The 144,179-nt window shown below is 45.8% G+C and overlaps 2 protein-coding genes across 2 annotated transcripts; both read left to right on the top strand.

Moving 5' to 3' along the window:
• Window positions 1-46,022: 46,022 nt before the first annotated feature.
• On the top strand, window positions 46,023-136,171 carry LOC142302268 (uncharacterized). Its single transcript, XM_075343339.1, has 6 exons — window positions 46,023-47,766; window positions 69,170-69,240; window positions 69,408-70,029; window positions 70,384-70,515; window positions 134,079-135,233; window positions 135,294-136,171. The coding sequence occupies exons 1-6, from the start codon at window positions 46,023-46,025 to the stop codon at window positions 136,169-136,171; spliced, it is 4,602 nt and encodes a 1,533-aa protein (XP_075199454.1).
• LOC142302672 (uncharacterized) lies at window positions 95,649-97,915 on the top strand. Its single transcript, XM_075343771.1, has one exon. It carries the CDS (start codon window positions 95,650-95,652, stop codon window positions 97,570-97,572), a length of 1,923 nt encoding a protein of 640 aa, XP_075199886.1. The 5' UTR covers window position 95,649; the 3' UTR covers window positions 97,573-97,915.
• Window positions 136,172-144,179: the final 8,008 nt, after the last annotated feature.

Below are 144,179 nucleotides of genomic sequence, written 5' to 3'. Positions count from 1 at the left end.
CTGATTAGAGAAGCTATAAAACTGACCTTCCTTTGAGCTAGTTGAGAACCTGGAGCATTACATTTGTTGGTTCCATTAAACTCTCAAAATGGCCAGAAAAAGAGAACTTTCATGTGAAACTCGACAGTCTATTCTTGTTCTTAGAAATTAAGGATATTCCATGTGAGAAATTGCCAAGAAACTGAAGATTTCCCACAACGGTGTGTACTACTCCCTTCAGAGGAGAGCACAAACAGGCTGTAACCAGAGTAGAGGGAAGTGGGAGGCCGCGCTGCACAACTGAGCAACAAGACAAGTACATTACAGTCTCTAGTGTGAGAAATCCACGCCTCACAGGTCCTCAACTGGCAGCTTCATTACATAGGACCCGGGAAACACCAGTGTCACCATCTACAGTGAAGAGGAGACTCCGGGATGCCGGCCTTCAGGGCAGAGTGGCAAAGAAAAAGCCATATCTGAGACTGGCTAATAAAAGGAAAAGATTAATATGGGCAAAAGAACACAGACATTGGACAGAGGAAGATTGGAAAAAAGACTTTTGGACAGACGAATCGAAGGTGTTTGGATCACAGAGAAGAAGATTTGTGAGATGCAGAACTACTGAAAAGATGCTGGAAGACTGCCTAACACCATCTGTCAAGCATGGTGGAGGTAATGTGATCGTCTGGGTTTGCTTTGGTGCTTGTAAAGTGGGAGATTTGTACAAGGTAAAAGGGATTTTGAATAAGGAAGGCTACCAATCCATTTTGCAACGCCACACCCTGTGAACAGCGCTTGATTGGAACCAATTTCATCCTACAACAGGACAATGACCCAAAGCACACCTCCAAATTATGCAGGAAATATTTAGAGAAGAAGCCGGCAGCTGGTATTCTATCTGTAATGGAGTGGCCGCCCAGTCACCAGATCTCAACCCTATAGAGCTGATGTGGGAGCAGCTTGACCGTATGGTACCAAAAAGTGCCCATCAAGCCAATCCAACTTGGCGGGGGGGGGAGCATGGGGCAAAATATCTCCAGATTACCTCCGCAAATTAACAGCTAGAATGCCATGGATCTGCAAAGCTGGAATTGCTGCAAAGGAGCATTCTGTGCCGAAAGCCAAGTGTGAGGAGAAAATTATTATTTCACGTAAAAATCATTATTTTTAACATATCAATGTCTGGACAATATTCTCTATTCATTATGCAACTCATTTGATAAATGTATGATTTTTAATGGAAAAGACAAAATTGTCTGGGTGACCCCAAACTTTTGAACAGTAGTGTATGTACTCAGTGACTGCACCAGGTGAATAGTGAGTGCAGCTCTGGAGTATAATACAGGAGGTAACACAGGATCAGTAATGTAATGTATGTACACAGTGACTGAACCAGCAGAATAGTGAGTGCAGCTCTGGAGTATAATACAGGAGGTAACACAGGATCAGTAATGTAATGTATGTACACAGTGACTGCACCAGCAGAATAGTGAGTGCAGCTCTGGAGTATAATACAGGAGGTAACTCAGGATCAGAATTTGTATGTATGTACACAGTGACTGCACCAGCAGAATAGTGAGTGCAGCTCTGGGGTGTAATACAGGAGGTAACTCAGGATCAGTAATGTATGTACACAGTGATTGCACCAGCAGAATAGTGAGTGCAGCTCTGGAGTATAATACAGGAGGTAACTCAGGATCAGTAATGTATTGTATGTACACAGTGACTGCACCAGCAGAATAGTGAGTGCAGCTCTGGAGGATAATACAGGAGGTAACTCAGGATCAGTAATGTAATGTATGTACACAGTGACTGCACCAGCAGAATAGTGAGTGCAGCTCTGGAGTATAATACAGGAGGTAACTCAGGATCAGAATTTGTATGTATGTACACAGTGACTGCACCAGCAGAATAGTGAGTGCAGCTCTGGGGTGTAATACAGGAGGTAACTCAGGATCAGTAATGTATGTACACAGTGATTGCACCAGCAGAATAGTGAGTGCAGCTCTGGAGTATAATACAGGAGGTAACTCAGGATCAGTAATGTATTGTATGTACACAGTGACTGCACCAGCAGAATAGTGAGTGCAGCTCTGGAGGATAATACAGGAGGTAACTCAGGATCAGTAATGTAATGTATGTACACAGTGACTGCACCAGCAGAATAGTGAGTGCAGCTCTGGAGGATAATACAGGAGGTAACTCAGGATCAGTAATGTAATGTATGTACACAGTGACTGCACCAGCAGAATAGTGAGTGCAGCTCTGGAGGATAATACAGGAGGTAACTCAGGATCAGTAATGTAATGTATGTACACAGTGACTGCACCAGCAGAATAGTGAGTGCAGCTCTGGAGGATAATACAGGAGGTAACTCAGGATCAGTAATGTAATGTATGTACACATTGACTGCACCAGCAGAATAGTGAGTGCAGCTCTGGGGTATAATACAGGAGGTAACTCAGGATCAGTAATGTAATGTATGTACACAGTGACTGCACCAGCAGAATAGTGAGTGCAGCTCTGGAGTATAATACCGGAGGTAACTCAGGATAAGACAAAAACCAGACCTCCAGACTTTCAGTTTGATCACTCTACACCCGTCAGATTTCACCACAATGCAGTTGTTCTTAATCCTGTGATACAAATAACGCATTATACAGACATCATCTTTTGAAACAAAACTTTTTATTTATCATTGACATTTTGGGTTGAGCGAAGAGGATCATCGTACCCAAAACCCCATGTAAATTCTGTGATAAATTATAAAGAAGTTTTTCTTCAAAAGACGTCGTCTGTATACCGCGTCATTTGCATTGTCAGTACAGGATCAGTAACGTAATGTATTTACACGGTGACTTAACTTTTTATTAATTGAAGACTATGTTATTTGTGGATTCTTTTAAGTCTTATCTTTTACATTCATAGCAATCATGGTAGTATTAACATTACTTATAAGCTGTTTTTAAGGAAAGTTTATTAGCCTTACGTTCTGAGAGGGAATGATGGCTATGTTCATCTTTACCTTTTTTGATTCATAATTGGGTTGTCGGACCTTCTTTAAAGACTGATACTTGTACAGACGTAGTAGTAAAAATGAGGGAGCGAAGGGATGTAGAGGAACAAGCGTTGTCTTTAGTTGCTGTCACTCAGAGGGATCAAGATAACCCAGAAATGCCTTTAAGTGATGTTCCAGACAGCGGATGTTTCAACGTCTTAAGGAAACCGGACATATAATTTTACAAATAGAGAATTAGAGGTTTGTTCTCCACTAAACACCATGAACATCTTAAAGAGTTTTGCAGAGGTCTTGTGGTTTCTTGTCTTCGGTTTGATATAATTAGTGGTTTTTATCCTGCCAGTGTTTTCCTTTTGGTTCCCATACTATGTAATAAATGTGGACAGATTGTAACATAAACATCATTCAAGGAGCAGGAAGAATACATGACACAGACATTGCTTTTAATCAGGGAATATGTAGGAGTTTAGCTTTTGTCTGTACTTGGACACCTGGTATGAGATGTTGAAACAGAAGGCATGAACTGAGCATCCACCTTAATTCATCATTGCTGGTTTTTGGTGTAATTTATTTCCTAATTTTCAATTTAGCGATCGAACATGTTCTTCCATTTGCTCTCCACAGAAAATCGTAGTTACGTGAAGTCACCACTAGAGGGAGCTTTGGAGGCTTTTGCTTAGGGCTAAACTACAGTTCTCTAAGGCTGCTTTCACACATGAGCTCTGCTGCTCAATCCGGCTGTGCAAGCTATGCAACGGATGCGGTGAACACACCGCATCCTTTGCATAAGTTTTTCCTTTGCGGCCAGTCCGGTTTTTGCCGCTTGCGGCATGCTACTGAGCATGCGCAATGGCAAAAACCGCATGCGGCGGCCGGATGCGGTTATTGCCGCATCGCGCCGCATCCGGCCGCCATAGGCATGCATTGAAAAATGCGCCGCAGCGGCCGAATGCGGCGCGATGCGGTTTTTTTGCCGCACGAAAAAACGTGCCAGGCAATGTTCCATCCGGCCGCCGCATCGGCTAAATCTGCCGCATGCGGCAAAAACCGGATGGAACGCAAGGCCTTGCGGCACAATGCGGCACTAATTAAAGTCTATGCAGAAAAAACGCAACCGGCAGCAATAAAAACCAGTTGCGATTTTCCTGCAAAGTGCCGGATTGTGCCGCATTGCAAAAACCGGAGGTGTGAAAGCAGCCTTAAAAGGCCAACATCAAATGTAGTAGTCATGTAAAGTGGTAGGCAAGTATTTGTAAAACTTCATGCTTGCCTAAATATCCCAAAGGAAAAGTCTGGCTGCAACTGCTACAAATCGGTGCTTCCGGGTAATGTAATAGTCAAAAAATAGAAAAACCCGAGCACTCAATAAGGCTACATGCGCACGCTGCATCTTTTTGTGTTCACAAACTGCAGCCAAAATGCAGCCAAAACTGCACCTTGTCAGAGAGAGCCTGGAAATGTCACAAAAAACGCATCTAATTTTAGGTGCGTTTTTGGTGCGTTTTCGGTGCGTTTTTGGTGCGTTTTTCACACCCTGCGTTTTTGCTGCGTTTTTGTGACAAATGTTGACAAAAACGCAGGAAGAAAGAACATGCTGCATTTTATTTGTCACAAACCTTTGACAAATAAAACGCTGACAAATAAACTGCAACGTGCGCATGACAAATCTGACTTCTCATAGACTTTGCTGGGAAGTCAACTGTCAGAAAGTTCTGACAAATAAACTGCAGCCAAAAAAGCAGCAAAAAAGCAGGAAAAAAAGCAGCGTGCGCATGTAGCCTAAGGAGGGAGAGAAGTATTTGGATGCAAGTGTTTTTATTTACAATCAACAAACCGCAAATGTGAACCCTGACACATGGCAACAGCCAACGTTTCGGCTTTTAGACCTTTCTCAAGGTAGTTGCTCATAACAGAGATGCTAAGGAATACGGGTTGCAAGGACAGCCGTCAGGGTAGAGGGTACATGCAGGGCATCACATTCGGCAGTATGCGGTATCTGCTTAGAAAGACCATGGAATGCTGGAACAGCGGTGGCAGTGGAGCAGCATTCCATGGTCTTTCTAAGCAGATACCGCATACTGCCGAATGTGATGCCCTGCATGTACCCTCTACCCTGACGGCTGTCCTTGCAACCCGTATTCCTTAGCATCTCTGTTATGAGCAACTACTTTGAGAAAGGTCTAAAAGCCGAAACGTTGGTTGTTGCCATGTGTCAGGGTTCACATTTGCGGTTTGTCGATTGTAAATAAAAACACTTGCATCCAAATACTTCTCTCCCTCCTTATTGAGTGCTCGGGTTTTTCTATTTTTTGCCTAAATATCCCAGTCCCAGTTGTCTGACATAACCATAAAGGCACAAATATATCTCATTGTAATAGAAGTTAAAGGTTTTTTAATTTATTTTTTTGTGCAAGCTGTCATGATTCCTCTGCTCAGTGTGTCCTGGATACAAATGATAGTTTCCTGCACTATGGAATCAGGGTGTACTGAGTTGTCATCTCATCCTTTATTCATAAATATTAAAAAAGAGAAAACATTGGTTTTTCCTTCAAATAGTAACACAATACTAACTCACTAAGCCACCAGAGAAACCAATCTACTTAGTTGAATCCAGTTCATTAGCGACTATCCAATATCTCGGGAAAAAAATCAGAAAGGGTCACTATGACGGCCACTGATTGTCATATTTTGTTGAAATAGCAATATATCAAAGACGATCAATTTTAGACTCCCCTGATGATCCATACATGAAACGTTGGGAGCGGGAATATTTGTTTTACTGCCTGATACAGGTCTTGGCTTCTTTATGGGATTTGACGTGCTGACAGCTTCCTTCAGAGCCACTATCCTGGTATGCTGCCCGCTATTAACCTCTGGATCTGGTAAGACCGTTCCCATTGATTAAGGGATCTATTTCTACGGCTGTTTGGACTAGACTACTGGGGCTCTTCGCCCATGTCATACACGTATACCCCCCCCCCTCCCTATTGGGATTTCTGAATAAGGAAGGTACATTTTCTCTTTGTGTGTATTTAAACTGTATATCCCAGCTGGCTTCTTGGTGGAGGATTTATGTGATATTTTATATCCCACCTTTAGCTAGCCAAAGATTTTTTGACTCAGGGCTGTATTTATGTGCCTTACTAACCATTCGGTCTCCATTTTGGTGCGTCATTGGTACCTTGGTTTTAACTCTCACCAGTGAACATTGTTCACTTTTATTTGCATATATATTAAAAGTTATGTTTTAGGTTTACTTTATCCTTATTTAGCTCCCCTGCTGGTCCAGCTCTTTTGCCACTAATTGTCATACAAATAACACAAGAAAAAAACACAAAAGACAGAACAAAACACTGTGATGTTTCTATAGTGCAAAGGACAATGGTCCCTATTAGAAAAACTCAGCAAAAACAAACCATTAAACCCAAATAAATATATGTTAGATCAACAGGATGCTGACAGTGGTCAGACATAGAAAAATAACATATATCTGAACCACTAAAAGATGTTGTATAGAGTAGTAGTTATCCAAAACACCACTATTAGATCTACTCTTAAAAATCGTTTATTATTATTAGTTAAAACAGAACAAACATATTGTTCTTCTCATAAATAGGCATAGAAAAACAAAAAACAAAAAAACAAAAAATCAGGTGCAAGTGCAGGTGTCAGACAAACAGTGCCCTCGCCTAGGGACAGCCCCAGACCATGTGGCTAGGTGAGTTAGGGGTATAAATTCGTCACTGTCAGAATGATACTGCTTAGTATGTGCTGTGACTCTCCCTCATAAGTTAGCTTACTTCACTTAAATGAGCCTAAGTTAGCATAGTCAGACTCGCCGTCCTTGCTCATCTCTAGCGGGGGTTAACCCCTAACTCACCTAGCCACATGGTCTGGGGCTGTCCCTAGGCGAGGGCACTGTTTGTCTGACACCTGCACTTGCACCTGATGAATAAAAATAACATATAGCATAAGAAAAAGGATTGGTCTCACCACATCCTTCTATGTCAGGGTGTGCAGGATCTCCATCGGAGTTCTGGGTCCAGAGTACTGATCCAGTTCAATCTGTCCCTATTAGCTCCTGGAGAACAAGAATAACAGAAACTTCCCACTCCAGACTCTTGTCCCAACAAGGACGCTCCACAGCCAATGCAACAAGCTGGACCCCCAACACGGCCCTAGATGCGTCCCGACGCGTTTTGTCCCCAGTAACTCCCCAGGGGACACAGTGCCTCATATATAAAAGGTCCTCGCTGCCAGCCATCATACACGCATCGTGCTAGCAAGTCCTTAAATTCATACATGTTCACTGTCCTTTTGTCCTACTTTTTTTACTTGATCATTTGTACAAAAAAAATTGTCATTTGAATTAAAACTTGATTTTTTTTTCTAATAAAATTGAATTGCATGCTATACTCCTGGTTGTCCTGATTTTGTTAAACCTTTCCTTTTTTAGGTCAATTAGGAACAAAAACTACTTATATTTGCCAAATGCCAGAATAAGAGAAAAATAATGTTTCAAGTCCATTTTTATTGCTTTCTGCAAAGTCAAAAAATTATATCCATATTATTAGTATTTGTTACCATTTCCCTGACACTGTATAACATGGGTCAAACATTTTGGATCTCCTTCCACAAGCTTCTCACAATAGTTGGTAGGAATTTGGGCCCATTCCTCCTGACAGAACTGGTGTAACTGAGCCATGTTTGTAGGTCGCTTTGCTTCATTTAGGCTATGTTCGCACGTTGCGTTTTTTTCCGCGTTTCTGCAGCGTTTTTAGCTGCAGCGTTTTTGTGCCAAAACGCATGCGTTTTTGTTTTCCAGCAAAGTCTATGGAAAAAGCAGAAATCCTGTCTGCACTTTGCTTTTTTTTCAGCAGCGTTTAATTTGCATATTTGTGGTCAAAAACCATGCTGAAAAAGAAGCAGCATGTCAGTTGTTTTTGCCATTTCTGCAGCGTTCCCTTAACATTGGAGTCAATGAGAAATGGCAAAAAGCAACCAAAATCACAATTCCTGCGTTTTTCATGCTTTTTACCTGCTTTTCCACTGCGTTTTTGGCTCCAAAAACGCATTCTTTTCTGGCCAAAAATTAATGGGTTCTAATGTTCCTTTACACACACACAATAACCGAAAATTTAAATGCTAAAAAATAATAAACTTTACCTATTTTTCTGTTATAATGTGCATAACCGCTATTATTTCATTATAATTGATATTTTCCATATAGTTTTATTAAAAGTTAATTTTACCCTTTTTTCTCTCTTTTTTCATTCTTTTTGACTAGTCCAACTTTATTTCTCAGTGTCTTGATCTACAAAACGCATCTGCAGAAACACAGGTGAAAACGCAGGTAAAAGACGCAGAAAACGCACTAAAAACGCATGCGTTTTTAGCGCTAAAAAATGGCCAAAAGCCATTTGGTTAAAAACCAAGGGAAGGAAAACGTGCAGAATAAACTGCAGGTGCTACGACGCAACGTGCGCGCATAGCCATAGAAGGAAAGAGAGAGACGTAGTGAGGAGAGCTGGTTAAGGGAGAAGTTCATATGGACACATGTGAGGGGTTGCTCATCTCAATTTCATGAGGATTTAGTGCTCGTAGAATTTGTCGGGGGGAAGAAGTAATGAAAAAAGGAAGCCAGAAAAAAAAGGTTCTGTAAGAAACTATGGTCATATTTGAATGTTTATTGAAGTTGATTAATATCCATTTAGGGGTACAGTTAGGGGTCACTCAATCAGTAAAAATAAAACTCTGCAAGAAGAGGTGGGAGGACTTAGCTAATAGATGGTACATTTCCCAAACAGTTAGTCCAGGAATCACTAATTTCATAATATGCACATCATCTCCTGGAATGTAAATTGGCTGAGAGCTCCAGCCAAAATTATGATGGTTCTGCGTCATCTGAAAAAAGCTAAAAGCAGACATAGCCCTAATGCAGGAAACTCATCTGAGGAAAGATTTCTTTAGAATGGGAAAAAAAAAAAAATGTGGGTAGGAGAAATATATGGTTCATCAATGGAGGGGAGAAAAGCAAGTGTACTACTACGTAAAAATCCGCCATACAAAGTGAAACGAGTAGAAAAAGACACAGAAGGGATTTGGATCATTTTAACACTAGAAATGGCGAAGGGTGTAATAGGCATGTATAATTTATACGTCCCCAATACTGACCAAAAACCTTTCTTTGATCAATTATTAAAACGTTAATAGTAGGTGCAGATTTTAATGGTACATCCTCAGTGGAAGAAGATAGAACGGTGGCAGGGGGAAGGAGAGAAAGAAGCAGCGGAAAGCCAACAATATTAGCAGAACTGATAGCGACTACGGATCTCATTGACGTATGGAGAAGAAGATCGCCTAATGAGCGAGATAACACTTTCTACTAACACCCGAACCAGACATGGGCCAGAATTGACTACCTGCTTACGAGTAAGGGCCTAAAAGATAGATGCAGATAGGGACGAGGATGGAAGATTTAGTGATCCCGGACCATGCTTCGATTTCGTTAGATATTTTAGCTTTTTCCTAGAGGAACCGACATGTTGATTTCCATGACGAACAATTTGCATGGATAATTCGTTAATGGTGGCAAGACTTTTTATATATAATGAGATGGAGGATCTGAAGACACCGCTCTATTGGGAGATGGGGAAGGCGATGCTAAAAGGGAGATTGATAGCACATTTTCACAAACTTAAAAAGCAGGTGAATGCGCAATTTGAGGAAAAAGATGTGCGGCTACGCAGAGCTTGCACTGACTTCATACTGGAGAAATCTGACAACACCAGGGAAGACTGGAAAAAGGCAAAACAAGACTTTGATACATTAGTAGAAAGAAGGGAGACAATGAGGAGGACACAGATAGAAGTTGATATGAGGCGATATGGAGATAAGGACGGTATACTACTTACAAGTTTAACCAAGGATAAGAAGGGGAGGAATAACGTCTTAAAATGCAAGGGAAAAGATGGACATAATAGAGATCACTCAAAAGATATCAATAGAGAATTACAGGAGTTTTATGCGGAAGCGTACAAGAACTCCACCCGTGGGGATTTGGGTAAACTCTTTTTGGAGAAAATTGGGATCCCTAGAATAATAGCATCACAATTAAATACTCTAAATGCGCTGATTTCTGAAGTACAGATAACCATAGGCTCTGTACAGGCGGGCATATAACCGGATTCAAAGGTGATTTTTGTTGTGCTACCCGCATTAATTAAATGTATAATAAACTGCTGGGAAAGGAACTGATAGAGGGCACAAATGAGGCACACATTAGCCTTATAGACCCATGTGCCAGACCTTGGACACTAACAAAAATTACAAAATGAAAGAGATGAGGAATGTTATCAGGGTAATCCCATCTATTGAAGTCAGAGGCAAAAACTAATGCGTGATGTTGGGTGGGGGAGCAAGGGGCTTCCAGTAGAGTTTGTTGTAGAATAAAGTAGAAGGAATATAAAAACGTTAAACTGTAAAGCAATAAGGAAATGTTTATTCTTGGTTGTAATGTATAATTGATGTAAAACAATAAAAACCTTTTGGTTAAAAAAAAAAGTGGCATTATTGTTGTTTTCTTCCTGTTCCTCCTCATTAAGCATTAAAAGTTCGTTAATGGGTAATGTCTCTCCTTGTGGAGAGTGACGTGCAAGTGTAAGGAGATTTATAGGCTAGGCAATGCTCCTCTGGGAAATTAAATATGCAACAAGCCTCTTGAGTTAGGAATTGGACTTTAACTTTAGTGCCAACTTTTGGAATTGCATGACACTCTCCAAGAAGAGACATTACCCCTTAAGCCTCAGTCAGAGTCTCTCATTCAGCCAAATCATATCTCTCTCTTGTTTCTGCAAATAGTTTTTGGTTTGGCTTCTTATCCTAAGTCATGTAGCAAGGCTCGTTAAAAGGTCAATATGGACTTTTAGGATTGCTACAACCAATAGGTGGCACTCAAGTCCTCTTCTTCTTTGAAGAGGCAATTTGCATATTTAATAAGTGTTATAAACCCCAAAATTATGATATTGTAAAATACAACTCATCCCCTAAAAAAAAACAAGCCCTCATGTGATTGATATTAAAAAGTTGTGAAACAAAGATTGTGAAACTAAAGAACTAAAGAAAAGAGAGGAACAAAAGGTTTGCCATTTTTTTCTGTGACATAAAAGGTTAATTTTTATGTTGTTTTTGTTACATTACTTTCATGGTTGTTATTTCCTGATTTGTTTTTTAAAACGTGAACTTTGATCCTCAGACCTTCAGTCGGGTCGTAAAAGCACATTGTATTTGTAGCGCCGTGGACACCACTAGCGCCTGATGGATCTTGTTGACTCCCAGTGGGATCGATCAGCTTCTGATGCTTGAGGAATATGGCAGAATCTGTAACAGAGAACCAGATTTACAGATACTTGCCAGCTCTCCAGGAATGTCTGGAAAAGTGACGGAGAATGGGAAGACCTCTCATATTTTTTAATGAGTTTTCAAATTTCTCAAGTATTTACCTGTCTTTCTAACATTTTCTTCATTCCCACCACAGATATCATCCAGGAAAATTTCTGTATCAGCAATTAGGAGTGAAAGGGATTGCAAACTACATGAACAAAAAGTTGTGACATTATAGCATGGGCGTAAAACATTGGCGAAGCACTGTTAGGGCTTTGTCACACTCTACTTTTTTTTTTTCCTCGCATTTTTCATGAGTGAAAAATGCTGTATTTTGAAGTATTAGCAAGTGTTTGTTTATTGAATGTGCATTTGAACTATCAAAGCGGTTTTTTTTTTAAATCTGCAGCATGTTAACTCTTTCAGCTTTTTTCATCCATTCAAATCTATGGGGAATAAAAACATTCGTATGTTGTTCAACTTTTTTCCTGTTTTTGGTGCAAGAAAATCTGCTTAAAATACTCAATGTGTACATGTCATGTCTCATCTCCGGGTCTCGATTTGGTGACTTTTGGTTGTGTGGTCAGTTTGCCTCTCTTTTGGACCACAAACAGTTTTGTCTTTGTCCCATTGCAGATAGTTCTTTTTTTTTTTTTTTTTTTTTCCTGTCTTGCTTTCCTTTTTATTTCTATTCACATGTTTTCACTTATTTTGTTTGTCCTATCACATCTTGGGAGGGACTATTTAAACTCACCATGCACTTGCCTTCATTGTTTGCTATATTCCTAGTTGGATGGATGTTTGGAGTCCCAGCTCTTCAGTTAATGATTATCTTGTTAAATTATCTCTATTGTTTTTCTCTGCAGTTTGTGTGTTTCCCTTCCCAGCATTCTTCCCATTGTGTTATGTTTAGAGTTTGGGGGGTTTCCACGAATTTCACTAGTCTTTTGGGTTATTTGCGTTTTCCTCCATCTTTCCTCCATGACTGTGTGAACACGTTCTTAGCCCTGTGTCTCACCCTATCCCTGTGTGCACTTCCCTTATGGTTATTGTTGTTTTGTGTTACACTTTGTTTAAGATTGAGTTTGCAGTTAAGGGCACTTTGGGTCAGGCTATGTTGAGTGGGGGTGCCATTGTATTATCTTAGGGTGTCAACCTCTCTAGTCAGGTACAAATCAGAGTCAGATTTAGGGCTTCTAGTCTGAATAGGGACCTGTGCATTGTAGGTTAACATCTCTCCTGATTTGTTCACCCCCATTTGAATATTTTTAGTACATTTTTTAATAGGGTACAGAAAAGAAAAGGGATGGCATTAGGATAGGGGAAACCAGAATAGACAGGGAAGGGGCAATGAACAATGAACAGTCAAGCTTTGTCAGATGGACTATTAAAGCCATACATTACATCAAGTATGCCAATATCCATATCTATGAAGTTATACATTTATTGAAACTAACTCTTTTTATTTAGCCTATTTATATCTATTGACTGTAATACATGCATGACTATATATAGAAAGAATGGAAATGGAGTACAGGAATTGGGAAGGGGGAAACTGTGAAAAGACATAGAGGGGAAAAAAAGATTACAAAATGATTATCATTGGTCATACTGCAGAGATAATGTTATCATCCTAGTCACTGTAAAGTATGTATGCTATGATGTAAATATCTAAGAGGTGTTGACTGTATAATCCATGTCATGGGACTATGGATTTTGAAATTTTGGCGAGTACAGTTTGGACGATAAAGACCATCTTGTATTGTATCTGGTACGTTGATTTTCATTTGTTCACAACCATGTGAGTAGTGGGAATTATTATTATTATTTATTTATTATTATTATTTATTTATAGAGCACCATTAATTCCATGGTGCTGTACATAAGGGGGTTACATACAAAATACGTATACAAGTTACAGTAGACAGACTAGTACAGAGGGAAGAGGGCCCTACCCTTGCGGGCTTACATTCTATAGGATTATGGGGAGGAGACAATAGGTGGGGTGTAGGTCAGGCGGCAGCTCCGCACGGTGGTCGGGCGGCAGCTCCGCACGGTGGTCGGGCGGCAGCTCCGCACGGTGGTCGGGCGGCAGCTCCGCACGGTGGTCGGGCGGCAGCTCCGCACGGTGGTCGGGCGGCAGCTCCGCACGGTGGTCAGGCGGCAGCTCCGCACGGTGGTCAGGCGGCAGCTCCGCACGGTGGTCGGGCGGCAGCTCCGCACGGTGGTCGGGCGGCAGCTCCGCACGGTGGTCGGGCGGCGGCTCCGCACGGTGGTCGGGCGGCAGCGAGTTCATTGTAGATTGTAGGCATTTCTGAACAGATGAGTTTTCAGGTTCCTTTTGAAGTTTGCAAGGGTAGGGGATAGTCTGACGTGTTGAGGCAGCGAGTTCCAGAAGACTGGGGATGCTCGGGAGAAGTCTTGGAGTCGGGTGTGTGAGGAGCGAATGAGAGAGGAGGAGAGGAGGAGATCTTGGGAGGACCGGAGGTGACGTGTTGGAGTGTAGTGGGGGATTAGTTCGGAGATGTACGGAGGGGAAAGATTATGCACAGCTTTGTAGGTCAGTGTTAGAAGTTTGAATTGGATACGGTGGAAGATTGGAAGCCAGCGGAGGGACATGCAGAGAGGAGAAGCGGGGTGGTATTGAGGAGAGAGGTGGATAAGTCGGGCAGCAGAGTTAAGGATGGACTGGAGAGGGGCAAGCGTGTTGGCAGGGAGGCCACAGAGGAGGATGTTACAGTAGTCGAGGCGGGAGATTATGAGGGCATGCACTAGCATTTTAGTAGATTGCAGATTGAGGAAAGGGCGGATTCTGGAAATATTTTTGGGAATCAGTCATAAAGACTCCAGTTCAAAACCCTAACCATGACTTACAAAGCCATCCACAACCTGTCTCCTCCTTTCATCTGTGACCTAGTCTCCCGGTACTTACATGCACATAACCTTTGATCCTCACAAGATCTCCTTCTCTGCTCCCCTCTCATCTCCTCTTCCCACCATCGCATCCAAGATTTCTCCCGTGGCTCCCCCATACTCTGGTACTCTCTGCCACGACACATCAGACTCTCGTCTACCTTGCCAAGCTTCAAAAGCAACTTGAAGACCCACCTCTTCCGACAAGCCTACAACCTGCCATAACCCTCAGTCCACTATAACACCGCACGACCAGCTCTACCCTCACCTATTGTATCCTCACCCATCCCGTGGAGACTGTGAGCCCTCGCGGGCAGGATCCTCTCTCCTCCTTTACAAGTTTGTGCCTTGTATTGTCTATGATTATTGTACTTGTCCCTATTACGTACACCCCTTTCACATGTAAAGCGCCATGGAATAGATGGCGTTATAATAATAAATAATAATGATAATAATAATAATGGTGCACATAGCCTTACTGATCGGATGCTCATGGTCTGTTCTTTTTTCTTTCTTTTCACATACACGATGGCGCCACCTGCAGGTTAGTTTGGTTTCTCCACATTTCTAATCATTGTTTAGTCTCCTGAGAATAATGCCAAAAATGTGTTTTAACTTCATTCTCCTAATTAATATCATCAGGTCCTGACCACCACAGCCATATCTTTTCTCTAATTAGCAGAAGAGGTTTATGAGATTTGATAAAATAGTTTGTTTTCAAATGCCTTGAGCTTGAGGTCTGAGTGATACGAGAGATATAATCTGAGTCTGGTTAAAGGGATGAGTGCCCAGTCAGTAATGTTTACTAGACAACCATTCTTAGGCTTTGTATCCATAGCAACCACACTTTCAAACATAGTTGAGATTAACACTGAGGTGCCAGCCGAAACGTGTTGATGTAACTTTTATGTGATTTTATGTTGGCTTATAGAATAAAAAAAGTAATAGTGGTGATGAGTCGCCCAACCACAGCGGTCACCCCAGGGACACCGCTCCACCTCCAGGGACACTGCAGGGACTTCTCCTTTGGATCTTTCTCAGTTTCGTTTCTTTTTCTTTTCCTCCCACAGGACTGGGGCGTCCCCACAGTCCAGGGACAGATCCGCCTCCATCTTCTCCTCTCGCGGGGCCAGAGCGCTCCAGGGGTTCTAGGACAGCCACACCTCTTTGTGAGCGGTGCTTTCATTCTGTGCGGGCTGCAGTCTTCAAATTCACACGCTTTTAGCAGTGTCAATATGGCGGCGGTCCAAATTTTCTGATCGGACCGCTAAGGCGCACTGTCACCTGTCTTAAGAGGTCTAGTCCTTATCCTGTTCGTAACGCTAGATGAGTCGCCCGACCACAGCGGTCGTCCCAGGGACACTGCTCCACCTCCAGGGACGCTGCAGGGACTTCTCCTTTGGATCTTCTGGTGACAGGTCTGTCAGGTTGGTTACATCTGAGTCGTGACACCACTCTCGGTTTGCGGTCGGGGTTATGGGTGACCGCCACTGCAGTTTTAGCAAGCATCTGGGGCTGATGGAATCTGCAGTCGGATGGTGTCGCCTCCCGAGAGTGAGGCTGGCCCCAGGGTGTATGTGTGTAGAACAACAGGTCGCAGAATAACTCAGTCTCAGTCCTAAGTGTCTTGCAACTAGTTTTTACTCACTTTCAGATGCTTCCAGGGGCACCCGGGCGATGCTGAGATACACCAAGAGAGAACCAGGTATCCTTCAGGCTGGTATAAGGGTAACTGTTAGCTCGCCTTCCTAGCACTTCTTGTTTCGGACAACCACTGACTTGAAGTACCGTGGGGTTCAACTGCCTTTTCTCCCCTTTTTGGCCCGTTTGCTGGCAGCGTGGACCAAGGATGATGGCTCCAGGCTCAATCCTCCTTATGGGCCCCCTCGTTGCTGCTGATGCTCGGACTCTGTTTTGGTTGGTGTGGGACTTGTGGTCCTCCCCACCGGCAGGTTTAGCAGACCACTAAATGGATGTCTGGCTCTAGGGACCTGTTTCCCATGCGTGCCTAGCCACCAGAGTATCCGTTCACGACCAGCTGACTTCCTCAGCGTCTTTCTGTCCAACTTCTGGTGACCGTTCTCCCCCGCCAACAGCCACTACACGTGCAGGGTCTGACTAGCGTGTCCGCTCTCCTGCGTCTCCACTTCATACTGGCTACCTCCAGCTCCTTTTCCTGACTGCCGCTGCAACCTAGCTTCCAGCCTCTCTACCGCACCCCTTGATTGGATGTGGAGGCACGCCCCTTCCTGGGTCTGCCCAGGGGTCCCCTCAAAGGTGTGGGAGACCTGGTCACTATGTGTCTGTGCGTACACACCCTATTCCAGCCTTTTGGATCACCTGTTTGCACTCACCAAGCATGGGTGCAGTACTCAGTGACACCTGACCAGGTTAAGGGCGACACAATACTTTTATTTTTTGCCCGGTAAATGTGAGTCTACTTTTTTTTTCTTTTCATTATAGTTTACCCCAAGTAGTCTTATTTCCTTTTTTCCTTTTCATGTTGTATTGTTCCCATTTTTTGGAAGATGTTGACCACCCCTATATGTTACCTTTTTTTGGAAGCTAGAAATTGTAATTTGGTGATTTCTGATGCCACATATACAGTATAGTGGGTCAGTTTTTTTTAGTTCTGTTTATTCTTTTGGTTTGGCGCCATCTAGAGCATATATTCTAAAATGTTTTTCTTTTTTTATTCCTAGATTTAGTGAGCAAGCATTAAAGGAAATGTAGTGAGGGGCTTCATTTAAACCCATCATCACCCAGCCTGTTTTCACCTTAGTGACCAAGCCATTTTTTTCAATTCTAATCAATGTCCCTTTATGTGGTAATAACTCTGGAACGCTTCAACAAATCCAGGTGATTCTATCAGAGCTGTGGAGTCGGAGTCGGAGCTCATTTTGGTGGAGTCGGTATAAAATGCACCGACTCCAACTCCAAAAATATATAATAAATTGGGGACAGGAGTGCAATGCAGAATGTGCTGAATATTTTTTCATAGGAATTTGGGAAAGTTATGATGAAATGTCCTATAAATGGCTGTTCTATTCCTGATCTAAGGCTACATTCACACAGTGTTTTTGCTGCATTTTTTGAGGATACGTTTGTCAGCTGCAAAAGCAGATCATCTTTTTAAAAAACTGCATTACCTGAAAGGTTTTTGAGCTCATAAATAATGCTTTCAATAGCAAAAACAGATTAGAAAAACACCACAAACTGACTGCTCATTCTCTGTGAGGATCTGTTTTTAAGCACAAAAACGGATCCTCACAAAACACTGTGTCTGAATGTCATATCTTGAAACCCATTGCCTTTGCTGGGTGCCCGGAGTCACTGCATTTCACTGAATTATTTTGCCATCAATGTTCGATATGTTTGTGACCAAGAAAGAAATTGTTAGCAAACCCTGGCAGTAAAAGATACTAAAGCTCATCACACCGGCCAGTTTCTCCAGGCCTTAGTGGAAAAAGTTCTGCAAGATTACAAACTCAAAAAAGAACAGGTTCTTGCCATTGTAACGGACAATGCTTCAAACATAAGTACAATTAAACTGATGAATGAGAGTAATAAACAACATCTAGAGGAAAATTTAGGATTCAGTATGTGTGAGATGGAAGGCCACAGCGCTGCTCATGTAACTGAGGAACAAACAGATATTACAACAGAACAGCAAAATGGTACTTTAGGATTAGATGATCTTGTTTAAGCTCTTTCAAAACACTTTCATATTCATCACATGTGCTGTGTTGTGCACACGCTGCAGCTGGCAATAAGAGATAGTCTGCAAGAGGGACCCCAATTTCAAACATCCGGTTTTTCGCCAGTTTGGCGGATGCTGTGCACTCCAGTACAGTGTGTATATAGTACAGTGGCAGCGCAACAAACGCCGCTCACATGCTGTCATGTGACCCGGAAGTTGTGGCGCTGCCACTGTACTGTATCGTACTGTACTGGCGTGCGCCAAATCCGCCAAACCGGCAAAAAGCCGGATGTGTGAAGTTGGGCGGACATGTTGGAAATCTGATTGGAAAAGTGAGGAAATTGGTTATTGCCGCCAGAACCCCTAAAATTGATTCCATCTTGAAGAGACGTGCTGGGAAAGGGGCAATTGTTGATCAAGTCACTCGGTGAGGCAGCACTTATTTAATGACTGAGCGATTGCTTGAACTAAAATCATTTCTTATAGATATGGTGAACCCTCAAGTAACCTTAAATGAAGGTCAATGGACACAGGTGGCTGAATTGGAGGAATTGCTTAATCACCCATGTCAATTGTTTTTGCCATTTGGGCTGCATTTTGGTAACATTGAACTCAATGAGAAGTTGTAAAAAAAAAACGAGCAAGCAAGATCAAAATTCCAGCGTTTTACATGCTTTTTAGCTGCTGAAAACATGCGTTTTGAACTACATAAACGCATGTGTTTCTGACATCAAAATAATGGAATGATATATCCCTTTACACACACACACATAGTCCGACAATTAAATTAATGAAAAATAATAATTTATTGGAATTATAGCGATAAATAGTATAAAACCGCTATTATTATATTAAATATAACTGTTTTCGTTATGATTTAACCCCTTCACGACCGCGGGCAGTAAAATTACGTCCTATTTTAACGTGACTTAACGACCAGGGACGTAATTTTACGGCCTAAACTTCATTTGATTGCCGTGGCCATAGCAACGGCTTCCAAATGATGTCCCCTGCTGTTTCTTACAGCAGGGGACCTTTGCTTGACCCCAGGGGGGGTGGCATCGCCACCCCCCATAGGCGATCGATGTGATTGGCTGTTCAAATCTGAACCGCCAACCACATCGTTCGCATTAATTTCGGCAAAAATAATGCCCGAATTAGTGCGATACTGTGAGATCCTGCTATGATCTATTGTAGCAGCTACAGCAGATCATAGCCGGATCTCTAAAATGTCACCCCCAGCCCCTGCAGCACTGATTGGAGCGATCGTGCTATGACGCGCAATCGCTCCAATCAGTGTGCAGTGGGGCGGTCTGATCTGTGGGTGGCCGCCCTCCCCAGGCCTGTCCTGGTCTGGGGACCCTCCCCCAACATGTCTGCAGCGTGGAGTGGCTGGTACTTTTGGTACCACGCCACCGCTGCTGCTGCCGCCGCCGCCTCTGATGTCACCGCCGCTCCTGCTCCAATGGTAAGTATTCCGCTCCCTGCGCGCTCCCGTGAAGGCCCCTGCCCGTGCCCCCCCCCCCGATCTGCCCCCCTACGCCCCGAGCTACCCCTTGGCATCCCGATCTGCTACCCACGCGATCTGCCTGCCTCCTCTGTCATCTCTATTCTGCTTCCAAGGTTCCTTCCTTCTGCCTTTGCTTCTCCGCCCCCTCTGCCCCCCTCCTCTCCCCATCCCCCTCTGCACCCCCCCGACGTCCTCTTACCTGCCTTCACGGGTCGTCCGAGGTCTTCACTGGCCCGATCACATCTGCCTCCATCGCTGGGTCCTTCTGCTGATCTGTCCAATGTCCTGCCTGCTGCTGGTGTAAAGCTGTCTATCTCACTGCCTTCTTGTTCCTCTGCAGCTCTTCTGGTCAGTGATCCTCTTGGTACTGTGAGTATAACTTTTTTTTTTTTTTCTTGTAACCTGTCCATTTTTACACTTCATCCGTCCGTGCGTCCCGCCAAGCGCTGATCAGGGATGCAGATAACGGATCGGCATCCCTGCTCAATTTTTGGCGTGACTTTTTTCCGTATTCACGACGCTTTTTGTATCGCATCCGTCCGTGCGTCCCGCCAAGCGCTGATCAGGGATGCAGATAATGGATCTGCATCCGTGGTCAGTTTTTGGTGTGACTTTTTTCCGTATTCGCGACGCTTTTTGTATCGCATCCGTCCGTGCGTCCCGCCGAGCGCTGATCAGGGATGCACATAACGGATCTGCATCCCTGCTCAATTTTTGGCGTGACTTTTTTCCGTATTCACGACGCTTTTTGTATCGCATCAGTCCGTGCGTCCCGCCGAGCGCTGATCAGGGATGCACATAACGGATCTGCATCCCTGCTCAATTTTTGGCGTGACTTTTTTCCGTATTTGCGATGCTTTTTGTATCGCATCCGTCCGTGCGTCCCGCCAAGCGCTGATCAGGGATGCACGTAACGGATCGGCATCCCTGCTCAATTTTTGGCGTGACCTTTTTTTTTCCGTATCCCCAACGCTTTTTGTATCTCATCCGACCGTGCGTCCGGCAGCGGCCGATCAGTGCACTGCATCTGTGCGTTTGAAAAGTCAAATGGCGTTCCTTCTCTTCTGAACCCCACCATGTGCACAAACAATTACTTTCCACCACATATGAGGTATCTGCGTACTCAGGAAAAATTGCACAATATGTTTTATGGTACATTTTTTCCTGGTACCGTTGTAAAAAAAAAAAAGCTACCTGGTTGATACAAAAATTTTGTGGTTAAAAAAAAATAATAATTTTCACGGTTCAACGTTATCAACTTCTGTGGAGCTCCTGGGGGTACAAGGGGCTCACCAAACATCTAGATAAATTCCTTGAGGGGTCTAGTTCCGAAACGGGGTAATTTGTGGGGGAGCTCCACTGTTTAGACACCATAGGGGGTCTCCAAACGTGACATGGCGTCCGCTAATGATTCCAACCAATTTTGCTGTCAAATGGCGCTCCTTCTCTTCTGAGCCCCGCCATGCGCCCAAACAATTACTTTCCACCACATATGAGGTATCTGCGTACTCAGAAGAAATTGCACAATACGTTTTATGGAGCATTTTTTCCTGATACCCTTGTGGAAAAAAAAGCTACCTGGTTCAAGTGACAGTTTTGTGGTGAAAAAAAAAATTGTATTCGTGGCTCAACATTATCAACTTCTGTGAAGCCCCTTGGGGCTCACTAAACATCTAGATAAACTCCTTGAGGGGTCTAGTTTCCAAAATGGGGTCACTTGTGGGGGAGCTCCACTGTTTAGGCACCATAGGGGGTCTCCAAAACGTGACATGGCGTCCGCTAATGATTCCAACCAATTTTGCTGTCAAATGGCGCTCCTTCTCTTCTGAGCCCCGCCATGCGCCCAAACAATTACTTTCCACCACATATGAGGTATCTGCGTACTCAGGAAAAAATGCACTATAAATTTTATGGTGAATTTTTTGCTGATACCCTTGTGAAAAAAAAAGCTACCTAGTTGAAGCAACAGTTTTGTGGTAAAACATTTTTTTTTTCTTTTCATAGCTCAACGTTATAAACTTCTGTGAAGCCCCAGGTGTTCAAAGTGCTCACCAAACATGTAGAAAAAATATTTGAGGGCTCTAGTTTCCAAAATGGGGTCACTTGTGGGGAAGCTCCATTGTTTAGGCACCTCAGGGGGTCTTCAAACCCGACATGGCGTCCGCTAATGAGTGCAGCTAATTTTGCACTCAAAAATTCAAATGGCGCTCCTTGCCTTCCGAGCACTGCCGTGTGTCCAAACATTTGATTTCCACCACATATGAGGTACCTGCGTACTCAGGAGAAAATGCACAATACATTTTATGGTGCATTTTTTCCTGATACCCTTGTGGAAAAAAAAGCTACCTAGATGAAGCAACCGTTTTGTGGTAAAAAAAAATAAATTTCTTTTCACAGCTCAACGTTATAAACTTCTGTGAAGCCCCCAGGTATTCAAAGTGCTCACCAAAAATCTAGAAAAATTACTTGAGGGCTCTAGTTTCCAAAATGGGGTCACTTCTGGGGGAGCTCCATTGTTTAGGCACCTCAGGGGGACTTCAAACCTGACATGGCGTCCGCTAATGAGTGCAGCTAATTTCGCGTTCAAAAATTCAAATGGCGCGCCTTCCCTTCCGAGCTCCGCTGTGCGCCCAAACAATTGTTTTTTACCACATATGGGGTATCAGCGTACTCAGGAGAAAATGCACAATAAATTGTAGGGTGCACTTTCTCTTTTCTCCCTTGTGAAAATGAAAATTTTATGGCTAAAGTAACATTTTTGTGTTAAAAAGTAAAATTTTCATTTATTCCTTCCACATTACTTTGGTTCCTGTGAAGCACCTAAAGGGTTAATAAACTTCTTGGATGTGGTTTTGAGCAGAGTGAGGGGTGCAGTTTTTAGAATGGGGTCACTTTTGGGTATTTTCTGTCACCTAGGTCTCTCAAAGTCAACTTCAAATGTGATGTGGTCCCTAAAAAAAATTATTTTCTAAATTTTGTTGGAAAAATGAGAAATTGCTGATGACCTTTGACCCCTTCTAACTTCCTAATGAAAAAAAAATTTGTTTCGAAAATTGCGCTGGTGTAAAGTAGACAAGTGGGAAATTTTATTTAGTAACTATTATGTGTGACATATCTCTCAGATTTATGGGCATAAATTTTCAAAGTTTGAAAATTGCGAAATTTTCAAAATTTTTGCAAAATTTCCTAAATTTTCACAAATAAACGCAAAAATTATCGGTTTAAATTTACCACTGACATGAAGTACAATATGTCACGAAAAAACAGTCTCAGAATCGCCAGGATCCGTTGAAGTGTTCTAGAGTTATAACCTGTCAAAGTGACACTGGTCAGAATTGCAAAAAATGGCCCGGTCATTAGGGTGTTTTAGTGGCCGGGGGTGAAGGGGTTAAATAAGTATATATTTTTTTTTTTCATTTTTCTTTTACCCTTTTTTCATAGTGTTTGTATGTCAAAACTTTTAGTAGTGTCTTTGTAATTAAAACGCATCTGACTTAAAGCAATGGAAACGCAGGTAAAAAGCGCTAAAAACACGGCTAAAACACGATAAAAACGCACGCGTATTTACCGCGATTTTGTGGTCTAAAGCAACTTTGGCAAAAGCAATTTCTGCCAGACCAGAGGATGCGTTTAGAACTGCAACTACAACGACGCAAAGTGCGTACATAGCCTTAGTGTAGAGAGGTTGTTCTCTAGCCTTAGGCGGGCTTTGCACACTGCGACATCGCAGCCCGATGCTGCGATGCCGAGTGCGATAGTGCCCGCCCCCGTCGCAGCAGCGATATGTGGTGATAGCTGGCGTAGCGAAAATTATCGCTACGCCAGCTTCACACACACACTCACCTGCCGTGCGACGTCCCTGTGGCCGGCGGCCCGCCTCCTTGTTAAGGGGGCGGGTCGTGCGGCGTCACTGTGACGTCACACGGCAGGCGGCCAATCGGAGCGGAGGGGCGGAGATGAGCAGGATGTAAACATCCTGCCCATCTCTTTCCTTCCGCATATCCTACGGAAGCCGCAGTGAGGCCGGTAGGAGATGTTCCTCGCTCCTGCGGCTTCACACACAGCGATGTGTGCTGCCGCAGGAGCGAGGAACAACATCGGACCGTCGCGTCAGCGTAATCATGGATTACGCCGACGCTGCACAGATGATACGATAACGACGCTTTTGCGCTCGTTAATCGTATCATCTAGGCTTTACACACTGCGATGTCGCATGCGATGCCGGATGTGCGTCATTTTCAATTTGACCCCACCGACATCGCACCTGCGATGTCGCAGTGTGCAAAGCCCGCCTTAGAATTATTAGGTCCGATTTGACTTCATCTATGAAGGAGGATCTGATGGAAGAAATTCATAGACTGCACAAAAAATTCATAGACTGCACAAATGTTATTTAGTATGTTATGTTATAAAAACTTTTTTTGCCACTTACATAGTGTATTACATAGTGTTATATATACAAGTATATATTTGTGTCATATATAACACTATGTAATACACTATGTAAGTGGCAAAAAACAGTTTTCAACAAAAACATACTAAATAATAACATTTAGTATATTGCTTATATTTAAGTGAAAAAACTTATTGTAGTGTAATGTGTACATCAGACATTTAATCATTTTATGATACAATAATCAAGTTATTTAGATAGAACATAAAATATATTTATTGGAATAAAACTTTAGAACACCAAAAACTGTAATGAATTGTAAATATGTAATACAATGCCATATATATGCATAGTGTGTGTGTGTGTGTGTGTGTGTGTGTGTGTGTGTGTGTGTATGTATATAATATATAATATATATACACACATATATATACTTGCTGTACTCCCCGGCTTCGCCCGGGTTAATAACTGCTGTTAACAAAATAGAATGTATTAATAAAAAATGTATTCTGCACACAAAAACCACAAAACAAATAGATTGAAATGTAATTATTAAATTGTTGCTTATATTAACCAATCAGAGCTCAGATTAATTAACTGTAGCAAAATAGAAGCTAAGCTGTGATTGGTTGCTATTGGCAGCCTGATAAATCTCCAGGCAACAGAATGCCCTCCCCCTGACAGTATATATTAGCTCACACATACACATATAGACAGGTCATGTGACTGACAGCTGCCGTATTCCCTATGTGGTACATTTGTTGTTCTTGTAGTTTGGCTGCTTATTAATCAGATTTTTATTTTTGAAAGATAATACCAGACTTGTGTGTGTTTAGGGCGATTATGTGGCGAGGTTGGTGTATGTGCGGTGAGATGTGTGCTGAGGGTGGTATATGTGTTCAAGCACGTGATAGTGTGTGGCGCATTGTGTTTGTGTGTTCATATCCCCCTCTGTATATATCTCTCTCTCTCTATCTCTTTCCCTGTCTGTCTCTGTCTCTTTCTCCATCTGTCTCAATCTCTTTCCCTGTCTATCTATCTCTGTCTCTTTCCCTCTCATTCCCTGTCTGTCTCTTTCCCTCTCTTTCCCTGTCTGTCACTTTCTCTGTCAGTCTGTCTCTGACAAAGCTGAATGTGTGTGTGTGTGTGTATGTATGTCCGGGATTGGCATCTGCACCGTCGCAGCTACAGCCACAAAATTTTGCACACTCACACGTCTGGATCCCGAGAGCGTCATAGGCTATGTTTTGAGGGGGAATTTTAACCCCGCTCTTTACAGTTATTCACCAAAAAACCTGCCTCCATTAAAGCGAATGGAGCTGGGAGCCACAGTGCAGCCAGAACTTCAGAAGAATGTGCAGCCACGCCCTTATATGGAATGCTGGTGTGTCACAATGCAGCCAGGTAAAGAGACAGACACAGACAGGGAAAGAGACAGACACAGACAGGGAAAGAGGCAGACACAGACAGGGTAAGAAACAGACATAGACAGGGTAAGAGACAGACACAAAAAGACAGACACAGACAAAGACAGACTGACAGAGAAAGTGACAGACAGGGAAAGAGAGGGAAAGTGACAGACAGGAAAAGAGAGGGAAAGAGACAGACAGTGAAAGATCCACCCCACCACCAAAACTGTCCCTAGCAGAGACCAAACCCACAATCTCCAGCTATAGAGATAAACCACAGGTGCTGTCCTTATTTGAGGACGTCAGCCCACACATGGCATCGCACCATTATTCCCATAGTCCCGGACAAGAACGCCCTAAATATGTGACACGGAAGCCTCAGGAGGCTGCAGTCCTTGTGAAGGAACACTGAGATATATACACCTATGAGTGACGTGTCATAATTGATGTTTGATAAGGCCCGAGAGCCTGGTCCTCGACGGAAAGAGGATTTGAAAGGGGGATTTTAAAGGTACTGGTGCAGAGTTATAAAAGTGGGTGAAAGAGCCCTGACTGTTACCTGGTACGGTTTTCCTGCTAAGCAGTGAGTTGAACGTTGTATGTGTACTCATTGGTCTTGTTTTAGTGGATGTCAATGTATTCTTACCTAGAATTGAATACATTGGGGAAGAACCCTAAACTTTGGCCTTAATCAGAATTGAGTATTGGATGAACCGTCCTCATGGAGGTGTGTGTATTGTGAATTCTCTCCCTGATCCTGATTTGCATCCCATGCCTTTCTATAGGAAAATGTGCCAAATCCAGAAAACCCACTCTGCCACATATGCTGATTTGTATGGGCCCACCCAAGTTAAAGCTGGGGATTCTTTCTGGCCAGTAATGGAACCAGGTTTGCAGGTTTATAGTGAGGGTGAGTGGTGAGTGTACTTTATTATCACCCAAGTGACACTGGTGCTCTAGGTTTTCCTGGAAGACGTTTGTATGTATAATGTACGCAGTTTTTGGTGTGAAACACCGTAGGAGAGTTGAAATTGGAAAAAAAGAGAAGTGTTAGTTTCTATTTCATCTTCAGTGAAGTTTAATTGTAAGTGACACACGTATGTTGAAAAAGAGAATTCTCCCAAGGGGGGAGATTAGATGAGAATTGATTGAAGGAACAGGATGTTATATTGAATGTCAATATAGTGAAAGTATTGAGATGATTTGAAGAGATGTAATTCTGAATCCAGCAACTACACTGTGTATTTTACCTGTTTGTGAAAATGGCTTCTCCAAGCCCATTATTAGAAACATAAGCTGATATATAGGGTGGACTTGTGTACTGTCTGTTGAGCACTGTGTCCACGTAAGCCCACCCCATTTTTTCCTGTCCTGTCCTGAATGTGGATTTCTTTCTGTCACTCTGTGTTTTGCCCAGCCCTGGGTGGGGTATGGTATGGGGATATTATTGCAGGGGCTGACAGGAGATGAGGGCGAGAACAGGGTCCCTAGTTACAGGGTCAGCCCAGGGGTACCTATATAATCCATATTCCCAGTGACAGATTGCATACCTCCTGAATGTAGATGGCACAACCCATGTCACAACCCAGTCTGGCCGACACCCAGTTTCCAGCCGCCATCTTAGGACCCAAAGCCACTGCTCTGTTTATTGCTGATGCAGCAGAGGCTGCAGAGGGGGGACATAGGGACCTGAAATCCACACGTTTTTTGTCATATATGCAGTTGTACCCCATTGTGTTCCCACTAATGAACCTTAGCAGAGGACATTGCTGATAGTCCTGTGGAAACCTTTTCCTTTCACTTTTGCATATTTGTTTTTGATGTACCTAGTATACAATTAATTAGACCATATCAAGAGACTGCTCACTATTAGTCCTGGTGGACAGTGAATATTTTTCTGCCTATGGCAGTTGATGCTTAGCCTAGTTTGAGATATTCTCACTTGTATGTTATCCTGCCTGGTATATTGCACAAGAGTTCCCTGAAAAAGAGTGGGGGATCATGTGGTCCTAAGGGGACTTTGATCATCAGGAGTTGGCATATATTAGGTTTTTTTTGTTGGCAGCACCCAGTAATCCTTTGTGTCTTGGTTTGCAGGGTCTGACAGGAGATAGGGATACGCTGGAGGCCCGGCCCTGACCACCATCAGGTCTACCGTCGGGATGAGGGAGAGTCAGGGCCCCCAGTTACAGGGTCAGCACAGGAGAGGTAGAGTAGATACACTTCACTGCTATTTCTAGTTGTGTTGTATGTTCTAGTTATGTAGTCAGGGGGTGCTGCTTGTTAGTGTCCAAACCCTCTTGTGCTTTTTTCTCTTTCCCCGAGGTTTTAGGGGATCTTAGTTTTCAGAATTTGAGTGTTCTCCTGACCCAAAGTTACACCCATTGCTCTTTCTTACAAACCTGGGTATAGTCCTTTGTATCAGGTCTCCGAGAGCCTATATGCAAACAACTACAGCTGGTACCTCCTGATTACAGAAGAGAAGGACCAAGACACCCTCCTTCAAGTGGCAAGATGTATGGAGATGAATCTAACAGCTTACAAGATCACCCCACATACAGATGTGCTGCATCCACAGGCACCTGAAGAGTATCATCACGTCATCTCCAGCCCAGAAGTCATTCTACCTGTTTGCCATGGAAGAAGACAGCAGTCCTGTGAATACTACTCAGCCAGATTGAACACCTACCTAAAGCACCAGTTGAAGATCAGTGCCCTTATGACATCACTTCTCCCTGACAAAGTCCCCAACTCCCGGTGTCCGGTCCTTAATCCTGCTAAACTTCTCCCTCTTCCAAAGGGGGAGTGTCCCACCTCTGACACCTTGGTGGAAGAGGTAGTCGACTCTGGCATAGCTGAGGAAACTCTGGATTCGATACAGTGACGGATACACCTTTGGACCCTGACTTAACCCCTTTGCAGATGGATCAAGATGTGCATCAAGAAGACGGTTCCACATGGGTATGGTGGTGGTAGCAGAAGACGCTGTGCTGATAGAGCAGTCGCTACCCGCATGTCTGTCTGTGAAGAAGCAGATGTATGTGCTCTCGCTGAAGCCTGCAAAATGGCAGCCAGCATCTACTCTGTATGGAAGACAAGAGACTTGATCACTGCCAATGGAACTGTACGCCGCCATGAGGCCATAGAAAAACGGATGGAAGCTTTGCTATTGCCAGACAGAGTCGCGGTGAGCAGGGTTGGGGCCCACATTGGAGGAGTCAAGGGAATCAGTGAGAAGTGCCCTCACTGACAGAACATCCAAAGAAGCCCCAAGACCACTTACCAAAGAAACAGTCAGTCAATCTGTGCCTTTTGAATGACCCCAATCTGAAGGAGCAAGGAAAGATGGAAAATCTTGAGAAAACATTGTCCTGACCCTACAAGAACAAGTCTCAGAAGAAGAAGAGGAAGAGGAAGATAGGGTGCAGCTGTGGGCTCCCGGAGACCATAGAAAGTGGCTAGTGACCTGCTTTCACTGCCAGCCAAAGAGATATGGCAGGCCTTAGACACAGAACTGACTCTACAAACCCAATACCAGCCACAAAATAGAGGGAAGGTTGGGAGGACGGGGCAGTGTAGAAAGCACGGGCATGAGAGTCTTCCCCTTGAATCTTTCAGTGTCAGCCACACCCCAGCAGGGACCACTAGGTTGAGACCCTATGAAATCCTGTTTAGAAGTACCCCCAGATACTTCAACTAAGCTTGTTGTTTGTTTAACTAAACATTTGCCTAATATACGTTTTTGAGTTTTCTCCTCCAGATCCAACTAGATCTAGATTTTTCTCTTTTTCTTTTTATCTCTTTTTCTCTCTCTCCTCTTTTCCTCTCTCTTTTTCTCTCTCTTTCCTCAATCTTTCTCACTCTTCCTCTCTTTTCTCTCACTCTTTTTCTTTCGGACGAAGATCCATGCATTCCACAACAAAGATGTCGGACCTGAGACCAGGAGATGGCTATCTTCCCTCTTCTACCCGATACTTTGTGCCAGGACGATGATATCTAAGCCTGTGGACCAGAAGACGACTGTGCATCCCACCTTTGATGATGTCCCACCATTACCGCCTGAGGACTGAGGAGCATGAGACTCTGAGTGAAATCAACCCTGATAAATATTAGCCAATTAGAGGACTACTGCCACGTTCCCCCTTCCTGAATAACGTGTGCCAGCGGAACATAGCCATGAGGACAGTCTAGAGAAAACGGTCAGGATCTGGCCTCCTATGCATAGTCTGTTGGGTGGAGAGATTCATCCACAAGGGATGGGTTATCTCGTATGTGAGTGAGGTAACCATCGGCATTAGGACAGATCAATAGACTCGGGAAAAGTAAGGAAAGACTTTTGGCTATCTCCAAAGGGGGGACTGTTAAGGACAAGATTATGAACTATTAGGAGTATACAGTTAGGTCCAGAAATATTTGGACAGTGACACAATTTTCGCGAGTTGGGCTCTGCATGCCACCACATTGGATTTGAAATGAAACCTCTACAACAGAATTCAAGTACAGATTGTAACGTTTAATTTGAAGGTTTGAACAAAAATATCTGATAGAAATTGTAGGAATTGTACACATTTCTTTACAAACACTCCACATTTTAGGAGGTCAAAAGTAATTGGACAAATAAACCAAACCCAAACAAAATATTTTTATTTTCAATATTTTGTTGCGAATTCTTTGGAGGCAATCACTGCCTTAAGTCTGGAACCCATGGACATCACCAAACGCTGGGTTTCCTCCTTCTTAATGCTTTGCCAGGCCTTTACAGCCGCAGCCTTCAGGTCTTGCTTGTTTGTGGGTCTTTCCGTCTTAAGTCTGGATTTGAGCAGGTGAAATGCATGCTCAATTGGGTTAAGATCTGGTGATTGACTTGGCCATTGCAGAATGTTCCACTTTTTTGCACTTATGAACTCCTGGGTAGCTTTGGCTGTATGCTTGGGGTCATTGTCCATCTGTACTATGAAGCGCCGTCCGATCAACTTTGCGGCATTTGGCTGAATCTGGGCTGAAAGTATATCCCGGTACACTTCAGAATTCATCGGGCTACTTTTGTCTGCTGTTATGTCATCAATAAACACAAGTGACCCAGTGCCATTGAAAGCCATGCATGCCCATGCCATCACGTTGCCTCCAGCATGTTTTACAGAGGATGTGGTGTGCCTTGGATCATGTGCCGTTCCCTTTCTTCTCCAAACTTTTTTCTTCCCATCATTCTGGTACAGGTTGATCTTTGTCTCATCTGTCCATAGAATACTTTTCCAGAACTGAGCTGGCTTCATGAGGTGTTTTTCAGCAAATTTAACTCTGGCCTGTCTATTTTTGGAATTGATGAATGGTTTGCATCTAGATGTGAACCCTTTGTATTTACTTTCATGGAGTCTTCTCTTTACTGTTGACTTAGAGACAGATACACCTACTTCACTGAGAGTGTTCTGGACTTCAGTTGATGTTGTGAACGGGTTCTTCTTCACCAAAGAAAGTATGCGGCGATCATCCACCACTGTTGTCATCCGTGGACGCCCAGGCCTTTTTGAGTTCCCAAGCTCACCAGTCAATTCCTTTTTTCTCAGAATGTACCCGACTGTTGATTTTGCTACTCCAAGCATGTCTGCTATCTCTCTGATGGATTTTTTCTTTTTTTTCAGCCTCCGGATGTTCTGCTTCACCTCAATTGAGAGTTCCTTAGACCGCATGTTGTCTGGTCACAGCAACAGCTTCCAAATGCAAAACCACACACCTGTAATCAACCCCAGACCTTTTAACTACTTCATTGATTACAGGTTAACGAGGGAGACGCCTTCAGAGTTAATTGCAGCCCTTAGAGTCCCTTGTCCAATTACTTTTGGTCCCTTTAAAAAGAGGAGGCTATGCTTTACAGAGCTATGATTCCTAAACCCTTTCTCCGATTTGGATGTGAAAACTCTCATATTGCAGCTGGGAGTGTGCACTTTCAGCCCATATTATATATATAATTGTATTTCTGAACATGTTTTTGTAAACAGCTAAAATAACAAAACTTGTGTCACTGTCCAAATATTTCTGGACCTAACTGTATATGAAGATATCCAAAAACCAGGATTTAAGATGCTGTTTGAGACTGTGTACCCCACTTAGTTCTGCATTCAGACATAAGACTCAGACAGTCTGGAATTTTCATGTGATAAGTGAATCATGCTGACATTGATTAATATAAATGAGGAACCAAGCACATTACAGTATATTGTATATCACAGAATAAGCTGTTCTATTTTATCCAATAGGAGACGTGTTACGTATTCTTGGCACCTAGCCAATAAGTCCGTTTAAATGCTTGTCCAACTTCCGTATTAAAGCAGTCTTACTTTCTATTCATATCCGAGTACGTCTTTGGTGTGTATGAAAGAGAGTGGTATGCATGCTACCACAATTGACTCATAATTTGGACTGCAGACAGTTTAAGGTAGATGCACGATTATTAGTTTGCATCACAGTAAATTTATGGCCAGCATTAACATGTGTCTGATGTTCACATTGTACTACAATAAATTTTTCACTTAACTATAAGCAATATATGTGGGAGTCGGAGTCTGAGTCGGTGCAAGGGAAATTGAGGAGTCAGAGTCGAAGGTTTGGCTTACCGACTCCACAGCCCTGGATTCGATGGCGGTAGCATTTAGGTAATAATTTGGGGTTGATTCCAGTCAGTTGGCATTGAGTTCTAGTATTAGTAACGTAGAGTCATTCATATATACATCCCGTTACTAAGATTTCAACGATGTCCCCTCCATAGTGGCAAGTTCTCCTGTGTATAGTGCACAGGAGAGTCCTCCACCTGCTGCTCACTTCAGTCACAGCCTAATTTGCGGTCACAGGTGGAGGACTCCAGCTGTGACCTCACATCACCTGAGTGATGGCACCACTGATCGCGTGGATCACTTCAGTCGCGGCCTTAACTTCAGTGGGCAGTCATATTCTATACAGCTCGCTGTGAGCGTCACATGTAGCAGTGCTGGAGGCGTCGCGACACCTTGTGTAGATTACGTCGAACCTGCAGGGGTATTTTGGGGGTTAATAAAGTGGTGAAAGAGGGTTCTTTTTTGTCTTTTATTTCAAACTAGCTGTAGTACTCAGGCGTTGCCTGGGATAGTAACTGTCTCTTTGTCTCTCTCCCAGTCTGTCTGTCTGTCTATCTCTTTCTGTGTGCGTGTCTGTGTGTGTGTGTCTGTGTGTGTGTGTCAGTCTCTATCCATGTCTGTCTGTCTGTTTGTGTCTATCTCTGTCTATCTCTCTGTCTGTCTCTGTATCAGTCTCTCTGTCTCTCTCTGTATCTGTCTCGTTCCAGATCTATCTCTTTTCCCCTCTGTCTCTTTTCCCCCTCTGTCTCTTTCCCCCTCTGTCTCTTTTCCCCCTCTGTCTGTTTCCCCCTCTGTCTCTTTCCCCCTCTGCCTTCCTCTGTCTCTCTTTCTGTTGTGTCCCATGAATGGGAACAACCTGTTGTATGTAATTTTTGCATTGCATATTTTTCCTCCTATCAGGAAATTCCTTTATTGTTACTAGGTAGATTAGACTGTATGAAGTTTGTCCCTATGTACCTCCCTTAGTTGGCTTCTGTATAGAATGCTCCTCCCTTCTCCTTCAGTTAGTCTAGAGAAACCATTGCTGATGAGACATGTCTGCAACCCTGTACAGATTATTCCTTTTCACCTGCATTTACTTTGTACTTAATACAAGACTCTAGAAGAAAACTACAGCGTTTCTCCTTGTCTTCCTACAAGTCATCGTTGTGCTGAGTTAACACTATCTGTGGAAGCCTTAGAGTGAGTAAAACCATACAGTTATCTAAGGGACTGATAATTAGAGCGGTTGGATTCACTGCTATGAGGAAGAGACAGAATAGTGAAAAGGATTAGCTGTGACCGGGATTAGTATACATATATCAGTAAATAACCTGTTTCCAGGAGTGCTATACTGCACACAATCCAGAGAAAGGATTACCCCAAGGGGCTGATAACAAGCCACAGCATAAAACTTTATAGCAGCTTCAGACAAAGTGCCCTGTAAAGTATTAACCTGTTATCAGAACAGTGTGCAGCTATTAACCTAGAATCAGCCATAAGCTAATTGTAAATTGCAGCCAGAGACTCAGCAAATACTTCCTGCAAAACAGACTGCAGAGAGATTGCAACATTGTATGATCTCCATGACAACCAGTGCAGGCAGCATTCACCCTTCCTGATGGAGTCAAAGAGAACCCTCTCACTACCTGCTTTAAAGCAACAAGAGAAAGACATGGACTCACACTTACATTACAGTGAAAGATCTAAGCGGTTGACCAAACCAACATGGAAGGTTAAAGAGAACCTAGAAACAGCCAGAAGTGAACTATTTACCCAGACAGCATTATTGTGGCAAAGAGTGCAAAAACAAGTGACTGTTTTATCTGCGCCCGGTGCTCATGAGCTACCATCAGAGGGAGCCCTTGAACAACTGTACTCAGCATACCAGTCCTACAAAGAGATTTGTAAAAAATATTCCTCTACCCTGCTGAGAGCAAACACGTCTGAGTCTCAAAAAGAACTACAGGACTTCCAACAGCTTAATGCTGAACGAGACCACACCGTGCGTGACATTGTGAGCGAGACTGAAGCAAAAATTGCGCAAATGTCAGGAGTGGCATCTTACAAATCCAGGTCCATTAAGAGCTCAAGGCACTCACTCAAATCAGGCTCATCAAGGTACTCAACCCTCAGCGAGCAGCTCATAAAGGCGCGCGCTGAAGCAGAAACAACAAAAGTACACGCCATCTTCGCCCAGAGAGAAGCAGAGATGAGAACAGAATCTGCACGCAAAGAAGCAGAGATTAAAGCAGAATCTGCACGCAAGGAAGCGGAGATGAAAGCAGAATCTGCACGCAAGAAAGCAGAAATTGAAGCCCTTCAGAAGGAATGTGAACATGTGGCGGCCATGGCAAGGCTAAAAGTCTTCGAGCAAGCTCTGGGTGGGAGCCAGGAAGGCAGCACCAGTTTGCGTGATCTCGACACAGAAGACTCACTTAAGCGTACAAGAGATTACGTGCTGAGCCAAGCCGACGAACTGCCAACTACCATCAACATTCCCGTCAGTGCTAACACTTCTCCAGAGCCTCAAGACACTGATCCACCTACAGCTTCCAGCCTTCCAGGTCAGTCCAATGCACCTCAGACTTTCAAGCCTGAACCAGCTTCATATTCCAATGCACAGCCACACCCTGCGCATCAGCAACCTCCGTATGCCCATGTCTACATGCAACCTAACATGCCGGCAAGGCGCTACACTCCCAACAACCGTGTAGTTCCAGACCCGCATACAACAGAGACTGTACACACCAAACCGGCGGTCACTGGTCTAAACGCCTACGCCACTCCGTACTTTCCCATGTTCCCGAACCACGAAGCTACGAACAACGCAACCAGCATCACGCAGTCAGCAAATGTGCCCCAACTATCGGAAAGATCAGACATGTCCGACTTTGCGAGGTACATGATCCGCCGAGAACTCACCAACACCGGTCTCACAAAGTATGACGACCTGAAAACTACAGAGGGTGGAAGTGTGCCTTCAAAACCGCAACGCGTGACCTCGGCATTACAGCTGCTGAAGAGCTGGACTTGCTAATCAGGTGGCTAGGGCCACGGTCTACTGAGAGAATCAAGAGACTCAGATCCGTCTACATCAGTGACCCAACAACTGGTCTTGCAACCGCATGGGACAGGCTAGAGAAAGGCTTCGGCAGTGCTGAAGCAATTGAAGATGCATTGCTGAAACAACTATACGACCTTCCCAAAATATCTAGCAAGGATGCTTCAAAGTACCAGGAACTCAGCGACCTGCTGTCCGAGCTCCAGCTGGCCAAAACAGACACACACCTACCTGGCCTCAGCTACCTGGACACCGCTCGTGGGGTGAAACCCATAGTCGCCAAGTTACCTTACAACGTGCAGGAAAGGTGGACTACGGTAGGAACAAACTATAAAAAAGAGCACCAAGTCTCCTTCCCTCCATTCTCCTACTTCTGTGAGTTCATCAACGGCATCGCGGAACGTAAGGCAGACCCCAGCTTCACCTGTGGAGAACCAACCGGCTCCACTTCACCAGCTCCCGGATATGAGAGCCCTCATCAAAATGACAGAAAACGTAGGGGCCCAGTATCAGTCAAGAAGACCGACGTTCTACCACCTACACCATCAGCACCAGACAATGGCACTGAAGGCGGGAAGGCGGAAAATCCGAACCGCCAATGTCCTATTCACAAGCTGCCACACCCCCTGAAGAAGTGCATTGGCTTCAGGAAGAAACCCCTTCAAGAACGAAAGGAACTCTTGAAAAGGTTTGGGGTATGTTTCAGGTGTTGTGCCTCTACAGAACACCTTGCCAATGACTGTAAGGTTACAATTAAGTGCATGGAGTGCGACAGCACGGATCACGTACAAGCGCTCCACCCATCTCAGCCTGATCCTGCACCTACACCTTCTCCTACCACAAGTCATGGCGGGGAGAGTACAGGCCAAGCTGCAAACTACCTCACAGTATCCTCCTCGTGCACCGCAGTCTGCGGAGAAGATCTCTGGGACAAGTCTTGTGCAAAAATATGCCTAGTAAGGGTATATCCCAAAGGTCACCCAGAAAGGGCCGTGAAGGTGTACAGCATCCTGGATGACCAGAGCAACAGGTCACTCGCCAGGTCTGAACTCTTCGACTTGTTCGGCTTAAAAGGAAATGCCTACCCTTACACACTAGGCACTTGCAGCGGCATCTCAGAAGCATGCGGAAGAAGAGCCAGTGGTCTCGTGGTAACATCTCTGGAAAATACCGTAGAGATACCTCTACCGACACTCGTCGAGTGCAACCAGATACCGGCTAACCGGGAAGAGATTCCAACACCAGAGGCAGCTCTTCACCACCCTCACCTGAGAACTATTGCCAGCAAGATCCCACCTCTTGATCATAGTGCAAAAATCCTGATTCTGATTGGAAGGGACATCCTCCGGCTACACAAAGTACGCCAACACATCAACGGGCCACACGATGCGCCATTCGCTCAGCGCTACGACTTAGGCTGGGTGATCATAGGAAACGTCTGTGTAGGCAAAGTGAAGAGTCCCGACACGATCTCCTCCTACAAGACGCACATCCTCCCAAACGGTCGCGGCACTCACTTTCAATCATGTCCGCATCACTACGGGGTGAAAGAGAGGCTGAGCGACACCAGGTGGCGACAGCAGCTTCCCGACTGCGCGGACGCATATCATCTCTGGGATGACGACTTCGGGTCAACAGCGTTCGAGTCTACAAACGAAGACAACAAATTGGCTTCGATGAGAGAAGACAAAGAATTTATAAAGATTATGGATAAAGAGTTCTCTCAAAATGACTCTAACAGTTGGGTAGCCCCATTACCCTTTCGGTCTCCAAGGCCAAGGTTGCCAAACAACTCCCAGCAAGCAACCGCAAGGTCCTCCTCTCTAAAACGCACTTTGGAAAGACAACCAGAGATGGAGAAATGCTTTGTCGAGATTACGCAAAACATCCTCGACAGAGATCATGCTGAACAGTGGCACCACATTCCCACCGAACAAAATCCAGCTGACCGAGGAACGAGACTCACTGCTGCATCCAAACTCGGCGACAACATGTGGCTGACACCTCCAAGTATCTTATACGAGGAGACCTGTGATAACTACGCTGACAACATGTACGAGCTGGTGGAACCAGAATCCGACAAGGAAATTAGACCAATCGTCTCCGCTCGCTACACTTCAGTGACATCAAAACAGAAGTTGAGATCTCATCGCTTTGAGTGCTTCTCAAGTTGGTCATCTGAGGTACGAGCCGTAGCTTGTCTTATTCTCATCGCTCACTGTTTCACCAACTACAAGTCTTCAACGTGCCACGGCTGGCACATGTGTGTGATTCGTCCAGTCACCGAACTCGTGCTACCTTTACCAAAGGAGGACGTTACATGAACTAACTTTGTCGTTGGACACTGCCACGGCGGGGAGCGTACCTTTCCTTACCCCTGCTGTACGGAGACACAACTGTCCGTGTCCAATTGAACCTTGAACTTTTCCTTTGGATTAAAACTTTACCGTTGGATTATTGGGTTTGAGGAAGAGTTGGCATGTTTGCGGCTTCCCCAATCTGAAGATGGGTTTGTTGAACTTGAATTTATGTTTAACATTTTTCTACTTTTTCATTTTTTTACGCAAGGACAATGCGTCATCAACAAAGCATGGACTTGAATTCAGTGCATTACGTTGCATTTTTTGTGTTGTCTCTTATCTCGTTACAGGTTTCGTGACATCGAGGGACAGGATCTACTCCTTACATCGTAGAAGGACTTGTGAAATCATATGATTTCAGACGGGGAGTGTTGTGTCCCATGAATGGGAACAACCTGTTGTATGTAATTTTTGCATTGCATATTTTTCCTCCTATCAGGAAATTCCTTTATTGTTACTAGGTAGATTAGACTGTATGAAGTTTGTCCCTATGTACCTCCCTTAGTTGGCTTCTGTATAGAATGCTCCTCCCTTCTCCTTCAGTTAGTCTAGAGAAACCATTGCTGATGAGACATGTCTGCAACCCTGTACAGATTATTCCTTTTCACCTGCATTTACTTTGTACTTAATACAAGATTCTAGAAGAAAACTACAGCGTTTCTCCTTGTCTTCCTACAAGTCATCGTTGTGCTGAGTTGAGCTATCTGTGGAAGCCGTAGAGTGAGTAAAATCATACAATTATCTAAGGGACTGATAATTAGAGCGGTTGGATTCATTGCTACCAGGAACAGACAGAATACTTTCCATGTCTGTCAGTCTGTCTGTGCTTATGTCTGTCTCTCTATTTCTGTCTCTAGCCGTCTCCCCACCAACATCTTATTACCTCACACACAAGCTTCTTATACTATCTATTTTGTTCCTATAGCAACCACTCACAGCTCCTATTAATAAGCTGTAGCTCCTATCTTCATTGACTTTAATGGAGACAGGTGTTTTGGAAAGTAACTGTTAAGCATGGGGTTACATTTTCCTGTCAAAACATAGTCTGACATTCCCTGAGTCACGTGGGGTGTATGTACAAAATTTCATGATTGTAAATGTGACGGTGCGGATTCCTTTAGCGAGCACACACACACAGAGACACACACACACACACACACACACACACACACACTCAGCTTTATTTATTAGATAAAGGATTTTTTGGATGTTTGTGTTTATTTACTTTCAGTTACAGACTAGTAATGGGGGAGGTCTCATAGACGTCTGCAATCACTAAAATAGGGCTTAGTAGCAGCTGTGGGCTGTTATTAACTCCTTATTACCCTGATTACCACTGCACCAGGCAAATGGAAAGAGCCGGGTCCAGCGCCAGAATTGGTGCATCTTATGGATGTGCCACTTCTGGGGCAGCTGCGGGCTGCTATTGTTAGGCTGAAAAGGTACAAATAACCATGGCCTTTCCCACCCTAATAATATCCGCCCCCAGTTGTCTGCTGTACCTTGGCTGGTTTTAGAAAAATGGGGAGGACGTCACATCATTTACAAAAAAAAAAAAAAGTGTGGGATCCCCTCTATTTTTCATAACTAGCCACAAGGTATAGCAAACAGATGAAGCTTGCAGCCTGCAGCTGCTGCTGTTCCTGTGCTGAATATGAAAAAAAACAGCTGACCAAGCTAGCTATCCCTCTATCGAGCTATTGTTATTATTTTTTTCTTTTATATTTAATCTGTTCTTTCTTATCTATTCTATATGTTCTATTTATCTATTCTTTCTATTTTTTTTCTATCTATCTATTCTAGCTATCTATCAATTATCCTACCCGTTCATATTTTTTTTTTATTTTTCTGTCAATCTTGCCATTTGAGGGCTTGTTTTTTTTCTGGGACGAGTTGTACTTTTAAATGAAATCATAAGTTTTACCATATAGTGTACTGGAAAACGACAAAAAATTGCAAGTGCACAAAAATTGCAAAAAAGTGTGATTGTATGATGGTTTTTGGGATATTTTATTCACCATGTTAACTATATGTTAAAACTGACATGTCGGTGTGATGCCTCAGGTTGGTACAAGACATAGACACATGTATAGATTTACTTTTATCTAAGGGGTTAAAAAAATTCAGAAGTTTGTCTATAAAAAAAAAAAAAAAAAGTGGCACACTTTTTGCACTATTTTCCGTGACCTGTAGCAGTCTCATTTTTCGGGATCTATGACTCAGTGACTGCTTAGATTTTGTGTCTCAAGCTAATGTTTTTAATTATACCATTTTTGCGCAGATGCTACGTTTTAATCGCCTGTTATTGCATTTTGCGCAAAATTTGCTGCGGCCAAAAAACATAATTTTGGTGTTTGGAATTTTGTGCCGTTACACGGTTTACCGATAAGGTGAGTTGACTTTATATTTTGATAGATCGGGCATTTCTGACCGTGGCGATACCGTGTATGTGTGTATGTATGTATGTACGTGTGTGTGTGTGTATGTATATGTGTATATATATATATATATATATATATATATATATATATATATATATATATATAATGTTGTGAGACTGTGACCGGGGTTATCTATGACGGCCGGTACGTCTCGCCCCGGTTGTGCTCACTCCATGATAGAAAGTAACTCCACTCCGGGGTTAATGCTGTTTCCCTACAGGGTTAAAAGGAAACAGAAAGATGGGCGTGGGAGTTTAGTGTGTGAGGGAGTGAACACAACTCCCTGAGTTCTCTGCCGGAGAGGCCCATGTGTAATGTTATGGACTTTTGTTTGACTATTAAACCGGAGGCTGTGAACCTTGATGCCTGGATCCCGTGTCTTCTGCTGCGCAGCCGACCACGCTACCTCACATATGGTGGAGAATGCGGGCATGCCAGCCCGGTGAGGTGTAGCTTCCATTTCTGGTGACCCGGTAGCACATGTCCTGGATTCAAGCGGCTATACTACAGCCCAAACCCGGCGACGTTATGGAGGACATACTAAAGCATTTGGCTCAGGCTAATGCACAGCAACAACAGGCTAATGCACAGCAGCAACAGACCAATGCACACCTGCTCCAATCCTTGAAATCGCAGGAACAAAGACACCAAGAACAGATGGTTCTCCTGGCCAAGTCGATCCGTGCCGGACCGGCAGCAACAACCCCGGGATCGGGTGACGACGGCAGCGTCCGGAAAGCGGTGAGACAAGCGTTGCAAAAGATGACCCCGGGGGATGATGTGGAAGCGTTCCTGGCGGTGTTTGAGCGGGTGGCCGAGCGGGAAAAGCTGCCGACCCCCCAGTGGGCTGAGGTATTGTCGCCCTATCTGACGGGGGAGCCCCAAAAAGCGTACCTGGACCTCTGTACCGAGGACGCCATAGACTATGCAACCCTGAAAGCCGAAATACTTGCTCGATTGGGGGTGAATACCTATGTACGGGCTCAGCGGGTAAATCAGTGGTTCTATGAGGAAGCCAAACCCGTACGCTCACAGGCCTATGACTTGTTGCATCTCGTAAAAAAGTGGTTGCAGCCTGACACTCTGAGCCCGGCGCAAATGGTGGAAAGGGTAGTTGTTGATCGTTTTGTGCGCACCTTACCCGTCACTATTCAACGGTGGGTAGGACAGGGCGACCCAAGTACCCTGGATCAATTAGTGGGCCTGGTAGAGCGGCATGTGGCTACGCAGGACTTGATACGGGACACTGAGACTTTGCGTACCGCCCGTCGGTCCGGCCCCTCCAAGCCTAGGGTCAAGGACCCACCGCTGACACCGGTGCGGGAATCCGCTACCGTCCTGTCTGAGGCCGTACCCTCCGTCCCTGAGGTCCGGAAGGTTATGTACCCCAAACGACAACTCGTAAAGGGGGTTTCCTTCCCTATTAGATGTTGGCGGTGCCAGCGGGTGGGACATATGGAAGCCCAGTGTCCACTCACCACGGAGCCCATGGATTGTGGAGTTACCCGGCGGGGTTCAATGTATGCTCAGGTGGTGTGTACCGCTGACCTGGTCTCCCCAGAGACGGAGCCCCACTTGTGCCAAATACAGGTGAATGGATGTCCGGTTACCGGCTTGTTGGATTCCGGAAGCTTAGTGACCCTTGTGCGATCAACTCTAAGGGCTAAAGTAAAGGCCACAGGACGTACCGTGGGGGTGGTTTGCATACATGGGGACCGCCGAGACTATCCCACGGGGATTGTCACCATCACAGCACCTTGCGGTCAGGTGCAACATGAGGTGGGACTTATTAACTCTCTTCCCTATGACGTGATCCTAGGAAGGGATCTGCCCTATTTTTGGACTTTATGGAAGGGACCTCCTAAGTCCCCTCAGATATTGGTCAGTCCGGGACCTGAGCCCTACAATCCTGAATCCGGGACGCCTGCAATAGGGGTCCCCATGATAGGGACAGAGTGTGAACCCGATAGGTCGCCCCTAGAGGTATTGGCAGGAGAGGCTGAGACGGTCGAGCCCATCCCGGACTTGGAGGCATCCCCGGATGCGTTTGGGACGGCCCAACTCCAGGACCCTACATTAATACATGCCCGGAATCGGGTGACGGTAATTGACGGGGTGGCACAGCTGCCCGGTGCCCAGGTAAGGTACCCCCATTTCGCTCTTAAGCAGGATTTACTCTACCGGGTTGATGAAATACGGGGCGTGGGGGTAGAGCAGTTGGTGGTGCCCCAGCCGTATCGCCGGCGGGTCCTCGACTTGGCTCATAAACACCTGATGAGTGGCCACCTAGGGGTCAAGAAAACGCAGGAGCGAATATTGCAAAGGTTCTATTGGCCCGGGGTCTTTGGGGAGGTAAAACGGTTCTGCGAAACCTGCCCGGAGTGTCAGCTTACCGCACCACTGGCCCACTTTCGCAGTCCGTTGGTGCCGTTACCCATTATAGAAGTCCCTTTTGAACGGATAGGGATGGATCTGGTGGGGCCCCTCGTAAAGTCTGCTCGAGGGCACCAACACATCCTAGTGATCGTTGACTATGCCACCCGGTATCCAGAGGCGATACCTCTCAGACATACTGCGGCGAAGCTTATAGCTCGGGAGTTGTTTTCTGTGTTCTGCCGGGTGGGGTTGCCCAAGGAGATCCTTACGGATCAGGGGACCCCATTCATGTCTAAAGTGACCAAAGAACTATGCCGGCTACTCCAGATCAAGCAGTTGCGTACGTCTGTGTATCATCCTCAGACGGATGGGTTAGTAGAACGATTCAATAAAACCCTGAAAACCATGCTAAAAAGGGTGATCTCCAAAGACGGGAAAGACTGGGATATGATGCTTCCCTATTTGATATTTGCCATACGAGAGGTGCCACAGGCATCCACGGGGTTTTCGCCTTTTGAATTGTTATACGGGCGACATCCCCGGGGATTGTTGGACCTGGCAAAGGAAACATGGGAGCAAGAGCCCACCCCCCATAAAAGTGTGATTGAACACATTTTAGGAATGCAGAACCGCATAAGCGCGGTCATGCCAATTGTGAAGGAGCATTTACAGGAGGCTCAGGCCGCGCAAAGCGGCCGCTACAATAGACAAGCCACCGTGCGGACCTTTAAACCCGGGGATCGGGTGTTGGTATTGATCCCCACGGCGGAGAGTAAATTCCTGGCTCAGTGGCAAGGCCCCTACGAGATAAAGGAAAGAGTCGGGGTGGTCAACTATAAAGTATTGCAGCCCGGTAGGCGGAAACCTGAACAAATATACCATGTCAACCTATTAAAACCATGGCAGGAACGGGAAAGCCTGATGGTTGATTTTTCCCCATCTCCCTCCTCTTCGGGTCGTTCAAACCCGGCTCCAGCAACCTCCGGAGAGGACGAACCGAAAGTAAGGATTGGAGAAGCCCTCACCAAGCAACAGAGGCGAGAGGCCAGACGGCTGGTTCAGCAGAACCCCGATGTCTTCTCCGAGTTGCCGGGTAGGACCAGTCTGATACGACATGACATTGTCACCGAGCCCCACCTGAAGGTTCGCCTGAAGTCATACCGCGTACCGGAGGCTCGAAGACAAGCCATATCAGAGGAAGTGAAGACAATGATACGCCTGGGGGTCATCGAAAAATCCCGGAGTGAATGGGCTAGTCCCATTGTCCTAATACCAAAACCCGATGGCTCCTTAAGATTCTGCAATGACTTTAGGAGATTGAACGAAATATCCAAGTTCGATCTCTACCCAATGCCCCGGGTGGATGAGCTGATTGATAGGCTGGGACAGGCGCGATATTTCACCACGCTCGACCTTACCAAGGGGTACTGGCAGGTGCCACTGACGGAGTCCGCCAAGGAGAAAACCGCCTTTGTTACGCCGGAGGGTCTCTTCCACTATGTTGTCTTGCCTTTTGGGTTACATGGTGCTCCGGCCACGTTCCAGCGGTTGATGGACTTAGTGCTGGAACCCCACCAGGCGTACCTTGATGACATCATCATTTACAGCTCCGATTGGCAGACCCACTTGGAACAGGTACAAGCGGTGGTGGACGCGCTTCGAACAGCCGGATTGACAGCCAATCCCAAGAAATGTGCGTTGGGACTCACGGAAGCCCACTACTTGGGCTACGTGATAGGCCAAGGAGTGATTAAGCCCCAAATTAATAAGGTTGAGGCGATCCAGAAGTGGCCTAGACCCCTGACCACGAAGCAGGTTAGGGCCTTCCTGGGTATCGTGGGGTACTACAGGAGGTTTGTAAAATATTTTGCGGGACTATCAGCCCCCTTGACGGACCTTCTCAAAGGCAAGAGGTCCGTCATGGTGCGCTGGACTCCGCAGGCCGAGGACTCCTTCCGGGCCCTGAAGGGGGTTCTGTGCGGACAGCCCGTTCTTGTAAACCCTGATTTCCGGAAGGAGTTCATAGTACAGACTGACGCCTCGGAGGTCGGCCTGGGGGCAGTGCTGTCTCAGGTGGTTCAAGGGGAGGAACACCCCATCACCTTTTTAAGTAGGAAGCTCACCCCTCCCGAGCGGAATTATAGCGTAGTGGAGAAGGAGTGCCTGGCGATTAAGTGGGCCTTGGAGTCCCTACGCTATTACCTGCTTGGGCGGCAGTTTCGCTTGGTGACTGATCACTCTCCGCTGGTCTGGATGCGGTCCGCCAAGGAACGGAATGCCCGGGTTACCCAGTGGTTCCTTTCTCTGCAGAACTTCCGGTTTACGGTTGAACACCGGGCCGGTAGGTTGCAGGGCAACGCCGATGCCTTGTCCCGCGGCCCGTGTTTGATGGCGGGAGTTCAACCCCGCTCGCTTGAACTGAGGGGGGGGGTATGTGAGACTGTGACCGGGGTTATCTATGACGGCCGGTACGTCTCGCTCCGGTTGTGCTCACTCCATGATAGAAAGTAACTCCACTCCGGGGTTAATGCTGTTTCCCTACAGGGTTAAAAGGAAACAGAAAGATGGGCGTGGGAGTTTAGTGTGTGAGGGAGTGAACACAACTCCCTGAGTTCTCTGCCGGAGAGGCCCATGTGTAATGTTATGGACTTTTGTTTGACTATTAAACCGTAGGCTGTGAACCTTGATGCCTGGATCCCGTGTCTTCTGCTGCGCAGCCGACCGCGCTACCTCACAATATATATATATATATATATATATATATATATATATATATAAAATGTGTATATGTGTATATATATATATATATATATATATATATATATATATATATATATGTGTGTATATATAATGTATATATAATAGTGTGTATATAATATATATGTGTGTGTGTGTGTGTGTGTATTTTTTTTAACAATTTATTTTTCAATGAGGCGAAAGGGGGGTGATTTGAACTTTGTACGTTTTTTTTTATTTTTTACATTTTTTAAAACTTTTTTTTTTTTTTTTTTTAAATTTATTTTACTAGTCCCCTTAGGGGACTATAAAGATCAGCACTCTGATTGCTCATTCATTTCGGTGGATCACAGCTAAGCAGCTGAGATCACCAGAAATGCTCATCTCTTGTAAGAGGCAGCACTCGGCTGGCTGTTACAGAAAGTGAGTCATGTGAGCTACAGGAGTCATCACATGACCCTGTGCTACCGTGGTAACCATCAGCTCCACGGGATCACGTCACATGACTTCCGATGGTGGCGGGTTTACCGCAGCAGGGATTTAAATTGCGCTGTCACATTTTGACAGCACGATTTAAGGGGTTAACAGGCACGGGTGGATTGTGGATCAACCTGCGCCTGCGAGGCACATATGTCAGCTGTTCGAATCAGCTGACATGTTGCCGGAATCACCTCCGGCTGCCCCCAGCAGCGCAGGTGATTACACCTTCATGATTTTAGAAAGTATCAGTGGCCCATGGCCGTTAAGGGGTTAAAACTGCAGCGTGCGCATATAGTCTTAGAAGTAGTCCTGAAACTCGGCAAGTTTTGTGCCAGACACCGAGTGACAAGAAAGGTACAGAGCAAAAAACTATAATTGAAAGACTCACAACACTTTTGTGTTTTGGAGCTACTCCTGGTTATTACTTAGAAATACCAATGAATTCCTAATGAAAATTGCTGATCCGTGACCAAAACGTAGGCAGCGACAATGTATGAAAGTGGATAAATCAACGTGATTCACTGTGATTGTAAACTGGAGACAGAACATTTGCTCCCATCTAGCTCACTAAAGGGTTAACACAGATCTCAGCCACAGGTTGTGCAATGTCATGTGTGCCGGAAAAACGCCCTTACATACACTTTCAGTTTTATTTCTTGAAAAGCCTGAAGCCATGGCGTCCGCCGATCTGAGAGATGAGCTGGACTGTTCCATCTGTCTGAGCACTTATACAGATCCTGTAACCCTGAGCTGTGGACACAACTTCTGCCGGGTCTGTATTGATCAGTTCCTAAATACACAGGACATGTCTAGAGTTTATTGGTGTCCTCAATGTAAAGCAAAGTTTCATAAGCGTCCGACACTGATAAAGAACATAGCGCTGTGTAACGTAGCAGAACATTTCCGGTCTACTCAGCCACATCAGGAGGAGATCACCGGGATCCACTGCACTTACTGTATTCACTCTCCTGAACCTGCTGTTAGATCCTGTCTACACTGTGAGGCTTCTCTGTGTGATAATCACCTGAGAGTTCACAGCAAAGGACCAGAACACGTCCTAACTGATACCAAAACGTCCCTTGAAAGCTGGAAATGTTCTGTCCATAAGAAGATCCTGGAATATTACTGCACTGAGGACGCTGCTTGTATCTGTGTGTCCTGCAGTTTGGCCGGAGAACATCGCGGTCACAAGGTGGAACTGCTGGATGAGGCCTCTGAGAAAAAGAAGAAGAAACTGAGAAATTACCTCCAAAAACTGAGCATAAACAAGGAGGCGACTGAGGAAAGAGTACGGCATCTGCATGAGCATTGTACGAAAGCTCAAGAAAAAGCATCTGGAGACGTTGAGAGAGTCACTGCCCTTTTTATAGACATCAGGAGACGGGTGGACGACCTGGAGAAGAAAGCCATGAGTGAGATCTCCAGGCAGGAGAATATGATACTTTCACTGTTTGATGTGATTAATATGCTGGAAATAAAGAAGGACGAACTGTCCAGGAAGATGAAGTACATTGAGGAGCTGTGTAACATGACTGATCCACTTACTGTCTTATTGGAACCAGACACTGGGGACTTGTGTGATCCTGAGGAGGACAAACTTGATGAGGACACAGGAGGACATAAGACACATGATGTAGATGTGGAAGTAATTACAGGAATATTACATGCAGGTTTCTCTGATATAATGACATATCTACAGACCATCTCACCTGAAAAACCTAAAAAAATGAGTAGTCAGCCCACTAGCCCTCAGTCTATACCGACTCTCACACAACATTTACCTTTACCAGGTGTAAAACATGGAGATGATGATATATTAATTGGTACTAGAGGTGCTAGAGGAAAGGTAACGGCTGTAGAAATTGGAGAGATTTACGGGCAGGGTCCAGTAGAAATATTACCTGATGTGAATGCAACATCTAAGATTCTACTATCAGATGATCGGAAAACTGCAAGTAGGATGCAAATAAAGGGAAATTATCCAGAAAAAGCTGAGATATTCCAGAAATATCTGGTGATAAGCAGGAGGACGTTTACCTCAGGACGACATTACAGGGATGTGGCCATAGGTGGGTCAGATTTGTGGCTGGTGGGGATGTGTTACCCCAGTATAGACAAGATGGGGCATCAGTCACAAATTGGCTATAATAAAAAGTCCTGGTGTTTATATGGAGGGCCAGGGTATAATAATCAGTGTTTAGTGACACATAACAGTAAAGTGATCCCGATACCTCACCAGATCTCCAGTGATGGAGTCAGGATCTGTCTGGATTTTGAGGCCGGGCAGATGTCCTTTTATGACCTGTGTGACCCCATCAGACACTTGCACACCTTCACTGCCGCCTTCACCGAGCCCCTTCATGCTGCATTTTCTGTTGTTCGTGGTGGTGAAAACACCTCAGGGGGAGCATCAGGTGGGAATAAATAATCTAATTGGAGAATGGTAACTTTAGGATACAGCAGTGGTAGGGGCTTCAGACATGATCTTGTTACCCTTCTTAATTTTTTTTAATTCATTATAGGGGTTTTCCTAAAATTAGATTGCATTGATCTTTTTTATTGACACTGGAAATTTGTCTTATCGTTAGCATCAGTTTATGTAATGATGAAAGCTTCTTAAAGGGAACCTGTCACCAGTTTTTCGGCCTATAAGCTGCGGCCACCAGTGGGCTCTTAAATACAGCATTCTAACATCCTATATATAAGAGCCCAGGCCGCTGTGTAGAACATAAAAAACACTGTATAATACCTAGCGACTGTGGTGCGGTGGATTCTAGTCAGATGGGCGTCTCCACTCCCCAGTGACGGCGCCTCCTGTTTCGGCCATCTTTGTGCTCCTTCTTCTGTAGATGGGGTGCATGAGGCGTCCCAAGTCATCCACACTCAACGACATTGAGGTCTTGCACAGACGCACTTTGATCTGCCCTGAGCAGGGCAGATCAAAGTATTTTAGTGCACCTGCGCGGGACCAGCGAGTGTGTATGATGTAGAAGCGCCATGCACAGAGGCTTTAGAAGGAGGACTAAGATGGCCGAAAGAGGAGGCTCCGGGACCAGACAACAGAGACTCATATCTGATGAGAATCCACTGCAGAGCGCCCATTAGGTGAGTATTATAAAGTGATTTTTATATTCTTCACAGCTGCCCGGGCTCATATTTACAGCATGTTAGAATGTTGTATTTAAGAGCCCACAGGTGGTGGCCGCAGCTTATAGGCCGGAAAACTGGTGACAGGATCCCTTTCAAGAATTCATGGAAAAGAATGGAACCAAGAGGGCTATCATTATGAAGGGGTGTTTTTCTGTATAAATAAGGTGTAATCTGTACAAAGGGTATATCCAAAATTAGAACTCGCTCCCATTTGTGTATAAAATGGACGAGTGCAATGTGAGAAAAAAATCGCATTGCACTAAGACCAATGTTATTCAATGAGTCAGTGCTGATCTGTGAGTTTTTCCTCAGCTTGCTGTGTATGGCCACGTATATCGAATGACACTTGCCCATGCAAATGTATGGGTGCAAGAAAAAAAAATGGGCTGCATACCGACCATCGGTGTCCAGTCTGTTTTTTATGGATACATCACCATTCTATGGCATGGAACACTGTAAATTGTCCTGTAAATGACTGCAGAATAGTAATTGATAAGAAAAAAAAATGCATGTCATATGGCTGCTAGGCGACAAAACAAAAAGACCACTCACATAAAATCTGGAATACCAAACAAATATCACTCATCCAATACTTTTGGATGAGAATGAGGCAGATTTTTTTATACACATTAGCTGCTTAGCTGGTGATTTTGATGTCCTTTTTGCAGCAGCAGAGCTCCCAACTTTTTTTTTTCCCCTTTATAAATGCTGTGCTTTATGTTCATTTTTTGTTGAAGTTTCGCAGCGCTTTTTCAAGGGGGTTCCTGGTGGAATCCACCTGAAAAAGACGACGTTCCCAAATACACTTAAAGTGGATGTGTTGGTGAATTTTACAATACTGACTGGCTATTTTTTTTATTAAATCTCTTATATTTGATTAACCCTAGAACGCATACCTGGGGCCTCGCAGGCCTGCTAGGTTACTTGTTTTCTATGGTTGCGCTTTCTAGGGTTAAACTAGTGAATTTAAATTTAAAAATCATGTCCGAATGGTTGTATAATTCTGTTTGAAAATTTAAGTTTAGAAGAAAGTAAGAAAATTCCAAAAAGAGAAATGATCTAAACTCAAACTCTCACGTTATATTGTTGTTGACCACTTGTAGATTTACTGTGATTTAGAACTCAAAAATATTTCCACCTTTATTGTTCTACTTTATAATTTTACTGATAATCATTTCCACCAAAAATGTTGAAATAGTAAAATCTTAGGCGATTAGATCATGATCCATACATTGAGTTTGTAAATTCATTCTCTTATACTTGGCGTTATTGCCCAGATTATTTTCGGTGTTACAGTATCTCCACCACTTTAGGAATCTACCAGAAAAGTGACAACCAAAATGGTGGTGGATTCATTTTCTGTAATGAGTGGTGGGTGTTGAGGGAACGTATAACTGAACTTAATGAATTCATCATGATGAATATATTAATGACAATGGTGATTTATGTCTAATAAATATTTTGTCAATTGTTGTCTAGTAATGAAATAATAATAATAATAATAATAATAATAATAATAATAATAATAATAAATAATAAAATGAGGTTAATGTCATTCTGCTGCATTGTGGCTAAAAAAATAGGGGAGATGTTGGGATTGAAGGGGGTTGTCCAAAACTAAACTTACCAAAGTGATCATGTGCAGTATGTCTATGTAAGTGACCACTGCAGCCAATCTCTGACTTGAGCACTTACATCATTATCATTTCAGCATTACTGTTGAGAACAATGATTGGCTCAGTCAGATGGATTGATGGCATGCCATCTTTTTTTTTGTTTTTCTTTTTTTTTAATGTATTTCTTGCATTTGGGATGGCAATATAAGAAGTTCAAAGGAGAAGAAGAGATTAATTAGTGTAGTGATATTTTTATTGTTATTTTGTAGATAAATAGAATTGTGTGGGTAAATGGTGCTATACACTGCACATCTGAGTTGCGGTCTGAATAGGATTTCCATTTGCAGTGGAACCTTGGATTACGAGCATAATTGGTTCCGGGAGTGAGCTCTTAAACCAAGTTACTCTTATATCAAAGCAAATTTTCCCATAGGAAATAATTGAAACACAGACAATTCTTTCCACAACCCAAAAATATTTGCTATATTTATACAAACGTATTACAGTAATACAAAATAATGTACTGTAGTCATATAACATTATTACCGTACATGAATACAAAATACTGTACAGTAAAAAACAAACTAAACTGCACTTTAGCTTACAATAAAATTGTTGGTGTACGAGAGGTACAGTATAAGCAATGCGCTGTACTGGTTAGCAGAAAGAAAGTACGATACCATAGCCACAAATGGAAATTGATACATGCTGTATGGTATATACTGTACTGTACAATGGTATACTGTGTACTGTATACAGTACATATGTACAGAAAGTTACCTCCAGCGCGGGTCAGTGTGGTGAAAGGACAGAACCGGAAGTATTGCACGGTGAGTATTTGCTCTTCTTGCAAATCATTACTCTTAAACCAAGTTACAAATTTGTAATAAGCTTTGCTTGTCTTGCAAAACGCTCTCAAACCAAGTTACTCTTAAGCCAAGGTTCCACTGTATACATCATCTTATCTATTACTAGAAGGTGGCCCGATTCTACGCATCGGGTATTCTAGAATTTACGTATTGTGTAGTTCATGTATGATTTTTGTTATATATATATATATATATATAGAGAGAGATGTTGTTGTCTGTAGTTACCAAGTGTTTGTGTAGGCGCTGTACATGTTCTGGGTGTTGTCTGGGTGTGACGGGGGGTGAGAGCGGTGTTGTATGTGTGTTGCGTGTGTTGCGTTGTTTGTGGAGCGCTGTGTGTCTGTAGCGTTGTGTGTGTGTTGCGCGGTTTGTGTGTGTGTGGTGTGTTTTGGGGGGAGGTATGTTTTGTGCAATGTGTGTGTTGTGCGGTATGTGCGTATATTTGTGTGTGCCGCGGTGTTTGTGTGTTGGGTGTTGTGTGTGTGCAGCGTTGTCTGTGTGTGTGGGTGTCTGTGTAGGGCAGTTGTTTGTGGTTCCCAGTGTGTGTGTGTGTGTGTGTGGTGTGTTGTGCAGTGCGCGCGCGTGTGTGTGTGTGTGTGTGTGTGCATCAGCCTCTCTTCTCTCAGCCTACCTCTCCCAGCCTCCCTCCTCCCAGCCTCCCTCAGCATCAGCCTCCCTCTCCCAGCCTCCCCAGCATCAGCCTCCGCCAGCATCAGCCTCTCTCCTTCCAGCCTCCTCCAGCATCAGCCTCCCTCTCCCAGCCTTCCCCAGGATCAGCCTCTCTCCTCCCAGCCTCCGTCCTCCCAGCCTTCCCCAGCATCAGCTTTCCCCTCCCAGCCTCCCTCAGCATCAGCCTTCCCCAGCATCAGCCTCTCTCCTCCCAGCCTCAGCCTCTCTCCTTCCAGCCTCCCCCAGCATCAGCCTCTCTCCTTCCAGCTTCCCTCAGCATCAGCCTCCCCTTCCCAGCCTTCCCCAGGATCAGCCTCTCTCCTCCCAGCCTCCTTCCTCCCAGCCTCCTTCCTCCCAGCCTCCCTCAGCATCAGCCTTCTGCTCCCAGTCTCCCCCAGCATCAGCCTCCCCATGCATCAGCCTCCCTCCTTCCAGCCTCTCTCCTTCCAGCCTCCCCCAGCATCAGCCTCCCCTTCCCAGCCTTCCCCAGGATCAGCCTCTCTCCTCCCAGCCTCCTTCCTCCCAGCCTCCCTCTCACAGCCTCCCTCAGCATCAGCCTTCCGCTCCCAGTCTCCCCCAGCATCAGCCTCCCCAAGCATCAGCCTCCACCAGCATCAGCCTCTCTCCTTCCAGCCTCCCCCAGCATCAGCCTCTCTCCTTCCAGCCTCCTTCAGCATCAGCCTCCCGTTCCCAGCCTTCCCCAGGATCAGCCTCTCTCCTCCCAGCCTCCTTCCTCCCAGCCTCCCTCAGCATCAGCCTTCCCCTCCCAGTCTCCCCCAGCATCAGCCTCCCCAAGCATCAGCCTCCACCAGCATTAGCCTCTCTCCTTCCAGCCTCCACCAGCATCAGCCTCCCCAAGCATCAGCCTCCACCAGCATCAGCCTCCCTCGTCCCAGCCTCCCCCTCCCAGCATCAGCCTCTCTCCTCCCAGCCTTCCCCATGATCAGCCTCTCTGCTCCCAGCCTCCTCCAGCACGCCGTGCTCCTCTGCCGACACTCACACACCCGATCGCATCCACTCACACACACCCGATCGCATCCACTCACACACACCCGATCGCATCCACTCACACACACCCGATCGCATACACTCACACACACCCGATCGCATACACTCACACACACAGACACTGACGATATCGCACATACGCGCTTATACTCACAACATCCGGGGATATCACATGCTTCTGGCCATGTGATCCTCCGGCAGGTCCTGGAAGATCACAACAGCACAGTATCGCCGCCGAGAAGCAAGCGATATCCCAGGATGTTGTGAGTATGTGGATGCGATGTGATGTGTGTGTGTGAGTGAGTGTGATCTGATTTGTGTGTGTGTATGTGTGTGCTGTTATGTGTCTGTATTTTCCGCCGCTGCAGGACCTTGATGTGTGGATGAGATGTGATGTGTGTGTGAGGTGTGTATGAGAGTGAGTGTGAGCCGGTGTACACTGGTAACTATGATACACATCGGGTAACTAAGGGACGTTAGTTACCCGATGTGTATAATGGTTACCAGCTTTCACGGCCTCCGTGAAGATCCCAGCATCGCAAGGTTATGTGTGGCGCTGCTGGGATCCTGACGGAGCCGGTGTAGAAGCAAGCGATATCCCAGCATGTTGTGATGTGTGAGGTGTGTGTGAGAGTGAGTGTGAGAGTGAGTGTGATCTGATGTGTGTGTGTGTACTCACCTGGGAATCGGGGCTCCGTGTCAGTTGGGCCAGAGCGAGCGTGCATTGCGTGAGGGGGGCGGGGCCTGCAGAGAGCCGGGGCGAGAGGCCAATCCGTGTGGGGGGCGGGGCCATGGCGAGCCCAGCGGCCAATCAGCTTTGTGTCACCGTAAGGACACAATTTCGGAGCATGACAGACAGACAGATAGACAGACAGATAGACAGACAGACAGACAGACAGAATAAGGCAATTATATATATAGATGCAGTTGTTCAAAATAACAGTAATAGCCACAGTGCTTTCATAACTAGCAGTATCCCTTTAATGGTAATAATCATAGCGTCTCCATAGGCATTGTACCACCATGAAAAAGTAATAATAACCACAGCAAAACTAATAGTCCTCTAATAATGGTAAGAACCATAGCCCCATATCAGTATTGTCGTGTACACACGTCTCAGTGCGTAACGTGGGGGGTGCCTGCAAGGGTTAATTTATCTCCTCTCACTCTATCCACTACTCAACTCTGTTATAGGCTATGAAGTGAGCATAAATCACACCCCAATACAGTCCACACACCCTGGCAACACAACATGCTGCCACCACTCATCAAACACAAGGGATGATGAGTCCCCAAAATATACTACTGTCTGATCAAAAGGGTCACAGTGTCTCTGTAAGGCTATGGATTCTTTAGGCATATAGGGATCAAACGTATTAAAGTTTCAAGCTTTAGTATAAAAAATAGTGCTTACAATAAAAAGGTATAAAAGACCAAAATTAAATTGATACACAAATACACAGGACAGTTTTAAAAGAAAAAGGAAGAAATAACAGAAATACTTAAATGTTCCAGTCTAAATTACCATATTTTTCTTTTTATAAGACACACCGGATTATAAGACATACCCTAAATGTAGAGATAAAAAAAGGTAAAAAAAATAAAAATGGGGTCCTTCTTATACTCCGGTGTTGTCTTACCGGAGGGGGGCCACAGTGGTGGTGAAGTGGGGTCGCAGGAGGCATAGGTTGTGCCGGCAGGCGCGGCGGGTCTGTGGTAGCAGTGGCGGTCAGAGCGGCAGCAGTGGCGGGTCAGTGGCGTCAGCCGCGGCAGGTCCGTGGTGGCAGCAGCGGTCAGTGGTTGCGGCGGGTGTGTGGGTGGCAGCGGCTGGTCAGTGGCGTCAGCAGCAGCGGCGGCGAGTGAATGGTGAAGAAGGCTGGTGCGGTGTGTCCCAGTCTGTCCGCGGTCCCGGTTCAAATGATGGCGCCTGGAGTAGCGCATGCGCAGATGGAGCTCTCATCCAAGGGCTCCATCTGCGCACGCGCTGACTCTCGGTGGCATCATTTGAAACTGGGACCGTGGACACACTGGGACACCTGCCGCACAGCCACCCGCCCGCACGCACAGATTGGCAGCCAGGAGGCCGCCCGCCCAACCGGACAGAGAGGCACCCGGCACAGACAGGCACCCGGCCGCGCAATCACACCCGGTCGCCACACAGACAGTCCCCCAGGTAAGCTATATTCGGATTTTAAAACGCACCCCTCATTTTCCTCCCAAATTTTTGGGAGAAAAAGTGCATCTTATAATCCGAAAAGTACGGTACTTTCTGCTTCCCTGAGAGAAAAATTAATTATGGAACACAATCTTCAAAGGCCGACTGTCTCATGTGAACAACTTTCTTTTTTGCAACCCAACTTTATATATGTTTGACCGTGGGCTTGTGCTTCCAGAACAGCCTATATTAGAATATTAAAATTGCTGTGTTGTAATTGGAATATGGGATAATTGGGTAAGTACCTTGCATATTAACTATCTTATGCCTCCCCCACTCCTCTCTATACAGAGAGATTCTGCCTTGTTAAGGCCCCTTTACACACTGAGACTTTTTAGCGATCCCACCAGCGATCCCAACCTGGCCGGGATCACTACAAAGTCTCTGGTGAGTCGCTGGTGAGCTGTCAAACAGGCAAACCTGGCCAACGACACAACAGCGATCCGGACCTGCAGAGCGACCTAGCTGGTTGTTGGGGACGTGTCAAAGCAGCTTTTAGAAAGGGAAGTCGCTAACAAAGTCGTTGTAACGGTGTCAAACACACCGATGCATGCTGCCCAGCGGGAAACAAACAACCAAAAAATTGTCCTGAAAGATTTGTAGCGATCAGCGACCTCACAGCAGGGGCCAGGTCGCTGATGCGTCTCACACACTGCAATGTCGCTGGGGAGGTCGCTATTACGTCACAAAACCGGTGACGTTACAGCGATGTCGTTAGCGATGTTGCAGTGTGTAAAGGGGACTTTACAGACTATTTGCTAACCCTTTGAATTTCAGAGTCCTGAGCTGAGGTGCAAGATTTGACACTTCTAGAGAAAGTCCCTTTTTCAGACAATTCTTGTAAATCCAGTTTGTCTTTTTGTCAACTAAATTTAACTCTACTGCAATTATACATTTCTCCTACATATAAATATTTCCTTCAAAAGTACTATCAACAGTATCTCAAAAATACTCGTAGCCACAGTAGCAGTAAAAAACACAGCTTGCCAATAACAGTAAGGTACACAAGGATGTTCAGAACCTGTGTGACTGGTTAAAATCTGATAGTCATCGTCTAGAGCAGGGGTATTAAACTCGGCTGGGTGTATGGGCCACACACAAAAAAAATAATTTGAGGGGCCGCATTCTTTTCAGGACAAAGTGACATTGTTAGTGGTACCATTTCTCCATTTGTCTATTATAACAATTGTGTACCTTTTTTGTATGTGTGTGTGTGTGTATATTATTTATATATATATATATATATATATATATATATATATATATATATATATATATATTAATTATAAAACACGTTTTTTTTTTTCTTACATTTTTTCCCCTTTTTGTAAGTAATACAGTTTTACAATAAGCACCGCATGGTAATTTTGACCAACATCTTGTAGTAATATGCCCATCCTGTTCCCCATTCTGTAAAAATGTGCGCATCCTTGTCCCCTTGTAGCAATGTGCCCCATGCAGGTCCTCTTCTTGTATTAATGTTCCCCCATGCAGCTCCCCTTGTATTAATATGCCTCCATGCAGCTCCCCTTCTTGTATTAATATGCCTCCATGTAGCTCCCCTTCTTGTAGTAATGTGCCCCATGCAGGACTCCTTATTGTAGTAATCTGCCCTCATTCAGGTCCCCTTCTTATAATAACGTGCCCCATGCAGGTCCCCTTCTTGTGGTAATGTGCCCCATATGCAGGTCCTCTTCTTGTGTTAATGTGCTTTATGCAGGACTCCTTGTAGTGATGTGCCCTCATTCAGGTCCCCTTTTTGTGGTAATGTGCCCCATATGCAGGTCCCCTTCTTGTGGTAATGTGCCCTCATTCAGGTCCCCTTCTTGTGGTAATGTGCCCTCATTCAGGTCCCCTTCTTATAATAATGTGCCCCATGCAGGACCCCTTCTTGTAGTAATGTGCCCTCATTCAGGTCCCCTTCTTGTGGTAATGTGCCCTCATTCAGGTCCCCTTCTTGTGGTAATGTGCCCCATATGCAGGTCCCCTTCTTGTGGTAATGTGCCCTCATTCAGGTCCCCTTCTTATAATAATGTGCCCCATATGCAGATCCCCTTCTTGTGGTAATGTGCTTCATGTCTTCTTCTTGTAGTAAACACACACACACACACACACACACACACACACACACACACACACCCTGTGCAGCCTCAGCCAGCAACAGAATCACACACACACTGTGCAGCCTCAGCCAGCAACAGAAACACACACACACACACACACACACACACACACCCTGTGCAGCCTCAGCCAGCAACAGAATCACACACACACTGTGCAGCCTCAGCCAGCAACAGAATCACACACACACACACACACACCCTGTGCAGCCTCAGCCAGCAACAGAATCACACACACACACTGTGCAGCCTCAGCCAGCAACAGAATCACACACACACACACACACACACCAGGTGCAGCCTCAGCCAGCAACAGAATCACACACACACATACACACACGCACGCACAAACACACACACACACCCTGTGCAGCCTCAGCCAGCAACAGAATCATGCACACACACACACACACACACACCAGGTGCAGCCTCAGCCAGCAACAGAATCACACACACACATACACACACGCACGCACAAACACACACACACACACCCTGTGCAGCCTCAGCCAGCAACAGAATCATGCACACACACACACACACACACACACACACACACCAGGTGCAGCCTCAGACAGCAACAGAATCACACACACCCACCCACCCACCCTGTGCAGCCTCAGCCAGCAACAAAATCACACACACACACCCTGCACAGCCTCAGCCAGCAACAGAATCACACACACACACACACACACACACACACACATTAATTTTTAGAAACTGACTCTGTTCATCATACAAGATTAATAAATCAAGGCAAATGCCAAAATTATTATTTATAAATATATAAATATTTTATTAAACAATGCGATTTGAAAACACACAGACAGTGCAATAAGTGAACCTTAAAATCAATACACACACAAAAAAAAAATGTTAATCCCTTGATTGCACTGATCCATATCTCATTTTGTGACCAGTGTTTTGAGAGTCCTGGAGTGTTGCAACTTGGCACTTCTTCTTTATACAAACATTTACAATACCTTGTTTTGTTGCCATTGTTCAATCGCCTTCTGGTCTCTCAGGCATTAACCCTTTCAGCAACTGCTGAGTCTAATGTTTTGTACTTCAAATTTTTCCTGACACGCACGGCTGCCCTACTGTTTTTTTGTGTGTACTGTACTAAATCAATAAAGAATAGAAGTACAGAGAAAAACTTTAAGTGCATGTACACTAATGCCATAAGCGTCACCAACAAGATAGTGGAATTAGAATTAATATTGTTTGAAGAAAAATTATGATCTGGTGGGAATAACAGAGACCTGGCAGGACGAGAGCTAGGACTGGACTGTTAATAGTCTGTCCAGGAATGACCGTACAAATAAGCGAGGGGCAGGTGTGTGATGTAAAATCCATTCTACTTGAAAATATACTGTATGTGAGGCTAATGAAAATGTAGAGTCTCTATGGGTGGAGATAAGGGGAGGGAGAAAGAATGATAGATACTGATAGGGGTTTGTTACAAGTCTCCAAAAATGAAGGAAACAGAAAAAAAATATCTTCAGGAAGCAAATAGATGAGACAGCAAATCACGGAGAAGTCATTATCATGGGGGACTTGAACTATCCGGATATAAGTTGGAGAACAGAAACTTGCAAGCACATCAAAGGAAATAGGTTTTTCACAACAATGAAGGACAATTACTTTTCACTACTGGTTCAGGACCTAAAAAGAAGAGGGGCACTGCTAGACCTAATATTATCCAATAGGCCAGACCGCATATCAAATAGATGGGTTGGGGGGGGGTATTTGGGTAATAATGATCACAATATAATACATTTTAATGTGTCCTTTAATAAGATGTATAGTAGAGGGGCTACAAGGACATTAGGCTTCAGGAAGGCGAATTTCCAAAGTATAAGAAATTAACTTAGTGCCATAAACTCCAGTACAATATATATCCTATGGGAAGAAACAAGTTAGAAATAGGAGGAAACCACTATGTCTAAATAGAGCTGTAAGGAGCGCAATAAATTACAAAAACAAAGCGTTTAGAGAAATAAACAAGAGAGTAGTCAGGAAGTGTTAAATAATTATAGAAAATTAAATTCTGTAACAAAAAAAAACAGCAAAGATTGAGACAAAGTAAAAATAATCCAAAATTATTCTTTAACTACATAAACTGTAAGAAACTCAATTATGAAATGTTCTTGGTACCCCTCTTATTTTAGTACATATTATTTTCTTAGACTATATTGATCTCATTATCTCAGGTTAGATAATAAAAATACATTTCTTACTGACCATCAAAAAGAATGAAACCTACAGAACCTCAGGAGATATCGCATTAAGGGTGTTTATCTGGACTGTATAAATAAGGCATCACATGTTTAAAGGGGTTGTCCAAAATAAAAAAAAAAACAAAACAAAAAAAAACAAAAAACATCATGTCTGCTTGATTTATTAAAAATCGCACAGCTCCATGGGTTGTATTGAATATTGCAGATCTCTATTAACAAGTATAAATCTGAGTTGCACCTGATCCCTACAGAAAAACTACATATACATTTTTTGCTTGCTGATCCCAACCAATCCTCAACTTTTCTGATTACAAACAGTATTTTTTTATGTTGCTGTACATTATTTTCATTTTTTTGCGGCGGTTTATCAGTACATTTTAAAGCAGGTAGTGGAATAAGAAGTTGAGTGCACATACCCTGATCTGTCAGTGGATTTCACAACACCGACTGCATATTTCATTGATTAGTGCTTTTAGATTTGATGAAACTGGTGTACTTACATGCCACAATCATGGGAGAATGGCTGTATAATTCAGTTTGAAAGTTTGAGATCAAAAGAGAGCAAGAAAGATCAAAAGTCCAAATGTATAAATGATCTAAAGCAGAGATGTACATTTTTTTAAATACACTTTTGGAGCACTTTTTTTTTTACATTTTTCGCTTGTTTATTATAACAAACATGCACTCTTTTTTTTTTAAGTGTATATATAAATAAAAAAACATTTTTAATGGTGAAAAAAGTATGCTTGATTTTGATTTTTTATGTTTTGCATTTTATCCTCTTTTTGTAAGTAATATTGCATTACAATTAGCACCATATAGTAATTTTGGCCAACATGTTTTTGTAATGTTCCCGTGCTGGTCCTCATCTTTTAGTAATCTTCCACATTCTGTTCCCCTTCTTGTAGTATTGTCCCCATCCTAGTAATGTGCCCAGCATTGTCCTCATCCTAGTAATGTGCCCAGTAAGGCAGATGCCAGCCAATCAAACGCCAGCAGGTGACATCATACGCGTAATCTTCTGACCTTTGATTGGCCGCACCTGCTATTGGAATAGCTGTTCAGAGAGCTTCACTCTGTGCAGGATCGGCAAAATACGCATGCCGAAATAAAGCTCTGGACTGCGGTGGCCGTGATCGTGAAGGGAGCAGCATGCCTGCGGGCCGCAAGAAGCAGCCTGAGGGGCCGCATGTGGCGCACGGATCATGTGTTTGAGACCTCTGGTCTAAACACTGGGTGTAAGGGAAGTCAGAAAAATACACGCAGTGTCCAGTGTTTTTCCAGTACATATTCTTCTGTGCTGGATCTAATATAACCTTTGGATATTGATGTACAAATGACAGACGTCGCGTGCACTCCTGAGCGTTTCTCTGCCAATACATTCTAATTAACCCTTTTTGGCAGCTACCGTTGCCATTATTTTACAATAGCAAAAAAAGCCAGCACAATTCCATACTGTACTAATTAATAAATGGAGATTTTTGGCAAAAAATTGCAATCCTTTGAGCTACCCCGCCTCGCCAAGGCAAATTCTGCTTTTAATGTGTGAGGCCGCATGGCACCCATTGATCATAATGAAATGTGTTAGTGTAGGACTGCCCCACGGAGATTTGCCTTGGCAAGGCGGGGTGGCTCAAAGGATTGCAATTTTTGCCAAAAATCTCCATTTATTAGTACAGTATGGAATTGTGCTGGCTTCTTTTTCTATTATTTTACAATACAGTGGAATTTCAGTTTATGAGTAACTTGGTGTGCGAGTATTTCGCTATACGAGCAAAGCTTGCTGTAAATTTGTAACTCAATATACAGCAAAGTGGTAATAAAATTAAAAATTAACTTTTAATTAAATCTATTAAAATTGACTCAAGGTCTAATATTCACCCGTGCAAAAGTGCAATAACCACATAACATGGACAAACACAGACAAATTGGGTATTCAATTCCAGGAAATATTCAGCATATAGCAAAACTTCACCGGAGAAAATATTATAAACCAGATATCATTTACTCTTATGGTACCTCGCTATATTTTTGGAGGCTTATCAGAGGAGCATGGGACCTATATTCCCCTATGTGTGAGCTTCCATATCAGACCGGGTCTGGGGACCACGCTTCTTGTGAAGTCCACTTCCAGACCCGGTGTGATATGGAAGCTCACACATAGGGGAATATAGGTCCCATGCTCCTCTGATAAGCCTCCAAAAATATTTCCCCTGATGAATCGATAGAGAGGAAATGCGTTGGGAAGAAAAAGGAGAGCATTGAGCATTTGTATTGGCTATTACCTTTGGGCTGAAATAATATTGTGCCTCATGTCCCATTTAAGGTAACATCCATTTCTTTTTCTGCCAGAGAGGATGGGTTGAACTATGATACCCTATCTCTGCCAGATGTAAAACAGCAATTTGAGGTACTAAAAAATCAGATATTGTGTGTAAATTACACTACCCTATGGACAAGAGCATTGATAGCGAGGTACCATAAGAGTAAATGATATCTGGTTTATAATATTTTCTCCGGTGAAGTTTTGTTATATGCTGAATATTTCCTGGAATTGAATACCCAATTTGTCTGTGTTTGTCCATGTTATGTGGTTATTGCACTTTTGCACGGGTGAATATTAGACCTTGAGTCAATTTTAATAGATTTAATTAAAAGTTAATTTTTAATTTTATTACCACTTTGCTGTATATTGATTAAATTTGTAACTCAGTTTACGAGCAAGCTTTGCTGTACGATGAACCAGGTACAGGTTAACGGGATCAGGCAGAAGTCCAGAAGCGGAGACTGGTGCAGGTTAACGGGATCAGGCAGAAGTCCAGAACCGAAGACTGGTGCAAGTCACAGGAATCAGGCTGAAGTCCAGAAGCGGAGACTGGTGCAGGTTAACGGGATCAGGCTGAAGTCCAGAAGCGGAGACTGGTGCAGGTTAACGGTATCAGGCAGAAGTGTGTGCTCAGAACAGTACTCCGGATCTGCAAACAGAGACAGAGTTACACAAAGCACAGGCATAGAGGGACCTGAACAACTGGTACAAGAGGCAAGCTACAGGGATGCGTTGAACAAGCATTGGCCATGGGGAATAAGAAGTCTTAAATACCCAAGGTTAATTATTAGTCATATCCCGGACAGCTGTGCTGGCCCTTTAAGTCTAGGTGAGTGCACGCGCGCGCCCTCTAGTGTGCATGTGTGAGGACCGCAGTCCGGAAGTCAGAGCTCAGACCACAGGAGGAGAGGCAGGACGCTGGAGCGCAGGTGGCTGCAGTGAGTGAGCAGTGCGGGGCTGGGACTGATTGGGAAAAGGTCTGGACAAGGTAGCAGGAGAGCGGGATCGGCGGGGACCCCAGGGGTTGGAACGACGGGTGGTGGATGGCGCGGTCGGACCGAGAGCGTGACAATTTCCATATTTAACAACTGTAAGTGAACTTTCTAATCTTTACCTGAAGTGAGTTCTAAATCAGTATGGTAGCTACCTGTTTCGGCTAGAGATGAGAGGAACAGTAATGTTCGATATTTGTACTAAACACAGACAAAAAAATTAGTGTTCAAATTCGTAGTTCGGGTGCTTTTATGTTTGCTAACCACCCATCGAGCATCGCTGTGCTTGGGTACCTCCGTGCTCGGCCCAGTGCGAGCTGCTTTTAATCTCTAAATGGCTCTCACTGGGGATAAAACCAGGGTTATCGGATGTAGTGTGCACAAAAAAAAAATGTATGAAAAATCCCACCCACCCTCTCCCGGTAGTGCTCGGTTTATGGCTGGCTGTATGTTGATGGAGAGCCAAACTGCCCAAAGAGTGATTTCCAATGGTCAGGTCCTGAAGAGAGCTTTATCTAAAGTCTGGCAGAACCCGCAGACGTTCATGGGCTGAACTTGAGTAATGAGTGTAATGGAAGTCAATTATTAGATAGTTTGGCTCTCCGCCCACATACAGCCAGCCATAAACAAAGCATTTCCTGGGAACGTAGGGTGCATTTTTATGGGGGGGGGGGACAGATTGCATTTGAAAAAAATTTTTTTTTTACCCTCAGTGAGAGCCATTGAGAGACTACACTGGGGTCACTGGGGTGCCAGCTCCCATGAATCAGTAAAGCGAACTTGTGCTTTGTGTTCGATTTTCATGAACGACTCATCCGAGCACCCACAATACTTGGCGGAGCACCACAGGTACCCAAGGACAGCGATGCTCGAGTATTGTGCAGTACTGAGCACGATCCCCATCATTAGTAATGCTGTCTCTAATGCAAATGCAACTCAAGGTCAGAAACAGATCAGCAGAGCAAGGTGCAATGCTCTGACAGGCACCAATTCTAGTTATACAGCAGTATTTACATTTTTGATTAGTATCTCTTAATTGCTGCCTACTGCAGCTTCTAGAAACTCAGCATACTTTCCCTTAAGCATTATATGGTGCCATAGCTACATAGGTTGAAAAAAGACCTAGGTCCATCTAGTTCAACCTTCCTGGTTTGTACAACAGGTCAATGAACTGTCACGTCTATCATACAGATGAGATCCCTTCAATTGCAATTCATAAAAATGTTACAAGTACAAAGGCTTTAGTAGAAATGTTGGACACTTACCATAGACCCATTACTTGATCAGGCTTTTATAAAAATGCTGCTACTAGGGCACTTACCACAGACCTATTACCTCATCCTGATTTTTACAACACACTATCACTTCAATGTGGCGCCCCTGACCTGGTCAGGCACCACTGAGTACTGCACCCACGGTGGGTGAGTGCAAACAGGTAATCCAAAAGGCTGGAATAGGGTGTGTACGCACAGACACATAGTAACCAGGTCTCACACACCATTGGGGGGACCCCTGGGCAGACCCAGGAGGGGGTGTACCTCCACATCCAATCAAGGGATGCAGTAGAGAGGCTGGAAGCTAGGTTGCAGTGGCAGTTAGAGGAGCTGGAGGAAGCCAGTCTGAAGTGGAGACGCAGGAGAGCGGACACGCTAGTCAGACCCTGCACATGTAATGGCTGTTGGCGGGGAAAAACGGTCACCAGGAGTTGGACAGAAAGACGCTGAGGAAGTCAGCTGGTCGTGTACGGAGACTCCTGGTGGCTAGGCACGCACGGGGAACAGGTCCCTAGAGCCAGACATCCATTTAGTGGTCTGCCAAACCTGCCGGTGGGGTGGACAACAAGTCCCACATCAACCAAAAACAGATTCCGAGCATCAGCAGCAACGAGGGGGCCCATAAGGAGGATTGAGCCTGAGCTATTCACCTTGGTCCACGCTGCCAGCAAACTGGCCAGAAAGGGGAGAAACGGCAGTTGCGACTTCCCTGGATGAACCCCATTATACTTCAAGTCGCAGGTTATCCGAAACAAGAAATGCTAGGAAGGTGAGTTAACAGTTGCCCCTATACCAGCCTGAAGGATGCCTGTTTTTTTCCTTGGTATATCTCAGCATCGCCCGGGTACTGGCTTGAAACACCTGAAAATGAGTAAAACCAGTTGCAAGACATTGCTGGACTGAGACTGAATTATTCTGCGACCTATTGTTCCACACACACACCCGAGCCACTGGGGCCAGACTCACTCTCGGGAGGCCACACCATCTAACTGCAGATTGAAAGCTACAGAAAGCGACTAGAGGCTGTGATTTTTGCAAAAGGAGGATCTACAAAATATTAATGTCACTTTTATGTTGAGGTGCCCATACTTTTGCACCGGTCAAATTTTGTTTAAATGCAGATTGCACATTTTCTGTTAGTACAATAAACCTCATTTCAATTCAGAAATATTACTCAGTCCATCAGTTATTAGATATATGAAACTGAAATAGCAAAAACCCAAATTGTTATAAAGAAAAAAGGTTAACATTAATAGGGGTGCCCAAACCTTTTCATATGACTGTATTTCTGAATTGAAATGAGGTTTATTGTACTAACAGAAAATGTGCAATCTGCATTTAAACAAAACTTGACCGGTGCATAAGTATGGGCACCTCAACATAAAAGTGACATTCATATTTTGTAGATCCTCCTTTTGCAAAAATAACAGCCTCTAGTTGCTTCCTGTAGCTTTTAATGAGCTCCTGGATCCTGGATGAAGGTAGATTTGACCATTCCTGGTTACAAAACAATTCCAGTTCAGTTAGGTTTGATGGTCGCCGAGCATGGACAGCCGCTTCACATCATCCCACAGATGTTCAATGATATTCAGGTCTGGGGACTGGGATGGCCATTCCAGAACATTGTAATTGTTCCTCTGCTTGAATGCCTGAGTAGATTTGGAGCGGTGTTTTGGATCATTGTCTTGCTGAAATATCCATCCCCTGCGTAACTTCAACTTCGTCACTGATTCTTGCACATTATTGTCAAGAATCTGCTGATACTGAGTTGAATCCATACGTCCCTCAACTTTAACAAGATTTCCGGTGCCGGCATTGGCCACACAGCCCCAAAGCATGATGGAACCTCCACCAAATTTTACTGTGGGTAGCAAGTGCTTTTCTTGGAATGCTGTGTTTTTTGCCTCCATGCATAACGCCTTTTTGTATGACCAAACAACTCAATCTTTGTTTCATCAGTCCACGGGACCTTCTTCCAAAATGTAACTGGCTTGTCCAAATGTGCTTTTGCATACCTCAGGCGACTCTGTTTGTGGCGTGCTTGCAGAAACGGCTTCTTTCGCATCACTCTCCCATACAGCTTCTCCTTGTGCAACGTGCGCTGTATTGTTGACCGATGCACAGTGACACCATCTGCAGCAAGATGATGCTGCAGGTCTTTGGAGGTGGTCTGTGGATTGTCCTTGACTGTTCTCACCATTCTTCTTCTCTGCCTTTCTGATATTTTTCTTGGCCTGCCACTTCTGGGCTTAACAAGAACTGTACCTGTGTTCTTCCATTTCCTTACTATGTTCCTCACAGTGGAAACTGACAGTTTAAATCTCTGAGACAACTTTTTGTACCTTCCCCTGAGCAACTATGCTGAATAATCTTTGTTTTCAGATCATTTGAGAGTTGTTTTGAGGAGCCCATGATGCCACTCTTCATAGGAGATTCAAATAGGAGGACAACTTGCAAGTGGCCACCTTAAATACCTTTTCTCATGATTGGATACACCTGCCTATGAAGTGCAAAGCTCAATGAGGTTACAAAACCAATTTAGTGCTTTAGTAAGTCAGTAAAAAGTAGTTAGAAGTGTTCAAATCAAGAAATTAATAAGGGTGCCTATACTTATGCACCTGTCAAAGTTAGTTTAAATGCGGATTGCACATTTTCTGTTAGTACAATAAACCTCATTTCAATCCAGAAATATTACTCAGTCCATCAGTTATTAGATATATGAAACGGAAATAGCAAAAACCCAAATTGTTATAAAGAAAAAAGGTTAACATTAATAGGGGTGCCCAAACTTTTACATATGACAGTATATGTATGTGTGTATATATATATATATATATATATATATATATATATATATATATATATATATATATATATATATATATATATATATATATATATATATATATATATATATATGTATGTGTATACCCGTGTTTTTCCAAAAATAAGACCTCCCCCAAAAATAAGCCGTATCAGGGATTTTCAGCATTTTCGGAGCAAGGCTTAAATATAAGCCCTCACCCGAAAATAAGCCCTAGTCGCGGATCAATAATGAAGTGTTTGTGCAGCTAAAAAAGGTACAAATACTGCAGGACACTTCATTATAGACAGCGGCACCCGGCGATTACACTCACCCGACACTGAGCGGCAGTACCTGCAGTGATCACACACCCACACACATCAGCTCTCTCACACACACACACACAAAATCAGATCTCACACACACACCAGATCGCACACATAAGCAGACCGCACACTCAAACATCGGATCACACGCAAACATCAAATCACACACACACACAAAGATCGGATCGCACACACATTGGATCGCATACACACTCACCTCATCCAGTGACACCGATCTCTTCTCGCCGGCAGAATCCTGAGAGGCAGTGCAGTGGAGCGCAACGAACAGGACCTGCGGCCGGACACGTGATTTGCTCTCATTCCCTGCTGCCGTAGTGCTGGATGTGATATGGTGTGTGTGTGTGTGATCTGCTGTGTGTGTCTGCGATCGGCTGTGTGTGTCTGCGATCGGCTGTGTGTGTCTGCGATCGGCTGTGTGTGTCTGCGATCGGCTGTGTGTGCCTGCGATCGGATGTGTGTATCTGTGATCGGCTGTGTGCCTGCGATCGGATGTGTGTATCTGTGATCGGCTGTGTGCCTGCGATCGGATGTGTGTATCTGTGATCGGCTGTGTGTGATCTGCTGTGTATATCTGCGATCTGCTGTGTGTGTGTGTGCCTGCGATCGGCTTTGTGTATCTGTGATTGGCTGTGTGTGCCTGCGATCAGATGTGTGTGATCTGCTGTGTATATCTGCGATCTGGTGTGTGTGTGTGTGTGTGAGAGTGTGTGTGTGTGTGATCTGCTGTGTGTGCCTGCGATCTGGTATGTGTGTCAGCGTGTCAGCTAGCAGCAGGGTAGGACGGCGTGCAACACCCACCGGAGATCACCGGAGGACCTTGGAACCACGCAGACGTCCTGGTCTGGTGAGTATGAGTCTCCTGGGAAGTGGGGGGGGGGGTGTCTGCTTTTTTGGGGGGTAAACTTACCCCAACCGTGTTTCTCCAAGAATAAGACCTCCTCCAAAAGTAAGCCCTAGTGCTTTTTTGGGGGGCAAAAAAAAATATAAGACAGTGTCTTATTTTTGGAAAAACACGGTGTGTGTGTGTGTATATGTATGTATATGTGTATATATATGTATGTGTGTGTGTATATGTGTGTATATGTATGTATATGTATGTATATGGGTGTATATATATATATATATATATATATACACACGTGTGTGTGTATATATATATATATATATATATATATATATATGTGTATATATATATATATATATATATATATATATATATATATATATATATATACACATATACACACACACACACACACACACACACACACACACACACACACACAAACACAAACACATATATTATATATAAATATATATATATATATATATATATAATATGTCTTATTTTACAGATATTTGGAGGGCTCCAGACATCCAGACCCTTGCATAATAGGATGCAGGCTTTTGTATCACTGAATGCCTCCTATAGAGGTTTGTCTGGTCCATAATTAATTGTAACAGCTTTGTAACTGTAACTTCTGTGTAACAGAAGCTTGTTCTGCGCTGTAAATCTTGCATAATGAACATACATAATGTAATAAAACCCTGTGATCTCGAAAAAATGTAAAAATGTCATTTTTACAACTTTTTTTGTACTGTTCCTTAATATTTTTCTGCCTTTTTATGTAACTATTACAAGGGTGATCTATTAAGCTTAATGACTATTTAAATCCTAAGTGTAAACCTATGTTTAGCTGTAATAAGGACAATAGCTTTTAGACCCTAAACCTAACCTTAATGTTAAGGGTTAAAAAGATACTGAAAAAATGTATTACAATATGAGTGTTATGTTTTTTTTTTCACTGGTGACTATTTGCATAGTATGCAAACCTGTCTATTAGCCGGAAACACTAAATTAATTCTTGTTACTTCCCTGTATAATACACCAGTTCATTTCAATGCATACTAAAATTGAAAGAGCCACATCTTTTGTTTTGGAGCTACTCCTGCTTTCTGCTTACATATCCTGATTAATTACTGATAAAAAAATTTGTTCAAGGGGAGGCCAAAAGCTAGGGAGAGAAAGTATAAACAACGAGAAATGAACTTCTTACATTGTAATTGTAGACTGAAGAGCTTGCACATTAATTGGTTAATACACAAATCTCAGCCCCAGGTTGTTCAATGTCATATATGTTGGAACACACCTTTATAATAAATATTATCAGTTTCCTTATGATTCCAGAAGTCCCGGAATCTGGAGATGTGAGACACGAGCTGGACTGCTCCTTCTCGCTGAACCTTAATCCAGATCCTGTAACCTTGAGATATGGACAAAACTTGTACCGGGTCTGCCTAGATCGTGCGCTGTATACACAGGAGGAGTCTGGAGTTTATTGCTGTGTTGAATATAAAGCAAAGCTTCAGGAGCGTCCGACACTAACAAAGAATATAACCTACCAGAACGTTTTTTGTCTACTCAGCCACATCAGGACATCACCGTACCTGCTGTTAGATCCTGTCTGCTGTGTGAGGCTTCTCTGTGTGATAATCACCTGAGAATTCAAAGCAAGGTAGCAGAACACGTCCAGATGGAACCCAGCACTTCTCTGGAGAAAAGGAAATGTCCTGTTCATAAAGAACTTTTTAAGTACTATTGTACTGAGGACTCCAAATGTATCTGTTTGTCCTGCAAGTTGGGTAGAGAACATCGGGGACACCGGTTGGAGGAGCTGGATGAGGCCTCTGAGAAAAAGAAGAACAAACTGAATAATGTTCTCCTGAAACTGACCACAAAGAGAAAGGAGACTGAGAAAAGAGTCCAGAGCCTGGAGGAACGCAAGAGTAAAGCTCAAGAAAAAACATCTGGAGAAGTCAAAAGAGTAAATGCTCTCTTCACAGACTTTAGGAGACGGGTGGATGACCTGGAGAAGAGGGTCCTGAGTGAGATCTCCAGGAGGGAAGAGCAGGTGTCACTATCTGATGTGATCCAAAAGCTGGAAATAAAAAAGGACGAGCTGTCCAAGAAGATGAGGCACATTGAGGAGCTGTGCAACATGAGGGATCCACTGGCTGTCTTACAGGATCCAGTCACCGGGGACTTGTGTGATCCTGAGGAACATGGAGGTGATGAGGACACAGGGGGACATGATAAGGCACATGATGTAGATGTGGATGTGATTAGAGGAATATTACATGTAGGTCTCTCTGATGTTATGACGTATCTAGAGAACATCTCACCCTCAAATTTGAAAGAAATGTGTCCACAATCCTCCAATGCCCAATCTTATGCAAGTAGAAAAAAAGATTCACCTTTGTCAGCTGGAAAATATGAGGGCAGAAATGTCCAGACTGAGGGAAAGGTATTGGCTACAAGAAAGAGATCGATTTATGGGGAAAATACTGTAGACACATTACCAGATGAAAAGACATCTGGTAATAATCCACTTATATCACCAGATTACCTGAAAACTGAAAACTGGGTGCATGTAAAGCAGAACAATTCAGAAATAGCAGAGATATTCCAGAAACATAAGGAGATAAGTCACAGAACATTCCCTTCAGGACGACATTTCAGGGATGTGGAGATAGGTGGGTCAGAGTTGTGGATGGTGGGGATGTGTTACCCCAGTATAGGCAGGAGGGGAGACCAGTCACAGATTGGAGATAATAACAAGTCCTGGGGCTTATATGGAGGCCGGAGGTATAATGATCAGTGTTCAGTCAGACATGATGGTAAAGAGCTCCAGTTACCTCTCCGGATCTCCAGTGATGGAGTCAGGGTCTGTCTGGATTATGAGGCCGGGCAGTTGTCCTTTTATGAGCTGTGTTACCCCATCAAACACCTATACTCCTTCACTGCTGCCGTCTTCACCGAGCCCCTTCATGTTGCATTTTCTGTATATCGTAGTGCTGTAAAGAAATCAGGGGGACCAACATATGGGAGAAAAAAATTTTGGTGAGTAGAAAATTTGTCCTGTAGGATTCAGCAGGCATCAAATATGTCCTAGTTAATCTTCTTATTTGACAATTAGTTTTTTTTTTTCTAAAATGAGACTATATTCATTTTTTCTATTGACATTGGCAATTAAACTCATCATTAGGATCAGGTCAGATAATGGAAATAAGTATCTTATTACTGACTTCATTCCAGGAGAGATACCATTACAGGGTCTGTTCCTGGACAGTATATGTAAGGTCTAAAATGTTCAAAGACGTTTTTCAAAATTAGAAAAAAAAAAAACAAACTTGTCTGCTTTTTATTAAAAAATGCGCCTGTCCTTGGGATTTGTTGAATATTACAGGTTTCCTCCTCTGAAGAGAATAAATCTAAGTTGTAATGCCCAATACAAACTATTAGTTGTTTATAAAAAAAAGCAGCCATGATTTTATACTTATAGACAAAATTAAAATGTTATAAAACCTTTAATCTTGACAGTAGGACTGTGCTTCACTGTTTTTATAAAAGTCAGAAAAATATATAATCTTTAAAACAGAAAACACAGCATAAACCTCACATATTAGCACAGCCTATAACTAAGAATCAGTAATAAGAAATGTATTCACACGTTCTTCCTGGTAATTTTACTGAATCCCCAAAAATCTTTAAGTAGTAATGTATTTAGAAATCAGATGTTAATTTCCATATACCAAGTTTGTAAATTTAGTTATTTAGAGAGATTGCTCCAATTATTGTTGGAGCTCCAGGAACCACCTCTACCATCTCAAAAATCTACTGGAAGAGTGACAACCAAAACAGCGGTGGTTTCATGGTCTATAATGAGCTCCGGCACTAAATCCGAGTGATATGAACTTTAGTTACTTCATAATGACGAATTTAATAATGACAATGGTGATTTGTGACTAATAAATATGTATTTCTTCAACACTTGTCATCTTGTATTAAAATTGTAGAAAATAGAGAGATTTTTTTAAAAGAAAAAACCTCAAAAAAACAGCGCTGAAAAAAGTAGTATAGGAAATATTATTAAGATTTTTATTATTATTCTTGTTCTAAGAATTAAGACACATTCACATAAATTAATACACACACAAAAAAAGAGAATTACTATACTAAACAGCTCCTAGAACTGTATTAGCAGGTGAAAACACCTAAAAAGGTAATGAAGCCCCGGCCGGCGGCAACAAATAACACCAAATTAGAGGATAAAAAATGTATTATAAAAATAATAAGTCAGAAGAGAGGACTTTAAATTCAGGAGTCTGCAAAAAAGCACTAAACCAGTGCCAGTCCGTATGTCACATCAGCACCTGCTTGAGAATGCCTGCAGTGGAACAACTTCTTCCCCGCTTATTGTGATCGTATTAGCGGTCAGGCTCCACTCAATCCCAAACCCTAGTTATCACTAGGTATACCGCACTCCAGATTAGGAGTCTAGTGGTAATATTTAATAGCGCAACAGAGACCCGTTACAGATCTCTGGTATAAAGTACCTGTCACCGGTGTTAGACAGGGAAGCTCCGTGGATTATAGCCCTTACACGAGGAGCTTTTACTTGCCGGAGAGAGTAATTTAAATGCTGATCTCCTGTATACACAATTTGTACTTGCAAAGGGCAAGCGGCTGGCAAGCGCTGTTGAGGGAGATTTTCCCCGTTAGCTGTCTGGGCGTTCACCGGTCAAGGTATCCTCGGACAATTATTATCCTTGTATTAAAATTGAATTTAATAAAATGAAAGAGAACACTAATCACATGTCGAAAAAAACAGACGCTAATGTCGTTTTTGTCCATATTGGTTAAAATAATGGATGAGAAAATTGGATTGTGGGGATTGTCCAAAACAACCTACTGAAATGATCATGTGTAGTGATTAGTGATTGGCGAGCATTAATGATGAATGAGCGTGCTCGGTACTTGATTAAGCATCGAGGTGCTCGAGTACGCTCAGTGCTCGTCCAAGTATCGCAGGTGCTCAGATGTGTAATTCATGAAACATCGAACACAAAGCGCCAACGCTTCACTGAATGGATGCTCAGATGGATACAACTCGATTACCCAAGTAAAATGAAAGTCAATGGGAAACTCGAGTATTTTTCTGTAGGAGTTCCCAGAGAAATGCTCAAGTGCACCATTAACGTTCATTATATTCGGTTATTTGAGTTGCGCCCATCTGAGCACCACTATTTGTGACAAGCACCAAGCATGGTAATACTTACTCATCAGTACTGGTGATTGGTGAGCAGTACAATGTTCGGTGGTTGTAATGATGAGTGAACAATATGATGCTGAAATGCTCGTTACTGAAGTCGAGTAGGTCAGACATTCGGACGGACTCAACTTGAGTAACGAGTATAATGGTAGTCAATGAATGGACAGTTTGCCAGTTTCTGCCCACATACAGCCAGCCATAAACAGAGCATTTCCGAGCGAAGATTTTTTTTGTGCACATTACATCCAGTGAGAGCCATTCAGAGACTGAAAGTGGCTCTCACTGGGGTGCCGGCTCCCATCATTCAGTGAAGTGAGCCTGAGCTTTGTGTTTGGTGTTTCACGAACAACACATCCGAGCACCCGCGATACTCGGCTGAGTAACTGAGCACCCAGATGCTCGATCGAGTATCAAGCAGTGGGGAGCACATTCACCCATTATTAGTAAAAATCTGATGGGTGAGTGGAAGTGAAGTTGGGATTAGCCCATGGGGGGGAGCACGTGCTGAGGGAGAGAGACAGGCTCCATGTTAGAGTTCAGTGGAGGAACAACCAGAGTTGAGTGCAGATATACAGGTCTGTCAGGTCGTTTTGCTCACATTCTTAGGGTGACTTATGGTGACTTCAACATTGAAACCAAAGAAGAGTAGCGTGAGAAAGCATATGAACACACAGAGGGTGGTTGTAACCCAGAATGAAAACCAGTAGAAAAACTTATGACTGATGGAAGGCTGTAGCACCCTTTGTGGGTAGGGACTGGAGTTGGACGCCAGATAAGTATGCAGTCCAGTGTGGCTGATCCTATAGCATTACTACTCCCTGTTGCTGTGTTACAAGATCCAGGCAGGCACTCCCTTGTTATGCATACCTCTTAACGTCCGTTTCATTGGCATCAAACACCAACAGACACATTTCCCCCAATTCACCTCAGCTGTTATTATTATGGATGTTCCCATTCCTTCTGCTGCGGCCCAGGGTAGCCCAACGGAGCTATCCTTGAGAGTCAATCCAGTCCCCATGCGGCTCCTTGTCCTTCCACCAACAGGGATTAAAATTTTTAAAGAAGCGTCACTCACGGAAAAAATATTTCCCTTGTCTTTAGAGATTTATTTTCATTTTGCTAGTTTCATACATCCATATGATATGTTTAGGCTAATATCCCAAGCCTGTCTCAAATACTGCACACAAATGTTTCCCATCGTACAGTTTAAATGGCAAAGAAGGCTTACTGGTTACAGATGAATTTCATTATCATAATTAGACATTAAACAATCAGTTTATAAGTTACACAAAGCAACTCAACATTTTCAATTATTTACAAAATGACAAGTAAAATCGCACTGTAAAAACCAAGATAATAAACTTTCTAAGCAGATATAATCCTATAATTAACTATACACATAACTTCAAGATAAGAATTCAGCAACCCAATGGATTTTCAGGAATTCACAGTTGGAACTTGGAACATTCTTCAATATCAGTAAGTTCAATGCCCTATGGATTCGGATATTTTAAAGCACACAAATCACCAGGATTTTCCTATATAACTTAAAGCCAGTACTATACTGGCACTATCAGGCTGATTCTATACATATTATTAGTTGTCAGCTAGGATGTATATGTGACGCCCTGCACTAGTCAGGTGGTCCCAGGTAGTCCCATGACGCCCTGCACTAGTCAGGTGGTCCCAGGTAGTCCCATGCACACACACACCCTCCCTGAAAAGGTGACAGCAGCCAACCAAGAAACCCTTGTCACCACCCTCCAGGTTTGATGTCCACACCACAGGAGTTCACAGGCCTTAAGGCGGGAAAGACACAGAAGTTCTAGTTCTAGTGCACAAGTAGATGAGTCTTGACAGTGAAGGAGAGAGGTTGAGTTCAAGGGCAGACCTGTGACCAGGCCTGCCAATAGTCTACTCAGGTGGCTGGGTTGGAGCCCAGTCACCTCTGGCAAGGAGGCAGACGGTGGTGGCCGCCTGCAGGAGCTGGGATTACAGCCGGTGGAACTGTAGGGACCGGGGTCGGGCGGTGGCCCGCCGGTACCGAACCGGGGAACCGATTGGAAACCGGAGCACCAGGAGCGGTACTCAGACACAGTACAAAGCCCCGGACCGACAGGGCCGAGTCAAATCAACTGATTGAGGACTGGACTTAAGGACCTATCCCACACAAGACCTGTTAGAAGACAACAGCCCAACCATACAGGGTAAAGCCACCACCAAGGCATAGAGACCCAAAGGGCCAGCGTCTGCGGGCAAAAAGGGCTCTTCCGACAACCAGCAAGCCGGGGAGCGGACTACCGTTCCTTAGGCATAGGAGTCAAACATTCACATAAAAAAGGTGCAGGAGAAAGGCGGAAACCACCAACCAATTCAGGGAGAAGCTGCAGCCGGCTGTGGGCCCCGTTCATCATCCCGTTTGGTTTACCAGAGACTCCAGTGTATTGTGTCATAGTGCGCACACCAGTGCCCTCGGGCTGCGCACCGCTCAGCACCGCGCCAGCATACGCCCACACCCGCTCCCACGCCTCCGTACCTCCCTTGGGCCCCCGGGACCATCACTCCCCTACCCACGGAGGGGTCAACACCAAGCTGTGCAACACCGTCCCGGGAGGCCTAGTTAATGGCAGCGGTGGTGTCCATCTATTCACCACAACCCGTGGGTGGCGTCACGAACTTACACCTCTACAGACTGCGTGTAGCGCCAACCCCCTTGCAGATCAACGTGACCCCCGGGTCCGTGAGGAGCTCGAGCCACCACCCACCGTACGAGTACGGATCCGAGCGGCCTGGCGGTCGCAGCCGAGCCCGCGGGGCGGTACATATAGCTTTTGAAACACAAGCAAGTAAAGTTTGTAAATGAGCAGCCTTTTGAATGAGAGCAGCTGATAGCTGGGGTGGGTAGTCATAGTGATTCCTACCCCCTGCCTGTCCAACTTCCCCTTGTAATTTATACTAATTCTGTTTTTGAATAGTTTTACTAAGTGACTAGAAGGACCTGTGTTGATGTCATTCCCATGTGACCACAAGGAGCGGGGCCTGAGTTTACATACCTAATACCAGGAAGCAACATTATTTTTCTGTTGTCTGAGGCCCTGTCCTTTCTGTTCACAGGTCCTTCTAGTCACTTAGTAAAACGATTCTATAATAGAATTAGCATAAATATAGACAGGGGGAGGAACAACAGACAAGGGGGCTGAAAACACTATCAAAACTCACCCCAGCTATCAGCTGATCGGCAGCTGCTGTCATTGCAAAAGCTGATCATTTTACAAACTTTACTTGCTCGTGTTACAAAACCTATACATCCTAGCTGACAACTAAAGGTATGTGTGCCGCCCCCGTGCCAGCAGCCGGTGCTGCTCGGATCCGGACCAGCTGTGTGGCTCGAGGGATCCTCTGGACCCGGGGGTCACGCGGACACGCCGAATAAAAAGGGGGATGTAGTTGTACGGCCTTGGCCGTATTCAGTTCGTGATGCCGCCGACGGTGTGTGGTAAAGTGGGACAATACCACTGCTGCTGTTGTGGGATACCTGGGGGAAATGTAATGGCAGCCGGATGTTAACCCCTCCGTGGGTAGGGATGGTTGCCCCGGGGCCCAATGTCTCTGTGCAGGGTATGGTGGTGACAGGGGCTTGCGCGCCCGGATGGACCAGGGGATGTTTGGTTACTGACGAGTAAATGAATCACATGAGTCTTTTGGTAAACCAAGGTGCTGGTGGCCGGCTGCTGCGGCCGGTTGCACTCTGGTCTCCCACCCGGGGTGGTGGTCGCCGTCTTCTCCTCTGCACTAATTGTGGTTGTGTGTTAGACTTCCCGGTATTGGATGGAGAAATATGGAGCCTTAAAGTCACCAGTGCAAAACATTGTTACCCTTTTGCTTGCCAATGTCTTTGGCCGTGAATTTCCATTTCAACTATCGGGACCACACAATCATGATGTCAGGATGCTGAAGAGGAGCCCCCTCACTCTGTTAACTATCTAGATGATGTAGTAACTATTGCCTGCTGCATTTAAGGAGTTAAACGGCCATGGTCAATGCCAACACAAATGATTGCTGATACAGCAGGGTGTCAGCTATAGCGTACAAATGACAGCTGCTGCATTTTTACCTGTCGGGGATACTATTCACTTATATCTCAGGTCAATAAAAATACAGAACGGAAGGGGAGAAACGAGTGAAGGATGAGGAGTGAATAAGAACAGTAGGAAAACTTACAATATATAAACATAGAGAAATGAAAAGTCATCAACAAAGTATCTTATAGGTACATGGTCATAAAAGAGAGAACGGAACCCAAATAGATAACACTGAAAAACACAACAGCTTGTATGAAACTGCTTGAAAACTTAAATAAATTAGTAACTTTGATCCAATTTAGTGCGATGCTCAAAGTTCAGCGGGATTCATTACAGCAATAAAGTGAACGTGTTAAACATATACTAGTAAGATCCTCAGTATATAAGTTACATAAGTCTGAAGTCTAATGTCTGTAAAATCGAGCAGGGAAAGAAAATAACCAAATCCAGATCCAGGGACACTGACGGAAGCAATAATCTACAGAAAAAAACCCTATAGATTGCTATAAGTACACATACTAAACAAGACACAAAGGTCGGTGGTAATCGCTACTAAACCGAAACGGGTAATAAACGGATAATAAAAAGTAGTACCGGTATATTGAGTTCTTATAAACTATTAATGTATAAGCACAAAGGATAACATTCAGCTAAATACTCGCAAAGTACTTTACTATGAAGTCTCTTGTCCGATAATTGGCAGCTCAGACGCCTATGAATCAGTGGGAGAAAACTTCTGTGTAGACAAATAGAGCAAAAGAGAGTTAATATCTAGAGATGGGCGAGCACGGAAATGCTCGGGTGCTCGGTCCTCGAGCAGGTCAGACGCTCAGATGGGCTCAACTCCAGTAGTGGACATTTCAGCTCTTTGCCCACATTCAGCCAGCCATAAACACCTTGTTTCCCTGAAAATAAGAACAACCCCGGAAATAAACCCTAGTAGGATTTTTTGGGCTTTTTGGAGTATGTTTAAAATATAAGCCCTACTCAAAAAAATAAGCCCTCGTTGCGGTTCTATAATGAAGTGCCCAATCAACTCAAAAAGTTAAAGCAGGACTCTTCATCCGGGAATGCAGAAATGAACTAAAGGTGAAAACACAATGTGGGTGGGGGATGAATTGAATCCTCACCTGGGGTGCTTGTGTGAGACGCAACCACTATGTAGGCATAATGACTGCTACAGATCTACGAGTGTAGAGACACCGAGCCGGAATATAAAAGAGTAGAAAGTGGTTCCTCTCTGCTGCCCGTGAAACCAAACAATAAAAATGTAACCGTTTTATTTATCTACCCGTTTCGAGGTGATCTGGTCTCTTCTTCAGGATAAAACCAGTCGGATGTGAGAAGCACAACAATTACAATCTTACAACACAGTATGCAGAGACCAGACGTGCAGGATGATGGGAAAGTCCGAGCAAATATTTAAGTGGGGAAGCAGTGATCTGCGTAGAGCTGGGAATTTAGTTGTTGGAGGAGATCTTTTATCAGATGCTATGAGTAGTGATGATGGAGCATCTGGGCACTCGGGTACTTGTGGAACTTGGGCGAGTGTCACTGATGCTTGGATGTGTCGTTCATGAAATAACGACCACAAAGCACAATCTCGCTTCACTGCATGATGTGTGCAGGCACCTCAGTGAGAGCCACTCTCACTGGGGGGGGGGGGGGCAACGTTTTTGGGTGTAGTGGGTCCAAAAAAAACCAAACAAACCTCAGCTTCCCTCCCCTGGAAATGCTCTGTTTACGGCTGGCTGTATGTGGACGGAGAGCAGATCTGCCCAATTATTGATTTCCATTATACATCCATCAGAACGTCTGACTTGCACAACTTGAGGACCAAACCCCCGAGGATTTCAGTGTTCACCCATCACTAGATATTAACTCTTTTTTTTTTGGTTCTGTTTGTCTACACAAAAGTACTAAGTGTATCCTATTGGGTGAACTGTGCCTTTAAAGGGAACCTGTCACCAGATGTTCATAATACTTACCTAGCGATCGGTGCGTAGCAGATTGTTTGATGGGTGTCTCCGTTCTTTGGGTCCCGCGCCTCCTCTCTCGGCCATCTTTGTCCGCCTTCTGAAGCTATTTTGGATGACGCATTCTATGTCATGTACAGTACAGACCAAAAGTTTGGACACACCTCATCTCTAGAACTATTAAGAGGAGACTTTGTGCAGCAGGCCTTCATGGTAAAATAGCTGCTAGGAAACCACTGCTAAGGACAGGAAAAAGCAGAAGAGACTTGTTTGGGCTAAATAACACAAGGAATGGACATTAGACCAGTGGAAATCTGTGCTTTGGTCTGATGAGTTCAAATTTGAGATCTTTGGATCTAACCACCGTGTCTTTGTAGAAAAGGTGAATGGATGGACTCTACATGGCTGGTTCCCACCGTGAAGCATGGAGGAGAAGGTGTGATGGGGTGGGGGGGCTTTGCTGGTGACACTGTTGGGGATTTATTCAAAATTGAAGGCATACAGAACCAGCATGGCTACCACAGCATCTTGCAGCGGCGTGCTATTCCATCCGGTTTGCGTTTAGTTGGACCATCATTTATTTTTCAGCAGGACAATGACCCCAAACACCCCTCCAGGCTGTGTAAGGGCTATTTAACTAAGAAGGAGAGTGATGGGATGCTACGCCAGATGATCTGGCCTTCACAGTCACCAGACCTGAACCCAATCGAGATGGTTTGGGGTGAGCTGGACCGCAGAGTGTAGTCAAAAGGGCCAACAAGTGCTAAGCATCTCTGGGAACTCATTCAATACTGTTGGAAGACCATTTCCGGTGACTACCTCTTGAAGCTCATCAAGAGAATGCCAAGAGTGTGCAAAGCAGTAATCAAAGCAAAAGGTGGCTACTGTGAAGAACCTAGAATATAAGACATATTTTCAGTTGTTTCACACTTGTTTGTTAAATATTTCATTCCACATGTGATAATTCATAGTTTTGATGTCTTCAATGTGAATCTACAATTTTTAGAGTCATGAAAATAAAGACAATTCTTTGAATGAGAAGGTGTGTCCAAACTTTTGGTCGGTACTGTACATTACCCGACATTGAGGTCCTGCACAGACGCACTTTCATCTGTCCTGCTCAGGGCAGGTCAAAGTGCGCCTGCGCAGGACCTCACTGTCGGCTAGTGTAGATGACATAGAATACCACATACCATCTCCGTAGGTGCTACATCCTGCCATTGACAATGGTTATGGACACGAGGGAAGTATTTAGGGTTCCAGTCGCCTATTTCAGCCACCATGCCATCACCATCAGTGGAACTACATGACCCAGCTGGCCCCTACCCTGTGGCTCACTACAAAAGTGGTCAATACTGCAATTTATTTATTTTTTTACTTGTGGACCATCAGTCCATGTGTAAAAATATTTGGGTGAGTGACTACATTGACTTGCTTTGGTCCGTGTGATATACATTTTCTATACAAACAGTACGAGAATTCGTTATATGCTCCTCTGAATGAGCCCTAAGTAGAATAAAACAAAAATTAGTGCTATTAAAAATAATAACTTAAACTAGCTATGCTGATGGAAAGCTCAAAAACTTCTGACTGTTGTGCCAATTATAAAAGAGGTTTCATGAAATAACACAGTGTGGACAGATTTCATTTTTTTCCCAGAAACAGCACCACTCGTATCTGCATGGCTGAGTCTGGTATTGCAGCTCAGCCCCTTTTGCACCAGTCACCAGGGAAGCGTGAAGTCCTAGATTTATTTTTTCTAATCCAATGAAAATATTTAGTGATAATGAAAGTGAAAGTGACAATGTGAAAAACAAAGTCTGCTGCCATCTTGTGGCAGCTGAACAGACTACAGGAACATCCAAGTCCTTGTAAACCACATTATAATACAGGTAAAATATGTCTTTGTACCGTGTTAGCCAGTAGAGATAAAAAATTGTTTAAAAGAACTGAAGTCCTCAGTGGTTGATACCTTTTAATGGCTACACCAATGGGGTGTACTTAATTATATGTACCAAATGTCCTACTGGGGGTCTGTATGTAGGGGAGACAGGACAACAGCTCAGGACAAGGATGAATTCTCACCGCCACACAATTAAGGAAAAAAAAGAATAGATCTACCTGTGGCCAAACATTTCTGTAACCCAGACCACAACATCATGGAGAGGAAATTGCTGGTATTAAAAGGAAACTTCAAGTCCCAGAGAGACAGGAGACTATGGGAGTACAAACTTATGATGACCTTTGACACATTCAGAGCAGGAATGAATGTGTCACATGGATTTATTTGTTTTTACATCAATTAAGAGATGTGCTCCTCAGACCATCCGGGGGGGGCATCACAGCCCGGACCAGATCCTAATCAGAGGACAATAAAACTTTCACACTGAACTGCAGCAATATTTATGGCCACAACAGTTTGTCCTCTTGCCATACTGATAGTTCTGCTCCTCAGAGCACCTGGGGACATCATACAGTTAGGTCCAGAAATATTTGGACAGTGACACAAGTTTTGTTATTTTAGCTGTTTACAAAAACATGTTCAGAAATACAATTCTATATATAATATGGGCTGAAAGTGCACACTCCCAGCTGCAATATGAGAGTTTTCACATCCAAATCGGAGAAAGGGTTTAGGAATCATAGCTCTGTAATGCATAGCCTCCTCTTTTTAAAGGGACCAAAAGTAATTGGACAAGGGACTCTAAGGGCTGCAATTAACTCTGAAGGCGTCTCCCTCGTTAACCTGTAATCAATGAAGTAGTTAAAAGGTCTGGGGTTGATTACAGGTGTGTGGTTTTGCATTTGGAAGCTGTTGCTGTGACCAGACAACATGCGGTCTAAGGAACTCTCAATTGAGGTGAAGCAGAACATCCTGAGGCTGAAAAAAAAGAAAAAATCCATCAGAGAGATAGCAGACATGCTTGGAGTAGCAAAATCAACAGTCGGGTACATTCTGAGAAAAAAGGAATTAACTAGTGAGCTTGGGAACTCAAAAAGGCCTGGGCGTCCACGGATGACAACAGTGGTGGATGATCGCCGCATACTTTCTTTGGTGAAGAAGAACCCGTTCACAACATCAACTGAAGTCCAGAACACTCTCAGTGAAGTAGGTGTATCTGTCTCTAAGTCAACAGTAAAGAGAAGACTCCATGAAAGTAAATACAAAGGGTTCACATCTAGATGCAAACCATTCATCAATTCCAAAAATAGACAGGCCAGAGTTAAATTTGCTGAAAAACACCTCATGAAGCCAGCTCAGTTCTGGAAAAGTATTCTATGGACAGATGAGACAAAGATCAACCTGTACCAGAATGATGGGAAGAAAAAAGTTTGGAGAAGAAAGGGAACGGCACATGATCCAAGGCACACCACATCCTCTGTAAAACATGGTGGAGGCAACGTGATGGCATGGGCATGCATGGCTTTCAATGGCACTGGGTCACTTGTGTTTATTGATGACATAACAGCAGACAAGAGTAGCCGGATGAATTCTGAAGTGTACCGGGATATACTTTCAACCCAGATTCAGCCAAATTCCGCAAAGTTGATCGGACGGCGCTTCATAGTACAGATGGACAATGACCCCAAGCATACAGCCAAAGCTACCCAGGAGTTCATGAGTGCAAAAAAGTGGAACATTCTGCAATGGCCAAGTCAATCACCAGATCTTAACCCAATTGAGCATGCATTTCACTTGCTCAAATCCAGACTTAAGACGGAAAGACCCACAAACAAGCAAGACCTGAAGGCTGCGGCTGTAAAGGCCTGGCAAAGCATTAAGAAGGAGGAAACCCAGCGTTTGGTGATGTCCATGGGTTCCAGACTTAAGGCAGTGATTGCCTCCAAAGGATTCGCAACAAAATATTGAAAATAAAAATATTTTGTTTGGGTTTGGTTTATTTGTCCAATTACTTTTGACCTCCTAAAATGTGGAGTGTTTGTAAAGAAATGTGACAATTCCTACAATTTCTATCAGAGATTTTTGTTCAAACCTTCAAATTAAACGTTACAATCTGCACTTGAATTCTGTTGTAGAGGTTTCATTTCAAATCCAATGTGGTGGCATGCAGAGCCCAACTCGCCAAAATTGGGTCGCTGTCCAAATATTACTGGACCTAACTGTAACTCTGGACCAGACCCCAATCAGACGACAATAAAACTTTCACACTGCTTATCTATGAACTGCAGCAATATTTAAAGCCACAACAGTTTGTCCTCTTGCCATAGTGATAGTTCTGCTTCACATCACTTGTTTTATTTATTGCTCCATTTTATGTCCTGTTGTGTATAAATATGTGACTCTTCAGATTTTGTGTTATACTGAGCCTGAAGAAGAGACCTGAGTAGTCTGGAAAGCTGTTACTATTACTATCTTTTCAGTTAGCCATTAAAAGGTATCAACCGCTGAGGACTTCAGTTCTTTTAAATAATTTTTTACCACATTATAAGACATCTAGAGGCATAAACAGGAAAAGAATAGCACCTGCTGCCACCTGGTGGTAACAGAGCAGATTGCAAACAAGCTCACAAAACTAAAAATCCTTATCGCACTTAGGTGACTTTTCATCTTCCTCAGTATTTTTATAATCATTCAAAAAAATTTCTCCTTACTATGCCCAATTTTTTTTCTTTTTAACACCTAAAATAAAATCTTCTGAAAATATAAAATCAAATATAAGTGTAGTTTATATTTTAAGGAATGGTAGGTCCGGTGTGTCCTCACAAATGCTGGATGTGTGTGTTTGGCTATTCCTTTGTGATATGTGTCATATGCGGTAATGCGATGTAACGGGATCGTGTTTCTACAGTTGTTAGGATTGCAGCCACCCACACATGTGCAGCAGTGGTTTATGACATGGTTTACGACAGGCGTGAGTGTGCAGGCGCACAGTATAATGTGAGGGAAGCAGGAGCACCGGATCCCTCATGACTCGATGATGATGTGTGGGTAGGCTGCGCAGTCTAGGTACAGAAAGGTACACATTTTCCTATTTGTGAGGAAGCGTTGTGTGTGTGTGTGGGTATTTTCAAATTACTTAAAAAAAAAAAAAAAAAAAAAGCACTCATCTTATAAAAAAACCCAATACACTTTATGTTTTATTCTTAAAAATGGGTCAGCGGTCGGGTGCAAGCCGTATAAGTATGACGGCCGTTTCGTTCCTAGATGGCGCTTCCAGAGGTCCTGGCTTGGAGATGACGTACAACCACTTCCTTTTCAGCTAAGAGGCTCAACCCACATCACCATAAATTAAAAACAAATGTGCATCGTAGTGCAATTAATTGCACATAACCATTTTGTATAACCACAAGATTACAAAAAATATGACAAATCGTTTCTATCATTAAATCGTATGCTCCCTTGTGCCCCTTAAACCTGACTTCTGTTTGTAATAAAATATTCTGCAAATCTCCCCCTATGGGGGAAGATTAACCCCTGTCAGCCCTGCAAAGACATGATTGCTATTATGTTTGTGACGCTCCTGGACTATCAGGTCGTCACAGGGTACTGCACAATCTGCCCTTCCGTGCAGTATCCGCCTCCCTCTTGGTTCTGGGTCCCTATCTTAATGGTGTTGCCTCCAACAGCAAATCAAATCCTAGATACACCCTGCACCACACCCACCAGGCACACCAGTGGACGGCTTGAGTGAAATAGAGTCGCCCACCTGGGGTGTCGGGTCGGGGAGGGGAGGTGAGGAGTGTAGTCAGTCTGTGAGTAGTGAGTCAGAGAGTGAAGAGGTTGAGAGGAAGTCGGGAGCGGTGGCTCCAAGAGAAGCTGTCTAGGTTGCAGACAGTGGTCTGGACGTAGAGGAGTCGGACCCCCGGTCGCAGGGGATTGTGGCAAGGTGCCTGGACCTGTTGAGGAGGACAGACAGCAACCTAGCACTATCACTGGTCTGGGACCAAAGACACGACAGGGTACGCAGACCCTAGGTCAGGGAGAAGCTTCAGGCAACCCGACAATTTACCTGAGGAGAGCGGAGCCTTTATGATCCGTTCCCACCCGCTCCAGAATCAGGGGCACTAGCGCAACGAGGGGGATAAGACTTTCCAACCCAAAACGGTCCAGAAAATCCCAAGCGTGAGCCCTGAGAGCAGGCTCCCACACTTAGCCACAGTGGGGAGCGGGGCCCGGCAAGTTTCAGACTACTGGGCCACCACGTTGAAGTTAAACTTAGTGCCAGGAGGCAGGTCACGGATCACTAGGCAACACTATAGGGAACGGGACCCGGACAAGCTCCCGTCAGCAGCACGGTACCCAGACAATTGGTTTACCCGGTTGTCAGCGTCTGCTTATGAACTGAGTGAGTACGAGAGTGACCCCTGCATCCCACACCGAGTCCCGGGACATCCCCCTACCCGTGGAGGGCTACGACACCTTGCTGCCCCACTTCATCACCCCGGGTACACCCAACAGCAGCGGCGGTACTCCGAATTACCGTACACCACGGGTGGCGTCACAAACTATATCTAAATTCCCCTGTATATACTCCCCTTTCATTCGAGTTGCCGCACGACCCCGGGTCCGGAGACCCTCGAGCCACAGCGAACCCGGATCCGAGCAGCTCGGCTGCTTCCCGGGGGGCGGCACATGTTCCTCTTTCATGTGATTGATTAAACGGGGTGAGCCTTTACCCTGTGCAATAGATGTGTAATGATTAAAACGCACTACTAAGGGTCTGATCGTTTTCCCAATATAATACCTGCCACAAGGGCAGTAAAACTTGGTTTACATAACCATATGGTCAATCAATTTAACTCAAGCAAAAGCCGATTTATAGTGTATGTAATACTCTGCCCTTGTAGCAGGTATTACATTGGGAAAACAATCAAACAATCTCAGGCACCTGTGATTATTAGTTTGCCAGGTGAGTCCTATTAGAGGAAAACTACTTAAGAAGGACGTTCCGTATTGTTTCTGGTACGGATGTCACAGTTTTTATACGTACCAGATTCACAGACATATAGAAACCCGTTAAAATCAATGGGTCTGCGCACACATCAGTGATTTTTCACTGACCATGTTTCAGTGTCGCGTGCACGCGTCTCCGTGTTTCCGCACGGAGACAAGTCCGTTTTTTTCTGGCATCACTGAGGTCACACGGACCACACAGTGGTGTGATCCGTGAAACACGTACCATAAATAAAAACCTCTTTGAAATAAAATCATTTTTTATACTCACCTTCTCCATCGATACGATTTGCAGTCGCTGCTGGCTGCTGCTTCCAAGGCGGCTAATTATGCTCATGAATATTCACTGCACTGCAATCTGGAAGTAGCAGCAGCGGGGACACAGCAGTGGCCGGAAACTGGAGAACCAGAGATTCAGCACCACGGAGAGCAGAAGTGGGGATAGGGGAGTTTGGAGTACCTGATCTCCATGTGCTATCAGTGATCATGGATAGCACATGGAGAACACACATGTGCCGTGAAATCACAGCACACGGAGGGACATGCGTGTTTAACACGTCAGTGAAAAACATCTGTGTTTATCACTGATGTGTGAAAAAGGCCTTACACAGGCTTCAATCATTATGGGAAAGAAAAAACATCTGCTGCCGAAAAGGGTCAAATAGTTCAATATCTCGGACAAGGTATGAAAATATTAGATGTGGCTTACACTTTATTAATACCGTTGCTAAGTCCAGTTGTAAAAGCTGAAAGAGAAAGAGGATAGCAACAAATATTAGATATTAGCCAAAAATGTAACCGTGATCCTCATATTGTGACAACATCTGTGGCTGATACACAGAGCAGACGAGTTTGTGCAGATGAAGGCATAATGAGGAAGGTTTCAGCCAGATAAATCCATTGGCAGCTGCTAAAATACCATTATAAAGCAGCAAACTGGTATTTGAAGCTGCTGTTGCCTCTGGAGTCCTGCCAGTTCAAGGTTTAGGATCAAACATGCAGCCCATGGGCCATTTGCGGCCTATGAGGCTACTTTGTGCAACCTGCAGGCACCGTAAACCCCTTGACGATCGTGGCCCGGTCCAGTGGGCTGTCGATGTTGGCACTTTATTTCAGTTGAATGTGCATCATTGGATCCACATTTAATTGAAATGTATTAAGACAAACTTTCTGCACAACTATACCAATGCCAGTCGCCGGCCAATCAGAGGCCATCAGCTGACGTCAGCATATGTTGTCAGCTGTTGGCCTCTGATACTCCATCAGCTGGCATTGGTATAGCTGTGCAGAGAACTTGTCTCTGCACGACATCGAGGTTTGCAGTTGTTCATAAATCTACTGTTCGGTCACCTCTATAAATGCACACAAACAGAAACGGTTGCAGTGGGCTCAGACATTCATTAAGACTAATTAACACTGATGAGTGTCGAGCAACCCAGGATGGTCCAGATGGACGCGTATTAGATGGTTTGTGGATGGCCACCATATCTCAACAAGGCTGTGACGTCAGCAAGGAGGTCACAGAGTTATGTTTTGGGCTGAAATAATGAGGACAGAGCTGGTCGGCCCCTTAGGGTCCCTGAAGGAGTGAAAATGATGTCGGCAAAGTATATTGCGTTTCTGACTGACCACTTTCTTCCATGGTACAAAATGTAAAAACGTGTCATCTGTAGCCTTATGAAGACAATGTGCTATGTCATGCTGCAAAGAAAACCTGTGAGTCATTAGCTGCTATGGGCATAATAAGAGCAGAGAAACCTATAGTGTGACCACCAGCCTCCCCTGACCTGAGCCCTATTGAGAACCTTTGGAGCATTTTAAAACAAAATATCTATTGGGATGGGAGGCCAGTCACATAAAAATAGTTGATCGGGGAGGTTATTCTGACATCTTGCAAAGAAATTCAAGCAGAAACTATCCGAAAACTCATAAGTTGAAATGAAACAAGAATTTTGAAGGTAATATCAAAGAAGGGGGAGGGTCTTAAAGTATGTTAACCCCTTCACTCCCGGGCAATTTTTTTTTTCTTCCCTTATTCTGAGAGCCGTAACTTTTTTATTTTTCTGTCAATCTTGCCATGTGACCACTTATTTTTTTGCGGGACGAGTTGTACTCTTGAATAAAACCATTAGTGTTACCATACATTGTACTCGAAAACGGCAAAAAAATTCCAAGTGCGAAAAAATTGCAAAAAAACTACGACTGCCTGATTGTTTTTGGGATATTTTATTCACCGTGTTCACTATATGGTAAAACTGATGTGTCGGTGTCATGCCTGAGGTCGGTAGGAGCTCATAGACCTCAAACATGTATAGGTTTACTTTTATGTAAGGGGTTAAAAAAAAAATCACAAGTTTGTCCAGAAAAGGTACACTTCTTAATATAAATTTCAAAATATGCGGCAACCAAAAAACATAATTTTGGTGTTTGTATTTTTTTTTTTTTGCTGCTACGCCTTTTACCAATCAGATTAATTGATTTTATATTTTGATAGATCGGGCGTTTCTGAACATGGCAATATCAAATGTGTGTATATTTTTTAACTGTTCAATTTTCAAAAGGGGGAATTAGGGGTGATTTGAACTTTTAGTTTTTTTTGGTTTTTTTAACTTTTTTTATACTTTTTTTTTTATTTTACTAGCCCCCCTAGGGGACTATAACGATCAGCAGTCTGATCATTTTTTTCCTGTAGATCAGAGCAGTATTCCTCAGATCTGCAGAAAAGCTGCTCTCCTTTCACACACGGCCCTCTGCCGGCTGTAAGAGGAACTGACTCATGATAGCTAAAGGAATCTTCACATGACCCTGTGCTTCCATGGCAGCCATCAGATCCACGTGATCACATCACGTGACTACCAGTGGTGCCGGGTAAGTGAATGAGATATTTTCACATCACGCTGTAAGAGGTTAACAGTCATGAGTGGGTAGCGAATCCACTCGTCTCGTGCCTGATAGCCGCACATGACAGCTGTTCAAGACAGCTGACATGTGCAGCGATCGCCTGCTGCCCGCAACAGCTGGCAGGGATTAAAATGTAAGGCCTATTAAGATGTTCTTGATTGTAAACGCTGTTGATTTCAGTAAATGTGGTCTCTTAATGCTGCAAATTCAACAAATGATAATTTTCTGTTCTTTACAACCTGTAAATTGTTTGAAAACTCTGTTGTGCATAATAACGTGGAACAGTGTATTTTAAGGGGTTTTTTTTTTAGTAAATAAAAATATCCTGTTATCATTGGGAGATTTGTCATCTAATGGTTGATATTTTGAACATTTTACTGACTCGTTTGCATCAACCATTTAAGAAAATCATAGAAAAATAGCATTTGCATAATTTGCAATGTGGAGTATATATAAAGAGGGAGTCAGAATCTGTATGTATATAATGGGGGGGGGGGCTGAAAGGCTGCTTCCTGTATATAAGGAAGGGATGAAATGCCTGCTATCTGTTTAGGCTCACTTGGTGAAGTGGACCCACTAAACCTCAGGTCCGGGTGGGTACAGAGACCTCGGGCGTTGGTGTAGCTGGCAGGATGGTACATAGGGAGCAAGGACAACACATCCTTAGGAATCTTGGAAACAACAGAGCAAATGGAGTAAAGTCAGCAGGGCTGCAGGGATAGAAGCAAAAAACACGGGGTGCAAATGAGATGAAGTATAACAAGCTAGAGTCTTAAAAGGCCTAGCCAGATGATGTCACACTCTGTGAATTCTGCAAAACATGACGTGAAGCACAACACAGTGCAGCAAATTAAGGTGAAGGGAGAAGAGCCCAGACCCAAGAAAAATGTGTGATATCTGTCTATTAGTAGAGAATGAGAAATATGATATTTGTACTGAAGGAAGGTGTGAGAAACCTGATATCTATATGTACCACCCTGAGAGGGGCCCGGCCGCTTCTTTGCTGCTCGGGCCGAGCCGCTCGAGGTCCGGGCTCGGGTTGTCGGTGGCACGAGCGCCTCCGGACCGGGGGCCACGTCACTCTGTTAAGGGGAGGCAGTGGGGATGGTGGTGGTGTGGGACGAGGCGCGCAGCCGGGGAGGGCCGCACTGTCGTCTAACGGGTCGTGACGCCATCCACGGGTCGTGGTGACGGGATGCACCATCGCAGCGGCTGGAGTGAAGGCGGGCTCGTCCGGGATCGGTGTTGCGGCCACAGCCTAGATGTTAGCCCCTCCGTGGGTAGGGGCGGTGTGTCCCGGGGCCCGGTGGTGGGGGACTGGAGCGCTGATGTTGTTGTCGGGGTGCAGGGGGCCGTGCTGCGGTGCAGTGTCGTGCCCGGATGGCACTGGTGTACTCACGATTAATTCACACTCAGAGTCACTGGTAAACCAAAGTTCGGGTATGATCGGGTCCCGCAGCCGGCTGCTCGTGTCCCCTGTGAGGTTGATGGTGGCCCCTTTCCCATGCATCTCTGGTTGTGGTTTATTCAGCTCCCCAGCCTGAGCAGTGGTAGCCCGCTCCCCGGCGTTAAGCTGCCGGAGGAGCCCTGTGTTGTCCGCAGGCGCTGGCCCATCGGGTGTTTGGCCCTTGGCGGTGGCGCTCACCCGGTCTCGGTGGGCTTTTGCCTTCTTTCGGGACTTTGAGTGTGGATGAACCCGTGAGGTCTAGCCAGCAATCAGTCAATTTTCCTAAACTCAGTGGCTTCTAAGCTAGGACGGGGTCTGAGTACCCGGTTTCTGGTGCTTCGGTACACGGTTGACTCCCCGGTTCAAGACCGGCGGGCTCCAACCCTGGCCCGGTTCCTACGGTTCCGCCGGTTGCTGTACCGGTACTCCTGCAGGCGGCCACCACCGTCTGCCTGCCTGATGTTTCAAGGGATCCCAGGCTCCTACCCGGGTCCCTGACAGCTCTGCTCCTCTACACCTCCTGTCAGCTCTCTCTCTACAACTTGTTCTATTTATATTTCCTGCCTCAGGACAATAGTCTCCTCGGTGGGCGTGCCTTTCTGCCTGACTCCGCCCACCTGGTGTGCTCTACTGGCCCTGAAGAAGCATCAAGTCTCCCTTTCGGGTGACGGGTATGTCCTCACAGGGGAGTGGGGGGGTGTGTGTGTGTGTGGTAGGTGTTGTTACCCGTGACCCCTGGGGTCCAGGGCGTCATATATATATATATATATATATATATATATATATATATATATATATATATATATATATACAGTGCCTACAAGTAGTATTCAACCCCCTGCAGATTTAGCAGGTTTACACTTTCGGAATTAACTTGGCATTGTGGCATTTGGACTGTAGATCAGCCTGGAAGTGTGAAATGCAGCAAAAAAGAATGTTATTTCTTTTTTATTTTTTTTTAAATTGTGAAAAGTTTATTCAGAGGGTCATTTATTATTCAACCCCTCAATCCACCAGAATTCTGTTTGGTTCCCTTAAAGTATTAAGAAGTATTTCAGGCACAAAGAACAATAAGCTTCACATGTTTGGATTAATTATCTCTTTTTCCAGCCTTTTCTGACTAATTAAGACCCTCCCCAAACTTGTGAACAGCACTCATACTTGGTCAACATGGGAAAGACAAAGGAGCATTCCAAGGCCATCAGAGACAAGATCGTGGAGGGTCACAAGGCTGGCAAGGGGTACAAAACCCTTTCCAAGGAGTTGGGCCTACCTGTCTCCACTGTTGGGAGCATCATCCGGAAGTGGAAGGCTTATGGAACTACTGTTAGCCTTCCACGGCCTGGACAGCCTTTGAAAGTTTCCACCCGTGCCGAGGCCAGGCTTGTCCAAAGAGTCAAGGCTAACCCAAGGACAACAAGGAAGGAGCTCCGGGAAGATCTCATGGCAGTGGGGACATTGGTTTCAGTCAATACCATAAGTAACATACTCCACCGCAATGGTCTCCGTTCCAGACGAGCCCGTAAGGTACCTTTACTTTCAAAGCGTCATGTCAAGGCTCGTCTACAGTTTGCTCATGATCACTTGGAGGACTCTGAGACAGACTGGTTCAAGGTTCTCTGGTCTGATGAGACCAAGATCGAGATCTTTGGTGCCAACCACACACGTGACGTTTGGAGACTGGATGGCACTGCATACGACCCCAAGAATACCATCCCTACAGTCAAGCATGGTGGTGGCAGCATCATGCTGTGGGGCTGTTTCTCAGCCAAGGGGCCTGGCCATCTGGTCCGCATCCATGGGAAGATGGATAGCACGGCCTACCTGGAGATTTTGGCCAAGAACCTCCGCTCCTCCATCAAGGATCTTAAGATGGGTCGTCATTTCATCTTCCAACAAGACAACGACCCAAAGCACACAGCCAAGAAAACCAAGGCCTGGTTCAAGAGGGAAAAAATCAAGGTGTTGCAGTGGCCTAGTCAGTCTCCTGACCTTAACCCAATTGAAAACTTGTGGAAGGAGCTCAAGATTAAAGGCCACATGAGACACCCAAAGAACCTAGATAACTTGGAGAAGATCTGCATGTAGGAGTGGGCCAAAATAACTCCAGAGACCTGTGCCGGCCTGATTAGGTCTTATAAAAGACGATTATTAGCTGTAATTGCAAACAAGGGTTATCCCACAAAATATTAAACCTAGGGGTTGAATAATAATTGACCCACACTTTTATGTTGAAAATTTATTAAAATTTAACTGAGCAACATAACTTGTTGGTTTGTAAGATTTATGCATCTGTTAATAAATCCTGCTCTTGTTTGAAGTTTGCAGGCTCTAACTTATTTGCATCTTATCAAACCTGCTAAATCTGCAGGGGGTTGAATACTACTTGTAGGCACTGTGTATATATATATATATATATAAAAGGAGGGGGTGAGAAGTCTGCTATCTTTTTAAAAACGAGGGTGTGAGAATCCTGCCATCATGCCTCAGTTTTGGGAATTGATTCAGTGACTTCTTGCTGCGTGGCTAGAGTCCCTCTCTACTTAGCCACAGCGTATTTTGGTCTGTGTCTGACTGATGGTTCTTTTGTCTTTTCTTTCTTGGATACTCTCTTATTTTAGGTGCTACTTACCTATTTGGTTCTGTCCTATCACATTTTGGGAGGGACTACTTATACTCACCTTGCACTGAGCTTTATGCTGGCTATGTTTCCAGGTGGATAGGTAGTTGAAGTTACAGCTCTTCAGCTAGGGGGTTTATATTCCATGTTAAATCCCAGTTGTTTTCCCTGCTTTGATGTATAAGTGATTCCCCTCCCCACACCACCTCCTATTGGGTATCTGGGAGATTTCTTCTGTTAATTTCTGGATTCTTCCTATTTTCTTCTGCTTGCCTTGGGTTACTATGTGAACACATTTCTAGGCCTGTGCCTCATCCTCCACATGTATATTTCATTTTTCTGTTATCCTTGTTTTTGTGTTGCACATTGACTAAAGTTAGAGTGCAGTTAAAGACACTAAGGGTCAGTTGACTTTGAGTTGGGGCGCCATTGCATATTATAAGTGTACCAACCTCCACGGTCAGGCAGGGACAAATCAGGGTCAGATTAACGACTATTCTAGCATGATGAGGGACCTTTTGTTCTCCTGTTTGGCATGTAATCCATGTGAGAGTGTGTGGGCACTGTTGTAACATTGGCTACCTGTGTTAAAGGAGAGAATTAGAAGCCTGCTATCTATATACAGTATGTCCACCCATATCCTGTCCACCGCCATTAACTTGAGAACGGTGGCAGCTATAGGCTTAGAAGTGGTGTCTAGGTATAGTAAAGTAGCCATGCGCTACTGTGAGGAAAGAGTTAACTTTTTCAATGGTTAGAAATTCATTCTCCTTTGCAAAGAGCACGACCAGATTTGTTTACATAACAGACTCAGAGCGCATTCCAGGACCCAAGGACAGAGCGATAACACCTGTGCCTAGTATAAGACAATAAAAGTCATGTTTTACGCTTACGCCAGAAATCAAAACTCAATTACGCTTTTACTGAGAAATGGAAACTTATGTTTATGGCGAGAAATGAAACTAATGCCTTTTGTACACGACACAGTTACGCCCCTATTAGTTTGATAAACCCCGTCTGTGTGAAAATAAATCAGTTCTTTTTTGGAGCACACATCTCTTGCTTCTGTGTAGATATCAGCGCGTGCCTGTATCTTACCGGGGCTGAGGAAGCAGGGGGGTTACCGGGACTCCCTCTGCATTAGGTCATCACTGGCAAAAGTTGTGACCTTTTGGTCAACCTAACACTACGCAATGAAACCACCTATAGCGCCACCTGGTGTAAAACAACAGAGTTAGCATTTTTATCTCGTAAACGGAACGAGATAGAGAAAAAAAGTGAATTACAAAGTTGTAGGGCATCATCAATTCATTAAGAATCGACACCTTGCATACATAAATTCTATGATATGAAACCCATGACCCCCCAAAAAACATTAAATGCTAGTCACGCATATGGCGCTCATTTAACTTTGATGCTCAAAGTGCCCACCGTCAACTGCAATGCACATCTGGACTCTGCACAGCATACTGTATCTTGCTGCACGTTGTGCAATATGGTAGGTGACACGTTTGCACAAGCATCTGTGATACGTCGTCGTAGGTCCTGCAATGTTAGTGGAGGGGTCGCATACACCTGCTGTTTGATGTGACCTCACAGAAAGAAGTCCAATGGGGTCAGGTCAGGTGAGCGGAGGCCACTCCACACAGCCACCATACCCAATGACTTGTAGGAAGGTCTCCATGAGGTGTTGCTTCATGTCCGCAGCCTTGTGAGTTTTACACCTTCTAATCATAGCATTTCTGTATGCAAGGTGTCAATTCATATTGAATTGATGACGCCCTACAACTTTGTAATTCACTTTTTTCTCTCTTGTTCTGTTTTTGAGATAAAAATGCTAACTCCGTTGTTTTCCACCAGGTAGCGCTATAGGTGGTTTCAATGCGTAGGGCATGGCTACTTTACTACACCTAGACACCACTTCTATGCCTATAACTGCCGCCGTTCTCAAGTTAATGGTGGTGGACAGGATATGGGTGGACACACTGTATAAGGATGGGATGAGAGGGATGTGTGGCCTATATAAGTGGGTGAAGCATATGTTCGTAATAATGTTTGGGCTGTGCATGAATTTTGGCTCAGATATCTAGAAAAAAATATAAAAAGAAGGTTCAAAACCCGGACACGTCCTGAGGAACCCTATTCTGTCATTCATTATTGTTTTAAAAGTGCATCAGAATTCATCAGGAGACAACACAATCTCCATTACTGATGACTCCACATGATTCTTACTCTGTTCTCTGACAAAACAGAGATATAATGCCCAGTATTACAAAATCAAGAAACTAAAGACATACAATAGAATTGATGACCCTGCCCAAAAGGAAAATGTGATGGAAATGTTTGTCAGTAAGTAACCAAAGTGCAAAGTCTACAATAATAAAGTATATGCTGGAACACACCCGGCTGCTGGAAACATGGGTCATAGTTGCTTCCTTTACTTCCGAGGGATCTCAGAAATAGTGTCTGCTGATCTGAGTGATGAGCTTGACTAGCTCATTAAAGGGTTAACATAGAGGTCTCCGCCACAGGTTGTGCAATGTCATGTGTGCCGAAAAACGCCCTATTACATTACATGCACTTTCAGTTTTATTTCTTCAAAATCCTGAAGCCATGGCGTCCGCCGATGTGAGAGACGAGCTGCTCTGCTCCATCTGTCTGAGCACTTATACAGACCCTGTAACCCTGAGATGTGGACACAGCTTCTGCCGGGTCTGTATTGATCAGGTCCTGAATACACAGGACGGGTCTAGAGTTTATTCCTGTCCTGAATGCAGAGAGAAGTTTAAGAAGCGTCCGGCGCTGAAGAGGAACATCGCTCTACGTAACGTAGCAGAACGTTTTCTGTGTACTCAGCCACATCAGGAGACAACCGGGATCCGCTGCACTTACTGTGTGGACTTTCCTGTATCTGCTGTGAAATCTTGTTTGCTGTGTGAAGTTTCTGTGTGCAAAAAACATCTGACAGTTCACACAGAAACAGCAACAGATCACGTCCTAACTGAGCCCAGCACTTCCCTGAAAAACAAAAAATGCTCCATCCATAGGAAGATCCTGGAATATTACTGCACTGAGGACGCTGCTTGTATCTGCGCAACATGCAGTTTGGCCGGAGAACATCGGGGACACCGGGTGGAGATACTGGATAAGGCCTCTGTGAAGAAGAAAAAGAAACTGAGAATTGTTCTGTTGAAACTGATTACAACGAGAGGGAAGACTGAAGAAAGAGTCCGGAGACTGGAAGACCACAGGAGAAAAGCTCAAGAAAACGCTTCTGGAGAAGCCGAGAGAGTCACTGCTCTGTTTATAGACATCAGGAGACGGGTGGACGACCTGGAGAAGAAGGTCCTGAGTGAGATCTCCAGGCAGGAAGAGCAGGTGTCACTGTCACTGTCTGATGATATCCAAAAGCTGGAAATAAAGAAGGACGAACTGTCCAGGAAGATGAGGCACATTGAGGAGCTGTGTAACATGACTGATCCACTGACTGTCCTACAGGATCGAGACACCAGTGACTTGTGTCCTCCTGAGGAGGAGGTATATGATGAGGACACATGGCAACATGATGAAGGTGATGAGGACACATGGGGACAAGATGGTGGTGACGAAGACCTATGGGAACATGACAGAGATGAGGACACATGGGAACCTGATGGAGCTGATGAGGATACATGGGAACAAGATGTTTATGACGAGGACCCATGGGAACATGATAGAGATTATGAGGATACATGGGAACAGGACAGATATGATGAGGAAATATGGGAACAGGACAGATATGATGAGGATACATGGGAACAGGACAGAGATGATGAGGATACATGGGAACAGGACAGAGATGATGATGACACATGGGAACAGGACAGAGATGATGATGACACATGGGGACATGAGGGAGGTGATGAGGATACATGGGAACAGGACAGAGATGATGAGGATACATGGGAACAGGACAGAGATGATGAGGATACATGGGAACAGGACAGAGACGATGAGGATACATGGGAACAGGACAGAGACGATGAGGATACATGGGAACAGGACAGAGACGATGAGGATACATGGGAACAGGACAGAGACGATGAGGATACATGGGAACAGGACAGAGACGATGAGGATACATGGGAACAGGACAGATATGATGAGGACACATGGGAACAGGACAGATATGATGAGGACACATGGGAACAGGACAGAGATGATGAGGATACATGGGAACAGGACAGAGACGATGAGGATACATGGGAACAGGACAGATATGATGAGGACACATGGGAACAGGACAGACATGATGAGGAAATATGGGAACAGGACAGATATGATGAGGATACATGGGAACAGGACAGAGATGATGATGACACATGGGGACATGAGGGAGGTGATGAGGACACAGGGGGGTATGACAAGACACAAGATGTAGATGTGGATGTAATTAGAGGGATCTTATATGAAGGTTTCTTTGCTATAATTACATATCTTCAGACCATCTTACCAGCAAGACCATATGAAATGAGGCCCCAACCCCCCAGCATCTGATCTCTGCACAGTACTAACAAGATTTACCTTTATCATATTTAAAATATGTGGTGATGATTTACTGTTCAGGACTAAGAACGTTGAGGGAAGGAAGAGGCTGTAGGAAAGAAAGGGGTCTATGTAGAGGATCTTGCAGATATAATATTAGCAGCTGTATTTACATCTAGTAATAAGATATGGAATTAATTGACCCGATCAATAAAATCCGGGGAAAAAAAATCAGAATACCAGAATTGTTATTTGTTTTTTTTTTTGGTCATTTCACTTTACTAAGAAAATGTAATAATAAACCATGATATGTACATGAAATTCACATAAATAAATTGTCTGTTTACAGTGCAAATAAAAAACCCTCACTGAGCCCCATCAACAGAAAAGATAAAACGGTTGTTATTATTACAGCTTGTAATGTGGCAACACAAAGCAACAAATCTTTGAGGGAATAATGTTAATTTTTTGTCATCACTTAAATAGAAAAAAATGGAGGCATGCTTAGTCATAGCCGGCTTTACTCATGTGCGAGTTGGGCGGTCGCACAGGGTGCCGGCAGGCCGACAGCATAGGGGACACAGCTGTTTACTTTCACTTTGCTGCTCCTAATGCACAGGCTCCAGCAGTGAGTGCCCCCTCCCCTCCACTCTCCTCTGCGTACTGTCTGCTCCCTGCACAGGCTCCAGCAGGGGGCACCCCCCCCTCCGTTCCGCGTACTGTCGCCTCCCCTCCCCTCACTGTCGGCTCCCTGCACAGGCTCCAACAGGGGGCGCCCTCACCTGACCTCGGCTCTGTGTCCTCTCTCCTTCCGTCTTTACCAGAGAGAGGGAGGGCGGAGGGGCGGGAGCACTGCCGGAGATGCTGCTACAACAGTGTAGCGCCCCTGTGGTTAGGCGCTACAGGGGAATACAGCACCTTAACATCAAGGTGCAGTGCCCTTTGGTCACAGGTGAAAGAGAAAGGAAATGCAGAGTCTTATATTAAATTGAGTAACATTGACTCAGGAGCCCCTACCTTCATATTCCTGGGACTGTTTATATAGTAGGTCCATAGGGGGTGAAGCCTAGCTGAGCGTGAGACATGACGTGGTTGCCAGGATGACAGTTAGGGAGTTAACAGTCAGTCAGTAAGGAGTGACAAGAAGAGATGAGAGTAAATTGATGACTGAAAGAAGGGCTAGAAATAACATAGGCCCGACGTCCTGAGCGAGGGTACCCCAAAAGAAAAGAAAGACACTGGAAAGGGGTAACCCAGATGGAAAGGGGATGCTTTAGGTCTGGCGAGAGCCGGCTGAAGAGTTCAGGTCGACACCGGTATAACGGGACCAAGGAGGTTTGTCAGGTTTATCCCCAAAACCATTGACCGTTAACCTGGGATCCCAAATAAGAGGAGTCCCGGCACCCATCAAGAGTCTGGCTACTAACCCCAAGCCGAGTTCACGACGCTGTTGCGGGATAGATAAAGAAATCGTGCAGCATCAGACCCCTGGGAAAACCAGTGACGAGACTAACGGGGGGTTAAAGAGGGAGTCACAGAGCCCTCAGAGCAGAGACCGAGAAAGAGACAAGGAAAGGTTACCTCAGAGAGAGACTCTGTCATCAAATCTCCTCCGAAACCTGTGACCATTGGCCTTCTGGTAACCGAACTGTTGCTGCTGTGAACTGTGCAAAACAAACCAGATGCCAGTAAAAAGGACTTGTTTAAGCTGATGTGGACTCGGTGTGTCGTCTCTCCGCTGTTCGACAGGACCCTGCGACGTCAGAGAAGAAGGCAGCCATCACCACTCGGTCGCTTCCCTCCTGGTCAGCGACTCGACACCCTGAGGTAAGAAATCTCCACCTGTGGGGAGCTGAGAGATCTTAAGCTGCCGTCACCATCACCTCAAAAGTCGGCCGCGGGCAGCGCTGGTATATCCCGCTTACCAGACACCACAGGTGGCGTCACGTATATCCCCAAAATCATCCCTGAACCCCATTTCACAGCCGCAGAGTGAGCGCCCAGGGCACGAAGCCGGGACCGACCACCTGTGATAACGCCATCGAGAGTAAAGTATCCGTAGTCCCGGCACCAGAGTACCCCTACCGAAAACCCTGATGGTCGACTCAACAGCCACACTGAAATCCTGCAGCCCAGGAAGTGACTGTATGTGAGTATAACATGCTGTGTGTCATCTCTAATGTATTATGTGCTGTCTGTATGTGTTATGTATAATGTGTGTCCTGTATACTGTGCAATGTCTGTCTATCTATTATCTGTCTGTCTGCCTATCTATTATATATCTGTCTATATCTATGTATCTCTATCCCTCTATCTTTCTATTATCTATCTATCTATGTATCTATGTGTGGCGCCCTGGACTAGCCAGGTCGTCACAGGTAACACACACACACCCCCATTCCCCAGACAGTAACATTAGTCACACAAAAATCCTTGTTGTCTCCCTCCAGGGGCTGATGTCCACACCAGGTGGGGCGGAGCCAGGCGGTTGGCCCCGCCCACTGAGGAGTTCACAGGCCTGGAGGCGGGAAAAGGTAGTTAGTTGAGTTTAGGAGGTGAAAGTGGAAAGAACTGCAAGTGTCTGGGTGTGTGTCCCAGGCACTGACAGCAAGGTTTGCAGACGGTGGTGGCCGTCTGCAGGAGTGGTGGATCAACACGGAACCATAGGACCGGGGTCGGGCGGTGGCCCGCCGGTACTGAACCGGGGAGCAAAGTGAAGCTAGCACACACAGGCAGGGCCTTCGGACCCCGACCAGGCTTGGATTCGCCGACAAAGGTCAAATCCGATAGTGACCGGAACCCCAGGGGTTTCCTAACAACCAAAGACCCGTTAGAAGGCAACCGTCCTCACCGTGAGGATATACAGCTACCGCCACAAGCTAGAGATCCAAAGGCCAGCGCCTGCGGGCAAAACGGGCTCCTCCGGCATCCATATACCGGGGAGCAGGCTACCGTTGGGAAGCCATCGGAGTCAATACAGTACACATAGGTGCAGGGAAAGACAGCCACCATCACCTGTCCGGGGAGAGACACTGCAGCCGGCTGCGGGACCCATCCATCCAGCCGTTTGGTTTACCGGAGACTCTGTGACTTTCTGTCTGAGTGAGTACAACAGTGCCATCCGGCACCATGCCGCGCTGTCCCTGCAACCCTGCACCTCACTAACCCTGCCTCTCCGTCCCACCGCCGGGCCTCGGGACCACCAACCCCTACCCACGGAGGGGTAAAACAACATCCCAGCTGCTCCCTACCAACGCTCCCGGGATCCCCGTCACCAGCAGCGGTGGTGCCCACCTTCACCACAACCCGTGGGTGGCGTCACAGACTAAATCCCCAAACCAAACTACCCCCTTTCACTCACGGGCGAGGAGCGCCGCTCGAGTGGATCCGGCCCACCGCTCGAGCCACCGGCAGCAGCGTCGGACCCAAGCGTTAGCGAGCGCAGCGCCCCGCCGCCCGCGACATATCTATCTATCTATCTATCTATCTATCTATCTATCTATCTATCTATCGCTCTGTCTGTCTATCTGTCTATCTAGCTATCTTATTTCTATCTCCCTATCTCTCTATCTATCTATCATCTGTCTATCTATGTATCCATCTATCTATCTATCTATCCCTCTATCTATCTATCTATCTATCTCTCTATCTATCTATCCCTCTATCTATCTATCTATCTATCTATCTATCTATCTATCTATCTATCTATCTATCTATCTATCCCTCTATCTATCTATCTATCTATGTATCCATCTATCTAGCTATCTATGCCTCTATCTATCTATCTATCTATCTATCTATCCCTCTATCTATCCCTCTATCTATCTATCTATCTATCCCTCTATCTATCTATCCATCTATCTATCTATGTATCCATCTATCTAGCTATCTATGCCTCTATCTATCTATCTATCTATCTATCTATCTATCTATCTATCTATCCCTCTATCTATCCCTCTATCTATCTATCTATCATATATCTATCTATCTGATATCTATTTGTCTATCATCTATCCAGCATCGGTCTGGCACACAGACACCAGTCAATGCCCCAGAGGGTTCTCCAACTGGACATAGAGGGGACCCGCTGGCAGGGACTCCACTGGCATCAAAGATCCGGAGTTCCGGCCCAGAACTTCTTGGCTGGAGCCCCGAATCTTCTGCAACCATCGCACTGAACTATGTCGGCGTCACCGCAATACAGTTCATTCCTGTGACAGAGCACAGAGCTCCATGGTCTATCACTGCCCGTCTCCTAAGCCACAGACCGCTGCAGGCCTGTGTCTTAGGAGACCGTATATCCACAAGGGCAGTGCAGTGACATTATTGCATAGTGCTGCCTCCGCAGGACACCATAGAAGAGAATACAGAGGCTGCGGTGCTGGGAATCAGGATTAGGTGAGTATAATTTTTTTTTATGTCTGTATGGGATCTGTGGGGGCTCCTGCTGTGTATAGGAGGCTGTGTGAGGGCTCCTGTTGTGCATAGGAGGCTGTGTGGGGGCACCTGCAGTGTGCAGGAGGCTGTGTGGGGGCTCCTGCTGTGTGCAGAAGGCTGTGTGGGGGCTCCTGCTGTACGCAGGAGGCTGTGTGGGGGCTCCTGCTGTGCGCAGGAGGCTGTGTGGGGGCTCCTTTTGTGTGCAGGAGGCTGTGTGGGGGCTCCTGCTGTGCGCAGGAGGCTGTGTGGGGGCTCCTGCTGTGCGCAGGAGGCTGTGTGGGGGCTCCTGCGGTGCGCAGGAGGCTGTGTGGGGGCTCCTGCGGTGCGCAGGAGGCTGTGTGGGGGCTCCTGCTGTGCGCAGGAGGGTATGTAGGGGCTCCTGCAGTGCGCAGGAGGGTATGTAGGGGCTCCTGCAGTGCGCAGGAGGGTATGTAGGGGCTCCTGCAGTGCGCAGGAGGGTATGTAGGGGCTCCTGCTGTGCATAGGAGGCTGTGTGGAGGCTCCTGCAGCTATTTGCATATAGTTGTTGTGTGGCCTCTAGAGTTAACTCCTCCTATGGACCCCAGACACCCCAGTCCGACCCATCTATCTTTTCTATAGTATCTATGTGTGTGTCATGTATATGGTGTAATTTATGCAGTGGCAATATGACTGGGCCGGTCAGTGATGGGGGCCATTGCTATTTTCTCGGATGCATGGTTGAAAACCATTGAGGAGCAGTTGGCCACTGGCTCTCTGTTTCGCCCTTGCTCTGCAGCTGTGGGCCCTGGATAAGTGTAATGACATCAGGGGGAGCCTGGGACGTGATGCCAGTGGGCCCTGCAGCTGCGGCCAGAGTGGTTGCAGAGCATGTGTAGGGCATAATAGAGATATATATATATATTTACTAGCTGTAGTACCTGGCAGTGCCCGGGATAGTAATTGTCTCTCTCCCTCTCTCCCACCCTCTGTCTCCCTCTCTCTGTCTCTGTGTGTTTCTGTCTCTGTGTCTGTGCTTGTGTTTGTGTGTATCTCTATCTATATGTGTCTCTGTATCTATATCTGTGTCTCTGTGTGTCTCTTTGTGTCTCTGTCTCTGCGTGTCTCTGTCTTTGTGGGTCACTGTGTGTCTGTCTCTGTGTATTTCTGTCTATGTGCCTGTCTCTGACTCTGTGTCTGTCTGTCTCTGTGTCTCTGTCTGTGTGTCTCTGTGTGTGAATGTGTCTCTGTGTGTGTCTGTGTTTCTGTATGTGTGTCTCTGCGTGTCTGTGTGTCTCTGTCTTTGTGGGTCTCTGTGTTTGTCTGTCTCTGTATGCCTCTGTCTGTGTCTCTGTCTCTTTGTGTCTCCGTCTCTTTCTCTGTGCCTCTGTGTCTTTGTATCAGTTATCAGTCTTTGTGTGTCTATCTCTTTGTGCCTCTGTATCAGTTTCTGTATTAGTCTGTCTCTGTGTGTGTCTTTGTGTGTCTCTGTATCAGTCTCTGTTTCTGTGTGTCTCTGTATCAGTCTTTGTGTCTATGTCTCTGTGTGTGTCTCTGTATCAGTCTCTGTGTGTCTGTGTTTGTGTGTCTCTGTATTAATCTTTGTGTGTCTCTGTGTCTCTCTCTGTCTCTATATCAGTCTCTGTGATTCTGTGTCTCTGTCTCTGTCTCTCTATCTCTGTCTGTGTGTCTCTGTCTCTGTGTGTCTCTGTGTGTCTCTTTTTCAGTCTGTGTGTGTCTCTGCATCAGTCTCTGTGTGTGTTTCTCTTTGTGTATGTGTTTCTGTGTGTCTGTTTCTGTATCAGACTCTGTGTCTCTGTGTGTCTCTGTATCAGTCTGTGTGTCTCTGTGTGTCTCTATCTCTATATCAGTCTCTCTGGGTCTCTGTCTCTGTGTGTCTCTCTCTATTTCAGTCTCTGTCTGTGTCTCTGTCTTTGTCTCTGTCTGTGTCTCTGTCTGTGTGTCTGTGTCTCTGTCTGTGTCTCTGTCTGTGTGTCTGTGTCTCTGTGTTTGTCTCTATCAACATTAAATTATCTGACACATTAGCTGTCTTATACTAAGAATGTCCTTTGTTGCCTATAGCAACCAATCACAGCTCCTATTAATGACCTGTAGCTCCCAGCTCTATTGATTTTGATGTAAGCAGGTTTTTCGCCAAATAACTGTAAAGTGCGGGGTTAAATTTTCCCCTCAAAACATAGTCTATGACGTTCCCTGAGTCACATGAGGCGTCTGTGCAAAATTTTGTGATTGTAAATGCAACAGTGCGGATTCCTTTAACGGACATACACACATATATACACTGTGTGTAATGTGCACTCTGTTAGGATTTCACTTGCCGAGTGGTCATCCTCTGATCGCTCACATGTGACTTGCATTGTGTGGTCATCTGCCGAATGTTGTCTCCTCCTTTTTCTCTCAAATTGAAAATTATAACAATGAGAAAATGATAACAATGAGAGACGCAGGAGGAGACGTCATTCTGCAGATGACCCCGAGTCTGCAAATCACTGGTGAGCGATCACACGACCACTCAAATTGGCAAATGAAATCCTAATAGTGTATATTACACATTTTAGGGGTTCGACCAGTCAATGTGCAGAATGTCAGACACAGGGGAGACACCGGTCAGTCCAGGGCGGCAGAGCAGGGAGAAGCCATTGGGCACCGGCCTCCCGGGATCCTCATCCTGACTGCATCGTCCTCAGCAGAGATAAAATGTGTTTATCTGAAATGTGGAAGAGTAAAATATACACGACTGCAATAATGGAGCCGGTGTCTGATTCCTTCCACGAGGGGGTCGTGCAGGAGGAATCAGCCGTCAGATTCCTTACCTGGTAGAAAATAACAGTGGAGCCTCATATGTTACATGGCGTCACTGCCGTCTGCACTTCACATGGAATGGTTTAGGGGATGTTCACACGGGGCATCTTTTTTACCATAAATATGCAGCGTTTTTGTCGCAAGAATGCACCAAAAACGCACCGCAGCAAAAACGCATCAAAAACGCAATGTGTTTTTGATGTGTTTTTACCGACTTTTGCCCATTGTGGTTTTTAAATCTAATCTATTCACTGTAAGGGTTCAAAAACGAAAACACAAAAATAATTGACATACTGCATATTAAAAAACGCAGCCAAGATGCAGCCAACAAAAGATGCCCAGTGTGGACAGCCAAAGAGAAAGCCCATAGACTTTGCTGGGAGGAGGAAGTGCATGCATTTGCTACATCTTTGTGACCTCAAAAATGCAACAAAAGATGCACTGTGTGAACTTAGCCTTAGGGGTACTTTGCACGCTGCGACATCGCAGGCCGATGCTGCGATGCTGTCACGCTCACCGGGTCCCCTGCGCTGCCCTCCGGCTCACCTGTCACGCTCCCCGGCTCCCCTGCCTCGCTTCCCGGTTCCTTGGTCCGGTCACCGCCGCTCCCCGCTCTCCAGCATCCATTGCCGGCGCGTCCCCGACGTCCTGGTCCCCGCTCCCGGCGCCCGTCGGCTTCTCAGCCCCAGCCCGGCCCTGCTGCTTCCTCCTCGCAGCTTCCTGCTCTGGCTTCTGGCACTCCGGCCGCGCGCACGCGCATTAGGGCGCGCGCGCGGTCATTGACCCTTTCTTAAAGGGCCAGTGTCCATTAACAGGAAATGATGCAAACAGGTACAGGGTATAAAGGGGTTTGATGTCCAAGGGGGCGGGGCCTGATCTTCGTGTTTCTTAAGCTAGGAGTCAGGTCTCCTGGTGTCTCTATGATATACTCACCTATCTCTCTTGTAGAGCCGTGCCTGCCTTGCCATCCGGTCCTGCCGAATCCCGAACCCCCGAACGCTGTCCATCTGCCATCCTGACAGTCCGTACCATCTCGGATCCCTGCGGTGACCCGTCATCTCGCTCCAAAGGTTCCGGACCCCGCCTGACATCTTCTCGGCTTCCGAACCTGAGCTGCGTCACCCGGACTACCATCAGTGACTCTGTGGTCCCAGGGACTTCTCCGTTATACTCGTATGCACGGACTGTTCTGCTGCCTATAGTGCTCCAGCTACCGGACTCCTTACCACCATCTAGGAGTTCGGCCCAGTGGATCCACCTCCTGGGTCTACCCGTCCACCTGGCCCTGACAGTAAGATCAGGCCATGGATCCCGCTGCAGCACTAGCAGCCGTACAGGAGGAACTCCAACGCCAGCGTGAGACTCAGACCCGCATGCTGCAATTCATGTCTTCTGTGGACGCCCGCCTGAACACGCTACAAGCAGCAGTTACGTCTTCAACATCCCGGGCTTCCACTAGTCAAGCCACAGCTCCAGCTCCCGTGGCGACTTCTTCAGAAGCTTCCAGACTTCGTTTGGCCTCACCACCCCGGTACGCCGGAGACCCCAAGACCTGCAGGGGATTCTTAAACCAATGCTCCCTCCATTTCACGCAGCTGCCGCATTTGTTTGCCTCCGACCAAGCCAAGGTCGCCTTCATCATGTCCCATCTAGAGGGTGAGGCACTGGCATGGATGAACCCCTTGTGGGAGAAGGGGGATCCTGTGACCACGAACATCCAAGAGTTCCTGCAGGCATTCCGTGGCACCTTTGATGAGCCCGGACGCGCCTCCGCGTCTGCTTCGTCTCTTCTCCGGTTACGTCAGGGGACTCTGACGGTGGGTCAATACGCAATCCGGTTTCGCACCCTGGCTGCGGAACTCGGCTGGAACAACGAGGCCCTAACCGCCGCCTTCTGGGAAGGACTCTCGGGGCGAATTAAAGATGAGCTGGCGGGTCGTGACGTACCGACCACCCTGGATGCCCTGATTGCCCTAGCGACTCGAGTAGACATTCGCTTTCAGGAGCGATCCAAGGAAGTGTCCCGTGAGAGACGTCCGTCCGGTACGGCATTCCTCTCCTCCGCAGAAGCCCTCCGTACTTCAGTCATCAACAGCTGGGGCCCCCGTCCACGAGCCCATGCAGATCGACCGAGTGCGGCAGTCTGAACAACGTCGAGCAGAGCGGCTCGCCAAGGGTCTCTGCTTTTACTGCGGAGAGGGCACACACCTGCTACGCTCCTGTCCAGAGAGGCCGGGAAACTCCAAAGCCTAGGGTTGGTAGGAGAGGCCACCCTAGGTGCTGGAACTCTCTCAGACCCCGTTACGTGGACTGTGCAAGTGACAACGGGAGAGACGCGGTTCACGCCTGAGGCATACCTCGATTCCGGGGCAGCAGGCAATTTCATCCAGCAGGCCACGGTAGACAAGTACCAGGTGCCTGTTACTCCACTCGACAAGCCCCTAGTGATTGCCTCTGTGGATGGGAGACCCCTCTCTGACACCATCTCCTGGATCACCAGGCCGGTCGAACTGCGTATCGGTGCCCTGCACACCGAGAACATCGCTCTCTACGTCCTTCCACACATGTCCCATCAAATCCTGCTGGGACTTCCCTGGTTGCGGACACACGAACCATCAGTCAGCTGGGGTACTGGCGAAATCACCCGATGGGGCTCTTCGTGCCATGAGAAGTGTCTGAAGACCATACAACCCATCCGACGACCTCCGGTTCCAGAGAACCTACCGGGACTGCCCTCGGCCTATTGGTCCTTCGCAGACGTCTTTGATAAAAAGGAATCTGAGGTACTTCCGCCACATCGTCCTTATGATTGTGCCATCGACCTGCTCCCAGGAACTACACCACCTCGAGGACGGATATATCCATTGTCTCCAGCCGAAACAAGGACCATGTCTACTTACATCACAGAGAGCCTGGCAAGGGGATTCATTCGGAGATCCTCCTCTCCTGCTGGAGCAGGCTTCTTCTTCGTCAAGAAGAAAGAGGGCGACTTACGCCCATGCATAGATTACCGGGGATTGAATCAAATCACCGTAAAAAACAAGTACCCTCTGCCGCTCATCCCCGAATTGTTTGACCGGCTTAGAGGAGCTCGTGTGTTCACCAAGCTGGATCTTCGGGGTGCTTACAATCTGGTACGCATCCGCTCTGGGGACGAATGGAAGACCGCGTTCAACACTCGCGATGGGCACTATGAATACTGCGTGATGCCCTTCGGCCTGTGTAACGCCCCAGCCGTCTTTCAAGAACTGGTGAACGACGTTTTCCGGGACCTTCTCTACGTCTGTGTGGTAGTGTATCTGGATGACATCCTTGTCTTCTCTCCGGACCTCCAGACCCACAGAGAGAACGTACAGCTGGTTCTACAAAGACTGAGAGAGAATCGTCTGTACGCCAAGTACGAGAAGTGTGTCTTTGAGCAGTCTTCTCTCCCCTTCCTGGGGTACATCATCTCTGATACCGGACTGCAGATGGATCCAAAGAAGGTCTCCTCCATTCTCAACTGGCCTCCTCCTTCTGGACTGAAGGCAATCCAACGTTTCCTGGGATTCGCCAACTACTACCACCAGTTTATCCCTCACTTCTCTGCTCTGACTGCTCCTCTCTCCGCTTTGACCAAGAAGGAGGCTAATCCAAAGGACTGGTCACCTGCGGCCGACGCCGCGTTTGGCTCTCTGAAGCGGGCATTTGCCTCCTCTCCTGTACTCCACCGTCCGGAGTTAAACCGACAGTTCACCTTGGAGGTGGATGCCTCCTCCTCGGGAGCCGGAGCAGTGCTCATGCATAAGTCCTCCTCCGGGAAGATGGTAACTTGCGGATTCTTCTCCAAGAGCTTCTCAGCGCCTGAACGCAACTACACCATCGGTGACCGAGAGCTATTGGCAGTCAAACTGGCTCTGGAGGAATGGCGCTACCTTCTGGAAGGAGCAGTGTACCCCGTGATTATTTACACGGACCACAAGAACCTGGAATACCTGCGGTCCGCTCAGCGACTGAACCCACGGCAAGCCAGGTGGTCCTTATTCTTTGCCAGGTTTGATTTCCAGCTCCATTTCCGACCCACGGACAAGAACGTACGCGCTGATGCCTTGTCCAGGTCTTTCATGCCCATGGAGCAGGAGGAGGAGACTACCCAACCCATCATCTGTCCTAGCAAAATCATTCCGGTGGCTCCGGTCACCCTGGCCCAGATACCGCCCGGGAAGACCTATGTCTCTGATACTGACAGGCAAAAAGTGTTACACTGGGGTCATGCCTCGAAAACAGCCGGTCATGCTGGCCAGAAGAGAACATGGGGTGCGATTGTACGCCATTACTGGTGGCCATCCCTTCGCACGGACGTCGCTGCTTTTGTCTCTGCCTGCTCCTCTTGTGCCAGGAACAAGACGCCCAAACACCTGCCATATGGCCGTCTTCTGCCTCTGCCGATACCCTCAGTTCCGTGGCAACACATAGCGATGGACTTTATTACGGACTTGCCATTGTCCTCCGGACACACAGTCATATGGGTCGTGGTGGATCGGTTCTCTAAAATGGCTCATTTCGTCCCTATGACTGGACTGCCCTCTGCTCAGGAACTCGCGGACGCCTATATACATCATATCTTCCGCTTGCATGGCTTTCCATCACACATCGTATCCGACAGAGGAACTCAGTTCACCTCCCGCTTCTGGAGGGCGCTCTGCAAACATCTGGGAGTGACTCTGGACTTTTCTTCTGCCTACCATCCTCAGTCTAATGGCCAAGTGGAGAGGGTCAATCAAATCTTGACCTCCTTCTTACGTCACTATGTCAACGCCCATCACGACGACTGGTCCACGCTTCTTCCTTGGGCTGAATTCTCTCATAACCACCACATCAGTGAGTCGTCCTCCAGCTCTCCCTTCCATGTCGTTTACGGACTTCAGCCCTCCGTTCCATTGCCTGTATCCCCTTCTTCGGATGTCCCTGCTGCTGATACTGTAGCCCGTGACTTTGCAACCATTTGGGACTCCTTCAAGGCGTCCCTTGGGCGTGCTTCCCTGCGGATGAAGAGACACGCAGACAAGAGACGTCTGGACCCTCCATGTTTCTCTCCTGGAGATCTAGTCTGGCTTGCTTCCAAGTACGTCCGATTGAAGATACCATCCTACAAGCTGGGTCCTCGCTACATTGGGCCGTTTAAAGTCCTCAACAAGATCAATGAGGTCTCCTACAAGCTACAGCTCCCGGCCACGATGAGGATACCCAATTCCTTCCACGTCTCCCTGCTCAAGCCGGTTGTCCTTGGTCCCTTCTCCGCTGCGGCCAGTTCGGCTCCTCCTCCTATTGCCGATGACGACATCTATGCGGTAAGGGATATCGTGGCCATGAAGACCGTACGGGGTCGGCAGTTCTTCCTGGTGGACTGGGCTGGATATGGTCCTGAGGATAGGTCCTGGGAGCCCCGGGAGAATGTGGGTACTCCGCTGATCCGTGCCTTCCTGTCCCGGTTGCGGGGAGGGGGGCGTGGGGGGGGGGGTACTGTCACGCTCCCCGGGTCCCCTGCGCTGCCCTCCGGCTCACCTGTCACGCTCCCCGGCTCCCCTGCCTCGCTTCCCGGTTCCTTGGTCCGGTCACCGCCGCTCCCTGCTCTCCAGCATCCATTGCCGGCGCGTCCCCGACGTCCTGGTCCCCGCTCCCGGCGCCCGTCGGCTTCTCAGCCCCAGCCCGGCCCTGCTGCTTCCTCCTCGCAGCTTCCTGCTCTGGCTTCTGGCACTCCGGCCGCGCGCATGCGCATTGGGGCGCGCACGCGGTCATTGACCCTTTCTTAAAGGGCCAGTGTCCATTAACAGGAAATGATGCAAACAGGTACAGGGTATAAAGGGGTTTGATGTCCAAGGGGGCGGGGCCTGATCTTCGTGTTTCTTAAGCTAGGAGTCAGGTCTCCTGGTGTCTCTATGATATACTCACCTATCTCTCTTGTAGAGCCGTGCCTGCCTCGCCATCCGGTCCTGCCGAATCCCAAACCCCCGAACGCTGTCCATCTGCCATCCTGACAGTACGTACCATCTCGGATCCCTGCGGTGACCCGTCATCTCGCTCCAAAGGTTCCGGACCCCGCCTGACATCTTCTCGGCTTCCGAACCTGAGCTGCGTCACCCGGACTACCATCAGTGACTCCGTGGTCCCAGGGACTTCTCCGTTATACTCGTATGCACGGACTGTTCTGCTGCCTATAGTGCTCCAGCTACCGGACTCCTTACCACCATCTAGGAGTTCGGCCCAGTGGATCCACCTCCTGGGTCTACCCGTCCACCTGGCCCTGACAGATGCCGAGCGCGATAGTCCCCGCCCCCATCGCAGCTGCGATATCCTTGTGATAGCTGCTGTAGCGAACATTATCGCTACGGCAGCTTCACATGGACTCACCTGTCCTGCGATGTCACTCTGGCCGGCGACCCGCCTCCTTATTAAGGGGGCGGGTCGTGTGGCGTCACAGCGACGTCACACGGCAGGTGGCCAATAGGAGCGGAGGGGCGGAGATGAGCGGGATGTAAACATCCCGCCCACCTCCTTCCTTCCGCATATCCTACGGAAGCCGCGGTGACGCCGGTAGATGTTCATCGCTCCTGCGACTTCACACACAGCGATGTGTGCTGCCGCAGGAGCGAGGAACAACATCAGACCGTCGCGTCAGCATAATTATGGATTACCCCAACGCTGCACTGATGATACGATTACGACCCTTTTGCGCTCGTTAATCGTATCATCGAGCCTTTACACACTACGATGTCGCATGCGATGCCGGAAGTACGTCATTTTCAATTTGACCCCACCGACATCGCACCTGCGATGTCGTAGTGTGCAAAGCCCACCTTAGTGTCATTATGAAGGCCATTCTATCAGTGTAATGCATCGTCAGCAGCTGAGGTGTATTATGAGGTTCTGCAGCAGCTGAGGTGTATTATGAGGTTCTGCAGCAGCTGAGGTGTATTATGAGATTCTGCTGCAGCTGAGGTTTGTATGATGAGGTTTTGTAGCAGCTGAGGTGTGCATTATGAAGTTCTGCAGGATATTACATTATTCGGCGTGGATTTATCTTACAAATTTTCCAACAAAAGTATTTGCAGCATTGCCAAATGGGGTGTGCCCAGACTGGTTAATAAAGGGATTACAGTATATATCCCATAGTTCTTCCATACACCGTGCCCCTCCCTCATGGTGTGCATGCAATGCTGCACCTCAGTCTGTTCAGGTCAGTGGAGCTTAGAGGCAGCGACACATACACAGCACCCCCCCGTCCTTATGGTGGGTATGTGGTGCTGCACCTCAGTGTGTTCAGGTCATTGGAGCTGAGAGGCAGTGACACATATAAGCTGAGGACTCTTTATTATGTATAAAGCAGAGCTTTTTTCTAATTTCTTACATTCCCCTTTAAGATCTGTATTTTGGACTTTTTGGTCCAGAGTACACGCAGCATCACCCGCCTGCTCCATGGTGCCTTGTCTGGTATCATCTGGTACATTTATCCTCAGGATCCCACCAATGGGACCACGACCTGCGCCAATCTAAGTGTATGGGAAATTATAACATCTCTCCATGAAGAGCGGCAGCGCCTCATTGTGCAGATACATGTGCGCCCCATTGAGGGGATCCATATGTACCATCCATAATGTAATATCCAGGCCTACAGCATGTACGAGATGTGGTGGATTTCAGAAGCAGATTCTCCAGCACAAATCTAGAGGAGTTTATTGTACATTTGAAGAAATCAATTTTCTTAAGATAAAAAAAAATGGCCTCTGGTCCTCATTTGTTTCCTGGAATTGGGTAAAAAATCAGTAGGAAGGGGGGGGGGGCACCAAAGGGCAGTGTTGCACAGGGCACCATTCAGGCTAAGGCCGGCCCTGTGCTTAGTAACGCTGTTATCGGACTGACGTGGACAATTGTATTTCCAAGTCATTTTTACTGCAGAATTAACCCCTAAAACAATGTCAGAATTACGTTTTTTCACCATTTCATCACATTTGGAATTGTTTTTCAGAACTTACGAGTAATATGGTAAATTAATAGTGCCATTCAAAACTACAACTCATCCTGCAAAATCAAGCCCTAATATGTCTGTGAGTGAAAAAATCAGAAAGCGATGAAACAATTAAAGTGAGGAAAAAAAACCTTCCCTGGTTCTTATAGGGTTAATGCCTGGTTTTCAGGTGAGCTCCTTTCGCATAAATAATACATACCGTGGAAGAGCGGCTCTGTAGTATATTTTTGTTTCAATTTGTATATACGGTAACCAGTATAAGTGACACGCCCGCCCCAGGGCCGGGGGTACTCGGAACCGGGCCAGACTAGTCCGGGAATGTCAGCGGTGGCGGTGCTCGGCTCCATGACCCTGGCGGTGTCTTTAATTAAATGAAGAGGGATGATGATTTTTTACAGTTGGATAAAATTCGTGACGCCACCTGTGGTTTTTGCGGCTATGAGGCCGCGGCTGCTGGACGGGACCCCTGGGGATGGTGTTGTGGCAGCTGAGGTATTTCTGCTCCCCACAGGTGGAACGGGTTACCTTGGGGCAACCGTTAGGAGAGTCTATGGTTGGAATCTAGTAAACATCAGCGGCAGGAGCGGGATGGATGAGAGTTGTAGTCCTACTGGCGGTATTCTCCAGGGCTGACAGGGTGCGGGAAGAAGTAGGCATCACAAGGGCTGCGGTTCAAGATGTCTTACTCACAGCTTGTTCTTTATGCCCGTGGGATGCCGGTCTCCACCAAGATGGGCTCCAGGCGATCCTGAACTCCTCGGATCCCAGTGCTGGTTGTGACCTGGTGGGCTCTTCTTCCATGCACTCTTCTTTAATTGGTGGGTCACCGTGGCCTGAAGCGTTTTGAGGTCCCCTCCTGGTCTTACAGTCCTGGCCTGTATAGCAGGCAGCTTGAACCTCTTAATAGGTTGGACCTCTGTCCCAATTCCCAGGTTCCCTCTTTGCTGTTGTGCCCCGGGCTCTAAAGTCGGTGAGGAACCTTGATGATCCCCTCACCTAGCAGATTTAACAGGTGAGCCTAAAGTGTCTTCCTGTACTAGCTCTCTGCACCTCTCCTGTGCTCGGTCCCGTGAGTATTGATACAGTACTCTCCCGGCGACCGTACTCCTTTTCTCCCACCAAAGTCACTAGATGAGCTCCTCTCTGGACCGAAGTCCCTCCCTGACTGACTTTTCAAACTGGCACCAATGGTTCTCTAGATTCCTCCTACTCCCCGGTGACTCTTCCTCCCTGACCCTGAGTCCTGGATCCAGTGGATCGGGAGTCCCTAAGTGCAGTGGCATCCTATAGATCTAGCCACTGTGGTGACCCCCTTTGTGACCTGACCTGGTCCCAGTCCCCATTGGGGAGGGAAGTCTGCTGTGTGTATGTACTGCCCCGCACTCGGCTGCTGCTGCCGAGCCGCTCGGGTCCGGACTCGGGTGTGTGTCGGCGGCTCGAGCGTCCCCGGACTCAGGGGTCACGTCGCTCTGCAAAGGGAGGGTTGTTTTGGTGATCGGGTGGGTGCGCGGCCGGAGCCGCTATGGAGATTGTTCGTGATGCCACCCACGGGTCGTGGTGATTGTTGGCACCACCGCTGCTGGTGATGGTGGGGGCTCCCAGGTGTGGTGCTGTGGCGCAGCTAGGTGTTGACCCCTCCGTGGGTAGGGGATGTGGGACCCGGGGCCCGCTTGGAGTGCCCGCTTGGAGTGATGAGGCTGCCAGAGGGGTGCAGGGCAGGGCGGCGTAGCGCGGCGCTGTGCCTGAGGGCACTGGTGTACTCACTCAGAGGAAATACACTTGAGTCACTGGTAAACCAAAAACGGGATGGTGGTCGGTGCCCGCAGCCGGCTGCGTGGTTCCCCTTACTCAGGTTGATGGTGTCGTCTTCTCCCTGCACCTCCGCTAGCTGTGTGACTACTATGCCTGAACACCGGTAGTCCACTCCCCGACTTGCAGATGCCGAAGGAGCCCTTTTGCCCGCAGGCGCTGGCCCGTGGGATCTTGGTGCCTGGGTGGTGGCTTCCTATCCCCCTCGGTGGGCTGTTGCCTTCTCTCGGGACTTGGGGTGGGAATGGACCTATAATCCAGACCACAATCAGTAAATTCGACTTGGTCCAGCTGCTTCTGGGCCTTGTACGGGGTCTGAGTACCCTTTCCTGGTGCTCCGGTTTCAGTTTGACTCCCCAATTCGGTACCGGCGGGCTACTAACCTGCCCCGGTGCCTTGACGGTTCCGCTGGTTCTACTCCCAGCCTCCTGCAGATGGCCATCACCGTCTGTCTCCTTGCCACAGGGTCCCTAGGCTCCAACCTAGGCCCTGACAGACTTCTACTTTCTGCTCTGACTTCCACCTCCTTCACTCATTACTCCTAACTCCAAACTAACACTCTACTGAACTGTCTGCTTTTCCCTGCCCCTGCCCATCAATCCTCCTCGGTGGGTGTGGCCAACCACCTGACTCCGCCCTCGGGTGTGGACATCTGGTACAGATGGGGGTAACTCACGGTTTTTGGTGACTGGTGGAACCTTTTTGGGGGACAGGTGTTGTGCAAGGGCCTATCTGTGACCCCCTGGCTAGTCCAGGGCGTCACATGTAGTTTGTGGTTTTGAGTGGAATCGGCACTGATCACCCACGAATCCGGGATGAGTACAGCACCTAAAATCAGGTGCCGTACCCTGTGGCGACTGATGCCTCAGGGGCGCCACATAAGATTTCAGTAGTGTATGATTTCATCTAGGGCGGTGTGATAATGTAAGCGACAGGGACGGCAGAAAGACTGGAGCAGTGCCGGCCTGTCACAAGGACTTATGTTATGATACCATGATTCTGCTAGAACTCATCCTGTTCGTCAGATCGGTATTCTGCTACTTAATGTTTAAAATGGCCTCTTTAGCGGTAAGGGGAGCAAGGTAGAATGGCTGACAGGGACAAAAAGAAAAATTGGTATCCGCTCACCTGTAGCCAAAGGAGGGGTCACCGTATCCAGGACTCGTGCAAGGGAAAGGGGTATACTGGCAATCCAGATTGTAGACAGAGGGTAATCCAGCAACAAAGTCCAAGGGATATTAAAATCCAAAAATTTTATTAAATCAAATAAAAATTCATATAAAAAAAAGTCCAAACAGGGTATAAACAACTGTCAGAGAGGATGCATTTCGAACCCAATAGCTCTTAGGCTATGTTCGCACGTTGCGTTTTTTTCCGTGTTTCTGCAGCGTTTTTAGCAGCAGCGTTTTTGCGCTAAAACGCATGCGTTTTTGATTGCCAGCAAAGTCTATGGGAAAAGCAGAAATCCTGTCTGCACTTTGCTCTTTTTTCTGCAGCGTTTAATTTGCATATTTGTGGTCAAAAACCATGCTGAAAAAGAAGCAGCATGTCAGTTGTTTTTGCCATTTCTGCAGCGTTTCCTTAACATTGGAGTCAATGAGAAATGGCAAAACGCAACCAAAAGCACAATTCCTGCGTTTTTCATGCTTTTTACCTGCTTTTCCACTGCGTTTTTGGCTCCAAAAACGCATGCTTTTCTGGACAAAATTTAATGGGTTCTAATGTTCCTTTACACACACACAATAACCGAAAATTTAAATGTTAAAAAATAATAAACTTCACCTATTTTTCTGTTAAAATGTGCATAACCACTATTTTCTCATTAAAAATGATAATTTCCCATATAGTTTTATTAAAAGTTAATTTTATACTTTTTTTCTCTTTTTTCATTCTTTTTGACTAATTCAACTTTATTTCTCAGTGTCTTGATCTCAAAAACGCATCTGCAGAAACGCAAGTGAAAACGCAGGTAAAAAGCGCTAAAAACGCACTAAAAACGCGGTAAAAACGCATGCGTTTTTAGCGCTAAAAAATGGTCAAAAGCCATTATTTGGTCAAAAACCAAGGGAAGGAAAACGTGCAGAATAAACTGCAGGTACTCCGACGCAACGTGCGGACATAGCCTTAGTCAGTCTCTACTGAATGAATGGGAATGGACTAATTAAAATAAGCTGTGAACCCAGTGAGGACAGAAGTGGGAGGAGAGTAAAGAAGCCAGGATAAAGAAAAAAAGAGAAGGAATTGGAACTGGTGTATAACTGGCACCAGTTCAGACAGAATCCTACTAATACGCCTAAATCTATATTGAAGAAAAAGAAATTCAGCCCTTTTTCCAATAGGGTTAGTTTTCCCTCTACGGATCTGGACTTCACGGATGTGGATTCTACGGACTACAATACGGATACCTCTGAACAAAACGCACCAGCGGCTTCAACATCGATTCAGGATCCAAAAAACTTTCCAGCTCCAAAACAACAAAGAAAAAAACAAGGCGGGCTGGTATCAAACATTCCGGCAGAAAATGTTTTCCAACACAGCCATTTCACGAGGGGAAGGAAACATTAACCCCTGGCCAAGGTTTTTCCGTTATTAACATGTCTGCCAGCATCCTCAATCATCATGAGATCCGAAATTTTGTAAATCTCGCCATATCGCATCAGATACGGCGCAATGCGTTTTTTTGTCAGAAACAAAAAACGTGACAAGAGATGTTCCATCCGGCCGCTGCATTAGCTAATTACTACGGATCCGGCAAAACCAGATGCAGTGCAAGGCCATCAGGCACAATCCGGAGCTAATGCAAATCAATGGGGATAAAACTCATCCGTTTTATCCGTTTTTTTCCGGATTGTGCCTGATGAAAAAACTGATGTGTGAAAGGAGCCTTAACCCCTTAATGACCGCGGGCAGTAAAATTACGTCCTAGCGGTCATAACGTTACTGCCCACGGTCTGCCGGCGGCAGCATGCTGCGATCGGCGCACATCTCAGCTGATCGTGCCGTTATCTGCCCGAGCACACCCCTCCGGAGGCTACCGGTATCCGGCACTTGGTTTACTATCTGGACTTTGTGTGACTTTATTCAAACAGTGAGTACACTGGTATCATCCGGTCCAACCGCGCAGACTGCGTCCCAGCACTCCACCTACACCAGGGCCCCAGGACTACACCTTCCCTACTATGGAGGGGATACCATCCTGCTGCCCTGCTCCATCAGCCCCGGGCACCCCATACCAAGGCAGCGGCGGTGTTACCAACAATCACCGCAACCCACAGGTAGCGTCACTGAGAAACTCGCCCCTGTAAATAAACCCCCTTTATTCAGTTGTGGGCGACGGACGGCTGCGCGGGCCCGGGTCCGGCTGCCACTCGAGCCACAGCAACCGCCTGGATCCGAGCGTCCCGAGCAGCCCCCTGCCGTGGTCTGTCCCCTGCCCGTAACACGGTGCAGACTGGTCGGATGGGTGTCTCTGTTCTCCAGGACCGGCGCCTCCTCTTTCGGACATCTTTGTCCTCTTTCTTCTGAAGCCTGGGTGCATTACGCGTTCTACGTCATACACACTAGCCGGCATTGAGGTCCAGCGCAGGTGTACTTTGATGTGCCCTGAGCAGGACAGATCAAAATATTGTAGTGCGCCTGCGCGGGACCTCAATGCTGGTGAGTGTGTATGACATAGGACGTGTCCTACACCTAGGCTTTAGAAGAAGGAGGACAAAGATGGCCAAAAAAGTAGGCGCCGGTCCCGGAGATCGGAATCACCCATCCGACCAGTTTGCACTGTACCGCCCATTTAGATGAGTATTATAAAGTGATTTTTACATTCTACACAGCGGCCTGGGCTTTTATATACAACATGTTAGAATCCTGTATATAAGAGCCCACTGGTGGAGGCCGTAGCTTATAGGCACCAAATCTGGTGACAGGTTCCCTTTAAGGCTAGTTTCACACTTGCGTTGAATGGTATCCGTTGCATTGCGTTGTGTGACGGATGCAACGGATGTGTTGCATATAGTGGCACAACGGATGTAACAGATTTAACAAAACAACGGAATCAGCTTTTTTTTTTAACAGTTTCACCGGTGGCAGGCTATTGTGAACGATCAACTGATCACCCGGCCGCCAGGTGATCAGCTTATCACTCCCAGGAGCCGGTCGCCGGGTGATCAGCTGATTGCTCCCAGCAGCCGGTCGCCGGGTGATCAGCTGATCGCTCCCAGCAGCCGGTCGCCGGGTGATCAGCTGATCGCTCCCAGCATCGCCTGTCGGGTGATCAGCTGATCGCTCCCAGCAGCGGCTGTCGGGTCATCAGCTGATCGCTCCCAGGAGCGGCTGTCGGGTGATCAGCTGATCGCTCGGCCGCCGGGAATGTGTGCTGGGGGTGGAGTGCGGGGTGGGTGGAGCCGAACGGGGCCATGCGCTGAGGACAGGTGTGTGTGTGTGTGTGTGTATATACATGCGGAGTGGAGTGCAGGAGGGGCGGAGCTGAGTGTCGGGCTCCCTGCACACGTAACCAGGATAAATATTGGGTAACTAGGCAAAGCACTTTGCTTGGTTACCCAATATTACTTTGGTTACGGGTGCAGGGAGCCAGAGAGAGCATGCGCAGTGAAATCCTAAGGATTACGCTGCTCCAAAAAACGTTACATGCTGCGTTTCTCCCGCTGGGCGGAAGAAACACAGCGTCACACAGCGGAAGCAACGCAGATCCTTTTGGCACAATCCGTCATCCATACAAGTCTATGGGAAACAGCGGAATCCGTTAACGGATTCCGCTGTTTTCCAAAAGGGCGGATTGTGACGGAAGGAAAACAACGCAAGTGTGAAAGTACCGTAAGTAATGCTCCAAGGGTTACATCCAAACAGTTTCTGCTGACCGATGGAACAAACTGGCAGATAGAAAGGTCATCAAGCACAGTCATAATGTAATGAAAAACAGAGGAAGATTTAGGCATCCTGAATCTGGCATTATTCCTTTCTCGGTCGGTGCCCGCCAAAAGCGGGGTGCTGCTGGATTGGAGTAAATAGCCCTGGAACCTCTGAGGCATGGACATTCTAATCCCTGGTGAGCCAGCGGAAGGGTGACACTCTGTTGCCTGTTACATTTGTGTGTTTTGCTGGTTATGTGTTACAGTCAGGGCCAGAAATATTTGGACAGTGACACAAGTTTTGTTATTTTAGCTGTTTACAAAAACATGTTCAGAAATACAATTCTATATATAATATGGGCTGAAAGTGCACACTCCCAGCTGCAATATGAGAGTTTTCACATCCAAATCGGAGAAAGGGTTTAGGAATCATAGCTCTGTAATGCATAGCCTCCTCTTTTTCAAGGGACCAAAAGTAATTGGACAAGGGACTCTAAGGGCTGCAATTAACTCTGAAGGCGTCTCCCTCGTTAACCTGTAATCAATGAAGTAGTTAAAAGGTCTGGGGTTGATTACAGGTGTGTGGTTTTGCATTTGAAAGCTGTTGCTGTGACCAGACAACATGCGGTCTAAGGAACTCTCAATTGAGGTGAAGCAGAACATCCTGAGGCTGAAAAAAAAGAAAAAATCCATCAGAGAGATAGCAGACATGCTTGGAGTAGCAAAATCAACAGTCGGGTACATTCTGAGAAAAAAGGAATTGACTGGTGAGCTTGGGAACTCAAAAAGGCCTGGGCGTCCACGGATGACAACAGTGGTGGATGATCGCCGCATACTTTCTTTGGTGAAGAAGAACCCGTTCACAACATCAACTGAAGTCCAGAACACTCTCAGTGAAGTAGGTGTATCTGTCTCTAAGTCAACAGTAAAGAGAAGACTCCATGAAAGTAAATACAAAGGGTTCACATCTAGATGCAAACCATTCATCAATTCCAAAAATAGACAGGCCAGAGTTACATTTGCTGAAAAACACCTCATGAAGCCAGCTCAGTTCTGGAAAAGTATTCTATGGACAGATGAGACAAAGATCAACCTGTACCAGAATGATGGGAAGAAAAAAGTTTGGAGAAGAAAGGGAACGGCACATGATCCAAGGCACACCACATCCTCTGTAAAACATGGTGGAGGCAACGTGATGGCATGGGCATGCATGGCTTTCAATGGCACTGGGTCACTTGTGTTTATTGATGACATAACAGCAGACAAGAGTAGCCGGATGAATTCTGAAGTGTACCGGGATATACTTTCAGCCCAGATTCAGCCAAATGCCGCAAAGTTGATCGGACGGCGCTTCATAGTTCAGATGGACAATGACCCCAAGCATACAGCCAAAGCTACCCAGGAGTTCATGAGTGCAAAAAAGTGGAACATTCTGCAATGGCCAAGTCAATCACCAGATCTTAACCCAATTGAGCATGCATTTCACTTGCTCAAATCCAGACTTAAGACGGAAAGACCCACAAACAAGCAAGACCTGAAGGCTGCGGCTGTAAAGGCCTGGCAAAGCATTAAGAAGGAGGAAACCCAGCGTTTGGTGATGTCCATGGGTTCCAGACTTAAGGCAGTGATTGCCTCCAAAGGATTCGCAACAAAATATTGAAAATAAAAATATTTTGTTTGGGTTTGGTTTATTTGTCCAATTACTTTTGACCTCCTAAAATGTGGAGTGTTTGTAAAGAAATGTGACAATTCCTACAATTTCTATCAGATATTTTTGTTCAAACCTTCAAATTAAACGTTACAATCTGCACTTGAATTCTGTTACACCGATTAAGACCAATAGGAGCACAATGGTGTGTACAAAAGACTATCACCAATTAAGTATATACACTCCGAATCAAATATAGAAGGCTATTATATATAAATGGAGCCGATTGAGAAAAATAGCCAACAACAAAATAAATAATATTAAAATAGTAAATTCTTTATTAGTATAATTCATAAAACAAAAAGGTTTAAAATAGATGATAAAAAGAGGAGGCTAACACACAATACTAGTAATCAATAATATGAAATAAATAGAGTGCAATATATATAAAGAATCACTAGATGGCGCAATATGTAAACATATGGGACAATTGCGAGCCAAGGAAAATCACCAATGAGTATACTATGTATGGCACATAAAATAGATACTATATATATATATGGCAATATTGCTATCAAAAAAGGGTCTATATTAAAGTGCATAAGAAAAACATGGTGATAAATGTCAGCAAGCATCACCCCATATGCATAATCCAATAAATCTCTAGATAGAACTCCATAGATAGTATTTAAGAGCCCAAAGTAGGTAAGGGGAATATACCTGTCGCCATCAGCCAGTAAAGTGTGGAAGCCAGCCGACCCAACACGTGTTTCGGAAATCCTTCGTCAGGGGGAGTGTGAAGGGTCAGCTGCCATGGATCCTTTTAAAATAATGATGGGCCAATCAAGTTACAGGATCGTGTAACCGGGACTTCTTATCGGGCGCATGCGCGGGACGCCGCCAGGCAAAGCGCCAGCTGACCGGGGACGTCATCCGCAGATGAGGGGGGTGACGCGAACGGCCGCCGACACGTGACAATTCACATGACCGCGGGCCGATCACGTGATCCGACCCATCCCAGATAGAGACGCCCCAGGCCGTGACGCTCCCCAGCACCATCCCCGCATGCGCACATCCCGGAGCTATACGGACGTTAAGTCAAGAAAGAGCTTCATAACAAATATATATATATAGTAAGATTAACTATAAATCTGTACCAGAATGCTGTATAGACTTGAGGTGTGCCCAAGAGATATCAATATGAATAAAAAAACGGCACAAATATGCAAAAGTGCTAAGATTCCATAGAAACTACATATATATGTAAATCCCATAATCAAATATGGTTATAAAGTGATTGTAAATAAATACAAGTAAGTGAAACATATGAATACAATAGAATACCACAATACAAGTACACGTATATAATAATGCTGTAATAGATAAATGATAAATAGCAAAAGTGAAATGAAGTGAAGAAAATAAAAAGAAAAAATAAATAAAATAACATAATGTGATAAAAACAAAAACATCCAAGCTCAGCAGTTATAAAAATCAAGGCACAGAACGCATATATATGCATATCAAATATACATATTACAACCATATATTTATTATATTTTCTTTGTTCTCCAGAAGATAACACCTGACTCCAATCCATAAATATTTTGCAATTCCAGATAAAGCCCACCAGAATTAGAAAACTAAAATGTAGAAAAATAAAGAAAAATATTAGAAAAATAAAACAAAACAAAAAAACCCATACCAACATTCCCAGATGTAAAATTGTACTAAACAATTAAAAAAATCACATAAAATGAGGAGACCGGAATTAAAAGAGATAATATTCAAAACGATTCCCTAATAACCATTAATAAAGACACTTCACTGGTTAGAGTGTAAATATGATGCGAAACTAATCGTTTCATTAAGTCCATTAGGATGTATGGTGTCCAATTTCCAAATCCAACGGCATTCTTGCTGTGCAAGCCTTCTCATAACATTACCACCACGGATGCCAGAGATAATGTGGTCAATACCTCTCACCTTAAGCAAAGATGAATCCCCATGATGGTGTTCCAAAAAATGACGAGGTATAGTTTCTAAACCACCGGCATCCGTGGCGGTTCTGGCTGCATTGATATCACGAACGTGCTCACGCACCCTAATCTTAAGTTCTCTTGTGGTAAGACCCACATATATAAGGGGACATGGGCACGTGGCATAATACGTAACAGCTTTTGTTGTACACGTAATATTGTGGGTAATCTTGAAAGTCTTAGTTCCGGAAGAGTCAGTAAAATCATAAGCTGTCTCAACATTGGGGCAAGCCACGCACTTCCCACATGGTTTGCATCCCCATCTGGGTCCCGGTAACTGCGAGAAGGGTCTTGAAGGAGTTGGAACATAGTGGCTAGAAACTAAAACATCACCAATGTTCAGGTGGATTTTTTGATTGGTTTGCTGGATTTTGTGTTACATCACAATTTTTTTACGTTCAACGGCTCCTTCTTCTTACAGCTCCAGGGTACCGCGATGGGCGCGGCCTGCGCACCGACGTACACAAATTTATTCCTGGGGCTGTGGGAGAGGGAGCTGTTCTCCGACGAGTCCATGTTATCAATGGAGCGGGTTATATTTTGGACCCGCTTCATTGATGACATTTTTTTCATTTGGAAGGGCTCGTCTGAGAATTTGGAAGCATTTTTTTGTACACACAAAAGAGAACTTAAGATTAGGGTGCGTGAGCACATTCGCGATATCAATGCAGCCAGAACCGCCACGGATGCCGGTGGTTTAAAAACTATACCTCGTCATTTTTTGGAACACCATCATGGGGATTCATCTTTGCTTAAGGTGAGAGGTATTGACCACATTATGTCTGGCATCCGTGGTGGTAATGTTATGAGAAGGCTTGCACAGCAAGAATGCCGTTGGATTTGGAAATTGGACACCATACATCCTAATGGACTTAATGAAACGATTAGTTTTGCATCATATTTACACTCTAACCAGTGAAGTGTCTTTATTAATGGTTATTAGGGAATCGTTTTGAATATTATCTCTTTTAATTCCGGTCTCCTCATTTTATGTGATTTTTTTAATTGTTTAGTACAATTTTACATCTGGGAATGTTGGTATGGGTTTTTTTGTTTTGTTTTATTTTTCTAATATTTTTCTTTATTTTTCTACATTTTAGTTTTCTAATTCTGGTGGGCTTTATCTGGAATCGCAGAATATTTATGGATTGGAGTCAGGTGTTATCTTCTGGAGAACAAAGAAAATATAATAAATATATGGTTGTAATATGTATATTTGATATGCATATATATGCGTTCTGTGCCTTGATTTTTATAACTGCTGAGCTTGGATGTTTTTGTTTTTATCACATTATGTTATTTTATTTATTTTTTCTTTTTATTTTCTTCACTTCATTTCACTTTTGCTATTTATCATTTATCTATTACAGCATTATTATATACGTGTACTTGTATTGTGGTATTCTATTGTATTCATATGTTTCACTTACTTGTATTTATTTACAATCACTTTATAACCATATTTGATTATGGGATTTACATATATATGTAGTTTCTATGGAATCTTAGCACTTTTGCATATTTGTGCCGTTTTTTTATTCATATTGATATCTCTTGGGCACACCTCAAGTCTATACAGCATTCTGGTACAGATTTATAGTTAATCTTACTATATATATATATATATTTGTTATGAAGCTCTTTCTTGACTTAACGTCCGTATAGCTCCGGGATGTGCGCATGCGGGGATGGTGCTGGGGAGCGTCACGGCCTGGGGCGTCTCTATCTGGGATGGGTCGGATCACGTGATCGGCCCGCGGTCATGTGAATTGTCACGTGTCGGCGGCCGTTCGCGTCACCCCCCTCATCTGCGGATGACGTCCCCGGTCAGCTGGCGCTTTGCCTGGCGGCGTCCCGCGCATGCGCCCGATAAGAAGTCCCGGTTACACGATCCTGTAACTTGATTGGCCCATCATTATTTTAAAAGGATCCATGCCAGCTGACCCTTCACACGCCCACTGACGAAGGATTTCCGAAACACGTGTTGGGTCGGCTGGCTTCCACACTTTACTGGCTGATGGCGACAGGTATATTCCCCTTACCTACTTTGAGCTCTTAAATACTATCTATGGAGTTCTATCTAGAGATTTATTGGATTATGCATATGGGGTGATGCTTGCTGACATTTATCACCATGTTTTTCTTATGCACTTTAATATAGACCCTTTTTTGATAGCAATATTGCCATATATATATAGTGTCTATTTTATGTGCCATACATAGTATACTCATTGGTGATTTTCCTTGGCTCGCAATTGTCCCATATGTTTACATATTGCGCCATCTAGTGATTCTTTATATATATTGCACTCTATTTATTTCATATTATTGATTACTAGTATTGTGTGTTAGCCTCCTCTTTTTATCATCTATTTTAAACCTTTTTGTTTTATGAATTATACTAATAAAGAATGTACTATTTTAATATTATTTATTTTGTTGTTGGCTATTTTTCTCAATCGGCTCCACTTGAATTCTGTTGTAGAGGTTTCATTTCAAATCCAATGTGGTGGCATGCAGAGCCCAACTCGCCAAAATTGTGTCACTGTCCAAATACTTCTGGACCTAACTGTATGTGCCGTTAATTGTTTGGGGATCCAATAAAGTCTATTTATTGTGGTTACCTCACCCTGTGTTGTCTGAGTAGTGTTACGCCCACGGTTAAGGAGGCCGGCGTTCAGTTGGGATGAGCCCTGAGCCACGCTGTCTTTCTAAAGGCGGCGGGTTTTAGTGGACGAGAGCACCCACTGAGCCCTAACCATGGGCGTAACACTACTCAGACAACACAGGGTGAGGGAACCACAGGGAACACCTTTTCAAGCATGATGTACTGTATGTGGTACGTCATATGTTGTGAAAGGGTTAATGAGTTAACAGACTCTTGTTTACTGAGGTTTTTCACTAATAAGGTAACTGAAAAAGCACATATCTAATATATAAAGCTGAGTGTATGTATGTGTGTGTATGTCCGCTATAGGAATTTGCACCGTCGCATTTACAATCACGAAATTTTGCACAGACACTCCATGTCACCCAGGGAACGTCATAGACTATGTTTTGACGGGAAAATTTAACCCTGTGCTTCAGTTACTATCCAAAATCCTGACTCCATTATACTGAATACAGGCTACAGGCTATTAATACAACTGTCAGTGGTTGCTATAGGAACAAAACAAACTGTTAGTATAGCAAGCTTATGTGTGAGGTAATATGATGTCGGTGGGGAGACTGATAGAGAGAGACATAAAGAGACAGACGGGCAAAGAGACAGCCCTGGAAAGAGACAGCCCTGAAATGAGACATCCCTGGAAAGAGACAGCCCTGGAAAGAGACAGACGGGCAAAGAGACAGCCCTGGGAAGAGACAGCCCTGGAAAGAGACAGACACATATATAGAGACAGACACAGAGATAGAGAGAGACAAACAGACACAGAGATGGAGACAGATAGAAACAGACAGACAGAGACATAGACAGACAAATAAAGACACAGACAGAGAGACTGTCACGCTCCCCGTGTCCCAGCACCACTCCTTACCCACTGATCCAGTCCACGTGTCCACCAGTCATGGCTGCCGCTCCCGCTCTTCCTCCCCTGAGTCCTGTTCCTGGTCTTAGGAGTCTGACTCTGAGTCTTAGCCACATGGTTCTGTATAGGACCAGGCCGCGCCCACTTTCCTGGTCTTATAGGCCCAGCACACCTGAAGCAGGAAATGACATAGGGCTGTGCTGGGTATATAAGACTTGCCCCGCCATGTGGGCAGGGCCTGATCAACGTGTCATGTAGCATAGTCTTATGAGCTAGGTGCTCAGGTCCCCTGGTGCCGTGTCCTGCTGACTTCTTGTCCTTGCTCCCTGGTACATGTGCCTGTTTACTTTACTGTCCTAAAGAACTCTGTGACTCTGGTGATCTGCTTATACTTGTCCCTGCCACGCCAGTGCTCCGGCTGCCGTGTACCCTGCCCTCCGGTGGGGTGCTGTTAGGGCCAGATGGACGGGTAGACCCTGGAGGTGGATCCACTGGGCCGAACTCCCGGATGAGGGAAAGGAGTCCGGTAGCCGGAGCACTGTAGGTAGCAGGACAGTCCGTGCACTGAGAGCAAATGGAGAAGTCCCTGGGACCACGAGGTCACGGATGGTGGTCCGGGTGACGGAGCTCAGGTTCGGAAGCCGTGATGGTGTCAGGCAGGGTCCGGAACCGTTGGAGCGAGATGACGGGTCACCGCAGGGATCCGAGATGGTACGGACTGTCAGGATGGCAGATGGGCAGCGTTCGGGGTTCGAGGTACCGCAGGACCTGATGGCGATGCAGGATCGGCTCTAGAAGACAGAGAGGTAAGTATCTCATAGGACACAAGGAGACCTGACTCCTAGCTTGGGAAAACACGAAGAACAGGCCCCGCTCCCTTGGACATTAACCCCCTATATACCCTGTACCTGAGTGCATCATTTCCTGTTAATTGACACTGGCCCTTTAAGAAAGGTTCAGTGACCGCGCGCGCGCCCTAATGCGCATGCGCGCGGCCCGGGTGCCAGAAGCCAGGGCAGGAAGCTGAAGGGAGGACGCAGGGGAGCCGGCCAGGAACTGGGAAGCCGTCGGGCGCCGGGAGCGGAGACCAGGGGGCCTGGGAAGTGCGGGCACCGGAGGCTGGAGAGCGGGGAGCGTGGCAGGTGAGCCGGGGAGCGGAGCTGAGGACCCGGGGAGGGGATCCGAGGACCCGGGGAGCGTGACAGTACCCCCCCCCCCACGCCCCCCTCCCCGCAACCGGGACAGGAAGGCACGGATCAGAGGAGTGCCCACGTTCTCCCTGGGCTCCCAGGATCTATCCTCAGGACCATACCCTTCCCAGTCCACCAGGAAGAACTGTCGACCACGTACGGTCTTCATGGCCACGATATCTCTTACCGCATAGATGTCGTCCTCAGCAATAGGAGGAGGGGCCGGACTGGCGGCAGCGGAGAAGGGACCAAGGACAACCGGCTTGAGCAGAGAGATGTGAAAGGAGTTGGGTATTCTCATCGTGGCCGGGAGCTGCAGTTTGTAGGAGACCTCATTGATCTTGCCGAGGACTTTAAACGGTCCGATGTAGCGAGGTCCCAGCTTGTAGGATGGTATCTTCAGTCGGATGTATTTGGAAGCAAGCCAGACGAGATCTCCCGGAGAGAAACACGGAGGATCCAGACGTCTCTTGTCCACATGTCTCTTCATCCGCAGGGAGGCACGTGCAAGGGAGGCCTTAACAGAGTCCCAAATGGATGTAAAGTCACGGAGTACTGCATCAGCAGCAGGGATGTCCGAGGAAGAGGATACAGGCAATGGGACAGACGGCTGAAGTCCGTAGACGACATGGAAGGGAGAACTGGAGGAGGACTCACTGACGTGGTGATTATGGGAGAATTCAGCTCAAGGAAGAAGCGTGGACCAATCGTCATGATGGGCGTTCACGTAGTGACGCAAGAAAGAGGTCAATATCTGATTGATCCGTTCCACTTGGCCATTCGACTGAGGATGGTAGGCTGAGGAGAAGTCCAGAGTCACTCCCAGATGTTTGCAGAGAGCCCTCCAGAAGCGGGAGGTGAACTGAGTTCCTCTGTCGGACACTATGTGTGATGGAAAGCCATGCAAGCGGAAGATGTGCTGTATATAGGCGTCCGCGAGTTCCTGAGCAGAGGGCAGTCCAGCCATAGGAACGAAATGGGCCATTTTAGAGAACCGATCCACCACGACCCATATGACTGTGTGTCCGGAGGATAATGGCAAGTCCGTAATAAAGTCCATCGCTATGTGTTGCCAGGGAACTGAGGGTATGGGCAGAGGCAGAAGACGGCCGTATGGCAGGTGTTTGGGTGTCTTGTTCCTGGCACAGGAGGAGCAGGCAGAGACAAAAGAGGCGACGTCCGTGTGCAGGGATGGCCACCAGTAATGACGTACAATAGCGCTCCATGTTTTCTTCTGACCTGCATGACCGGCTGTTTTAGAGGCATGGCCCCAGTGTAACACTTTTTGCCTGTCAGCCTCAGAGACATAAGTCTTCCCAGGTGGTATCTGGGCCAGGGTGACAGGAGCCACCGGAATAATCTTACTTGGACAGATGATGGGTTGAGATGTCTCTTCCTCCTGTTCCAGGGGCACGAAAGACCTAGACAAGGCATCAGCGCGTACATTCTTGTTCGCGGGTCGGAAATGAAGCTGGAATTCGAACCGGGCAAAGAACAAGGACCACCTGGCTTGCCGTGGGTTCAGTCGCTGAGCAGTCCGCAGGTATTCCAGGTTTTTGTGGTCCGTGTAAACAATGACAGGGTACACTGCTCCTTCCAGAAGATAGCGCCATTCCTCCAGAGCCAGTTTGACCGCTAATAGCTCTCGGTCACCGATGGTGTAATTGCGTTCAGGCGCGGAGAAGCTCTTGGAGAAGAAACCGCACGTCACCATCTTCCCGGAGGAGGACTTCTGCATGAGCACTGCTCCGGCTCCCGAGGAGGAGGCATCCACCTCCAAGGTGAACTGGCGGTTTAACTCTGGACGGTGGAGTACAGGAGAGGAGGCAAAGGCTCGCTTTAGAGCGCCAAACGCGGCGTCGGCCGCAGGTGACCAGTCCTTTGGATTAGCCCCCTTCTTGGTCAAGGCGGAGAGAGGAGCAGTCAGAGCCGAGAAGTGAGGAATGAACTGGCGGTAATAGTTAGCGAATCCCAGAAAACGTTGGATTGCCTTCAGTCCAGAAGGAGGAGGCCAGTTAAGAATGGAGGAGACCTTCTTGGGATCCATCTGCAGTCCGGTATCGGTGATGAGGTACCCCAGGAAGGGGAGAGAAGACTGTTCGAAGACGCACTTCTCGTACTTGGCGTACAGACGATTCTCTCTCAGTCGTTGTAGAACCAGTTGCACGTTCTCTCGGTGGGTCTGGAGGTCCGGAGAGAAGACAAGGATGTCATCCAGATATACCACCACACAGACGTAGAGAAGATCCCGAAACACATCGTTCACTAATTCTTGGAAGACTGCTGGTGCGTTGCACAGGCCGAAGGGCATCACGCAGTATTCATAGTGCCCATCGCGAGTGTTGAACGCGGTCTTCCATTCATCCCCTGAGCGGATACGGACCAGGTTGTAGGCACCCCGAAGATCCAACTTGGTGAACACACGAGCTCCTCTGAGCCGATCAAACAATTCGGGGATGAGCGGCAGGGGGTACTTGTTTTTCACGGTGATTAGGTTCAATCCCCGGTAGTCTATACATGGGCGTAGGTCACCCTCTTTCTTCTTTACGAAGAAGAAGCCTGCTCCAGCAGGAGAGGAGGATCTCCGGATGAATCCCTTAGCCAGGCTCTCTGTGATGTACGTAGACATGGCCCTTGTTTCGGCTGGAGATAGTGGATATATCCGTCCTCGAGGTGGTGTAGTTCCCGGGAGCAGGTCAATGGCACAATCGTAAGGACGATGTGGCGGGAGTACTTTGGACTCCTTCTTATCAAAGACGTCCACGAAGGACCAATAGGCTGAGGGCAGTCCCGGTAGGGACTCGGGAACCGGAGGTCGCCGGATGGGTTGTATGGTCTTCAGACATCTCTCATGGCAAGAAGACCCCCATCGAGTGATATCGCCAGTGCCCCAGCTGACTGAAGGCTCGTGTGTCCGCAACCAGGGAAGTCCCAGCAGGATTTGATGTGACATATGTGGGAGGACGTAGAGAGCGATGTTCTCGGTGTGCAGAGCACCAATACGCAGTTCAAGCGGCTTTGTGATCCAGGAGATGGTGTCAGAGAGGGGTCTCCCATCCACAGAGGCAATCACTAGGGGCTTGTCGAGTGGAGTAACAGGCACCTGGTACTTGTCCACCGTGGCCTGCTGGATCAAATTGCCTGCTGCCCCAGAATCGAGGTACGCCTCAGCCGTAAACCGCGTCTCTCCCGTTGTCACTTGCACAGTCCATGTAACTGGGTCTGACAGAGTCCCAGCACCTAGGGTGGCCTCTCCTACCAACCCTAGGCTTTGGAGTTTCCCGGCCTCTCTGGACAGGCGCGTAGCAGGTGTGTGCCCTCTCCGCAGTAAAAGCAGAGACCCTTGGCGAGCCGCTCTGCTCGACGTTGTTCCGACTGTCGCACACGGTCGATCTGCATGGGCTCATGGACGGAGACACCAGAGGCCGTTGACTGGAGTACGGTGGGCTTCGGTGGAGGAGAGGAATGCCTTACCGGACGTCTCTCACGGGACAGCTCTTTGGACCGCTCCTGAAAGCGTATGTCCACTCGAGTCGCTAGGGTAATCAGGGCGTCCAGAGTGGACGGTACATCACGTCCAGCCAGCTCATCTTTGATTCGACCCGATAGTCCTTCCCAGAAGGCGGCGGTTAGGGCCTCGTTATTCCACCCGAGTTCTGAAGCCAAGGTGCGGAAACGGATGGCGTATTGACCCACCGGCAGTGTTCCCTGACGTAACCGGAGAAGTGATGACGCAGACGCGGAAGCGCGTCCGGGTTCGTCAAAAGTGCTGCGAAAGGCCTGCAGGAACTCCTGGAGGTTCTTGGTCATAGGTTCCTCCTTCTCCCACAAGGGGTTCATCCACGCCAGTGCCTCGCCCTCTAGGTGAGACATTATGAAGGCGACCTTGGCTTGGTCGGAGGCAAACAGATGTGGCAGCTGCGTGAAATGGAGGGAGCATTGGTTTATAAACCCCCTGCAGGTCTTGGGATCTCCGGCGTACCGGGGTGGTGAGGCCAAACGCAGTCTGGAAGCATCCGAAGAGGTGGCCACGGGAGCGGGGGTCGTGGCTTGACTAGTGGAGGCTCGGGATGTCGAAGACGTGACTGCCGCTTGTAGCGTGGTCAGGCGGGTGTCCACGGAAGTCATAAAGTTCAGCATGCGGGTCTGGACTTCACGCTGGCGTTGGAGTTCCTCATGCAAGGCCGCTAGTGCTTCGGCGGGATCCATGGCCTGTTCTTACTGTTAGGGCCAGATGGACGGGTAGACCCTGGAGGTGGATCCACTGGGCTGAACTCCCGGATGAGGGAAAGGAGTCCGGTAGCCGGAGCACTGTAGGTAGCAGGACAGTCCGTGCACTGAGAGCAAATGGAGAAGTCCCTGGGACCACGAGGTCACGGATGGTGGTCCGGGTGACGGAGCTCAGGTTCGGAAGCCGTGATGGTGTCAGGCAGGGTCCGGAACCGTTGGAGCGAGATGACGGGTCACCGCAGGGATCCGAGATGGTACGGACTGTCAGGATGGCAGATGGGCAGCGTTCGGGGTTCGAGGTACCGCAGGACCTGATGGCGATGCAGGATCGGCTCTAGAAGACAGAGAGGTAAGTATCTCATAGGACACAAGGAGACCTGACTCCTAGCTTGGGAAAACACGAAGAACAGGCCCCGCTCCCTTGGACATTAACCCCCTATATACCCTGTACCTGAGTGCATCATTTCCTGTTAATTGACACTGGCCCTTTAAGAAAGGTTCAGTGACCGCGCGCGCGCCCTAATGCGCATGCGCGCGGCCCGGGTGCCAGAAGCCAGGGCAGGAAGCTGAAGGGAGGACGCAGGGGAGCCGGCCAGGAACTGGGAAGCCGTCGGGCGCCGGGAGCGGAGACCAGGGGGCCTGGGAAGTGCGGGCACCGGAGGCTGGAGAGCGGGGAGCGTGGCAGGTGAGCCGGGGAGCGGAGCTGAGGACCCGGGGAGGGGATCCGAGGACCCGGGGAGCGTGACAGGTGCATGGTCCAGTGGATCCACCTCCTGCGCCTACCAGTCTTCCCGGCCCTGAAAGAGACAGACAGACAGTGACACACAGACAGAGACTGGGAGAGACACAGAGAGACAGTTACTATCCCGGGCAATGCCCGAGTACTACAGCTAGTTCTACATAAAAAAGACCTTGTGAAGATGCTGACGGAAGCTGGTAAGATTGTGTCATTATCCACAGTGAGTCGAGTACTGTATCAATATGGGCTGAAAGGTCACACTGCCAGGAAGAAGCCATTACTCCAAAAGAAACATTAAAAATTAGATTAATGTTTGCAAATGCACACAGGAACAAAGACCTTAATTTTTGGAAACGTCCTGTCGTCTGAAAGAAATAAATTTGAATTGTTTGGCCATAATGACCATCATTACGTTTGAAGGAATAAGTGAGAAGCTTTGAAGCCTAAGAATGCCAACCCAACTGTGAAATACGGGGGTAGTAGCATAGATGGCATCATGAGGAAATAAAATTATGTGGCAATACCGAAGTAACATCACAAGACAACAGCCAGGAACTTAAAGCTTGGGCAGAAATGGGTCTTCCAAATGGATAATGACCCAAAAGCTACTGCCAAACTGGTTACAAAGTGGCTTATGGATAACAAAGTCAATGTTTTGGAGTGGCCATCATAATGCCCTGGTCTCAATCCTATTGAAAATGTATGGAAAAAGCTGAAAAGGCCGGTGCGAGCGGCGACCTACAAACATGGCTCAGTTACACCAGTTCTGTGAGGATGAATGGGTCCAAATTCCTACCACCTATTGTGAGTAGCCAGTGGAAGGAAATCCAAAACGTGTCATACAGTGTACGTGGAATAGTACCAAATACTAATGAAATGTATGTAAAGTTTTTACTTTGCAGAAAGTAATAAAAATGCCTTAAAACATTGTCTCTCTCATTATTCTGACATTTGGCAAATATCAATAATTTTGGTTCCTTATTGACCTAAAACAAGAATGTTTTATTCTGATTTCATATGAGCCAGTGAGAAAAACATGCAGATGAGTCTTTTTAGATAGTGGATGGAAACGTCTGATTTCAACTGTATATATTGCCCAGTATTACACAATCAGGATAGTAGAGCGATATAACGCAAGTGATAACCCTGCACGTAAAGAAAACATGAAGAAAATGTTTATCTCAAAAGAGAACCAAAGAACAAAGTCTATAATAATAAAGTATATGCTTGTACACACCCTCCTGCCAGTAACATCAACTACATTTTCGTTCCTCTGCTTCAGCGTGATCTCCTTGATGGCGTCTGCTGATCTCAAAGACGAGCTGCTCTGCTCCATCTGTATGAACATTTATACTGACCCTGTAACCCTGAGATGTGGACACAACTTCTGCCGGGAATGTATTGATGGAGTGCTGGATACAGAGGGCGGGTATGGAGATTATTCCTGTCCTGAATGTAGAGCAACATTTCGGAAGTGGCCTCCACTGCAGAGGAACATAGCTCTGTGCAATGTAGTGGAAACTGTCCTGGCTACTCATCCACATCAAGAGAAGATCACCGGGATCCGCTGCACTTATTGCATTCACTCTCCTGTACCTGCGGTTAAATCCTGTCTGCTGTGTGAAGTTTCTCTGTGTGATAATCACCTGAAAGTTCACAAAAGAACAGCAACAGATCATGTCCTAACTGAACCCAGCACGTCTCTGCAAAACAGAAAATGTTCCATGCATAGGAAGATCTTGGAATATTACTGCACTGAGGACTCTACCTGTATCTGTGTGTCCTGCAGTTTGGCCATAGAGCACCAGGGACACTGGGTGGAGATGTTGGATGAGGCTTCTGAGAAAAAGAAGAAGAAATTGAGAAATGTTCGGCAGAGACTGATTACAAAGCGAGAAAAAACTGAGAAACGAGTTCAGAGTTTGGAGAAGCGCTGGAGAAACGCTCAAGAAAAAGCAGCTGGAGAAGTCAAGAGAGTCACTGCCCTGTTTACAGAAATAAGGAGTCAGGTGGATGTTCTTGAGAAGAAGATCCTGAGTGAGATCGTCAGCCAGAAAGAGGAATTGTCATTGTCACTATCTGATGTGATCCAGAAGCTGGAAATAAAGAAGGACGAGCTGTCCAGGAAGATGAGGCACATTGAGGAGCTGTGTAACATGACTGATCCACTGACCGTCTTACAGGAACTAGACACAGGGGACTTGTGTGATCCGGAGGAGGAAGGTGATGAGGACACAGAGGGACATGATGGAGGTGATGAGGACACAGGAGGACATGATGGAGGTGATGAGGACACAGGAGGACATGATGGAGGTGATGAGGACACAGGAGGACATGATGGAGGTGATGAGGACACAGAGGGACATGATGGAGGTGATGAGGACACAGGAGGACATGATGGAGGTGATGAGGACACAGAGGGACGTGATGGAGGTGATGAGGACACAGAGGGACATGATGGAGGTGATGAGGACACAGGAGGACATGATGGAGGTGATGAGGACACAGAGGGACATGATGGAGGTGATGAGGACACAGGAGGACATGATAAGACACATGATGTAGATGTGGATGTAATTACAAGAATGTTACATGCTGGTTTCTCTGATATAATGACATTTTTAAAGACCATTTCACCCACAAAACCAGAAGCAATGAGGCCACAACCCTCCAGTGCCTCATCTTTGCCCAATCTCACAAAACATTTACAGTTATTAGATATAAAACATGGAGGTGATGATGTATCAGTCAGGACTGTGGAGAGGGTAACGGTTGCAGGACCTGAAGACATGTATGGACAGGATCCTGCAGACATATTACTGGATGTAAACACGGCTGGTAATAATCTCCTTATATCAGACGACCTGAAAACTGTGAACTGGACAAATATAACACAGAATCGTCCAGAGGGATTCCTGTGTAATAAGGTGATGAGCAGCAGGAGCTTTACCTCAGGACGACATTACTGGGATGTGGAGATCAGTAGAACCGGATTGTGGATGATGGGGATGTGTTATCCCAGTATAGACCACAGGGGACGTCAGTCATTCATTGGAAATAATATGTCCTGGGGTTTATGTGGAGGGTTGGTGTATAATAATCAATGTTCAGTGAAAAATAACAGGAAACGGATATGGCTACCTCAGCAGATCTCCAGTGATGGAGTCAGGATATATCTGGATTATGAGGCCGGGCAGCTGTCCTTTTATGAGCTGTGTGACCCCATCAGACATTTACACACCATCACTGCCGCCTTCACCGAGCCCCTTCATGCTTCATTATATGTATATGATGGTTCCATAAAGATTTTAGGGAGAAGCATCTGTGAGGAGCCATCATAGAAGAAATCTACCCATTAAGGGACAGAGACAGCAGAAATACTGGAGTGGTGACAGCCTGTCAGGAGAGAGTTGGGAAGCCCCAATAACATGAGATGTTCGGCTGATCCCATCAAGAATGATGAGTAACGCCAGAATACAATTATACTATCTGTGAGATTTAGTCTCCATATTTTAAATGACCAAAATGGCTGCTGGAAAGGCCCAGGGGGACCTTGATGGAAAGTGTGAACCCCATATCCTGCTTCTCCATTGTTTGGGAAGTACCAGCACCATTATTGACGATACTGTGACCATGGAAGGCACTGTTTATGCTTTCCCCGTGACTCTGTAGCGGCCATATTGGTCATGAAGACACTGATCACTGATCTCATCAGGTATAGTCCATTTTCTGTTACACGATATCTCTGATCTTTTGTATAAATGTGTTGTCTTATCTGTTGCTATTCCTAACGGAGAGTCCTATGTTACCATTTCATATTGCGTTTTTTTTCTTTTTTTTTCTGTCAGTCATTAAAGATTTTATTTCAAACTCAAATTGAAAGAAATTACATTATTGGCAGCAAATACAAATTTATTAGGGCCAACGCAAATGGGAAATAATGATCTAAGGGCTGGCGATTCTGGAAATATGAGATATGGGGACATCGAGGGTGGGAAGAATAGAGATTCATGACTTAAGCGGGCTTTACACGCTACATATCGTCGGGGTCACGTTGTTTGTGACGCACATCCGGCGTCATTAACGATATCACAGTGTGTAACAGTTAAGAGCGACCTTAAACAATCACAAAAGAGGGCAAAATTGTTTGCCGTGGAGAGGTTGTCCTGAAACAATCGTTTTCAGGATGTTAGCGACGTTGTTTCTCGTTCCTGCGGCAGCACACATCGCTATGTGTGACACCGCAGGAACAACGAACATCTCCTTGCCTGCCTCCACCGGCTATGCGGAAGGAAGGAGGTGGGCGGCATGTTTACGTCCTGCTCATCTCCGCCGCTCCGCTTCTATTGGTCGTCTGCCGTGTGACGTCGCTGTGACTCCGCACGACTTGCCCCCTTAAGAAGGAGGAGGGTCGCCGGCCAGAGCGACGTCGCAGGGCAGGTAAGTGCGTGTGACGGGGGTAAGCAAGGTTGTGCGACACGGGCAGCGATATGCCCGTGTTGCACAACCGACGGGGGCGGGTATGATCGCTTGCGATCTCGCTAGCGAGATCGTAGCGTGTAAAGCCCGCTTTAGTCTGTCCCATGTGCTCACATATTGTGCTACTACCCCTCCATGGAGCAGACGTCCAAGAATAACTGGAAGGCCTCTAAGGCCTCTAAATGGCGCAATTGGTCTTGTAGATCTGTCTGTCTGTGCCTCTAAGACTTGATAATGAAACTTTGGCATTGATCTACATTACTAGCTGTAGTACCCGGCGTTGCCTGGGATATTAACTGTCTCTCTGTCTCTCTTCCAGTATATGTCTGTCTGTCTTTCTCTCTGTCTCTCTCTGTCTGTCTCTCTCTTTCCATCTTTGTCTCTTTCCCTGTCTGTATCTGTCTCTCTATCTATCTCTTTCTCTATCTGTCTGTCTTTCCCTGTTTGTCTCTTTCTCTTTCTGTCTCTTGGTGTGTGTCTATCTGTGTCTGTCTGTCTCTTCCCCTTTCTGTCTCTTCCCCTGTCTTTCCTTGTCTGTCTCTTTCCCTGTCTGTGTCTATGTTTGTGTCTGCCTCTATGTCTGTATCTGTGTCTGTCTCTTTGTCTGTCTGTCTCCCTGTCTGTCTCTTTCCCTGTCTCTTTGTATCTTTGTCTGACTCTGTCTGTCTATCTCTGTCTGTCTGTCTCTTTCTCTGGCTACATTATGACATGCCAACATTCCATTCAAGTGTGTGGTTGGCATTGTAACATGCCAACATTCTTCTGAAGTTCTGGCTGCATTGAGGTTCCCACCTCCATTGACTGTAATGGAGGCAGGTTTTTTGGTGAATAACTGTAAAGTGCAGGGTTAAAATTTCCCCTCAAACCATAGTCTATGATGCTCCCTGAGTCAAATGTGGCGCATGTGCAAACTTTCGTGATCGAAAATGTGACCATGCGGATTCCTTTAGTGGACACAGACACACACACATATATACACACACACACACACTCTCACACACACACACACTCTCACTCACACACACACACACACACACACACACATTCAGCTTTATATATTAGACGTCATCGCTGTGCGCACGTGTTCACGCTGCCGGCAAAGACCACCGGAGGACATCGCGATGCTGCAGGGGAACGGGGACGGCTTCACTCAGGGGCGCTGCCGCTGACATAGACGGTAAGATGAGTGGTGCTGCAGGGAAAGAGGTGAGGTAAGGTGAGTATGAACGTTTATTTTTTTTATGTGCCACAGGATGCGGCCATACACCAGGATGAGGGCATATAGCAGGATAGGGGTATATTATGAGCAGCATGGGGAGTATATGAGCAGGTGAGGGTATATAGCAGCATGGGGAGTATATGAGCAGCATGGGCAGTATAAGAGCAGCATGGGGAGTATATAAGCAGGATGAGGGTATATAGCAGCATGGGGAGTATATGAACAGCATGGGGAGTATATGAGCAGCATGGGCAGTATATGAGCAGCATAGGGAGTATATGAGCAGGATGAGGGTATATAGCAGCATGGGGAGTATATGAGCAGCATGGGGAGTATATGAGCAGGATGATGGTATATAGCAGCATGGGGAGTATATGAGCAGCATGGGGAGTATATGAGCAGGATGAGGGTATATAGCAGCATGGGGAGTATATGAGCAGCATGGGGAGTATATGAGCAGGCTGGGGAGTATATGAGCAGGACATTACCCCATAACAGTGTCAGCAGCAGATCCTCGCCCCATAAGTGTGTCATGACCACATTTTTTGCTTAAAATTTTATTTTCCTATTTTCCTCCTCTAAAACCAGGGTGCGTCTTATGGTCAGGTGCGTCTTATAGTCCAAAAAATATGGTATTTAGTAGCATGTTCCTATCCATCCATAAATTGCAGGGTTTTGAACCCAAAGAGGGGCATTCTAGTGGTAATGTTGGCCATAAATTTACTTTGATGCAATCTAGTCATGCATCCCTCTTAAACTGTCTGCAGTCCAAATTATGAGTCACTTGTGGTAGCATGCATACCACTCTCTTTCACACACACCAGAGACGTACTCGGGTATGAATAGAAAGTAAGACTGTCTGAGTCTTATGTCTGAATGCAGAACTAGGGGCGGTACACAGTCTCAAACAGCATCTTAGATCCTGGTTTTTGGATATCTTCATATATACTCCTAATAGTTCATAATCTTGTCCTTAACACTAGTCGATACGGACCAAACATAAAAGATATGCCTTGACATTGGCTGTTGGGCTCACATAAAACTGGCCTTTTTTTATTTGCTAAATATCTCATTTTTTTTAACAGGATCTTAAAATATTACCTTTGCTGTGTCAAAGTAAATTGGACTCTGAAACCTGTAATGGATTCTTGTCATTATCTGGGCTATTCAAAATAAAAAAAGTATTAAACAGCTTCATTGTTAGATAAATGATACAGCCTTAGCTATGGGAGGGTCTCAGCACCCTTATATTTATACAGTAACTACAACGATGCTGAAGTTGGTTTCTTATTCGTCCAGTTTCTTATTCGGGGCTGAAGTTGGTTTCTTATTCGTCAGTTTCTTATTCGGCAATTTAGTTTTTTCAGTTTTTTATGCATTTATCAACAAAAATAACACATCACAATAATAAAATACAATGCACTGATGTGCCCTAATATACATACACTCAAACTCAGCTGTGAAAAATATAAAATTGGCAAAAAAATGGGCATCAAAGTGGGCACCAAAGTATGTTAGTGAAAGGGTTAAATTGCTTTGGGCCACTGATCTAACACCACAAGTGCATATCTAGTGATGCCCCTAATCAAACTCAAGTGACTCCAGCCTGGCCCAAAGGGGTTCTGGACATCAGAACTGGCATCAAAGTGGGCACACAACCAATTTTCACAGATTTGAATAAGTAACTGGTGTTTTTGAGGGGTTAAATGGCTTTGGGCCACTGATCTCACACCACATTTACATACCTAGTGATGCCACACATCAAATTCAGATCACTCCAGCCTGGCCCAAAGGGGTTCTGGACATCAAAACTGGCATCAAACTGGGCACACAACCAATTTTCACAGATTTGAATAAGTAACTGGTGTTTTTGAGGGGTTAAATGGCTTTGGGCCACTGATCTCACACCACATTTACATACCTAGTGATGCCACACATCAAATACAGATCACTCCAGCCTGGCCCAAACAGGTTCTGGGCATCAGAACTGGCATCAAAGTGGGCACACAGCCAATTTTCACAGATTTGAATAAGTAACTGGTGTTTTTGAGGGGTTAAATGGCTTTGGGCCACTGATCTCACAACACATTCACATACCTAGTGATGGCACACATCAATATTAGATCCCTCCAGCCTGGCCCAAACAGGTTCTGGGCATCAGAACTGGCATCAAAGTGGGCAAATGGCCAGTTTTCACAGATTTGAATAAGTAACTGATGTTTTTGAGGGGTTAAATGGCTTTGGGCCACGGATCTCACACCACATTCACATACCTTGTGATGCCACACATCAATATCAGATCAGTCCAGCCTGGCCCAAACAGGTTCTGGGCATCAAAACTGGCATCAAAGTGGGCACACAGCCAAATTTCACAGATTTGAATAAGTAACTGGTGTTTTTGAGGGGTTAAATGGCTTTGGGCCACTGATCTGACACCACATTTACATACCTAGTGATGCCACACATCAAATTCAGATCACTCCAGCCTGGCCCAAACAGGTTCTGGGCATCAGAACTGGCATCAAAGTGGGCAAATGGCCAGTTTTCACAGATTTGAATAAGTAACTGGTGTTTTTGAGGGGTTAAATGGCTTTGGGCCACTGATCTCACAACACATTTACATACCTAGTGATGACTCACATCAAATTCAGATCACTCCAGCCTGGCCCAAGCAGGTTCTGAGCATCAGAACTGGCATCAAAATGGGCACACAGCCAATTTTCACAGATTTGAATAAGTAACTGGTGTTTTTGAGCGGTTAAATGGCTTTGGGCCACTGATCTCACACCACATTTACATACCTAGTGATGCCACACATCAAATTCAAATCACTCCAGCCTGGCCCAAACAGGTTCTGGGCATCAGAACTGGCATCAAAGTGGGCAAATGGCCAGTTTTCACAGATTTGAATAAGTAACTGGTGTTTTTGAGGGGTTAAATGGCTTTGGGCCACTGATCTCACAACACATTTACATACCTAGTGATGCCACACATCAATATCAGATCAGTCCAGCCTGGCACAAACAGGTTCTGGGCATCAGAACTGGCATCAAAGTGGGCACACAGCCAATTTTCAAAGATTTGAATAAGTAACTGGTGTTTTTGAGGGATTAAATGGCTTTGGGCCACTGATCTCACACCACATTTACATACCTAGTGATGCCACACATCAAATTCAAATCACTCCAGCCTGGCCCAAACAGGTTCTGGGCATCAGAACTGGCATCAAAGTGGGCACACAGCCAATTTTCACAGATTTGAATAAGTAACTGGTGTTTTTGAGGGGTTAAATGGCTTTGGGCCACTGATCTCAAACCACATTTACATACCTAGTGATGCCACACATCAGTATCAGATCAGTCCAGCCTGGCCCAAACAGGTTCTGGGCATCAGAACTGGCATCAAAGTGGGCACACAGCCAAATTTCACAGATTTGAATAAGTAACTGGTGTTTTTGAGGGGTTAAATGGCTTTGGGCCACTGATCTCACAACACATTCACATACCTAGTGATGCCACACATCAAATACAGATCACTCCAGCCTGGCCCAAACAGGTTCTGGGCATCAGAACTGGCATCAAAGTGGGCACACAGCCAATTTTCACAGATTTGAATAAGTAACTGGTGTTTTTGAGGGGTTAAATGGCTTTGGGCCACTGATCTCACAACACATTCACATACCTAGTGATGGCACACATCAATATTAGATCCCTCCAGCCTGGCCCAAACAGGTTCTGGGCATCAGAACTGGCATCAAAGTGGGCAAATGGCCAGTTTTCACAGATTTGAATAAGTAACTGATGTTTTTGAGGGGTTAAATGGCTTTGGGCCACGGATCTCACACCACATTCACATACCTTGTGATGCCACACATCAATATCAGATCAGTCCAGCCTGGCCCAAACAGGTTCTGGGCATCAAAACTGGCATCAAAGTGGGCACACAGCCAAATTTCACAGATTTGAATAAGTAACTGGTGTTTTTGAGGGGTTAAATGGCTTTGGGCCACTGATCTGACACCACATTTACATACCTAGTGATGCCACACATCAAATTCAGATCACTCCAGCCTGGCCCAAACAGGTTCTGGGCATCAGAACTGGCATCAAAGTGGGCACACAGCCAATTTTCACAGATTTGAATAAGTAACTGGTGTTTTTGAGGGGTTAAATGGCTTTGGGCCACTGATCTCACAACACATTCACATACCTAGTGATGGCACACATCAATATTAGATCCCTCCAGCCTGGCCCAAACAGGTTCTGGGCATCAGAACTGGCATCAAAGTGGGCAAATGGCCAGTTTTCACAGATTTGAATAAGTAACTGATGTTTTTGAGGGGTTAAATGGCTTTGGGCCACGGATCTCACACCACATTCACATACCTTGTGATGCCACACATCAATATCAGATCAGTCCAGCCTGGCCCAAACAGGTTCTGGGCATCAAAACTGGCATCAAAGTGGGCACACAGCCAAATTTCACAGATTTGAATAAGTAACTGGTGTTTTTGAGGGGTTAAATGGCTTTGGGCCACTGATCTGACACCACATTTACATACCTAGTGATGCCACACATCAAATTCAGATCACTCCAGCCTGGCCCAAACAGGTTCTGGGCATCAGAACTGGCATCAAAGTGGGCAAATGGCCAGTTTTCACAGATTTGAATAAGTAACTGGTGTTTTTGAGGGGTTAAATGGCTTTGGGCCACTGATCTCACAACACATTTACATACCTAGTGATGACTCACATCAAATTCAGATCACTCCAGCCTGGCCCAAGCAGGTTCTGAGCATCAGAACTGGCATCAAAATGGGCACACAGCCAATTTTCACAGATTTGAATAAGTAACTGGTGTTTTTGAGCGGTTAAATGGCTTTGGGCCACTGATCTCACACCACATTTACATACCTAGTGATGCCACACATCAAATTCAAATCACTCCAGCCTGGCCCAAACAGGTTCTGGGCATCAGAACTGGCATCAAAGTGGGCAAATGGCCAGTTTTCACAGATTTGAATAAGTAACTGGTGTTTTTGAGGGGTTAAATGGCTTTGGGCCACTGATCTCACAACACATTTACATACCTAGTGATGCCACACATCAAATTCAAATCACTCCAGCCTGGCCCAAACAGGTTCTGGGCATCAGAACTGGCATCAAAGTGGGCAAATGGCCAGTTTTCACAGATTTGAATAAGTAACTGGTGTTTTTGAGGGGTTAAATGGCTTTGGGCCACTGATCTCACAACACATTTACATACCTAGTGATGCCACACATCAATATCAGATCAGTCCAGCCTGGCACAAACAGGTTCTGGGCATCAGAACTGGCATCAAAGTGGGCACACAGCCAATTTTCAAAGATTTGAATAAGTAACTGGTGTTTTTGAGGGATTAAATGGCTTTGGGCCACTGATCTCACACCACATTTACATACCTAGTGATGCCACACATCAAATTCAAATCACTCCAGCCTGGCCCAAACAGGTTCTGGGCATCAGAACTGGCATCAAAGTGGGCACACAGCCAATTTTCACAGATTTGAATAAGTAACTGGTGTTTTTGAGGGGTTAAATGGCTTTGGGCCACTGATCTCAAACCATATTTACATACCTAGTGATGCCACACATCAGTATCAGATCAGTCC

The sequence above is a fragment of the Anomaloglossus baeobatrachus genome, chromosome 4, assembly GCF_048569485.1.
Source record: "Anomaloglossus baeobatrachus isolate aAnoBae1 chromosome 4, aAnoBae1.hap1, whole genome shotgun sequence".
NCBI lineage: Eukaryota > Metazoa > Chordata > Amphibia > Anura > Aromobatidae > Anomaloglossus > Anomaloglossus baeobatrachus.
Note: the sequence above shows the minus strand (reverse complement) of the source record. Positions and strands in the feature narration are given on the sequence as shown.

Coding starts and splice junctions, on each gene's coding strand:
- LOC142302672 (XM_075343771.1), top strand. CDS start 95,650: ATGGCGTCCGCCGATGTGAGAGACGAGCTGCTCTGCTCCATCTGTCTG.
- LOC142302268 (XM_075343339.1), top strand. CDS start 46,023: ATGGCGTCCGCCGATCTGAGAGATGAGCTGGACTGTTCCATCTGTCTG. Junction 47,767..69,169: donor CTCAGGGGGAGCATCAGGTG/GGAATAAATAAT, acceptor TTATGATTCCAG/AAGTCCCGGAATCTGGAGAT. Junction 70,516..134,078: donor TTTCAGGGATGTGGAGATAG/GTGGGTCAGAGT, acceptor CCCTCCTGCCAG/TAACATCAACTACATTTTCG.